At 38.6% G+C, this 144,179-nt stretch overlaps 1 protein-coding gene across 1 annotated transcript; it reads right to left on the reverse strand.

Annotated features, from left to right (window-relative positions):
* Nucleotides 1-2,876: 2,876 nt before the first annotated feature.
* LOC147640278 (MADS-box transcription factor 23-like) lies at nt 2,877-112,434 on the reverse strand. Its single transcript, XM_086823522.1, has 7 exons — nt 112,303-112,434; nt 110,995-111,360; nt 76,489-76,567; nt 4,120-4,181; nt 3,740-3,839; nt 3,461-3,502; nt 2,877-3,212 (listed from the first exon to the last, which is right to left on the reverse strand). The coding sequence occupies exons 2-7, from the start codon at nt 111,333-111,335 to the stop codon at nt 3,039-3,041; spliced, it is 798 nt and encodes a 265-aa protein (XP_086679648.1). The 5' UTR covers nt 111,336-111,360; nt 112,303-112,434; the 3' UTR covers nt 2,877-3,038.
* Between the last annotated feature and the right edge of the window lie 31,745 nt (nt 112,435-144,179).

Here is a 144,179-nt window from a genome sequence, read left to right on the forward strand (position 1 = left end):
GGCTAGGTTGGTAGCTAAAGGATATGCACAAACATATGGCATTGATTATGAGGAAACTTTCAGTCCAGTTGCCAAGATGGCAATGTTGAGAGTTGTGATAGCAGTGGCTACGTCAAAGCAATGGTCTTTACATCAGATGGATGTAAAGAATGCATTCTTGCATGGGGATTTGCAAGAAGAGGTTTATATGTTGCAGCCACCTGGTTATGAGGATGTGAGTCACCCCGAGCATGTTTGCAGGTTGAAGAAAGCCTTGTATGGCTTAAAACAAGCACCAAGAGCATGGTCTGACAAGATTTCTGAATATCTTGTCACTATTGGCTTTCATGTAGCCAATGCAGATTTCTCATTGTATGTGAGACATGGAGATAGAGGGGTTGTGCTTGTTGTCATCTATGTAGATGACTTGATCATTATGGGGGACCATGATGCAGAGATCTTTGATGTAAAGATCTTGCTTAGACAGAAGTTCGAGATGAAGGATCTGGGGGAGCTCAGATATTTCTTGGGCATTGAGGTGATTAGGTCACCACATGGTATTGGATTACTGTAGAGACAGTATGGCTTGGACATGTTGTTGTCCAAGTATGGTATGACAGGCTATAAGCCTATTTCCATGCCATTGGATCAGAATGGCAAGTGGAGTGCAGATTCAGGAGAGATCTTAGAGGATCCTACTATGTATAGGTGCATAGTAGGAAGCTTGATCTACATGATGATCACCAGACCAGATTTGAGCTATGCTGTTGGGTTGGTGAGTCAGTTTATGCAGGTTCCACAAAAATTGCATTTGGATGCATTAAGACGCATATTGAGGTATGTGAGGTCTACTTTGCATTGTGGACTGTTTTATGAAACTGGGACAGAGATATGTGTACATGGGTACACAGATGCTGATTGGGCTGGTAGTATCTCAGATAGAAGATCTACTAGTGGCTTCATGTTTTCTTTGGGGAGTGATGCTGTGACTTGGAGTAGCAAGAAGCAGCCTACGGTTTCTCTATCCAGTATAGAGGCTGAGGAGGAGCTGCTATGGCAGCATGTGAGGTAGCTTGGTTGAGAAAATCTGCTACTTGCAGATTTGGGTCTATCAGTGGATAGACAAGTTGTCATTTTTTGTGACATTATTAGCAGTATACAGTTGGCCAGGAACCTAGTTTTTCATGCTCGCACAAAGCATATAGAGGTCCACTACCATTTTGTCAGAGAGAAGGTCTTGGCAGGAGACCTTGACCTTGCTTATGTCAGCACACAGGATCAGGTAGCTAACATCTTCACCAAAGCATTGGGTACAGAGAAGCTCCGCAGATTCAGAGCTTCACTTGGTGTACATGAGATGGAGTTGAGCTCGAGGGGGAGTGTTGAGATATCGAGCTCGTCTAGTGAGGCGGTGGACACTGATGACCCGCCTGGGGGATAGGCCCCACACTTACACCACTGGCATGGTTGGTGAGATCTTGGGTGATATGCGGCCAGTGGGATGACAGACTGTGTGACAGCCATTCTAGAGACTGGCATAGTTATAGCGCCAGCTCATTTAGTTGGGTTCACACTATAGAGAACCCTCGTATGTATTGGTTGAGTACCTTTCATATTATGTGTACTCTTATCTTTGTATATGGTGTGTTGAGTGTTGAGTGAAGAAGAAGAAGATTTTCAGCCTCTCACCTTGTGTGTTCTCTATTAGGGTTTTGTGAGTGTGTGTGTGCTTGCAAGAGCTCAAGCTCTCCTCCGCCTGCATCTTTTCAGATGGGTCCATCATCAAGGATGATCTAGGGGGTAAGAGTAGTAGCACGTATACATAAGCTTTCTAGTGTACAATTTGGCCATAACATCCTTGCAAAGTGGCACAACCAACAAGAAGAAAAATAGAAATACATTCTTGAGAATCTTCATAAAGAGTTCTCTATGCCAACCCTCTTCGTGAAATTCAACAAGTGTATGCTTAAGAGAATAAGAGATTTTACGAGCCATCAAAGGTATGAGGTGGCAGATGTAATAAAGGAAAGACCAAGCCCGTGTATCTAAACATTGATGACTGGAGAAAACCCCATCAAAGGCATGAGGTGCAAGATGTAAGAAAGGAAAGGCTAAGCCCGTGTATCTCGACATTGACGGTTGGAGAAAATCTAATGCAAAGGTCCATGACACCCCCCAAAAAAGTACATGCAACAACCAAAGGCTGCTAAAGCATGCCTCGAAGGTCCCAAGACTTCTTACCTTGGCACTAGTGGCATCAAGCGCTTTTATACATACGTAAAAAGTTTGCATCTCTTAATTTTTGTAATTTACTTAATAATGTATGTATGAATTGCTAAATATTCTTCCTTGGATGTGTGCATAGAGAAGTAGTGGGGTGTGGTTATACTCAATACAGAAGAGGATGACTTTGCTTGGTCTCACAAAACTACCACCTTGTTGATGAAGCGAGAAGGAGATTAGCTCAAATGGGCTCAGGTCGTCAAGTATGTAAGGATATAATATCATCAAACATTAGACTTTCGTCAAGTATGTAAGGATATAATATCGTCCAGTATGTAAGGATATAATATCATCAAACATTAAACTTTCTAGTTTTCTAAATTTTACACATAAATTATGTGTAAATTCATCTGTCTTTTCTACATCTTTGTATTTTTTTATCTTAAATTGTTTCGATAAAACGTATGGTTCTATTCATACAAAGAGCTATGAGAAGTGGGAGGAGGCACTTTATTTGGGAAAAATACATGAGCAATGCAATATAGGGCATTTAAATACTTCTAAAGTCATCCTTCATGAAAACTACATGCATTATAGAGAATTTACATACTTATCATATTTATGTCATAATCATTCTTCATAAAATGGGAATTCAAGATGGCACCATCATTAACTACATCAATAGCTTCACTTCTTGACGTGAAATAATTTACCTTTAATATTTGATACTACTATTTTGGTGATAAAAGAGTAGTATCAAATATTGGTGGTTTTTATTTATTATATACTCGTGGCTTTTATTCATAGTTTAAAAGTTCACAAAGACCATCTTTAGCTCAATTGTGTGGGCATCTAAGCTGAAGGGATGTTTCAAATTCATCCCTTAATGCGTTCTCTTGTGCAAAGCCTAGTGGCATTGAGTACATTTTTGTACTTGAGCTACCTTGGATATCTTGAGTTGTTTCTTTCATGATGAGACTACATTCTTGCATTGAAGAGGCTTTAACAATCTGCATCATATGAAAAATAGAATAGCATGTGAAAAATGAAAAACAAAGCTACGAGCACTCAAAGGCTATTTAATATAATACATGTAAGTTTGAAGAAAACTTTACACTAAACAACTTTCGCATGACACTACAAAGAATTTGTTAGTAAAGAAACGTTTTAACATTTAAGGAGACATTTTATAAATTTGTTTCTTAGGTTGACCAACAAAAATGAATCCAAGTGTGAGAAGTTTTGTAGGTAAAGATACCTTAGATCTTAGTATTCGATTCTCTTGTTGAAGTAGATGCTCCTAGAGTGGGAAAACAAAATTAATGGGAAAAACCTTACATAGTGTGAATACATAACCATTACATCTAGGAATTTTAAGAAAGTTACAAATTGTATGCCTTATGCCTTCTTACAAATTTCTTACTCTTTTTTGGACATCATGACATTCACAATGCAATAATTGAGATACTTTTAAAATTAAAAAATGTAAATTAAGAATCTTTATTAGCATTTTATATAAAATTATATAGTCTAGTACCTTTCTTGTCCTCACATTACATATTCCAGCTTCGAGTTGGCTTTCAAGCTTTTCCAAATCCCCAATTTGAAATCCCAAAAGATTGTGTCCCATTATGTGTCTACAATAAAACATGTTAATTAAAAGGGTAGTTATGACACAAGAGAGAATTAAAAGTGATAAAGGTTAGGACATGTCCACTTAGACATTAAAAGTATTTTTTGTGTGTTTAAATGCATGTTTAGGTATTTTAAACTCAAACCTAAACCCCATCTTGGTAGCATGGTACAACCATCTCTTTGGCAAGGATCTATCAACACATTGGTAAAGGGTGTCTTAAAACCCAAAACCAACCTTTAAGAAAACTTTAGAAAAAAAAATCTCATTCACAACCTTAGTACCTATGTCTTTCCTCTATGTAATTGAGTTGGTCCTTCAACTGGGAAGTCTCATCTCTCCAATACTACAAAAACAAGTAACTATAAGTGTTCCATTTTAATGATGACAATCATTCCATCAAAATCTCTTATTATAACCTTAAGAAAAATCATACCTATATTTCAATCATGACAATAATTCTATCAAAATCTATGACTACACCCTTGACAAAATCATAGCTACATTATTTGCATTTACAGTTTACCTACATTTTTGTTATGATGAGGTTATATTTAAAATGGATTCTATGGCTAGACACCTACTCTAATGAGAATATTGTAGAGGTAAATAAAGTGTTTGAAACCTTTCCCACCCCTTTGAAAAACACGTGGAAATCAGACTTAAATAATAATGGTCCAATGAAACCTTAGAGAGATAATTATGAATTTTATAAAAACGCATAAATTTAAAGGAGTAAAAAATGATCGAGGTTTAAGTATTTTTTCCTTGTCTTTCTGAAAGCAAACTATATACACCTTTGAGGATCAAACATATTATTTTATGCCTTTTTAAAAAATTATGATTTAGATATTTGCAAGGTATATCATATATTAAGGAATTAGGTAATATCAAATAAGGTACCTGAACACCTTAGTCATATCCTATTAAGAACTTAGGTACCCTATCATATAGTTAGTTAGTTATGTTAAGGTACCTTAACACATTAGTCATATCCTATTAAGAACTTAGGTACCCTATCATATAGTTAGTTATGTTAAGAATTTAGGAGAAGCTTACAAGTTTTAAAATTTGAAAATCAATGGTCCACTTTGTATTTATATCTACAAGGGTACCCTAGTATCTCTAGTTATATATTATGTTAAAAATTTAGGAAAGCTAGCTAGTAGTACAAAATCAATGGTCCACCCTCAACCCCTATAGACTAGATGGTTAGACAAGTTTCTTAGTAACCGAATCCATGGTCCACCCTATACATATACACTTTTCATGATGACTCCTACAAAGTAAGTGGTTAGAGACCATGGTTAGATCTCGTGGGGGTTACTCAAAAATATGTAAGGTAGCATGTGAGTTTAGCATAAGGGATTTTTTTCTCTTTTGAAGTTACAGAAACTTTACATACATAAGGAGATTTTTAATTAAAATGGTGAAAATTTTGGTACAAAAGGGATAATTTTATTGTAAAATGTATCATAGAATGGGTGTTTTTCAACTTCAAAAGCCCGTAAGTAGAGTTTTTTATTAAATACCCCTTGCATGCACTTGCTATATAGGGGGTTAATAGAGTGACCCCCCAAGGGTTAGATAACCCATATGATGGTGATGATTCAAGACATGAACATTATCACACCAGTGTGAGAAGTTTCGACATTGTAGATAGATTAAGCTTATCAACAAACAGTTACCAAGGATGAATTTCCAACACTAAATTCATCAAATTTTAATACATGATAAAAATAAATTTTCTTAGGCGGTAAATTATAATCATCAAATGCCAAAAACAATGTGCCTATGCTTATTAGTCTATACGAAGTAAATAGTAGACATAGTTAAGTTTTGGTCCAAGGACAAGTTTCAACCACCAATATCGTTTCTTATCCACTTAGTAATCTATAGTAGAGATAGAATAAGGTAAAAGTAAGTTCTTTACTAAGGACAAGTTTGAACTACCACTGATAATGTTTCATATCAAAATCTCCTCTTTTTCTAAGAGGTCTTTCATGCATTATCTTAATTTTTATAATATTTATCTTCCTACATTACCTGGCACTTTTTCCCTCACTTGGAGGTTTTTTCTGCTATGCGTATGTACACCCTCTTATCTACTAATTTTGCGGTGTGTTTCTTATATTTTGTATATGGCACACATTTGTTCATTCTAATCTAGTGTGTTTGTGTGCTCTCAAGCTTTTCTATCATGTGTATGTGCATCATTGCAACTTTAACCCTAATTCCAACAATTGGTATCAGAGCTAGCTTCCTTCACACTTGATCTAGTAGTCTAACCCCCTCCTCACGACCTTGTTTTTTTGTCTCCAATTGAGATACCCTCTTAGGAGAAGAAGGTATATAATGTAGTGTGCTATATACAAAGTATACAAAATTTTAGGGGTTTGCGACGCGATTTGGGTGCGTTTTGGGCACCGCAAGGTTTCTGCATACGTTTTAGAGAGGCATCATTTTGGATTGGTTCTGCCTGGTTTTGGGTGTTTGGGCTATGTAAGGGAAAGATTTGGTGTGCAACATCTATAGTGTCTTCAACGACATCAACCATCATACTTTTTCCAGTAACACTCAATTATCTACTCTGTGTCTTATTTTTCATACACTTTGCAGGTGATTCAGTCAGTTTGGCAACCATCCAAGACTACAATTAGTGAGAATACTGAGTACTTGCAGTGTGTTGAAAGATTTTGAATTTGGTAGAAAGTCATGGCTCGCACAGTAGTAATGTATTCAACATGTTGTCTACTGAGGACCAACTTGATGGGACTAACTACCCATTGTGGTTCTATATGATGAGACATGTACTTGTTGATAAAGGCCTTTGGAATGTGGTCACTGGTAGTGAAACTCGCCCTGTTTCACAGCTACAAGTGCAAACAAGTGCTGCAGGTACATCTGAAGTAGAATCTGATACAGATGTGGCTACTCCACATGCACCACCAGTACCTCCCACTGTTGCTCAAACGAGATGCGATGGAAGAGATGCACAGGCACATGCATTGCTTGCACTTTCTATAAAGACAAGCATTATTTCTCGTATTTGGTCATGTAAGACTTCAAAACATGAATGGGATGCACTTTCTACATTATACTAGGTGCGCAATTAAGCATGTGTTGCATATCTACGCAAACAGTTGGAGTCTGAGCATATGAATGAGGGAGACTCAATGGATAGCTTCTTAACCAAGATCAAAGATTTTAAGGAGGAGCTTTCTATTGTGGATGACATAGATCGTGATAGTACATTGGTACTGCCCACAATTCTCAATGCACTACCGAATTCTTATCAGAGTTTTGTCTCTACCCTTAGACTCATGATGATTGAAGGAAAATCCAAATGCCCTTACATTTGATGAGCTGGTTTTAGTACTCTTGCAAGAAGAGCAATCTAGGCAAAACAGATCTGTTATGTGAGTTGGATTTTGTTGTTGATCAGAAAGGCAAAGATAAAGCTTCTTCGCATGGTGGTTCTAAGCCAAAATCAGAGTCCTCAAGTAAGGATGCAGAGAAAGAAGATGATAAGCCTAAAAAGAAGGACAATTGTCACTATTGCAAGAAACCAAGGCACTACATAAATGAGTGCCAGTAAAGGCTAGAGAAGGAGAAAAAGAAAGAATCGGGCATGGTGGTGGCTGATGCATCTGCATCAAGTGTAGAGAAGAAGAAATCTATAAGTTTTGCTCAAGATAATTGGGCATGGACTGTACATTGTAGTTATGACCCTTATGTTCATGATATATGCATGCCAGTGGTGGCAGAATCGGATGCTTGGTACTTTGACAATGATGCTAATAAGCACATTACTTCACAAAAAAAATTATTCTCATCTCTGGAATCTCTCGCACGAATCGTTACATGTGCAAATGGTTCCTCATATCCTATCAAAGAAGTTGGTAGAGTTGTGCTCACTGCTACTAATGGAGATGCATTTACTCTTTCTAAAGTTTTATATGTGCCAAGCATTAAGAAGAACTTGTTGTCAGTTTCAGCCTTAGCCTTGTGAGGCTTGATGGTGAAATTTAAAGATAACAGATGTACAGTTCGAGATAGAAATGATGGTTATTCTATCATTGCCTCAGGTACCTTTTTTCATGGCATATACAAGATGGATGTATTTGAGAAGTTGGATCATGATGCTTGCTGATTCTCTATGACTCGTGTTATGAGTGATGCATAATTATGGCATGCACGATTTGGCCATCTGAATTATAGCAGTTTGTTATGCCTTCAAAGGCATGATATGTGTTTGAGTTGGCAACTCTTGAGATCCCTATTAGACATGTATGTGAGGGGTGTATTCATAGTAAAATGCATTGAGCATCATTTCCAAAGGATGGATATGTGAGAACTGTTAAGAAATTATAGCTTATACATAGTGATGTATGTGGTCCTATGAGGACACCATTTATTGGGGGGTATCTTTACTTCGCCACATTACTCTAGATATAGTTGGGCGTATCCATTAAAGTAGAAGCCAGAGGTTTTATGTGCTTTAGGCACTTTGTATCCATGGCTAAAACATGTGAATGTAAAGTTGGCACCCTTCATTCAATTCGAGGGGGGGGGGGAGTATATGTTCAAGGAATTTCATGCATATATTGCGGAAAAAGGCATAAGGCATCAATGTACAGTGCCATACACACCTCAGCAAAATGGTGTGGCTAAGAGGAAGAACATGTCTCATGGAGATGGCACGATGTATGGTGAAAGCCCAAGATTCACCTCATGGTTTTTGGTTAGAGGCAACTATGTGTGCAAACTATGTGTTGAACAAATACCCTACCAAGGCAAGGCTTTATAGTCTAAAACTCCTTATGAAGCTTGGCATGGACGAAAATTGTCTGTGGCTCATTTCCATATTTTTTATTGTCTTGCTTATGCTCTTCTGCCTAAGCAACAATGCAATAACCTTGATGATAAGGTAGTTAAATGTATATTTGTGGGATATAGTTCAAAAAGCGAGGGATATAGACTTTACCATCTAGCCTCAAAGCAGATTTTGGTAAGTAGAGATGTTTTTGTCAAAACCTCAGCCCATGCTTTCATGCAAAAAACAGCAGAATGTATGCTCACAAGACATGTCTGATTCGCTCCTACCTTTCTTTACTGGAGGGAAACCATATATAGAGCAATTGAATGCTCAACCAAGTGCTGAAATTCAACCTTCGCAGGTGCAAAACCAACGTGTAAATTAGGCTTTTCATGAGGTAATTATTGAGGATGTAGTGGATGAGGAGAGAGCAGCCATAGAAGAATCTAGGCATATGCCAAAATGGCTTGTGAAGACGTTGAGGGATAGCAAGTTGACAACTCCTTTACCTAACATAACTCATCCAGGTTCTCATCATGCAGATTATTATCATGTGGATCATGTTCTCATTTCTACTTTATGTAATGAGGAGGAACCTGTTTCCTTTGAGGATATAGGAGAATGATCATTGGATGCATGCTATGCAAGACGAGTATAACTCTATACTCAAGAATGAAACCTGGTATTTGATAGATCTACCTCATGGAAAGAAGGCCATTGGTACTAAGTGGGTTTACAAGTTAAACGCAAAGTAGATGGTAGCATTTATTGCTACAAGGCCAGACTCGTTACAAAGGGGTATGCCCAACAAAAGGGCATTGATTAATGAGACCTTTGCACTCACATCTCATATGACTACCATTAGGTGTCTCATTTCTTTGGCAACACATCATGGGTGGAATGTATATTAGTCGGACATTAAGACTGCATTCTTGAATGGTGATTTACAGGAGGAGGTGTATGTATCCTAGTCTCCTGGTTTTGTTGTAAAATGAGAAGAGTCTAAAGTATGCAGGATAAAAAAGGGTCTTTATGGCCTTAAGTAGGCTCCTAGAGCATGGTATGAGAAGATTCATGCATAATCGGTTGCAAATGATTTTTACAAGAGTACCCTCTATGTGAAGAGGAGTAAGGACACATTTTTGCTCATCGTTCTATACGTTGATGACATGCTGCTCATGGGACCCGTTTTATAGATAAGATTTGAGCCTTTAAGGCTGATTTGCAGTCATTGTTTAAGATATTAGATTTGGGACCTTTGTATTACTGTTTGGGGATTCAATTTATGCAAATACCTTGATAAGGCCTTGTGGTCTAAAACTCCTTTATGAAGCTTGGCATGGCCGGAAGCGTTCTATGACTCATTTGCATGTTTTTGGTTGTCTTGCTTATGCTCTTGTGCCTAAGAAACAATGCAGTAAGCTTGATATTAAGGCAGTTAAATGCATATTTGTGGGATGATACAGTTCAAAAAGCGAGGGATATAGTATTTACCATCTAGCCTCAAAGTAGATTTTGGTAAGTAGAGATGTTTTTGTCAAAAACTCACTTCAGCCCATGCTTTCATGCAAAAAACAACAAAATGTATGCTCACAAGACGTCTCATTCGGTCCTACCTTTGTTCACTGGATGGCAACCATATATAGAGCAATTGAATGCTTTACCAAGTGCTGAAATTCAACCTTTGCAGGTGCAAAATCAGCCTGCAAATCAAGCTTTTGATGAGGTAATTATTGAGGATGTAGTGGATGAGGAGAGAGCAGCTATAGAAGAATCTAGACATATGCCAAAATGGCTTGTGAAGACATTGAGGGAAAGCAAGTTGACAGATCCTTTACCTAGCAGAACTCATCCAAGTTCTCATTATGCAGATTATTATCATGTGGATCATGTTCTCATTTCTACTTTATGTAATGACTCAAAGAAGGAACCTGTTTCCTTTGAGGACACAGGAGAATGATCATTGGATGCATGCTATGCAAGACGAGTATAACTCTATACTCAATAATGACACTTGGTATTTAATAGATCTACCTCATGGAAAGAAGGCCATTGGTACTAAGTGGGTTTACAAGCTAAAACGCAAAGCAGATAGTAGCATTTATTGCTACAAGGCCAGACTTGTTCCAAAGGGGTATGCCCAACAAAAGGGCATTGATTAATGAGACCTTTGCACACTCACATCTCGTATGACTACCATTAGGTGTCTCATTGCTTTGGCAACACATCATCGGTGGAATGTACATCAGTTGGACATTAAGAGTGCATTCTTGAATGGTGATTTACATGAGGAGGTGTATGTATCCTAGTCTCCCTGGTTTTGTTGTGAAATGAGAAGAGTCTAAAGTATGCAAGTTAAAAAAGGCTCTTTATGGCCTTAAGCAGGCTCTTAGAGCATGGTATGAGAAGATTCATGCATAATTGGTTGCAAATGATTTTTACAACAGTCCAACAATGAGTACCCTCTATGTGAAGAGGAGTAAGGACACATTTTTGTTCATCATTCTATACATTGATGACACGCTACTCATGGGACCCGTTATAGATAAGATTTGAGCCTTTAAGGCTAATTTGCAGTCATCGTTTAAGATGTTAGATTTGGTACATTTGCATTACTATTTGGGGATTTAGTTTTTGCAACGCAATGATGGCATTGTTATGCTACAATCTAAATATATACAAAAGCTATTGAAGAGGTTTAGTCTTCAAGACTTTAAACCTATAGCTACACCTATGGAGACAAGTACTCGACTTAGTATTCAAGATGCAACAGACTCTTTTGATGCTAGTTTGTATCAGTAGGCTGTTGGATCCCTTGTTTATGTGTGCGACATGAGGCGAGATGTATAATATGCGATCTCACAGTTGATAAGATTTATGTATAGGCCAAGTACGAAGCATTGACAGGCTATTAAGCGATTTTTTTGCTATTTACAAGGCACTTAGTATTTTTGATTATTTTATCCAAAGGGGGGTGAGTCACAACTACATGCCTTAAGTGATTGAGATTGGGCAAGATGTTATGTCCCACGAGTGTCCACTAGTGAGTTTTACTTTCGCCTTGTTAATTCATGTATATCATGGATCAGCAAGAACCAACCTACAATGGCCACTTTTAGCTATAAAGATGAGTATAGGGCAGGTTTTATATAGCTACAGTTGAGTTTGTGTGGCGGCTCAGACGTCTTATGGCTGATTTGGGTGTTGGACAGTCATCTAGTACTACAATTTTCATTGATAGCTAGAGTGCATTAGTAGTTGCGAGGATCCTAGTGTTTCATGGCCGCACTAAGTACATTGAGGTGCATTACCACTATGTGAGAGAAAGACTCTTTGCAACAGAGGTCAGCTTGGTCTATGTGTCTACACATGACAACATAGAGAGTGATTCACAAAGGCTCTTCCTCGTGAAAAGTTTGAAGATGTCTTATGGCTGATTTGGGTGTTGGACAATCATCTAGTACTACTAGCTAGAGAGTGCATTAGTAGTTGTGAGGATCCCAGTGTTTCATGGCCGCACTAAGCACATTCAGGTGCATTACCACTATGTGAGGGAAAGACTCTTTGCAACAAAGGTCAGCTTGGTCTATGTGTCTACACATGACAACATGGAGAGTGATTCACAAAGGCTCTTCCTCGTGAAAAGTTCGAAGACGTCTTATGGCTGATTTGGGTGTTGGACAGTCATCTAGTACTACGATTTTCATTGATAGCTAGAGTGCATTAGCAGTTGCGAGGATCCCAGTGTTTCATGGCCGCACTAAGCACATTGAGGTGCATTACCACTATGTGAGGAAAAGGCTCTTTGCACAACAGAGGTCAGCTTGGTCTATGTGTCTACACATGATAACATGGCAGAGTGATTCACAAATGCTCTTCCTCGTGAAAAGTTCGAAGCTTTTCATAAAGCTTTGGGCTTATTGCCTTTTCAGGATTGATTGGCCATACCCTGTACATGTTTACATCCTCACTTCAGGGGGGATTTGTAGCATTATATGAAAGTAATGTTTGTGAACACACTTCAGTGTTTCATGGCCGCACTAAGCACATTGAGGTGCATTACCACTATGTGAGGAAAAGGCTCTTTGCACAACAGAGGTCAGCTTGGTCTATGTGTCTACACATGATAACATGGCAGAGTGATTCACAAATGCTCTTCCTCGTGAAAAGTTCGAAGCTTTTCATAAAGCTTTGGGCTTATTGCCTTTTCAGGATTGATTGGCCATACCCTGTACATGTTTACATCATCACTTCAGGGGGGATTTGTAGCATTATATGAAAGTAATGTTTGTGAACACACTTAGGACCTCCGAGGCACTTTTTCCCACTAGGAGGTTTTTTCCCCTGTGCGTATGTACAGCCTCTTATCTACTCAATTTGGGATGTGTACTTATTTTTTATATATGGAACACATTTGTTCATACTAACCTAGTGAGTTTTTGTGCTCTCAAGCTTCTCTATCATGTGTGTGTGCATTGTTGTAACCCTAACCCTAATTCTAACACATATCTAGGGCATAAAGGTAGAATAAATATGGCATTGATGGAGAGTAATATGGACATACCTAGGACATGAAGATAGAATAAGTATGGCATTAAGGGAGCATAATGTAGACATAGCTCAGGAATATCTAAGGCATTTTGAGGAAGCATATTGTAGACATGGCTAGGTTGCATATTGTAGACGTAGCTATAGGGCATAGCCAAGGCATTGTTAGGTCATCATAGACAAGGTATCTGTGGCCATAGATAAATCCTAGCCAAGACACATACGGGGATAACTAAAAGGGTCAGCACCAATCATTGTACAACATCCATAAAAAATTCTTAAGTCTTGTCTAGTTGCACCACAACAATGTAGTCATTTTAGATATTGATTGCAGTCCTAGGACAATTCTTCTATTCTAATAACATTTTGGCTCTAAAGTTGCAAAGTTTGTATCATTGTGTGCCGTAAGGAAAATGAAGTATCAAACAATGACATTTCAAGGAGTGAACTACCCTAATCATTGTGGGTTTTAGTTAATAACATTTTGGTTGTATAGTCGGTGAGTGTGTACCATTCTATGTTGTAAAGCCACTCAAGGATATCCAAGAAGTGAAAGGTCATAGTCCAAAAAAAAGCAAAATGATCAAGCCTAATAAAATTCTCGAATACTTTAGAGAAGGTCAAGTCTAACTACCATTTTGTTCCATAAAGCAACTCAAGTCACCCATGACAACAAGGTAAGGCCTAAGAACCTTCAAAGAATCTAGAGAATGCTATTTATATACTTAAATAAATTTAGAGCTAAATACGTGCTAAGATATAAAATCTCACAAGAATCAAATTAAATAAAAATGAAACTACCAAATACATAATATCATAATAGTTTAAGAAGCTATAGAACCAAATACATGCACAAATGTAAAATCTTATAAGAATCAAATCAATTATAAAACAAATTGTCAATGTAAAGTATAAATCCCTAAGTAAAATGCAAAATAATAATCCCCAAATATTCTCATGTTACTCCAAGTAACATCTTGATCATTTAAAAAAGCCAAATAAATCACTCAAAGATTAGAAATAAAATAAGAACCAAAAGTTGGTCTTCAAGAACATAAACTAGACGTGCTCATTCTCATTTTATGTAAATCAAAACTCAGGGGAAACCCAAAGTCAGAAGATCATGCTAGTAAAATTAGTCATTTTAAAAACAATACATTTTGAAAGAAAGTAGTTTCAAGATTAGCCTGGACTCCTATGGCTCAAAAGGTGGATATTGATGTAAGAGATGATGTGCCTATTATTAATGTCATCATTGAGAGGCAAACAATTTCTAATGCATACATTGATGGAGGTGCGTCGATCAATGTCATGAGTGAAAAAACAATGAAAGATGCTGATTTAAAGTTGTCTTCTACTAACTCTCCCTATCGCATCAAACTTGCTGATAATACCAGGGTCAAAACCTTAGGAATTGTTAGGAATTTGGGAGTGAATGTATGTGGTATTTCAATGCCTACAACTCTCCACGTCATTCTTACAAAGCCTCATGCTAGGGCTTACCCATTGTTATTGGGTAGGCCATGGCTTCGCCAGGTGAAGGCAGTTCAAAAGTGGGAGACAAGTGATCTTATTCTACAAGGTAAGAATAAGAAGGTCCACTACAACATCAAGAGTCGTCGCAAAAAAGTGGTAAGAGGTAAACCTTCAACTTCCAAAAGTTCAGAGTCAGAGTCATCCGCCGATGAAGAGGAGACAAGTGGTAGCTCCGAGGATTCCATCTCAGAAGGGGAGGTGGAGGGAGTTGCATTTGGTCTTTCCCTAGGAAGGGATCGAGGGGATGCTGAAAACAATGGAGCCTTGGAAGGGGAAGCTTCTTCGACCATGTTCAAGAAAGGAGATGTGGACCTCACTAGTCTTCACCAACAGAATGAACTTCTTCTTGATGAGTCCATATAGCAGGTACTAAAAGGGAGAATTACTTAAAAATGCTGGATGGATTTTCTAACCTTTTTGCAAACAGCTACTCACAAGTATGCCAAGTTACCCTAGTAGGACACAAGATTGATCTCAAGCCCCAAAGTAAGCCAGTGGTACAGCGGCTAAGGCGTTTGGGAGTAGTACAAAGCGGAGGTGCTTAAGAATGAGGTAACTAATTTGCTTGATGCTAATTTATTTTTCAGTAGAGAATTCAGAGTGGATTTTCCTAGTTGTAGTCACTCCCAAAAAGGGTGGAAAATGGCATGTGTGTGTGTGGACTTTCGCCCGCTGAATGCATGCACAAAGAGGGATTATTATCCTCTACCCTTTCAGGATGAGATTTTGGATCAAGTTGCAGGTCATGAGTTGTGATACTCTGGATACTTTCCAATCCATACTTGTGAAGAAGATCAAAGGAAAACCTCATTTATCACCCCTTGGGGAGTGTATGCCTATAGGGTGATACCGTTTGGCTTGACCAAATGCCCCAACAACTTTTCAATGCTTCATGAGTCAAATATTTGCACCTTACTTAGGAAAGTTTACAAGGGTCTTTTTGGATGATTTTTGCATTTATTCAAGCCACATGGATCACTTGGAAAAGTTGAGGTTGGCCTTGCAAACTATTGTTGATGCAAAAGGGTGCCTTAATCTTGGAAAATGCCGCTTGGCACGAGGGACATGTTATCTGTTAGAAGAAGGCGTAGAGATGGATCATGAGAGAAGGTGCAGGCAATTGTGGCCCTCCCACCTACCAATGTAAGGGAGGTAAGGAGGATTTTGAGTAAAACAAAGTATTACCAACGCTTTGTTGACATGTTCTCTGAGAAGATGTATCCTATAAATCTGTTGACCCAAAGAAGAATGTTTCTTTTCTATGGGAGCCCGATCAAATTCAATCTTTTTGTTTTCTTAAGGAATGCATGAGTCAAAGTCCAATTGTGCAGACTCCTAGGTGGAGGGAGGACTTTTATGTGAACCCTAGTGTCTCATCACATTCAATGGGTGCTATACTCTTACAAAAGGGAGACCAAGGGGATATGCAACCAGTGTATTATGCAAGCCGACAACTCACTGATGGCCGAGGAGAGGTATGGTGAAATGGAGAAAGGTGGTTTGTCTCTTGTTTTTGCAGTAAAGAAGTTCAGGTCATACTTGTTACCTCACCCTTTTTTCTTCCTCACATCTCAACCTTCTTTACAATTCTTGGTCCGCAAACCCAATCCTACAGGAGAGAAGTTTGCAAAGTGGATTTGTGAGCTTCAAGAATTCTCTTTCACTTTTATTACAGAAAACACCACTAGGGCCTCTCTTGCAAATTTGCTTACAAGGAAGGAAGAGGAAGAAGGAATAGGAACAAAGGAAGAAGTATATGAAGATTTGGAGACACCACCAACTTCTTTCACTATGCATTTTGATGGAGCCTTTAGCCCTTCAAGGCAATGTGGGGCTGGGGGGATAGTTTTATTTGATCTAGAAGGAAAAGAGGTATGGGCCAAGGGTAGGGAATTTTCAAAGGCTATATCAAATAATGTGGCTGAGTACAATGCATTAATTTGGGGATTAGAAGATTGCATAAAAGATAGAATTAAAGAGGTAGAGGTTAAAGGAGATTCGCAATTGGTCATCTGACAAATGAAAGGAGAATATAAGGCAAGGAGTCCTAATCTCCAAGAATTGTATAAAAGGGCAATGGAGTTAAAAGAAGCTTTTGAGTTTTGTAAATTTGTACATGTTAACAGGAAGGATAATCAAAAGGCTGATGAATTGGCTACTAAAACTTTGGCTTCTTTCAAAGTAGCTATTCTTGCATTAATGGATACAGGTTGGCCTGAGCTCCAAGATGCTCAATACTATTTAGATACAGGATACTTCCCTCCTGGATTGAGTTCTCAACAGCAAAGGCTTACAAGGAAAGCTTATCCTTACACAATTCTAGGGGATTTTCTTTACAAGCAAGGTAAGGATAAGATTCTTAGGAGGGTAGTGAGCCTTGAAGAATCTAAAAGGATTATGGAATTATGTCATGAATGTTCAGGTCACTTTGCCTCAGCCAGCACAACTCAGAGGATCCTTAACACAGGTTATTATTGTCCTCGACTTAGCAAAGATGTCTATGAGTGGTGCAGAAACTGTGAAGTATGCCAAGCATATGGGCATAAGCAATTGGTTCCCAGACCCTTAAACCCTATCCCAGCATATGGTCCATTTGAAAGGTGGGGATTAGATTTTGTGGGCCCACTTGCTTGTTCCTCACCAGGGAAGTATTACATATTGGTGGCCACGGATTATGCAACAAGGTGGGCAGAAGCAAAGGCCATGGTCAATAATAAAGCAGTGGATGTGGCATCCTTTCTCAAGGAATACATATGTGCGGGATTTGGGTGTCCAGTAGAAATCCTTACGGATGGGGGGAGGTCTTTCAGGAGAATGACTTGATTGAAGCTTTGGTGCAGAAATTAAAAATAAAGCATGCTACGTCAATTCCCTATTATCCCCAATGTAATGGTTTAGTAGAAAAAACTAATGAACTGCTTTGTGGATCTTTGTCTAAGCTAGTGGATACTATGAAGAGAAAGTGGGATGCGTATTTGCCAGAGGTCCTATGGGCCTATAGGACAACTCACAAACTCTCTCTTGGTTTCACACCTTTTCAGTTAGTTTATGGAATGGAGGCTATTTTGCCAATAGAATTGGAAATCACAAGCCTTCGCACATCTTTTGCACGCTTGAATAATGAAGAGGAAACACATTGCCAAACGCCTAGTACAACTGGAGAACTTGGATGAGAGGCGACTTCAAGCACTTCAAAATTTGGAGGCTGCACAATAACGGTGATGACACTCTCACGAAGAAGAAGAAGAAGAAGCCAGTACTCAAGCAAGGAAGCTTAGTCATGAGGTATGATGGCCGTGTGGAGAAACGGCTAGATAAGAAGCTTCTTTGACGCTAAGAAGATCCCTTCAGGATAAAGCAAAAGTTCAAAAATAACACCTATCTTCTAGAGGATGCAAGTGGCACAAGGAGGTTTGCGGACGTGCCAATGAGTACCGAGCTAAAGATATTTTATCCTCGAGCACCATGGCTAGTAGACCCCCAAGACAAGCATGGGATCTGCTGGTGGGGGGAAAAGATGTGACATGAAAAATTCATATCTTTCATTTTCAATTTTGTACATATTTTGATGGTTTCTCAATTGTAATAAGGCGGAAGCTTGTCCAAGAAGATTGCGGCACCCATAATGAAATAACGGTGTGGTGATGCGACGGCTTGGCGGCTACCCTGACAATAGCATTCTATCTTCAAATATAATGGTTGTACTTGATTTAGGGTACACACATTGTAAATGCCACAAGTATGCTTGATAAATACTTTGGTATGGTAGATAGGCTAGTGATGTGGAGAATAAAAGTGAGCCTTCATGCTCACATGGATTTTAATTGTATTATTAATATAGTATTCACCATAAGACTAAAAGTTGGGGAGTGTGGAAGGCATGTGGAGGAGTGTGTGTAGGTGCATAATTGGGAAAGATTCTTCTAGAATGCCTACATGGAAGAGAACAATTCTACCATGTGTAAGTGGGATCTCCATCTACATGCCACTTAGACTTGGCTACTATCTCATCACACTTTCAAAGTCAAAAAGTCTTCAATTTAATAATCAATAGAAGACTTAGCCTAAGAGGACAATTGATGGTGACATCTACCCTTATGTCACTGAGAAGGGTTGAAGATTTTTATGTTGTAATTTGTAACAATGGAAGAGAGGGTGATTCTCCACCTTTAAAAGGAGCCCTTCTCTCCGTTTCAAATCAAAGAATGAAGCCTGACACTCATTGCCATTCTCTTATCTTCAAACCCTTATTCAAACACTCTCTTTACATGTGAATGTATCATTTAGCATTAGGTCCTCATGCTTAACCCAATTTTGGACCTCTTTGATGATTCATAATAAGTGGGATAAGGAGTTCTTATCTTGGTGGGCCTGTGACTTCTCAAGGTAGCCCTTGCCTTATTGCCGCTCTCCTTTGGAGGTACCAATGGTTTTAGCGGTAATGAGCATGTGGAAAGACTTTGGGGACCATAGGTAAATCTTTATACGATTGTCCACTGAGCAATGTTAACCCTTACCCTCTAGCTTGAATCATCAAGGAGATGAAAGGCAAGAGGCTATGTGAAAATTGAGGTTTCATGCAAAGAGAGGGAAGTGCAGTTTTTGTGATCTAATACCCAAATTTCAACTGGTAATTACTCATCACTCGGGTATTGGTTTCTAAAATTGATTATATGGCTAGGAAGCTCTTTATATGCTCTTTTCACTCATGTAACTAATTTCTTAATCCTTTACTTCATTGATAATCAGAATTTCTCCCAAAGTTGGTAATTTTTAGGTGAATTTTGACAGTTTTATAGTCTTGTTGTAAAATGCTCATAACATTTCGCTCGGTTGCTCGTTTTTTAAAGTTTTCATGTAGGCGTGAAGCTCTCTTCAAGCTCTATGTACCAATGTAATCCTTTTTTATACAGTGTAAATGAATTTAAAACTACAATTCTCTCTATATCTCTATTTTTATAGACTTTTGGCCATTATTTTTTCTTAATAATGATTAATTCCTCTTAATCTCTTATCATCAAAAAGAAAATCCCATGTATCTTATCCTATTGTAGAGTGATTGCTATATTCTTTTACTTTAGGATGTTCCATCCAAATCGTCCAATTCGAAACGGATGAACCTTACCAACATTCCCCGTATGTTTCCATTCACATAATCCTGAGTCGGAAGATTTTCTTCCAACAAAGAATTGCTCTCTTGTTTAGAGCTGCAAGATTGGCAAAAATTCTTGCTTCCCCTGAGCCTTTCATCTTTCCTTCCATGAATTATGATCTCACCTTTGATGTGTTTATCTTTATCTTAACCTACGGAGAGAAAGGGAGGTGAGGAGGCTGTGAGGTTTCATACAAGTGTGTTTTGATTCTAAGAAGTGACCGAACTCAAAATCCCAACTTTGTGTCACATCTTTTTGGTGGAGTTGACGGGCAGGTTTTACTTAGAATTATTCTATTTTAACCTCAAAGTCCTGCATGATTAAAGAAAAGTTATTTTGAAATAAGTAAATTTTCCTTGTTGGTACTCATCTTTTGGTGCAATATGTTCAACATTTCGATGTTCCAATGATCGAAAAGAGAAGACCCGAGGAGTTATCTCCGAGAGTTTATCCGAGCATGCCACTTGACGAGTTGGTCTATGAAGGAGAGGGCAAAAATACTTCCACATTTCTTGGAGGGTGTGGCCTTAACTTCGCATGAGGCTTTGCCAGAGGAGTCCAAGAATGATTAGGAAAGATTGACCAAAGCAATGAAGGAGAGATTTGGGACAGTGAAGTCATCAAATGCTTTACTATTGCAATTGGATCAGATTTTCCAAAAAGAAGGAGAGTCAGTTTTTGCCTTTTTAGTGAGATATGAAGCCTTGTTCATCAAATATCAACAAGCTGCTTTACATGTTGTTGCTTGTTCTTTTTCACCTTCTATGGGAGATTCAAAGAGTTCTTTAGCAATGGAGCACCTTAAGATGAGCAAGTTTATCATGGCTTTGGATCCCCACTTGCATGGAAAAGTTCTTAGCAAAGATCCCACTAATTTTAAAGAGGCTCTGCGTATTGCTTTGAAGAAAGAGGCCACTCTTCATATTGAGTCCACATTCCAATCTTCTCCGAGTGTGCTAACCCCACCACGAGTAGAGATAGCCTTAACATCTCAGGTACAAGCTCCATCCTTGGATCATAACATTGCACAACTTATGGCAGAATTTGCTGAATTGAAGTTACACTTAGTCAATGCAAGGCCACCTAGGGTTCCATTTGAGGATAAAAGCAAATTCAATTCCATGTGTCACATCCTATGAATGTCAAGAGAAGGGCACTATCACACTGAGTGTCCAAAATTGAGGAAAAGAGAGGATGAAAGTTTAGCACTTTTTTTAAAGGAAACATACTCAGAAGAAGAAGAGAAAACATTGATGCCATTAATGGAAAAAGGGGTCATAAAACTAGGAGCCAAGAAGAAAAAGAACAAGAAGATAAATCTGAAGAAGAGGAGAAAAATAAGAAGAAGAAGAAGTCTAGGAGAAAAATTGAACAATCTAACTTTCCTCTTGAACAAGGATCTCTTAGTTATGACCTCTTAACAGATCTTAGGGAGAAAATGGCACAAATCACATTTGGGCAGCTTTTGGCACTCTCTCCAAAGCTGGCTAGCACAAGGGAATCTAAGAAATGGAAGAAGAGGGATAATGGGACTCATATGGCTCAAAAGGTGAATATTGATAAAGGAGATGATTTAGATATAGGATACTTCCCTCCTGGATTGAATCCTCAATAGAAGCAAAGGCTTGCAACAAGCAAAGCTCATCCTTACACAATTCTAGGGGATGTTCTTTACAAGGAAGGTAAGGATAAGATTCTTAGGAGGGTGGTGAGCCTGCAAGAATCTAAAAGGATTATGGAATTATGTCATGAATGTTCAGGTCTCTTTGCCTCAGCCAGTAGAACTCAGAGGATCCTTAACACAGGTTATTATTGGCCTCGACTCAGCAAAGATGTCTATGAGTGGTGCAGAAGCTGTGAAGTATGCCAGGCATATGGGCGTAAGCAATTGGTTCCTGGACCCTTCAACCCTATCCCAGCATATGGTCCATTTGAAAGGTGGGGATTAGATTTTTTGGGCCCACTTCCTCGTTCCTCACATGGGAAGTATTACATATTGGTGGCCATAGACTATGCAACAAGGTGGACAGAAGCAAAGGCCATGGTCAATAATAAAGCAATGGCTGTGGCATCCTTTCTCAAGGAATACATATGTGCCTGATTTGGGTGTCCACCATTAGAAATCCTTACGGATGGCGGGAGGTCTTTAAGGAATGACTTGATGGAAGCTTTGGTGCAGAAATTAAAAATAAAGCATGCTATGTCAACTCCCTATTATCCCCAATGTAATGGTTTAGTAGAAAAAACTAATGGACTGCTTTGTGGATCTTTGTCTAAGCTAGTGGATACTATGAAGAGAAAGTGGGATGTGCATTTGCCAGAGGTCCTATGGGCCTATAGGACAACTCACAAACTCTCTCTTGGTTTCACACCTTTTCAGTTAGTTTATGGAATGGAGGCTATTTTGCCAATAGAATTGGAAATCACAAGCTTTCGCACATCTTTTGCATGCTTGAATAATGAAGAAGAAACACATGCCCAACCCCTAGTACAACTGGAGACCTTGGATGAGAGGTGACTTCAGGCACTTCAAAATTTGGAGGCTGCACAACAACGACGCAAGGCAAGGCATGACACTCTCACACAAAGAAGAAGAAGAAGAAGCCAAAACTCAAGCAGGAAGCTTAGTCATCATGAGGTATGATGGTCGTGTGGAGAAACTGCTAGATAAGAAGCTTCTTCGACGCTGGGAAGTCTCCTTCAGGGGATAAAGCAAAAGTTCAAAAATAACACCTATCTTCTAGAGGATGCAAGTGGCTAGGAGGTTCTCAGACGTGCCAATGAGTACCAGCTAAAGATATTTTACCCTCGAGCACCATGGCCAGCAAACCCCCAAGACAAGCATGGAGGATCTCCTGGGGGGGAAAGATGTGACATGAAAAATTGATATCTTTCATTTTCAATTTTGTACATTTTTTTATGGTTTCTCAATGGTAATAAGGCGAAGGCTTGTCCAAGAAGATTGCGGTGCTGCCCACAATGGAATAACGACGTGGTGATGCGGCAGCTTGGCAGCTACCCTGATAATAGCATTCTATCTTCAAATATAATGGTTATATTTGATTTAGGGTGCACACATTGTAAATGCCACAAGTATGCTTGATAAATACTTTGGTATGGTAGATAGGCTAGTGATGTGGAAAATAAAAGTGGGCCTTCATGCTGCTCACATGGATTTTAATTGTATTATTATTATAGTATTCATCATAAGGCTACAAGTTGGAGAGTGTGTGGAAGGCATGTGGAGGAGTGTGTGTAGGCGCATAAGTGGGAAAGATTCTTTTAGTAGAATGCCTACAGGAAAGAGGAGAATTCCACCATGTGTAAGTGGGATCTCCACCTACATGCCACTTAGACTTGTCTATTATCTCATCACACTTTCAAAGTAAAAAAGTCTTCAATTTAATAATCAATAGAAGACTTAGCCTAAGAGGACAATTGATGGTGACATCTACCCTTATGTCACTGAAGGGTTGAAGATTTTTATGTTGTAATTTGTAACAATGGAAGAGAGAGTGATTCTCTTCCTATAAAAGGATCCCTTTTCTCCCTTTCAAATCAATGAATGAAGTCTCCTCAATTGAGCATTTTGTGTCATTGCTATTCTCTTATCTTCAAACCCTTATTCAAACACTCTCTTTACATGTGAATGTCTTATTTAGCATTAGCTCCTTATGCTTAACCCGATTTTTGACCTCTTTGATGATTCAAGTGAGATAAAGAGTTATTATTTTGGTGGGCTTGTGACTTCTCAAGGTAGCCCTTGCCTTATTGCCACCCTCCTTTGGAGGTACCAATGGTTTTAGCGGCGGTAATGAGCATGTGGAAAGACTTTGGGGACCATAGGTAAATCTTTATACAATTGTCCACTAAGCAATGTTAACCCTTACTCTCTAGCTTGAATCATCAAGGAGATGAAAGGCAAGAGGCTATGTGAAAATTGAGGTTTCATACAAAGAGAGGGAAGTGCAGTTTTTGTGGTCTAATACCCAAATTTCAACCGATAATTACTCACTCGGGTATTGGTTTCTAAAATTGATCATATGGCTAGGAAGCTCTTTATATACTCTTTCCACTCATGTAATTAATTTCTTAATCCTTTACTTCATTGATGATCAGAATTTCTCCCAAAGTTGGTAACTTTTAGGTGAATTTTGGCAGTTTTATAGTCTTATAGTAAAATACTCATAACTTTTTGCTCGGTCACCCATAATTATCATCACTCAGGTATTGGTTTCTAAAATTGATTATATGGCTAGGAAGCTCTTTATATACTCTTTCCACTTATGTAATTAATTTCTTAATCCTTTACTTCATTGATGATCAAAATTTTTTCCAAAGTTGGTAACTTTTAGGCGAATTTTGGCAGTTTTATAGTCTTGTAGTAAAATGCTCATAACTTTTTGCTCGGTCACCCGTTTTTGAAAGTTTTTATATAGGCATGAAGCTTTGTTCAAGCTTTACATACCTATGTAATCATATTTTGTATAGTCTATATGGATTTAAAACTGCAACTCTCTATGTATCTCTATTGGCCATTATTTCTTCTTAATAATGATTAATTTCTCTTAATTTCTTATCAAAAAGCAAATCCCATGTATCTTATCCGCTTGTAAAGTGATTGCTATATTCTTTTACTTTAAGATGTTCCATCCAAATCGCCCAATTTGAACGGATGAACCTTACCAACATTCCCCGTATGTTCTCGTTCACATAATCCTGAGTCGGGAGATTTTCTTCCAACAAAGAATTGCTCTCTTGTTTGGAGCTGCAAAACTGGCAGAAATTCTTGCTTTTGCTAAGCCTTTCATCTTTCCTTCCATGAACTATGATCTCACCTTTGATGTGTTTATCTTTATCTTAACCTAGGGAGAGAAAGGGAGGTGAGGAGGCTGAGTGGTTTCATACAAGTGCGTTTTGATTCTAAAAAGTGACCGAAGTCAAAACCCCAACTTTGTGTCAGAGTATACACATGCTTCCACATTCCTTTTAAATATAAACTATTCCGCACTTTCTCAAAGATCTTAAACAGCCCCATCTTTCCCAATAATGGAGAAGAATGGATCTCTTCTGACATCCTCTTCTTGTATTTGGATGTAGGCACAAGAAGGTAGACTTTGCCTTTTGTAGTAGATGAGTCAATTACAAAGTTCAAATTGTAGCAAATCATCATGGGATCTTTGCTGTAATTTCTGCCACATTGGTACCACTTCCTCATCTAATACGTACTCTTCTTGGATATCCAAAATTCAATATTTATGTACCTCTGACATTGCCATGCATCTACATGCCCATATGCATGATGACAATGCATCCACCAGAACATTCTCTTTCCCTTTCTTATAAAGAGATCGCGAAGCCATAATTTTGCAATGTAGCCACCTACCTTCTTTGCTTGGGAGAGATTGTAGGTTGAGACAGGTAGTATTGAAGCACTCTATGATCACTCTTTACCAAGAAATGTCTCCCCCATATAAGTAATGATGCCACTTCTTTATTGCATGAAGTGTTGCCAACATCTCTTGATTATAGACATGTATAACCATTTCCTTTGCATAAATCTTTCGACTCTAAAAAATGATCACTCCATGTTCTTGAAACAAAATAGTCCCAATGCCTCTTCCACATGCATCGGCTTGAACTAGAAATGGCTTCAAGACATCCGAGCATACAAGTATAGGGGTTGATGTGAGCATCTCCTTGAGCTCTTGGAAACTCTTATCGACTATAGCATCCCAAAAGAAAGCCTCTTTCTTAATCTTGTCGCTAAGAGGTACAGAAACACAAGTATACCTCTTAATGAACCTCCTATAAAATGATAACAAACTCAAAATCCCCTTAATTGAGTGGTATTTGTAGGTGTGGTCAAATTCTTAACACACTCAACCTTCTTAGGATCCACCAAAATGCCTTCTTTGCTCATTACGTGTCCAAGATACTAAATCTTTTTTTCCATAAATATGCATTATATTTTCTTTCCATATAAGTTTTTGGCTCTTAAACCATCCAAAACATCCCTTGCATGCATCAAGTCCTCCTTCTCCCCTTTGCTATATATCAAGATATCATCAAAGAATACAACAACCCATTTGTAGAGCAAAGGTCCAAGCGCCTTGTTCACTAAAGCTTGAAATGTTGTTGATGCATTGCATAACCCAAACGACATAACCAAATAATGGTAAAGACCTCTCTTAGTCAGAAATGCCATTTTATACTCATCACCTTCCTTGAATCTCAACTGGTGATAATCTGATCTCAAATCAATCTTGGAGAAGAAACATGCAGCTTTCAACTCATCAAGCAAGTCATCAGCTGGTGATAATCTGATCTCAAATCAATCTTGGAGAAGAAACATACAGCTTTCAACTCATCAAGCAAGTCATCAATACATGGAATGGGAAATCTATTTTTGATTGTAGACTTATTCAAATCCCTATAATCCACGCAAATGCTAAAAGTACCATCCTTCTTCTTGACCAAGTATATGGGTGATGCAAAAGGTGATTGGCTAGGAGTATAACCCATCCCATGTCCATAAGGTCTTGCACTTGCTTTGCCACTTCATCCTTCTCTCAACTTTTGACAATCTATAAAGTAGTTTGTTGACGGGCTTGGTATGTGGCCCATTGGTATCCACCTCCCTTCTTGGTGGCAAGAACTTTGGCTTTTGGAACACATCCTCATACTCCTTCAACAATTCCTTCATACATTTACACATAACGTCACCCTTTTTTTCATTGCTTTCTTCTTTGTTGCAAAGCTAAAAGTCATATATATATCCCATCTTCTTTAGATCCCTCTTGAGCTGTGTGGAATTGATCATCTTGATACTTGGCACATAAGTTTCGGTCAATGTAACCTCATGGTTTCCATGCATAAAACTCATATACCCTTGCTATAAATTCATGTGAAACAACCCAAGAGTTGCCAACCAATCGCATCCCAAAACAATGTCAATGGGAACCATATCTAGTACAAGTATAATAATTTGTGAGAATCAACCTCACATCCTTGAATACCATTGTGCAATCCATATTTTCCCCATCCCCATTAGCACTTGAACCTCGTACCACAAAGATAAAGCTACGGGCTCTAATTTGAGAGTGCAACATCAATTTGGTGTTGATAAAGCTATGTGTGCTTCCACTATCAATCAAAACATGTGTCACCATTTCATTAATGTATGCATTTAACCTTAACTTATTGGCTCCTTAACCAGCATAGGCATCACTTGAGATATTGCATAGGGTAGCCACATTGCCTTTGTCATGATAAGCACACATAGGCATTGGTAACCCATCATCATAGTCAACATCCTCCCTCCTTTAATCCACCCGGATCAAAGGAAAGTTCACCATCCTTCTCTACATCCTCAATCTCATTGTTGGCATCTTCAAAGTACTCCTCATACTCAACTACATCCTCCGCAATGTCTTCATGGAAAGGTTTGGTGTGAGAATCATGCATAGGGTCATCTTCTTGGCCTTACAAACCTTCCAATGATCCTTGTTCCATTTGTCACAACACTTGAAGTAGAAACCCTTTTCCTTCAAGTTGTTAATGCAATTTTCTCCCAAAACCTTGCTCTTGTTAGATGCTTCTGCATCAACTTGCTTTCCATCACCATTTGGATGGTCAACCAAATCTAAAATTTCCTCTTCCACCTCTTCCATAGACGGTTGGGAATCTAGGAGGACCCGTGTGATAAGAAACTCCACATGAAAATTTGCCCAAAGTTGAAGTGTCAATATCAGCCCTAAATCCATGCCTTGATCCACTAGAATGTGTATATTTTGCCTCATATATCTCCGCAAAAGAAGCATGGCCTCCTTGATGGTGTCATGCCTTTGAGCATCCACATCAACCTTGATGTTGTTTTCGGCCCTTTGATAAACTTCCTCAATTTGTATTCCTCACTCAAGACTTCCACATGAAGTGAAAACTTCATAAACTTATGCACATACTCCTTGACATTGCCCGTTTGAGTGAGATCATACCATTTCTCCAACATCCTTGATCTTTTTAGGGCTGAAACAAAGGCTCTCCTCATCTTATTCTTGAATTCAACCCAAATAGTGATCAAATAGCCATGAGAATTCAAGTGTGGCCCACCACACATGGGCATAATCTTCTAGAAGCAAGGTAGTAAACAAAACCTTCGCCCTATCACTTCAAGGACTAAGTTAAAAGTAAAGCTCCATCTTGTCAATCCATTATTCAAAATCCTCATTTGGTTGAGCCTTCACCCTTGAACTTAGTGAAAGTCAACTTATCCTTCACTCCCTTAAACTCCTCTTCATCACCACCTTGATGATGATGAACATGCAGTCTATGCTCCATTGGTCTAACATAATTTTCCCTAAACTCATTGAAGTTATGCTACCTTGATTAGGTTCCATCCAATTAAAATGATGACCCATCTCATCAAAGTGATGACTACTAATATGTGAAGAATGATGACCCATCTCATCAAAGTGTTGTCCACTCATGTGTGGATGATGACCCATCTCATCAAAGTGTTGTCCACTCATGTATGGATGATTCTACCCTTGATTCTTCCAACACTATACCTTTGCTTTTGTTTACTTATCTCCCTTGCTTTGATGAAACCTCATTCATAGGATAGCCATGATCATTCAAGCGTCGCCACCACACATGGGCATAATCTTCTAGATGCAAGGTAGTAAACAAAACCTTGGCCCTATCACAACGAGGACTAAGTTCAAAGTAAAGATCCATCTTGTCAATCCATTATTCAAAATCCTCATTTGGTTGAGTCTTCACCCTTGAACTTAGTGAAAGTCAACTTGTCCTTCACTCCCTTAAACTCATCTTCATCACCACCTCGATGATGAACATACGGTCTATGCTCCATTGGTCTAACATGATTTCCCCTAAACTCATTGAAGTGATGAGGGCTACCATGATTAGGTTCCATCCCATTAAAATGATGACCCATCTGATCAAAGTGATGACTACTAATATGTGAAGAATGATGACCCGTCTCATCAAAGTGTTGTCCACTCATGTGTGGATGATTCCAATTTACATTCACCCTTGATTCTTCCACAACTATACCTTTGCTTTTGTTCCCATTTCTCCCTTGCATTAATGAAACCTCATTCATAGGACAATGCATAGGCATACCGGGCATACTTGTTCCACCTTGATGCATCAATGACGAAGGAATCTTGTCCTTTCCACGAATAGACCCATGATTCCCATCAACATTGTGCATACTAGCTTGAGGAGTATGCAGTGCATTTCTATATGAAGGTTCCATAAAAGATCCATAAGCTTCTGGTCCCATTGGTGGAAAAGTGTTTGGTGCATATGGATGCAACATAGGTCCACCATAAGCTTCTTTGCCTTTATCCACATGTTTCCTCAAGCTCGAAATCTCATTATGCAACACCTTGCTCGTAGAGTCAAACTTGTCCACCATGAACTGAAATCACTAGTCCATCCTTTCAATCATAGTTTGCATAAGATTAAACATGTTATTCATGTTCATGTCTCTGCCTTCTTTAGGTGTTTGTGGAACATTTACCTCTTGATGCACCCCTTCATGCATCTTTCTATGCATAGATTTAAATTCAATGAAAATAATACTTTTATAATAAAAAGATTTCCAATATGCATCTCTCTATGCATAGAAATTAGTTTCAATAATTAATATCAATGATATCCATGCATATCCATAGGTGAATATGTACATGGAGTAAATAAAAATATTTCTTTTAGAATGCACAAACGGTGGAGATTCCTCTTTCAGGATAACATAAAGATAAACTTTATTTTCACAAAATTTAAGAAAATTTTACCATAACCTCCTTTGTATGGCTGACCATTTCTCAATTTTTACATTCTAATATCACTTTAAATTAATCTCGTTGAATTAAAGCACTATAATCTACTCAATTTTCCCTTTCTAAAGAGTAAACAATAAGAAGAGTTTAAATCAATTTATTTCTTACTCATTTTAGGATAAAGAAAGGCTGTATTCTTAATGAAGAGAAGGGGGGTGGCCTTTTTATCAAGACATAACATCCATATTCTCATTAAAAAAGCAAGAATCAGAAAACCATAGATTAGAATTTTAAAAAAAGTAGAATTTTTAACTTACAAGGAGTTTTGTGATCTTTCCTTTGGTTTGAGGGATTGAGGTTTCTACTCTTGTTTGGATCAAGAGTGGCCACCAATTCTTTGTAGAGGATTTAGTCAAAAATAATTGAATTATCAAGTGAATTCAATGTTTTTGGCTTTGGGGAGGAGTAGAGAAACAGTGCATAAACACTATTAACCTTTTACAAAGGGGAGGCTTCTATTTATAGGAAAAAATGAGCCTCTAACCAAGCAAACTGATTCTAGAAATTTCTTGATCTGTTTGGTTAATTTTTGACCATTTTTGGATAAGTTTAGCTTACTTTTTGGATCTAGTTGAAACACGAGAGAGGAGAGAGATGAAAATATCTCATTATTTATGAGTTTAAAACTGCTCCACACGTAAAATAGGCACCTCCTTTATGAGAGGAATTCCCCACACAGGTGTCAAAATTGCATCATTTCCTCTAAATATCTCTTCTTTTTTAACTGTTGAACCTTATCCTTAGTCAACTCTTCATTTTATGTGAGTATTTACTCATTTTTGGGAGATTTTCTTTTATTCTTCAATCTATCTCCTCCTTACATTTGGATTAATCTTATTGGTCCATAGGAACCTTAATTGGAGCATAATTCAAAAATTTGTAGAAATCTGGACCCTTAGGCTAAAGTCCTTTATACCTATTTTTTTATTAATTCTAATTTCACATTGGAAAGTTCTTTTTGAATTTATGTTTCAAGGGAAACCGTTTTAGACACTAGGAGGATTTTTATATCCAAAAATATCTCAATTTTGAATTACCTCCCTCTAGATATTTCCTCTCTCTAGGCCAAAACAAGGTAAAACGAGATCTTTCTTTTATTTCCGAGAGGAAAATAATTATAAGATCAAAATGGGAGGTTCTTACATCTGCACACCTCAAAAGCTGGAGGAAGGAATCTTACATTCTACCCCACTTAAAAAAACGCGAGATGTCCTCATCTCGCAAAATCAGAGAACAACTCTTTTCCTTAAGATCCAACTCATTCTAGGGTTCCTTATAGTCTGGTGAGCCCAACAGAATCCTGGGATAAAGATCCCTTATATAGAACTCATCATCAGATAACAATTCAGATCATAACATTCAAAGCCTTATCACAATAATGGTCCATTAGACCGAACTTTTTGTCTGAACAATCCTCCATGGGAATTTCTAATTATACAGATTTTTAATTTGACATCCCTTAACTTGATCCACAGGGTCAAGTGTTAACAACAACAATCTGTCAGCACAATCCACAGGGTCAAGTGTTAACAACAATCTGTCAGCACAATCCACTAATCTCATAGTGATTTGCTGAAGTCATTAACGTCATTCCAGTTATGACTCGTCCCATTCATCCTCAATGTGGTTTTGCTCAGCTTATTACATTTCAACCAAAATCCAGAAATCATCATTTTTCAATGAGAATCCTCAGTTTTCTACCAGAATTTAAAAATCATATCAACCACATTCAAATTCATCATCTGGATGATAGCATTTATGCTTATAATTTCAAGTCTTAGATTTACTCGTATATATACTGCCAGTTAAGAGCTACAATTATACCCTTGGTATATACGGGTAGTCACGATTCTTGAAATTATAAGGTAAATACCATCATGTCTAGGCCTCAAGCAAGTCAGGGATTCCATGCAATTGCGGTACTTCCATCTGAAGACCCAATTACTAATTTATGAATTTCTGTCTGAATAACAATTTGTATGAATTTTATCACACAATTACAACCTTTTACTGCTTCTTCATAATTTTTTGACATTTTTAGCTTCTCGGTTGATCCTCATTGGCCAATTCGCTCCGATACGAGCTATAAGATCACTGTCCCCACCGCGCAACAAATTCAGGGGTGCTAGCAGTAGCGGCGGAAGTAGCACTTGTTGCGCGGGGCAGGGTCCCAAACTCAGGGCCTCGCCCACGGATATCTGGACAAGAGACTAATCCATCGGCCAAAACCGAACCTGGAAAAACTGCCCTTGTCCGAAAAGCACAGACGATTCCTCCAGGATAACTTTTCTCTAACGTAGTCAAAAGCCTTAACTAACTAAACTGATCTGATCGAACCTGTAAGTCCCATAGTCAGATTAGAGAAAAGATTGCACTTGGATCATAGAGACCAATGCTTTTTTCCTCATTGAGAGGCACATCTGTTGATTCCTCAAGGATAACTTTTCTCTAACGTAGTCAAAAGCCTTAACTAACTAAACTGATCTGACCAAACCCGTAAGTCCCATAGTCAGATCAGGAAAAAGATTGCACTTGGATAATAGAGACCAACGCTTTTTTCCTCATTGAGAGGCACATCTGTTGATTCTTTTCCATTGCACAATTTTTGTTCGGGATTTACTTCATCTTTCGTACCATAACAGAATTGAGTCTCAATTTAGGGATCCATCAGTTTAGCCTAACCCCATCCAGTCCCGTGGGTTAGCCAACCACCCAACCACTATAGTGATGGGATTCAATTAAGAATTTGGTTAGGTTTTGTCCTAGGGAAAAGAGCTCCCAGGTCCCCTAGCCGGATATTCATGCAAACTTAAAACTAGTCACACCACTTACACACCCAATATGAAATTGCCTTTTGCACAGAATCAGCTATCTTTTGTAAACAATCAGCTATCTTTTGCATAGAATCAGCTATCTTTAAAAACAATCACTTAATGAAACCATTGTGTCACTGATCATAATCCTCAAAATCTCGGGTTGAATCCTTATTTCCAATCATTCCTTCATCGGTGTATCTATGACATCATCTCGGCAACCAGAACGCTCACCACCTGTCCACTCAGGGACCTTTTTGATAGTTCCTAGCTCTCATAGTAGTCGAAAATATATTCACATATAAAAAACAGAATCCTCATTGAAGATCAGCAAGATCAACCACAACGGATCCATATAAAAGGCCATGGACTCGTCCGTTGAGGACCAGCAAGGTCAATCAACCAAATTCATGCCCGAATTCAGAAAACAAGTCTTACTCCTTGTTCCAATATCTTCCTCGATGCACGCATGGGTATCGTCGGCGACCTAGAGCCCAAGCACCGTATTTTCAGCACCCTCTAGGATCCTTCGTCGCAGGTGACCTAGCGCCTAACTCATAGGCCACTTCCTTGGTCCCTCATCCACCCTACCGGAGGCTCACCATTTTAATCGAACCGAGGCTGGTCAAGACCTCGACTGACCTTTCTACACGAGATGCCCTCCATTGACTCTCCGTCAACTGTTGTAACTTTATCAGATTAGGTCTCCACAACCTCATTCATAACCATTTCATAAGTATTCCTATTCTCATCCAATTATATCATTTTTCATCTTATCACATCTTTCCTCAATTTATCCTCATCAAATCTCATCTACTCGCATCTACCCATATCCACATCTCATCACATCACATTCATTCACATTTCATCCATTCAGACCACATCACATTCACTCACATCACATCTCAATTATTTTACCTCACATCTCATTCATTCACATCTATCCCGATTCACATCCCATCACATCACATTCATTCATATCCATCATATTTACAATCTTTCAAATCCATCATATTCACATTCATTCATATTCATCACATTCACATTCATTATTATTCATCACATTCACATTCATTCCTATCCATCACATTCACATCCACATATATTTATGACACATCACATCTCTTTCCATCACATCACATTCTTTCACATACACATCTATATCCATTCTTTCACATACTCATTCACATCAATTCTTTCATATATACATTCACATCCATTATCATCACATACATTCACTCACATCCCATATCATTCATTTACGTTCTGATTCACATGACATCACATCTCATCCATTCATTCACATTTATCTGATTCACATCACATCTCATCACATCTATTCACCTCACATCTCATCACATTTATCTGATTCACATCACATCTTATCACATCTATTCACCTCACATCTCATCACCTCTATTCACATCGCATCCATTCATTCCCATCTATCTCATTCGCATAAAATCTCATCTTATCTATTTATCTCTTATTCTCATCACCTCTATTCACATCGCATCCATCCATTCATTCATTCCCAGATTCGCATCACATCTATTCACCTCTCATTCTCATCACCTCTATTCACATCACATCCATCCATCCATTCATTCCCATCTATCTGATTCACATAACATGTCATCACATCCCATCCATCTATCTGACTCACATCACATGTCATCACATCCATCCATCCATTCATTCCCATCTATCTGATTCACATCTATTCAACTCTCATGCTCATCACCTCTATTCACATCACATCACATCCATCCATTTATTCCCATCTATCTCATTCGCATCACATCTATTCACCTCTCATGCTCATCACCTCTATTCACATTGCATCCATCCATCCATTCATTCCCATCTATCTAATTCGCATCACATCTCATCACATCTATTCACCTCACATTCTCATCACCTCTATTCACATCGCATCCATCCATCCATCCATTCATTCCCATCTATCTGATTTGCATCACATCTCATCACATCTATTTACCTCTCATTTACATCACATGCATCCATCCATTCATTCGCATCTATGTGATTCGTATCACATCTCATCACATCTATTTACCTCTCATTCTCATCACCTTTATTCACATCACATTCATCCATCCATTCATTCCCATATATCTAATTCACATCACATCTCATCACATCTAATCACCTCTAATTCTCATCACCTCTATTCACATCACATCCCATTCATCCATTCATTCCCATCTATCTAACTCGCATCACATCTCATCACATCTATTCACCTCACATTCTCATCACCTCTATTCACATCGCATCCATCCATCCATTGATTCCCATCTATCTGATTTTCATCTTATCTACTCATCTCACATTCTCATCACCTCTATTCACATTGCATTCATATATCCATTCATTCCCATCTATCTGATTCGCATCACATTTCATCACATCTATTTACCTCTCATTCTCATCACCTCTATTCACATCACATCCATCCATCCATTCATTCCCATCTATCTAATTCACATCACATCACATCACATCTCATTACATCACATTCTCATCACCTCTATTTCCATCGCATCCATCCATTCATTCATAGAATTTAAGAGAATTCTAATTTTTTATATAAAGACTCTTTACGCATCTATTTATGCATATGAACACTTTTGAAATAAAAAAAAACTTTTATGTATCTTTCTATGCATAAATTCAATTTTAATGAGAATAACACTTTTGAAATAAAAATAAATCTTTTATGCATCTTTTTATGCATAAATTCAATTTTAATGAGAATAACACTTTTGAAATAAAAATTAATCTTTTATGCATCTTTCTATGCATAAATTTAATTTTTTATGAGAATAACACTTTTGAAATAAAAAAAATCTTTTATGCATCTTTCTATGCATAAATTTAATTTTTTATGAGTAACACTTTTGAAATAAAAATTCATCTTTTATGCATCTTTCTATGCATACAATTTAAATTCAATGAAAACAACACTTTAATAATAAAAAGATTTCTAATATGCATCTTTCTATGCATAGGAATTAGTTTCAATAATTAATATCAATGATATCCATGCATATTCATAGGTGAATATGTACATGGAGTAGATAAAAAAATTTCTTTTAGAATGCACAAACGGTGGGGATTACTCTGTTAGGATAACATAAAGATAAACTTTATTTTCACAAAATTTAAGAAAATTTTACGATAGCGTCCTTTGTATGGCTGACCATTTCTCAATTTTTACATTCTAATATCACTTTAAATTAATCCCAAGTTGAAGTAAAGCACTCTAATCTACTCAATTTTCATGATCTAAAGAGTAACTAATAAGAAGAGTTTAAATCAATTTATTTGTTACTCATTTTAGGATTAAAAAAGGGTGAATTCTTAATGAAGAGAAGGGAGGCGGCCTTTTCATCAAGGCATAACATCCATATTCTCATTAAAAAAGCAAGAATCAAAAAACCATAGATTAGAATTTTAAAAAAATAGAATTTTTAACTTACAAGGAGTTTTGTGAGCTTTCCTTTGGTTTAAGGGATTGAGGGTTCTACTCTTGTTTGGATCAAGAGTGGCCACCAATTCTTTGTAGAGGATTTAGTTAAAAACAATTGAATTATCAAGTAAATTCAATGTTTTTGGCTCTGGAGAGGAGTAGAGTAACAGTGCATAAACACTATTAACCTTTTACAAAGGGGAGAGGCTTCTGTTTATAGGAAAAAAATGAGCCTCTAACCAAGCAAACTGATTCTAGAATTTTCCAGATCAGTTTAGTCAATTTTTGATCATTTTTTGGTTAGTTTAGCTTACTTTTTGGATCTAGTTTAAACAGGAGAGAGGAGAGATGAAGATATCTCAATATTTATGAGTTTAAAACTGCTCCACACATGTGAAAAAGGAGCCTCCTTCATGAGGGGAATTCCCCACACACCGAGGTGTCAAAAATGCATCATTTCCTCTAAATATCTCTTCTTTTTTAACTAATAAACCTTGTCCTTAGTCAACTCTTCATCTTATGTGAGTATTTACTCATTTTTGGGAGATTTTCTTTTATTTTTCAATTTATCTCCTCCCTACATTTGGACTAATCTTATTGGTCCATAGAACCTTAATTAGAGAAAAATTTAAAAATTTCTAAAAATCTGGACCCTTAGGCTAAGGTTCTTTATACCTCTTTTTTTATTAATTCCAATTGCACATTGAAAAGTTCTTTTTGAATTTGTGTTTCAAGGGAAACCATTTTAGACACTAGGAGGATTTTTTTATCCAAAAATATCTCAATTTTGAATTATCTCCCTCTAGACATTTTCTCTCTCTAGGCCAAAACATGGTAACACAGGATCTTTCTTTATTTCCAAGAGGGAAATAATTATAAGATCAGAAGAGGAGGCTCTTACACCTGCACACCTCAAAAGCTGGAGGGAGGAATCTTACATTCTACCCCACTTAAAAAAACGTGAGATGTCCTCATCTCGCAAAATTGGACAACTCTTTTTCTTAAGATCCAACTGATTCTAGGGTTTCTTATAGTCTGGTGAACCCAACACAATCCCGGGATAAAGGTCCCTTATATAGAACTCATCATCAGATATAACAATTCAAATCCTTATCATAATAATGGTCCATTAGACTAAACTTTCTATCTGAATAGTCCTCCATGGGAATTTTTAATTATACAAATTTTTAATTTGACATCCCTTAACTTGATCCAGTGGGTCAAGTGTTAACACAGCAGCAATCTGTCAGCACAATCCACTAATCTCATAGTGATTTGCTGAAGTCATTAACGTCATTCCAGTTATGAACATCATCACATGGACTCGTCCCATTCATCCTCAATGTGGTTTCGCTTAGCTTATTACATTTCAACCAAAATTCAAGAATCATCATTTTTCCATCAGAATCCAAATCTACTCAACCAAAATTTAAAAACAATATTAACCACATTCGAATTCATCATCTGGATACCATTTATGCTTATAATTTCAAGTCTTAGATTTACTTGTATATAGTGCCAGTAAAGAGCTGCAGTTACACCCTCGGTATATACGGGTAGTCACAATCCTTGGAATTATAAGGTAAATACCACCATGTATAGGCCTCAAGCAAGTTAGGGGTTCCATGCAATTGCGGTACTTCCATCTAAAGACCCAATTACTAATTTATGAATTTCTGTCTGAATAACAATTTGTATGAATTTTATCACACAATTATAACCTTTTACTGTTTCTTCATAAAATTTTGACATTTTTAGCTTCTCGGTTGATCCTCATTGGCCAGTTCGTTCTAATACGAGCTGTAAGATCACTGTCCCCACCGCACAATGAATTTAGGGGTGCTAGCAATGGAAGTAGCACTTATTGCATGGGGCAGGGTCCCACACTCGGGACTTCGCCCACGGATATCTAGACAAGAGACTAATCCATAGGTTCTTCCAAAACCAAACCTACAAAAACTTCCCTTGTTCGGAAAGCACACACGATTCCTCCAGGATAACTTTTCTCTAACGTAGTCAAAAGCCTTAACTAACTGAACTGATCTGGGCGAACCCATAAGTCCCATAGTCAGATCAGGGAAAAGATTGCACTTGGATCATAGAGACCAACGCTTTTTTTCCTGTTGATTCTTTTCCATAGCACAATTTTTGTCCAGGATTTACTTCATCTATCCTACCATAATAGAATTGAGTCTCAATTTAGGGATCCATCAGTCCAGCCTATCCCATCCAGTCTCGTGGGTTAGCCAACCGCCCAACCACTGTAGTGATGGGATTCAATTAAGAATTTGGTTAGGTTTTCTCCCAGGTACTAGGAAAAAGAGCTCCCAGGCTCCCTAGCAGAATATTCATGCAAACTTAAAACTAGTCACACCACTTACACACCCAATATGAAATTGCCTTTTTCACATAATCGGCTATCTTTAAAAACAATCATTTAATAAAACCATTGTGTCACTGATCATAATCCTCAAAATCTCCAGTTGAATCCTTATTTTCAATCATTCCTTCATCGGTGTATCTATGGCATCATCGGCACTAGAACACTCACCACACCTGTCCACTCAGGGGCCTTTTTGATAGTTCCTAGCTCATAGTAACCGAAAATATATTCAAATATCAAAAACGGAATCTCCATTGAAGATCAGCAAGATCAACCAATAGATCCATATAAAAGGCCATGGACTCATCCGTTGAGAACCAATAAGATCAATCAACCAGATCCATGCCCGAATTCAAAAAACAACTCTTACTCCTTATTCGAATATCTTCCTTGATGCACGCGTGGGTATCATCGGTGACCCAGAGCCCAAGCACCGTATGGTCATCACCCTCTAGGATCCTTCGCAGGTGACCTAGCGCTTCACTTACAGGCCGCTTCCTTGGTCCCTCGCCCACCGTACTGAAGCCTCACCATTTTAATCGAACTGAGGCTAGTCCTCGGCCGACCTTGCTACGCGAGACGTCCTCTATTGACTCTCCGTGATCTGTTGCAACTTTATCAGATTAGGTCTCCACGACCTCATTCACAAGACAGTCAAAATGCTTCTCCAGCATTCTTGACATAAAATAGTCATTTAAAAATAGTTCAAAAATATAATTTCTATAACAAACTCTCGTCTTTCCACATTGCTCCACATCAACCCACATTATTTAATTCCACAACCATTTCATAAGTATTCCTATTCTTATCCAATCACATCATTTTTCATCTCATCACATCTTTCCTCAATTTATCCTCATCAGATCTTATCCACTCGCATCTACCCATATCCACATCTCATCACATCACATTCATTCATATCTCATCCATTTAGACCACATCACATTCACTCACATCACATCTCATTCATTTTACCTCACATCTCATTCATTTTACCTCACATCTCATTCATTCACATCTATCCCGATTTACATCGCATCACATCACATTCATTCATATCCATCATATTCATAATCATTCAAATCCATCACATCACATTCATTCATATCCATCATATTCATAATCATTCAAATCCATCACATTCACATTCATTCTTATTCATCACATTCACATTCATTCATATTCATCACATTCACACTCATTCTTATTCATCACATTCACATTCATTCATATTCATCACATTCACACTCATTCTTATTCATCACATTCACATTCACATTCATTCATATCCATCACATTCACATCCACATATATTTATGACACATCATATCTCTTTCCATCACATCACATTCTTTCACATACACATCTATATCCATTCTTTCACATATACATTCTTTCACATACACATACTCATTCACATCAATTCTTTCACATATACATTCACATCCATTATCATCACATACATTCACTCACATCCCATGTCATTCATTTACGTTCTGATTCACATGACATCATATCTCATCCATTCATTCACATTTATCTGATTCACATCACATCTATTCACCTCACATCTCATCACCTCTATTCACATCGCATCCATCCATCCATTCATTCCTATCTATCTGATTCGCATAAAATCTCATCACATCTATTTACCTCTTATTCTCATCACCTCTATTCACATCGCATCCATCCATCCATTCATTCCTATCTATCTGATTTGCATCACATCTATTTACCTCTCATTCTCATCACCTCTATTCACATCACATCCATCCATCCATTCATTCCCATCTATCTGATTCACATCACATCTCATCACATCTATTCACCTCTCATGCTCATCACCTCTATTCACATCACATCCATCCATCCATTCATTTCCATCTATCTAATTCGTATCACATCTCATCACATCTATTCACCTCACATTTTCATCACCTCTATTCACACCTCTATTCACATCGCATCCATCCATCCATTCACTCCCATCTATCTGATTCGCATCACATCTCATCACATCTATTTATCTCTCATTCTCATCACATCTATTCAAATCACATGTATCCATCCATTTATTCGCATCTATTCGTATCACATCTCATCACATCTATTTACCTCTCATTCTCATCACCTCTATTCACATCACATCTATTTACCTCTCATTCTCATCACCTCTATTCACATCACACCCATCTATCCATTCATTCCAATCTATCTAATTCACATCACATCTCATCACATCTATTCACCTTTAATTCACATCACATCTCATTACATCTATTCACCTTTAATTCTCATCACATCTCATCACATCTATTCACCTTTAATTCTCATCACCTCTATTCACCTTTAATTCTCATCATCTCTATTCACATTGCATCCAATTCATATCGCATCCATCCATCCATCCATTCCCATTTATCTAATTCACATCACATCTCATCACATCTATTCATCTCTCATTTTCATCACCTCTACTCACATCACATCCATCCATCCATTCATTCACATCTATCTGATTCGCATCACATCTCATTACATCTATTCACTTCACATTCTCAGCACCTCTATTCACATTCTCAGCACCTCTATTCACATCGCATCCATCCATCCATTCATTCCCATCTATCTAATTTGCATCACATCTATTCACCTCTCATTCTCATCATCTCTATTCACATCGCATCCATCCATCCATTCATTTCCATCTATTTAATTCGCATCACATCTCATCACATCTATTCACTTCTCATTCTCACCATCTCTATTCATCGCATCCATCCATTTATTCATTTCCATCTATCTGATTCGCATCACATCTCATCACATTTATTTACCTCCCATTCTTATCACCTCTATTTTTATCACATCCATACATCCATTCATTCCCATCTATCTAAGTCGTATCACATCTGATCACATCTATTCACCTCACATTCTCATCACCTCTATTCCCATCGCATCCATCCATCCATTCATAGAACTTAAGAGAATTCTAATTTTTGATGTAAAGATTCTTTACGCATCTAATTATGCATAATAACACTTTTGAAATAAAAATAAATCTTTTATGTATCTTTCTATGTATAAATTCAATTTTAATATGAATAATACTTTTGAAATAAAAATAAATCTTTTATGCATCTTTCTATGCATAAATTTAATTTTAATGAGAATAACACTTTTGAAATAAAAATAAATCTTTTATGCATCTTTCTATGCATAAATTAAATTTTTATAAGAATAACATTTTTGAAATTAAAAAAAAACTTTTATGTATCTTTCTATGCATAGAATTTAAATTCAATGAAAATAATATTTTAATAAAAAGATTTCTAATATGCATATTTTTATGCATAGATATTAGTTTCAATAATTAATATCAATGATATCCATGCATATTCATAGGTGAATATGTACATGGAATAAATAAAAATATTTCTTTTAGAATGCACAAAAGGTGGGGATTACTCTGTTAGGATAACATAAAGATAAACTTTATTTCCATAAAATTTAAGAAAATTTTACCATAACCTTCTTTGTATGGCTGACACTTTCTCAATTTTTACATTCTAATATCACTTTAACTTAATCCCAAGTTGAAGTAAAGCATTCTAATCTACTCAATTTTCACTTTTTAAAGAGAACAATAATTAGAGTTTAAATCAATTTATTTGTTACTCATTTTAGGATAAAGAAAGGCTGAATTCTTAATGAAGAGAAGGGAGGTGGCCTTTTCATCAAGGCATAACATCCATATTCTCATTAAAAAAGCAAGCATAAAAAAACCATAGATTAGAATTTTAAAAAAAGTAGAATTTTAACTTACAAGGAGTTTTGTGAGCTTTCCTTTGGCTTGAGGGGTTGAGAGTTCTACTCTTGTTTGGATCAAGAGTGGCCACCAATTCTTTGTAGAGGATTTAGTAAAAAACAATTGAATTATCAAGTGAATTCAATGTTTTTGGCTCTCTACGGAAGAGTAGAGTAACACTGCATAAACACTATTAACCTTTTACAAAGGGAGAGGCTTCTATTTATAGGAAAAAAGAAGCCTCTAACCAAGCAAACTGATTCTAGATTTTTCCAGATCAGTTTGGTCAATTTTTGACCATTTTTGGGTCAGTTTAACTTACTTGTTGGATCTAGTTGAAACAAGAGAGAGGAGAGATGAAAATATCTCATTATTTATGAGTTTAAAACTGCTCCATGCATGTGAAATAGGCGCCTCCTTCATGAGGAAAATTCCCCACACAGAGGTGTCAAAAGTGCATCATTTCCTCTAAATACCTCTTCTTTTTTAACTAATAAACCTTGTCCTTAGTCAACAATTCATCTTATGTAAGTATTTACTCATTTTTGAGAGATTTTATTTTATTTTTCAATTTATCTCCTCCGTACATTTAGATTAATCTTATTGGTCCATAGGAACTTTAATTGGAGCATAATTCAAAAATTTTTAAAAATCTGGACCCTTAGGTTTAGGGCCTTCATACCTATTTTTTTATTAATTCCAATTTCACATTGAAAAGTTCTTTTTGAATTTCTGTTTCAGGGGAAACCTCTTTAGACACTAGGAGGATTTTTATATCCTTAGGCATTGGTAACCCATCATCATAGTCAACATCTCTCTCTTTTAATCCACCCAAATCAAAGGAAAATTCATCATCCTTCTCTACATCCTCAACCTCATTGTTGGCATCTTCAAAGTACTCATACTCATCCACATCCTCCTCAATGTCTTCATGGAAAAGTTTAGTGCGAGAATCATGCTTAGGATCATCTTCTTGGCCTTACAAACCTTCCAATGATCCTTGTTCCATTTGTCCCAACACTTGAAGCATAAACCCTTTTCCTTCAAGTTGTTAATACAATCTTCTTCCAAAACCTTTCTCTTGTTAGATGCTTCTGCATCAGCTTGCTTTCCATCACCATTTGGATGGTCAAGAAAAGGTGTTAACCAAATCTGAAATTTTCTCTTCCACCTCTTCCATAGACGGTTGGGAATCTAAGAGGACCCGTGTGATAAGCAACTCCACATGAAGATTCGCCCAAAGTTGAAGTGTCAATATCAACCCTAAATCCATGCCTTGATCCACTAGCATGTGTATATATTACCTCATATATCTCCGCAACAAGAAGCATGGCATCCTTGATGGTGTCGGGCCTTTGAGCATCCACATCAACCTTGATGTTGTTTTTCGGTTCTTTGATAAACTTCCTCAATTCGTATTCCTCACTCAAGACTTCCACATGAAGTGAAAACTTCATAAACTTGTGCACATAATCCTTGACATTGCCGTTTGAGTGACATCATCCCATTTCTCCAACATCCTTGATCTTTTAAGGGCTGAAACAAAGGCTCTCCTCATCTCATTCTTGAAATCAACCCAATTAGTGATCAAATAGCCATGATCATTCAAGTGTCGCCACCACGCATGGGCATAATCTTCTAGATGCAAGGTAGTAAACAAAACCTTGGCCCTATCACTACGATGACTAAGTTCAAAGTAAAGCTCCATCTTGTCAATCCATTATTCAAAATCCTCATTTGGTTGAGCCTTCACCCTTGAACTTAGTGAAAGTCAACTTGTCCTTCACTCCCTTAAACTCATCTTCATCACCACCTCGATGAGATGACCATACGGTGTATGCTCCATTGGTGTAACATGATTTCCCCTAAACTCATTGAAGTGATGAGGTTTACCATGCCATACGTCCACCGTGTTGAGATATCGAGCTCATCTAGTGAGGCGGTGGACACTGATGACCCGCCTGGGGGATAGGCCCCACACTTACACCATTGGCATGGTTGGTGAAATCATGGGTGATATGCGGCCAGTGGGATGACATGCTGTGTGACAGCCATTCTAGAGACTCGCATAGTTATAGCGCCACCTCATTTAGTTGGGTTCACACTATAGAGAACCCTAGTGTGGTCGAGTACCTTTTCATAGTGTGTGTACTCTTATCTTTGTATATGGTGTGTTGAGTGTTGTGTAAAGAAGAAGAAGATTTTCAGCCTCCTACCTTGTGTGTTCTCTTTTAGGGTTTTGTGAGTGTTTGTGTGCTTGCAAGAGCTCAAGCTCTCTTCTCCCCTGCATCTTTTCATGGTATCAGAGCGTGGTTCATGCTAAGGGCTGAGCTACAAGCAAGAGAAGCACAGGAAGCGATACGGGGGTAAGAGCTTCAACTACTCTTCCCTATTTGTGTTGGCGACTACACCCTTATCGGGAGCTCTACGGGAGGCACCGACAAACGATCTCTGATTGAGGAGATTTCTTCACGGGAGTAAAGGTATAGGGCAACTATACTATCCTATCGGACAATATTTTTTGGGCCGAAAAGGCGTTTCACGCACGTTAGGACCTCAGTTTTTCGAAAAGCATGCGATTTCGAGCACTGCAGGTAAGTCATCAATTCTATGTAGAACTCTTATTAAGAATTGCAGGAAGACAGATTGGTTGTGTAGACATTGTGTGTGCTACAAGGAGGTAAAACAATTGCCATTGGGTGTATGTATGCACATTGAGGTCACTGGTTGTTGTGACACATTTGAGTGTAGTAGAGTATCGCTGCAAAAAATACACCAGTTTATGCAGGACAAACTAGAGTGCTGTTTCTGGTAAATTTGTGTGTCTGGCAAGATATCAAATGATGGCATAAACCAGATTATTACTGATGATAATCTTGATAAGAAAACTTCCATGCTTGGAGATTCACGTTGACAAACTTTGTGATGGGAAAGGGTTACTCCTGGGACTACATAGAAGGTGAGCATGAAGAGGCACCGGAGATACTGAAGATCAATCCGATTGCTGCAGATGTGAAAGGGTTCAAGGATTGGAACCAAGGAGCCAAAACTGTTATGTATTGGCTCTCTATCAGTATACATGACACCATGATTGGGCATATACAAGATGCCAAGTCCCCCAAGGAGGCGTGGGACACCTTGGTAAAACTCTATGAAACAAATACTAATGCACGAAAGATACAGTTGAAGAATGAACTTCATACTGTGGAGAAAAAGAGTATGTTTATGAATGACTGCATTGAAGATTAAGGGTATTGTGGAATCCCTTGCATCTATTGGCGTTTCAGTAGTAGATGATGATGATAAGGTGAAAGTCTGACTACGTGGTCTCAGGCCACAATACAAGGCGTTCAAGACATCTATTCACACTCGAGAAAACATTCCTAATTTCACAAATTTAGTGTCTAATAGCCATATTAGATAATTTGGAAAAAATCCTATTCCCATTTGAAAAATGGGAGCATGGTGAACTTGTCCAAAAGTTTGTCAAAACCCCCTCATGTGACATATCATCGGAAAGATCTTGAAGAGCAGAATCTAAATCTATGATCTCCGACAAATTTGGAGTTAGTATGTTTAAGATATGTCCAAAACTATATGGAGTTAGTATGTTTAAGATATGTCCAAAACTATATGGAGTAATTGATTCCCAAAATGTGAGATTTTTTCCAAATTACCTAATATTCACTTTCTATGTTGATTATAGAAGAGAAGAGATTGGGTGAAGACCAACAGTCTTCACAAAACAAAAACAGTTCAGAGCAACAGGTCTTCTACACAAGTTCAGGAAGAGGACAAGGTAGAGGAGGCTATGGACGTGGCCAAGAAGGTGGCAGAACAGGTAATCAGAATTATGGCCAGCAGAGCAGCAACAACAACAACAGTCCCAGAATTCACAACAACAACAACAAGCAGGTGGAAGAGGCCAATTAAGAGGCAGGGGGAGTCAAAGAGGTCATGGAAATTGGCAAAGGCAGAATAATGATAACGTGGATGCTTTTATTGTGGTAAGCCTAGACATGTGCAGGCAGATTGTTATAAGAAGCATGCTAACATGCAAAATGGGAAATTGCAGCAAAACAACTATGCATCCTTGAGCAGAAACAATCAAGATAATGAAAGGTTGTTTGTTATGCAGCATGTCATTAATGCCATGTCTGAAAATGTTGAAGCAGCACATAAAGATCATGTATGGTACGTTGATTCAGGTGCTTCGAACCACATGACAAGTCATGAGGAGTGGTTCAAGGAGATGAAAAACCTTGAAAGACCAGGTTTTGTGGGAACAGGGGACGACACTGCCATTGTCTATGCAGGATGGCAAAGTGAAGTACCTTGCAGATGTACCTCATGTTCCGAACATAACAAAGAATCGGGTTTCAGTTGGCCAAATGATTGAGCAGGGTTTGTAGGTTCAGTTTAATCCATGGTTGTTATGTTGACACTTTAAAGACAAGTGCAAGTTGGTCGCAAAAGGTAACAGAGTGGACAGAATGTTTACATTGAATATAAACATGCCTAAAGTGAGTGCTATGATGTTTGCAAACGGTTCAGGAATTGTTGCAAGCACAGACATTTGGCATAAAAAATTGGACATGTGAATGTGCAGAGAATGAAGTCTATGCAGACTAAAGGAATTGTGATAAGGCTGCCAAAGTTTAAAGTTGAAGGGTAAAAAATATGTGAAGCATGCCAATTTGGAAAGCAAACAAAGCATGTATTTCCACGTCACAGAAATGTGAGCAGAAATGCACTAGATGTTATGCATTCAGATGTATGGGATCCTACGAAGACCATGTCTATGGGAGGCTGCAGGTCTTTGGGGAGTGTTGTTGTGACTTGGAGCAGCAACAAGCAGTAGCCTATGGTTGCTTTATCCACTAGTACTCCAGAGGCCGAGTACAGAGGTGCTACTATGGCAACATGTGAGGTAGCTTGGTTGAGAAAGCTACCTCACATGTGAGGTAGCTTGCTTTATCCACCAGTACTATAGAGGCCGAGTACAGAGGTGCTGCTATTGTTAGAATACTTAATGTATGAATGAGCTTGATCTCATACTCAATGGATGAGCTATGGTGGATGGAAATGAGCCATATCATAAAGCTAGTAATTAAGCACTAGTTAAGCATGATTAGAGAGACTTAATCACAGCATAATAACAACATGAATGGGGCAATAGAATTCGTGTTTCTTCATTAGGAATAGCCTCTTAAATAGGCATGATACAACCTTTACAAAGAGCGAAAAGGCATCTCCTAAAATCTCTCCATCTCCCCAAAGGTCATTGTCCTTTCACACACACAAGAGGTACTACATACATCATCAATTATGTCATGACAGAATCTACCTCATTTACTTGATCCTCTAGCTTTTACATTGCCTTTAACCTTAGGCCATGAAGTACCCTTCAACCTTAGTTCATTTGACATGACTTTGGATCATTCCTTCTAACACCCTTCCTTGATCAAGGCATGTCATAGTGTAATACCCTTCCTTGACCAATACATTGCATAAAAGAAAATAGCATGGCTCATAGGGAGCATAGCTCTACTTTGCATGAAAGAGATAGCATAGCTCATAGGGAGCATAGCTCTAAAAAACTGAAAAAACATAAACATGAAAACATGTCTCTCCAATACTCCATATCCATGAACATTGTGCCTCATGTGCACCATCATGTGTTGAGCATGGAGACCCAACTCCCATCAATCCCCCCCTTGTGGGCTACATGGCCAACGTAGGAGAACTGTGAGCATACATCATATCACATGACCTACATCATCGGTGGTCAGAGGTGAACATACATCTTGAGTAAAGGAGAGCATCATCATGGCTTTAAAAAGCCCATTCATCATCAGGTACCTCTTCATCATTATAAGAGGTGGATATATGATTACATTGTTCGGTGGTAGTAGTGTTGGCTGCATTGGTTGAAGTGCTAGCAATGTTTGCTTCCACTTTGTTGTAGCATTTGTCTGCTAGATGTCCTGGCTTTCCACAAATGGTGCATTGACGCTTTGGTTTGTCTTTGTGGTAGCAGTTCTTTATGGTGTGTCCCATTCTTCCACAGTGTGAGCATTGAAGAGCTTTACCATTTTGTTTTTGAACAAGATATGCAGGAGTCATAAATTCTGTGGTGGCCCTTCCTTTAAGTTTCTTTTCTTCTTCTAGAAGGACACTTTCAATGCCTTCTAAAGTGGGATCATGCATATACTTCAAAGTGGGCATTATGGTGTCATATTCAGGAGGCATAGATTTGAGAAGTATAGCAATGGCATCACTTTCTTTGACTGTTTCATTTATGGCTTCTAGTTGAGCCATTATGCTCTTCATTTTGTTGATATGAGACGCAAGTGTCTCTTCCATTTTTAGCTCCAAGCTGTAAAAGTCAACCTTTAAACTGATTTTACTGTGTAGACCTTGTGCTCCAAAAGATTTGTCAAGTGTGTTCCAAGCTATTTGTGACGAGTTACCATTACCAATGTAATGAATGTAACTATCTTCCAATCCAAGAGCAATGAGAGCAAGAGCTTTCTCATCCTTGGTTTGCCATGAGATTTCCCCTTCTCTAGTGTTGGGCTTAGGTATAGATCCATTGACGATGCCCCAAACACCATCTTTCATCAACAAAAACTTCATTTTGACTTGCCATGTGTGGAAGTCATGGCCATTGAATTTTTTAATGAGGATTTGAGATGACATCTCCATGAGAAGGTCTTACCAAACAATGGCAGTGTCTAGTCTCATGAGAAATAAGAGAGTTCAAAAACTAGAAGGCACCATCAACATACAAGTGCATGTTGTTACTTAGAAATTCCCCAAACCCTAAAGCTCTAGCATGATGATAGTAGTAGGTTCTAGTTTTTACCCGCATCCTTGGCTTTCTGATTTTTCTTGTGCTTTTGAGGGATTTTCTCACATATGATTCATTTGAGGATTCTGCATCACTTTCCGTCATGATAATGTTGAAGAGGATTTTAAATTGTGATGTTTATTATTACATCATCACAATACCATATGATAGTGAAGTACAAAATCATATTGGATTAGCTCAAACCTTATCCATTCATATGAAGGCTGTCCCTAAAACAGAGTTGACTTTGAGTGTTTCATTGAAGGTTTTCCCAAATGATTCACTTAAAATGCTTTGAACACAATGAATAGCAGTGATTTGCTAAGCTATTGAGCTCAACACCATCCAAAACAAGTGAGTAAATCACTGATATGAGCCTCAACACTCCAGACACTTTGAAAACTGATGAATGACTTGAAGCAGCAGCTACAGTGCATCAATGCTCATGAAATTCAATATGTATAAGCTTCATATCATTGCTAAAGTGCTCACCAAAGGAATTAGTAAACCATGGACCATGTCACCTGCTGTAGCTGATTTTTGCAGAAAAAAGGCACCGATTTGCAGGCGTAATGGCGACGCGATGCTGGCGATTGAACTCACGGGCAGCTACACGCTGAAAGCGCCGCCTCTTAGCTTTCTTTTGCACCAAAAAGTTTGTGAAATGGTTGAGTATTCAGCCCGCAATCAGCAAAAGACCAGGGTTATGTAGTTGAAGCTTCAATGGAAAGCTTCATTTTGATGAAAATGAAGACCATGGTTTAATGCCTTGAAGATGATGATGATAACTAGGCCTAGGAATGAAATGTGGCTCTGATACCATGTTAGAATACTTAATGTATGAATGAGCTTGATCTCAAACTCAATGGATGAGCTATGGTGGATGGAAATGAGCCATATCATAAAGCTAGTAATTAAGCACTAGTTAAGCATGATTAGGGAGACTTAATCACAGCATAATAACAACATGAATGGGGCAATAGAATTCGTGTTTCTTCATTAGGAATAGCCTCTTAAATAGGCATGATACAACCTTTACAAAGAGCCAAAAGGCATCTCCTAAAATCTCTCCATCTCCCCAAAGGTCATTGTCCTTTCACACACACAAGAGGTACTACATACATCATCAATTATGTCATGACAGAATCTACCTCATTTACTTGATCCTCTAGCTTTTACATTGCCTTTAACCTTAGGCCATGAAGTACCCTTCAACCTTAGTTCATTTGACATGACTTTGGATCATTCCTTCTAACAGCTATGGCAACATGTGAGGTAGCTTGGTTGAGAAAGCTACTTGCAGACTTGGGTCTATCAATGGATAGACAAGTTGTCATTTTTTGTGACAACATTAGCAGTATACAGTTGGCCAAGAACCCAGTTTCTCATGCTCGCACGAAGCATATAGAGGTCCACTACCATTTTGTCAAAGAGAAGGTTTTGGCAGCAGACGTTGACCTTGTTTATGTGAGTACACAGGATCAGGTCGCTGACATCTTCACCAAAGCATTGGGTACAGAGAAGCTCCGCAGATTTAGGGCTTTGCTTGGTGTACATGAGATGGAGTTGATCTCAAGGGGCAGTGTTGAGATATCCAACTCATCTAGTGAGGCGGTGGACACTGATGCCCTGCCTGGGGGATAGGCCCAACACTTACGCCACTGGCATGGTTGGTGAGATCATGGGTGATATGCGGCCAATGGGATGACAGGCTATGTGACAACCATTCTAGAGACTGGCATAGTTATAGCGCCAGCTCATTTAGTTGGGTTCACACTATAGAGAACCCTAGTATGTATTTGGTTGAGTACCTTTTCATAGTGTGTGTACTCTTATCTTTGTAAATGGTGTGTTGAGTGTTGTGTGAAGAAGAAGATTTTCAGCCTCTCACCTTGTGTGTTCTCTTTTAGGGTTTTGTGAGTGTGTGTGTGCTTGCAAGAGCTCAAGCTCTCTTCTCCCCTGCATCTTTTCACATCGTAAGCTTCTTTGCCTCCTTGCTCGTAGAGTCAAACTTGTCCACCATGAACTGAAATCTCTAGTCCATCCTTTCAATCATAGTTTGCATAAGATTAAACATGTTATTCATGTTCATGTCCGCGCCTTCTTTAGGTATTTGTGTAACATTTACCTCTTGATGCATCCCTGCATTGGTGTTGCTACCAATTTCTTCTTGAAAAGCTCCTCGGCGGGCAACTTTGTTTGCTTCTTATCTTGCTTTTGATGTGCCCACTTTAGAAGCAAGACAAAAAGTTCTGCTTGTAGTTCCCCTTGTTGAGTTTGGCCTTAAGCACCATCTCAATTTCTCAAAAGTTTTATGAAAGAGGTCCCAAACTCCAAATTAAATGATCTTTGGCTCGGTAGAGAGATATTGCAATGCTCTATCCATGTATGTAGTTGCCTTTGACCCGATCAAACTTGTACTATTCTCTATTTTGACTTTTTTGGGATTAGGCAACTTTATCACCAAAGTGACCAATCTTGATCAAATGGAGGCGGATTTTGGAAACTTGTCTTCAGCTTGAAGGAATTCTCTCAACAAGTCCTACGCATTCATGTCAATGCCTTGACTACATTTGACTGGCAACTATCTTATGTCAATGACTGACTACATTTGACTGGCAACTATCTTATGTTTTGACCTCTTTGACTAGTCAACTATGGCCATTTGACAAAGTCAATGATGCCAAAATCAAGAGCCCTTTGTTTTTCAGGGAGCTAATGGTGTATGCAATGTCCCAACATGCTCAAATTTTCCACTTAATTCTCTGTTTTTGATTGGGCACCCCTTTTGTCTTGCGGATAGACTTGCTGGTTGGAAAAGTAAACGGAGTCTGAATGTACACTTAAGGACTCTAAAAGTATCCCTTGGAGACTATAATGAAACTATGCAAACACCTTGAAAGAAACCTTAACCCTCTCGGACTGAATTAGCGTTTAGTGATGCAATAAAAAACTGTCGAGATTCTCTCCAATTGCTATCTCCACTTCCCCTTTGCACTGGTAATGTGTTGTACCCATTGAAAAGCATGAATCATATCAATTTTTATCTTGATAATACAAAGGTAACCTCAAGTGCCTTGCATAAGTATTTTTTTGCCAAAAAAAATGACAACACCTCTGTTTTTGCAACCAAATCTCAATATAAACTCGATTGACATTCAATTGCAACACTATATCCCATGCTTGCCAAATCTTTGCCCAACAAAATACATCCGTTATAAGCACTTGGAAGTCATTGTAGAGCGTTGAAGATTCTCCGATATCTCGGCCAAGGTCATCCAACCCCCTTACTCAAGTTTGAAATCTGAGAGCAAGGGCTTGGGCCAAGTCTTCACCACCGGTGTACCTATTCCTCTTCCTTACTGCTTTACCAAGGCACTCACGTCAAGGAAGATTCAAGCAAACTCTCCCCTTGTCCTCTCTGCCAATATGCCAAGGTACTCCTCTACCACAAACTAGATTCTACAATGGAAATATCTTGCAATAGAGGAGTAGAAGTAGGAGTTCACTTAAAAATGGCACTTATAGATGCATGCCAATTTCAAACAATCAGGGATTTAATATTCACGTGATCACAAGATTTTTTGTGATAATAACACATGTGAACAAGTTATTCACATGTTCTCATGTTACCGTTCACAAAATAACAGGTCACTTGCCATTTGGGAACCTCTTAAAAGCTTGGCTACAGATGGGAATAAGCTATTCACATGTTCTCATGTTACCATCTTCACATAATAGTAAGTCAGTTGGCCACCTAAGAAGATTTTTTATACCCGACAAAAATAAATTTTTAGGCCCTTGTGAAAGCTTTGTGAATATAACATGTGATCACAAGATTTTTTTTGTTATTAACATATGTTATTAACATGTTCACATGTTCTCGTTTATGTCAGTGAAATCCCAAGTACCACTTTCAATTGCTTGGCCTTCACAATTATCAAACATGTGCCTCTTCACACGTACATATGTGGCATACCTCATATCATTTGCATCACATGATCAATGTCATACATCATCATTCCATACTCATATAAACCCAATCATGCATGTCATGTGACATCTCATAGCATGAAAATGGCTATGAATGGTATCTACAAGTCTCCAATGTCATGTAACAATGCATGAAAGTAGTTCAATGCCACCAATTGAACCATGGGAATCCTTAATTGCCAAGCAATAATATAAATGGATCCAAATCCCCCAAATGTTACTTAGGTTCCCTAAAACTCTAATTGAAGATACAAGATTAGACTTGTGCTAGGGAAGTTGCTCTATGTCCACATCACTCCGTGCACGGATTTGGGCATCGCAATTACTTCTCCCAGCGCGTCAAAGTTGGGTCGCGGCGAAGATAGTGCAAAATCGCCATAACAGAGTTTCGGATCCGAAATGAGTCGGAATCGCATCTAAACACAACAAGAAAGATCTGGGTTGGTTGCCACACATTTTTCCATGCATGATTCGATTTTCATGCCCCTTCGGTGCCGTTTGGGCCACGGTTGGAAATTTTCGCCATTTGGCATGCTCGTGCATCTTTTTCGAGAACCTGGATTCGGACAGTTTAGAAGTTGAGGATCTGGGACCCCATGAGAGAAAGGACCACACGGACTTGTGCTAGGGAAGTTTCTCTATGTCCACATCACTTCGTGTATGGATTTGGGCATCGCAATCAGTTCTCCCAGCGCATCAAAGTTGGGTCACGACGAAGATAGTGCAAAATCGCCATAATAGAGTTTCGGGTCCGAAATGAGTCTGAATCGCATCTGAACACAACAAGAAAGATCCAGGTTGCTTTCCACACATTTATCCATGCATGATTCGAATTTCATGCGTCTTCGGTGCCGTTTGGGCCACGGTTAGAAATTTTTGCCATTTGGCACGCTCGTGTATCTTTTTCGAGAACCCGGATTCAGACAGTTAAAAGTTGAGGATCCGGGACTCATCAGAGAACAGACCACACAGACTTATGCTAGGGAAGTTGCTCTAGATCGATGCATTCTAGCTTCACCACATGATAGAGCTAGACCTTAAATTAATTCTAGCTCCACCACATGGTAGAGCTAGACCTCAAAGCATTCTTGCTCTAAAATGTGGTCTAGGTTGAATACAGCTCTACCGCGTGGTAGAGCTAGATCAAATGTAATTCTAGCTCCTTACTTCTCGTCATGGTCTCTTTTTGGAGTAATTGGTTTTGTTGATTTGCATGGTACACAACTAGATCAATGCATTCTAGCTCTACCACATGGTAGAGCTAGACCTCCAGTACCCTCCCACTTAGCTCATCCTTAATGATGGACCCATCACCATAGCATCTATAGGAGTACAATGGTGGAGCTGGACCTCAAAGCATTCTAGCTCTACGATGTGGTCTAGGTAGAATACAGCTCTACCACGTGGTAGAGCTAGATCAAATGCAATTCTAGCTCCTTAGTTCTTGTCATGTGAAGTAGATCTCTTCTTGGAGTAAATGGTTTTGTTGATGTGTATGGAACACAGCTAGATCGATGCATTCTTGCTCTACCACATGGTAGAGCTAGACCTCAAAGCTTTCTACCTCTACGATTCTAGCTCCACCACATGGTAGAGCTAGACCTCAAATGCGATTCTAGCTCCACCACATGGTAGAGCTAGACCTCAAAGCATTCTTTCTCTACAATGTGGTTTTGGTAGAATACAGCTCTACCACAGTTACATTCAACCTCAGCCGGTTACATTCATTGAAGTCTAGCTCTACCACATGGTAGAGCTAGAAGAATGCATTCTAGCTCCACTACATGGTGGAGCTGGACCTCAAAGCATTCTAGCTCTACGATGTGGTCTAGGTAGAATACAGCTCTACCACGTGGTAGAGCTAGATCAAATGCAATTCTAGCTCCTTAGTTCTTGTCATGTGAAGTAGATCTCTTCTTGGAGTAAATGGTTTTGTTGATATGTATGGAACACAGCTAGATCGATGCATTTTTGCTCTACCACATGGTAGAGCTAGATCTCAAAGCTTTCTACCTCTACGATTCTAGCTCCACCACATGGTAGAGCTAGACCTCAAAGCATTCTATCTCTACAATGTGGTTTTGGTAGAATACAGCTCTACCACAGTTACATTCAACCTCAGCCGGTTACATTCATTGAAGTCTAGATCTACCACATGGTAGAGCTAGAAGAATGCATTCTAGCTCCACCACATGGTGGAGCTGGACCTCAAAGCATTCTAGCTCTACAATGTGGTTTTGGTAGAATACAGCTCTACCACAGTTACATTCAACCTCAGCCGGTTACATTCATTGAAGTCTAGCTCTACCACATGGTAGAGCTAGAAGAATGCATTCTAGCTCCACCACATGGTGGAGCTGGACCTCAAAGCATTCTAGCTCTACGATGTGGTCTAGGTAGAATACAGCTCTACCACGTGGTAGAGCTGATCAAATGCAATTCTAGCTCCTTAGTTCTTGTCATGTGAAGTAGATCTCTTCTTGGAGTAAATGGTTTTGTTGATGTGTATGGAACACATCTAGATCGATGCATTCTTGCTCTACCACATGGTAGAGCTAGACCTCAAAGCTTTCTACCTCTACGATTCTAGCTCCACCACATGGTAGAGCTAGACCTCAAATGCAATTCTAGCTCCACCACATGGTAGAGCTAGACCTCAAAGCATTCTATCTCTACAATGTGGTTTAGGTAGAATATAGCTCTACCACAGTTACATTCAACCTCAGCTGGTTACATTCTATCTCTACAATGTGGTTTAGGTAGAATATAGCTCTACCACAGTTACATTCAACCTCAGCTGGTTACATTCGTTGAAGTCTAGCTCTACCACATGGTAGAGCTAGAAGAATGCATTCTAGCTCTACTACATGGTAGAGCTAGAAGAATGCATTCTAGCTCCACCACATGGTAGAGCTAGATTTCAAAGCATTCTGGTCAATACATTTATTAATCTTGCTCTGCCACCTGGCAGAGATAATATCCATTGAAAAACCAGCACTAGAATACTTTGAAGTCCTGCTAGAATGCATTTATCTAGCTCTACCATGTAGAGCAAGACTAATAAATGTATTGAGAGCTCCAAGATGGAGTAGAATTCTTTGAGGTCTAGCTCTACCATGTGGTGGAGCTAGAATTGCATTTGAGACCTCAAAGCTTTCTACCTCTACGATTCTAGCTCCACCACATGGTAGAGCTAGATCTCAAATGCAATTCTAGCTCCACGACATGGTAGAGCTAGACCTCAAAGCATTTTATCTCTACAATGTGCTTTAGGTAGAATACAGCTCTACCATAGTTACATTCAACCTCAGCCGGTTACATTCATTGAAGTCTAGCTCTACCACATGGTAGAGATTGAAGAATGCATTCTAGCTCCACCACATGGTAGAGCTAGATTTTAAAGCATTCTGGTCAATACATTTATTAATCTTGCTCTGCCACCCGGTAGAGATAATATCCATTGAAAAACCAACACTAGAATACTTTGAAGTCCAGCTAGAATGCATTTATCGAGCTCTACCATGTGGTAGAGCAAGACTAACAAATGTATTGAGAGCTCCAAAATGGAAATACTCTTCATCTCCTCCATAGTGTTTTCATGGATATATATTGTGATTTTTGAATATGATATTTTAAGTTTTTTTTTAAAGCGTAAGAATACAATAACTATAATTAACAATTGTGGTTTTTGTTGCAGGTGAAAGATGTCTCAGAAAAGAAAAGTGGTGGAAGTTCCGGTCAGTGTTGACTTTGCCTCTACTGATCAACGACGACAGTGATACTTAGATATTTGGGGTCTTCAGGTTTCACAATTTAACAAAATTCATCTATTCGTTGCTAGTGATGTGGGTGTGGATACTTTTGAGGATCTAGGACCAATGACTCTATCTTATATTTTTGTAGTTGATTCTCATCTCGATATTGAATGCATAAACACTGGGGTACCTGGAATCCATGAGTATCAACTAGATCCCAAGGCATTCATTATTGAACGAATAGTAAGAGATAAACAAGATACTATGTTCTCTCGAGGGTGGAAGTTAGATTGTGCAAGTCAAGAAATAACTCTTGAAGAGTTGCAAGCTTCCATTGCTTATTGTGTGAAAGGCAAACAAAAAAAAGAGAAAATGCCCTCTAAAAATCCATTTCAAAAAAAGGCAAAAAGCAGTACAGGTATTATGGATGTAGATGAAGCAGTTCTTAAATCTACAGTAGAGAAAACAGGCTTGGAAAATTCAACAAAAATAAGATTTGTGGATCCCAAAGTTTTGGAAAATGAGGTGCAAAAGGCACTAAAGAGTGATACAGGGGGTATGGAAAAATACTCTAAGTATTTTTCATTCAAGTACAAAGAGTATGAGATCCCTGTAGATCACTACTGGCTAGCTTCTGATCACCATAACTCCCGTCAAATAGAACCTCACCGTGTGGATAAATGCGTGTTATTTTTTGGTGCAAGTGCAAACAAGCTAGGAGCGTGTGCATACTTGATGCCTATAAAGAAAGCTGGCAAGAAGAAAGTAATTCCAATGAAACTAAGTGAGGTAACACAGGAGAAACTCACTGAGTATTCATATTGGATTATTGATGGCCAACATTCCATCTATGTTGCAAAATTCTTACGGTATCAAGAAATGGAAAAAGATGGTCGTGCTCAAGACTTGATACAAGTGTATGAAAAAAGGAAGGCTCGAATTGTTGTAGATCCAGAGCCACAAGTTGCGACGGCCATATCTGCTATAGCTAATGAAGAGGCCCAATCATTATATGTCAAACAACCATACTATGATGTCTTGGAGCACTTGAGGAGTCAGTGGATCTTCAATAATTCTCTGTCAAGGCCAGCATCTGGAGTAACAGAGGGCTCATCATCTCGTGTAGACTGGGATGTATGTCCATATCCCTTGCTCTCTTATAATTATATGTTTTGAAAAAAATACTTGATTTTGATCTTTTTTTCTTTATTTCTTTACAGAATGCGAATGGCTAGAATTACGGTGGGAGCATCCTTCATTTCAAAGCAGTCTCACATGGTGATTTACTCTGATGAAGTTTTCAAAGGTTGGCTTGAAATCATGGAGAAGCAAAACAAGAAACCAACTGCCGTAGTTTTCAGATGTCTTGCTGGGCTAGATGAACAAGAAGTTAAACAAATACAATCAGAAATCAGGTCAGGAAAAATTGTACTTTCAAAGGGTACTAAGGTGTAATTGACATGCCAGAGCATATCAAGCAGCTCAAGCAAGATAAAATTATTCAAGATGCATTGCTTATAGAGTTCAACACTATGAACAAGGACAAACAATGTCAAGATTGGTCAGAATTGACTATCACCTATAGCATCAATGAGGTTGTATACTCAGTTCTTTTGAAGTTATGTGATGTGTATATAAAGTCAAAGCTACAGGTTGGATCAAAGAAGATTGATTTTCCAGTAGAAGCAAGGCAATATGTGGAGTGGAATATCAGCCTAAGTTAGCAAAGAAAGTTCAACCTCGTCCTTGGATCTTCCTTGGTGTATTTATGCTGTGAGTCTTCCATTCGACGCATGGGAGTTACTACTTGAAGTGCCACCTCAACAATCCAATTTCCATTGGGTTATGTGTTCTGGATAACATTGAAGATTTGGGAAGAAATATGCATTGGGATGTGGAATCATTTTTCAATCTTTTGAACGGCATTATGATCATTACAGTAGCAGCTGGTAGATCTTTGCCATCCCAATATGTGTTGCTTCTGGGGCATTGCATTTTTGACGTGACAATCGATGCATTGGTGCAATAGAGTTCTTCACATCCTTAGTGTTTTTCAGCAAGGGAGATGCCTTTCAAGGACTAGCAGATGTTCTTGATCTAGGTACACAAAGCACCAATATTGGATACTGGACTTCTTGATATAGATAATGAAGATGTTAAAACTATCCTAGACGTTGAGTTTCTAAGAATCAAGAAGAATCTTTTGATCAAGCAATGTATTCGGAAGTATTGCAGAGAAGGCTGCAAGCTTGTTGATCTTTTCAGTAATGGCTATATCATCAAGCTAGGGCTAGCACTAAATAAGGAAGTGATTGGCCTAGTGGAGAGTATTGAAGATCAAAGAAAGATGGGAACAAGGCTTCTTGACTTTGCAAAGTCAAGAAATGAGCAACCAGTTCTGCCTATTACTAACAATCAAAAGAATACCACGGAAAGATCGAGACATGGTGAAGTTCGTTCAGCTCGAGATTTTTTGGATTTTGAAGACAGTATGTAACTTCTTAATGGGCTTTCCTTGTATCTTCAATACTTTGATTTGGTGATGTTTTGACTTATTATATTCTTGGTTCATTTTTTAGTAGTATTTAGTTCTTTTGATTTTATACAATGCTTTTATTATTTTTGTAGCTCTCTCCAAATTGGGCTTTGGAATCTAGAATCACCAAGTTATGGATCCTAACATGTTCATTGACAAATTCACTTTTTACATAACCAATTGGTGAATTTGGAAAGCCTACTTAGTGATCGCAGAATGGCCAGCTGGTGAATCTGAAAATCTAGCTTATAAATATAAGATGATAGAGCTAGAGATCCTCTCATTTACCTGCATGTGGTAGATCTAGATTTCAATAGGTCTACAATTTGGTGGAGCTAGCTACCTCTTCAAAGTGGTGGACCAAGAATCCATTAAAGTCTAGCTACCTCTTCAAAGTGGTGGAGCTAGGCCAATGCACCCCCCAAAGACAGTTTTTGCACTGCATCCATTTAAGTCTAGCTCTACCATATGGTAGGGCTAGGCCAATGCATTTCTAACTCCACCACATGGTAGAGCTAGTTCAAATGCAATTCTAGCTCCTTGGTTCTTGTCACGATGAGCTAGAACCCATTGAAGTCTAGACCTAGAACCTATGGGAGTCTACTGGCTCCACCCATAAAGAAGCTATCTTGATCCCCAACGCAACCACGTGGTAAAGCAAGACTTATAAATTCTAGCTCTACCATATGGAAAGTCTAAAACATCTAAAATTTTAGCTTTACCATATAGTTGAGTGGTTTTGTGTTTCTCACCTCCACCTACTCTTGGAGCTCAAGGGTGGATCTCAAGGCCTACTTCCAACAAGAGCTCCCTTGCAACCTGGCTCTACCAAATGGTAGAGCTAGAATAATGGGTGTATTTGGAAATCCATTTTAAACCCTCCAATTCTAGAGTGAGCAAGTAGAATTGATAATTGGTATCCAAACATGATTTCCTTTTAGATTACACCAATAAACATGTGTTAAGAGTGAGTGTTACAATTGTAAATTCTTGTAGTTTGAAAGATTGTTGAGTCAATGTTACTTTTTTTTCTTTTAGATCCCGAAATTGAGATAGTAGCACCAAGTGAAGTAGCTATGGAATGCCACAATCAAACTGTGGATGAGAGCTTCTCCCACACATTCAGTGATGTCCATCTAGAAGGTTTAAAGACAAATGCTAACAATGAAATTGGGGTATCTAAATCTCCAACAAATGAAGCAATGGGTGAGAGTTTTCAGCCCGAAGAAGAAGTACCAAGAAGTACCGACACTGCTATCTCCAAGAAATCAGTGTTGACAATTGTGTTGGACCTGAATGGTCTACTACTGAAACGTTGTCAACAACAACCATCTTCAATACATGAAACTATTCAAATAGATTCAAAATAATATATTGTACTAAGGCTAGGATGTATCCAATTCTTGAAGATTTTATTAAAAAATATTAATGTTGGGATCTGGTCAACAGCAACAGAGAGTAATGTTCTTCAAATATTGAGAATATTACAAGACAGAGCAGGAGAGATATTGCCTTTTTTGTAGTTTGGGCTCAAGAGGCTTGCGAGAAGGATAAAAGTGGAAAAATAGCTATACCTGATAATCCAACAGTTCAGGCAATGTTCAAGCCATTATCAAAAATCGCTTCATGTTTTGATTGTGATGCTCGTAGAACGGTTCTTATTGATGACTCTCCATACAAGGGATGTGCTTCTCCTGATAATAATTGTATATATCCTGCAAAGTTTGATGAAGAAAAGATGGTCGACAATATTCTCATTGATGAGCTGCTCCCTTACTTATTGCAGCTTGATGAGAGTGAAGATGTGCGTGAGATCATTTGCTCTAATCGCTACGGAAAACCTCCAGTATCCAATGAAAATGAATACAGAGGTGTGGTAGATTTTTGGAGAAAGCACAATTTAAATTGGTCACGGAAGATAATCTACACTGATAGGCTACCACTATCAGAGATTATACAAAAGTTTGTCGACAATCAAGAGGTATTAGCGAGACAATATGAAAACAAAAGAGAAGAGATGATAGAAATTATGGCAAAAAAACGAGTCAGTATTGCTAGCATGAGGGGACCACAAGTGATTTCTCTAGCTAGAAAATTGGGTTCTACAACAACGCAGTTGAAGGCAGCCAATGCAAGGGCTTTCATAAACAAGGTGTTAAATGAGTACAATCTTCTCCAACGGGATAGAAATAACTAAGGTACTACCCAACATAAATGATAATTATAACCAAATACATGATTTTATACAACAATTTTGTATTCACAATGAAGAAATTTAATTTATGATGGTTTCTTGCAGATTTATTTCAAGGATATTGTTCCAAGGAGTATTCACTTAAAGAAGCCATTTGTCACAAGGATTGTATTTTTTTTGGAGAAATTTTATCTTTTTGTAATCATGAATTGACAAGAAATTTTGTCCTGTTTTTAAAGTAGTGGCAAATGTATTACTCTTCAGATAATTTTATAAATGTTGGAGTGCACTCTACTATAAGGGGCCTCCTAATTTGAAAATGTATGGAAGCTTGATCTTTGTCTTATGATTTTAATTCCTACATAATTGGACTACTATGGTAGTGCTAGATCAATGCCTTCTAGCTCCACCTCATGGTAGACCTAGACTTCAAAGCATTCCAGCTCCACGACATGGTAGAGCTAGACTTCAAAGCATTCTAGCTCCATGACATGGTAGAGCTAGACTTGAAAGCGTTCTAGCTCTACCATATGGTAGAGCTAGATCAATGCATTCTAGCTCTTCCACGTCACCACGTTGAGTTGGGACTTCAAACCATTCTAGTTCTACCATGGGATCTAGCTAAAATATTTTGATACAACTCTAACACATACTAGAGCTAGACTTCAAATATTATTTCTAATTTTGCCATGGGATCGAGCTAGAATACTTTGATATAGCTATATCACATGGTAGAACTAGATTTAAAAATATTCTAGCCCTACCACATGGTTGAGCTAGAACAGTGCATTCTAGCTCAACCACGTGGTTGATCTAGATCAATGCATTCTAATTTCACCACATTCTGATACCTGCTAGCATATTTTGTTACGTCTTTTTAGAATCAAATGGAAAGAGTCTTTGCATCTTGGGTCATTTTGTAATGCAACTAAAGTCAACATTTTGGAACAGTATATAGTTTAATGTTAGCATGCATAGTCACATTTGTTTTGTAATTGTTTAAAATCTATCTTTGCATAAGAGTAGTTGTAACATGCCTTCCCCGACATGCCCACCTTTATCATTAAGCATGCTCATTGTTTTCCAGGTCATGTGATTGATTCTAATTGACAGAGGCAACTTCTTCGTCACAGAGCATTAGTACGTCACATGTCCAAGAAAATCTAGAGTGTACGAAGACAGTTGGCTCAGCATCGTCTTGACCGTCTACGGGAAATTGATGCAAGGTTGCGCTTTGTGCATCCCTCTGAGGGGGTTATCATACTAACATGGTATTTGTCAGACCCAATATGGGTACCCCTACACAAAGAGGATGATAGGAGGGCTATTATTCTAAACCTCAATGGTTTGTTGTGGTATGTTGTCGAAACCCAATATGATGAGAGGATCCTCCTTATAGCAACGAGTTGCTAAAATACCCAATTAACCAATATCGTTATGTCCTATGTCACAAGGATGCACATGAGTTCTTAGATTGGTGTATTCAATTCTTTTATGTTTTTATTTGGAGCGCATGTAGGAGAACTAAGCTCTCTAGAATAATTGACACAGTATTTCCACAACAAAAGCCCAAGTTTGCAGGTGTTCTCTCACAAGAGCATTGTTAAAAATCCACATGGGTTGTGCAGAATAGACAAGTTTTCTTTAAAAAGCTTGAGACCTTTTGGGGTCTCCATCCTTTGTACAATAAGAAAAATACATTGATAATTGATGATAGCTACTATAAGGTGTTTAAGAATGAGCGAGGAACCTGGTTAATAGTCCCAAAATTGTACCATCAACCTTCCAAGGAAAGGTATAGTTTTTTGATAGAAGATTTAAGAAATTGGTTGTTTTTATGGCTACAGAATGAAGATCGACAAGAGTATACATGGGATAATGCCTTTGAAGAAAAACCTAACCGATTCTCAAATGATGTGATGAAGAAATGGCTTGAAGAAGAGAAATTGGAAGTAGACAATAGGAAAAAGACAGAGGTGTGGAAGCGATAGCAGGAGGCTAATGCTGAGGTAGAGAGGCAAGAACAACTTGAAATTCAAAGAAAGCAACGAGAGGAGGCTGAAGCTGAGGCAGAGAGGCAAGCAGAGAGTGAAAATTAGGCAAAGCAACAAGAGGAGGCATCATGAAAGTAATACACCACCATGAAGCTCATTTTGTTTGTCCATAATATAATCAAATGTAGAGGATGCAAGTAATTTGGCCTTTTTTTAATGTAATAAAAGTCCATATATTGAAATATGATATTGTAATCAGGCCTCTTATGGAGCATACTGTTCAAATGTTTGCCTTTGCAAAGCATTGAACAAATTCTAGTACAAGCAATAAATTCATGTTCATTTACAATGTCTTATTAATTGAGTCATAAATGGAGTGCATCCTTCTCTAAGGGGACTCCTTTTATCCTTTCATCTTTTGGTCAAACTTTGCAAATTATTATTTTTTTAGTAGAGTAGGTGAAGACTTTTAACTATCATTTTGACAAAGGGCATCCTACTGCAAGGAGACTCTTTCTATCTTTAGTAATGTTAATTTGTAGTAGTTGTGTATATAAGGAAACTTTCACCATGTCAAATTATAAATTCTTGTTTATTTAGTCTTTTTTCATTACAATGCACTCTTAAAATTGGAGAGTGCATCCTAAGGGGACTCTCAATATACAATCTCTTGTATCAATGTTTTTACTTGGGGGTCTAGATTGAACAAATGGTAGATCTTGGTTCTTTCAATGCGTTCTTGCTCCACGTGGTAGAGCTAGCTCAGAATTCTAGCTCTACCATGTGGTAGAGCTAGAATCCTTTACAATCAAGCTCCACCATATGGGATGGTAGAGCTAGAATTCTATGTCTATATCTACCATGTGGTGGAGCTACCATCCATTGAAGTCTAGCTGTATAATTTCATGGAGCTAGCTAGCTCCACCATGTGGGATCTTATTGAGCTCTAGCTCCACCATGTGGTGGAGGTAGCAGCCATGGTCTCTTCATGGAATTTTGGCCTTACCACATGGTGGAGCTAGTATCCATGTGTGGTAGACCTAAACCTTTGGAAGTCATACAATACGACTATAATTTTGAGTCTAGATCTACCGTTTGGTGGAGCTTGCATCCACTGAAGTCTAGCTCTATAATGTCCAAGTGGTGGAACAGGATCTAGAATGGATAAGTCATGGATCAAGAAATCCTTTTCAGCTCTATAATAGACAAGTGCTAGATCTAAAGTGAAGAGATAAAGTGATTGACGTTGGACTGCTAGCCATGCTAGACACCTCAATATTAGCAACAAGGCAAATATCTCGCTACATTGTCCATTTCAGACAAATAACTACACGAGTTTTCTTCAAAAAAGTTCATTTCTTTTGGGGTCTCCATGTTTTGTACAACAACAAGAATACATTGAAACTCGATGATAGCTACTACAATGTGTTCAACAATCAAGATGATAATCAAGATAATAAATAGAGAATGATCTAAGTGTGTGATCTTGTGAGTACACAAAATGAACATGCTTAAAAAGAAGCTCAATACCTCATTAAACCAATACACCCCCATGACTTTGGCTAAATTAATGTAGCAGTTGCTCCATGAGTACATATCCATACTCATGCACTGGAGAACATTTGCACCAAAGCCTCACCATTGACAACTTCCTGGTACATCTCTGAATGGGGAGGCCATGGTGGACGAAAGCCTAGTCAATGGTACAACCCATCACCTAAATTTTTCCTTCAAATTATAAACCTCTCCAAACAACATCACCATCTTCACAAATCAATGATCTTCAATCCTTATTGAAGATATCTATACTAGCCTCGCAAGTCGACGTAATTTTTTCAATCCTCACCAACAAATGGATAGCAGTTTAATAAGAGTCTATATGACTTAATTCTTGTACTTCATGTAAATCTACTTTATAAGAGCACTTAGATAAACATAAATAATAAAAAGCACATGAGTAGAATAAAGCAAAAAAAGTCCTTTCTCAATAATATTTGACAAGAATCCTTCCACACAAAAAGACATAATCAAAAGCCAATTACTTCAAATGATAAATGTCGCTTCAAAAATAAAATGAGGAACTAAGAATCACCATCTCGTTCTGATGATTAACTCTACGTTCCTCCGAATCCTTCTCTCTTCTCTCCCATTATTAACATCTCTTAGTGTCCCCACTAACAAAAGTCACGTGTAACCTTACCGATAATTGTGAAAAACAAATTGAGCTCCCAAAAAAAGGGCGACCCACACAACTATGAAAATAGAATCATTCTCAAAAAAACCCCAACCACCACCCCGTTAGGAATTTCCAATAAACCACTAACCTCTTCATTCATTAACTGGCCTTTCTTATTTCTTCCAGAGGAACAAAGACCATTGAAAGTCATTCAACATCAAAGCCATCCCCAAAGTTTTTCATTCTCCCCACACAAAGGTCTTCAATGCGATCGCCACATCAAGAAGGAAAAAATGTTAATCCAATTCTAGGATTAACAAGAGCTACCGCCATTATCTTACATCAAGAACTCATGATAGATACACCAAAGGATCATGCATTCAAGATATAAAGCAATAGTGTCCAAAGCTACAACTTGGACGATGCCCATAATGGTATGACAGAGTATTTATGGTGATTCCCACTTCAAGAGCATATGGTAGCAAGTTAGGATGAAGTCCTAAGTGATGTACTTCATGGATATATTATGAGAATAGTCATTATAATAGCATTAAGCCTCTTATAACCCTAAAGTGCCCGACCGACCATAGTTTAAGTGAGTGTGAACACTTATGGCCATGTATATAAGTGAATTTCTCTCATAATATAACATACTCTCACATTATGCAATTGAGTATTTCTCTTGCTAATCTCTCCCTAATACATGCTAGTGAGTGTGAGTGAAGTGAGGTGAGAGGAAGGACGAGGACCCGTAGTACAACGCGACAATGTGACAATGCTCACGGCAGCGAGTGACACGGTGGAATTGCTTCTCAAGGAGTTATAGAGCTTAGAGACCTAAAGGGTTACAAGCTCGGCCATTGGAAAGATCCTCACGATAGTTGCGACTCACCAGATAATCTCTTTTTGGATGTGTTTCAAGAAGGGTTAGAGTGAGCCATACATTTTTGGCACTATTGTCGAGGAGCCATCCCTTGGCTTTTTCCATCATTTTGTCTCTAATCTACGCATAACTCATTACCCATTATCTCGATTAATAGTTTTCCATGAAAAAGATATGGATTTGATGGTAATTTAGATGAGATTTAGTGTAGAATAACTCTCTTTTTTTGTTTTTGAAAACAATGCTTTTTGCTAATTTTTAAATTAATTTATGCTTTTTTATTTTTGTGATTTTTCATGTTCTTATGGCTTGCACACACATAGTTTGTATTAGGCTTAGTTTGCATCCATTACATTAAACAATGCAAGAGAATACAATTCTTAGTAAATGTTAGCTCTCTTTAGTTTAAGCATAGATATAAGATCATTAATTTAAGTTTAATTGTGTATTTTTTATTGAAATTGTTTGGATTAGAGTGGTAGCAAGCATTAAGAGTAGCTTAATCTTTCAAAAAATTTCTTAAAACCATCAAAAAACCTTTGAATTTGACCTTTTTTTTAATGGACTGATTTTTATTATTAAGAATGATTAATCCTATTCAAGAGCCTAAAAATTTTAAAAATGTATTAATTGGGATCTAAATTGATCTTATGAGTATTCAAAATTGAGGTTTTTGAGTGTTTTGAGAACATCTAGATACATCAACACACTTAATCACATCAACTTTTTGATCACTTAAAAAAAATTGATTCTTTGCTTAAATTTATCTTAAAAGAGGAGACTATAATTAAGAGTCTAATTAATCTCTTAATTTAGATTAATTTACATAATTTTTGATACACAAAGATTAGGTTTTCCTTGCTCTATCTAATGATGTGCTCAATTGTGTGAATTAATTAGAGATTAATGGTTAATTAAAGTCTTTGATTAATGTAAAAGAAGAAAAGATTAGTAAAAAAAGTAAGATTAATCCTTAATCTTGGATGTGGCAATGCTCGTGGGAGAGGCGGTGAAATTACTTCTCAAGGAGTTGTAGAGCTTGGAGACCTCAAGGGTTACGAGCTCGGCCATTGAAAAGATCCTCACGACAATTGCAGTTCACCAATTAATCTCTTTTTGGATGTGTTTCAAGGAGGATTAAAATGAGCCATAACATCTATGAAGCATGGTAGTAAATGATTTCCATTTGTAAGAATTATTTTTGTGAGTGATTCCAAAGTAATTGTGATCTAACATTGTGGACTATCTTAAGTATAGATCATGACTTTGAAACAACCAAGGTGGACATTAAACGAGATTATCTAGCCAAGTACGTGTGCTAAATATTTGATTTTATATAGTTTGACCCATTGTACATATGCTGGAAAAGGTTTATTTTATATGAGATACTTTAAAAGTATTAGACTATGGTTTAATTTTTTAGCAACCCAATTTTGAAAACGCTATGCTATTTATGGCTCCAAGGACTAAATTTATGATAATATGATTTAAATATCGTGCTTGGGAGTGGAGCCACACATGTTAGGGAGGAGATTACACTCAATCTTGTACTCCTTGATTTTTATGCTCTTGAATTATGCTATGGATTTTATGGTTTATTTCTTCTATTATTTAATTTGTGGAATATTCTAATCTCCATATACCATGGTCTTGTAACAATAATATACATACAAACATACATATATATACACACACTTTATGCATATATACATACATACATTTCTATATTTATACATATATATATACATATATCTATATCTACACACATATATATAATTCATACATAGAAATCTCTTAAAATTTTCATCGGCACCACCATCTTCACTTAAAGATTCTTCATGGAATTAATGATCTCTAATGAGGGAGTTGGACCAAATTGAACTCCTTGTAGATTTCCCACTAAGAAATAAGATAGGCATGTACAATAAACCAACCAATAACAAGATTTCATTTGAGAGCAATGTGGTCATCATTGGACCACTTGCATCGAAGAAGGAAATGTACCAATACTTCTCAACATAACTACATAAGCACTCTTCATGTAGAGATGCCAAAATTATGTCTAGATATCATTTTCTCTCGAGTACTCCAAGCTCTCCCAATCCCACTCATAGTTATGCATTTCCTTCATCCACCAAGATCTAGCTTTTCTATAAAATGTAGTCACTTTCTTCACTTTTTCAAGCGTGCCACAAGGAAAGGCAGAGAAGTAAGAATCCCAACTATGAATCTGATCCTTAATTCCCATGTGAGTAAATCCTTCACCATCAAGTTCAAACAAAACCTATGAAAATGGCTCTCCACTTTTGAACCATATACCACCCACTTGAGTAGAGACAATGTACTCGAGGAAAGCTTCAAATTTCATTGGTTCTAGTAAACTTGAATGCACAAATTTATAGATCATGACAAATCGTACCTGAGTGTTCTAATTTACATCCATAATTTTACTCTTGTCCAAACTCCTTCCTTGCATTGAAGGGACACGAAGGGACACTAAGCATAGGACGATACATAGGCATATCCAACACATTTGTTACACCTTGATGCATTGACGACAGAGGAAATCTCTCGCTTTCAAGAACAGGTCCATGACTTCTATTACCTTGATGCACATCCATGACGGAGGAAAGCTCTTGCTTTCAAGCATAGGTCCATGACTTCTATCACCATTATTCATACTAGTTTGAGGAGAGTATGTGATGCATTTGGACCTATGCTTGAAAGCTCTTGCTTTCAAGCATAGGTCCATGACTTCTATCACCATGATGCATACTATCTTGAGGAGAGTGTGCGATGCATTTGAACCCACAAAAGGTTTACAAACTTGTGCTCCTTTGGCTTGAAATATGTTTAGTACATATGTTTGGTTCACCATAAGTTTTGTTGCCTTTGCCAAGTTCTTGTTCCAAGCTAGATAATCCATAATGATTCTTCTTGACCGAATCATTTGACGTGTCCACCATGTGTTGGAAATTTTGATCGATTCCATCAAGCATGTTTTACATGAAGAACATCATGGTGTTTATATTCATGCCCCCCTCCATCCTTGGACAATTGTGAAACATTAAGCATATGTGGTAGATTAGTCACTAGATAATTTTTTCATTGACATTCTCTTCTTGCTCTTGCCTTGCATCCAATTTTTCCACCTCATGCTCAAAACACCATATTGGGGAATATGGGAATTTCCCAGTAGTTTGGGACATGTGGTCAAATCTTTGGATTAATCATAACTTGAACACCGTTACTCGCTCTATAGCTCACTAGATTCCATTTTCCAAGCGCTTTCCAACAAAGGTCACATGATATGGTTTTGAGAAACTTATAGGCATGTTATCCAGGTCCCACCTTTTTAGTATTCAAAAAATGGGAGTTGGGAAATTCCTAAACTCACGAATATAGTGTTTCAAGGGCTTCTTTGCATTTTGCTTTGGGTTTGGGCTTTGACATCATCTTAAAAATGTCAATGCACCTTTGGATAAGCTCTCAAACTCTAATTTAAGTGATCCGTAGCTCTATGGAGAGGAGATAGAGTTTATAATCCACGTATATGATCACCTTAACCTGGTCAAAGGTATAGTACTATCTATTTGAACTTTTTTATAAAAAGTCAATCGGTAGAAAATTAGCTTTTTGATCTTAAAATAATGTTCCATTTGCGAGTTCTTAGGCTGTTTAAGATCGTCTAAGGGTTTACTATCCAGGTATGAAGTCAAATCTTAGTTCAATCTAAGTGGATTAAAACTATAAAAAAAGAGGGAAGCAACCGGTACAAAACATGATCTAGGCCAAGTGTCCATATGGAGAGGTTAAGGGCTAGAAGGAGATCTTAAGGGATGGGGAATCCAACACTATATCTAATTTTTCTTTAACCTAGAACTTCTTTACTGAAGTAGGGTTTATTCTCTGTTGCAGCCCAAAACCCTAGAACCATGCATCTGAAGCATCCCTTTGTCTGTGGTGGCAACAAACCATTGCTCCATAATGCATTAATCCATGTCCATCAACTATTCCCAAGAAATCTTGGAAAACGTTTTGCATCACCTTTTGGCATCAATTGAAAAATCTCCATGAAACATTATGAACATTCCCATTGCATTGCCTTACATAATCATTTGCCAAAATGATACCAATGCCAATACCAACCAATGTGCATCGATGAAGTACTACTTGTCGATCTCCTAGCCAAGTCTTTCCACACCCTTACCAAGGTTTGGAATATGATGGCAAGGGTTGGGTCGTCTTCACCTACATCCTACTAATCTCCTTTTGTGACACTTTACCATAGCACTCACATCATAAGTGTTTTAAGATGCACTCCTGTTTGGACACTCCACCTAGTGCCAAAAATACTCTCATCATACTAGATTCTACAAGTATTTTGGAATTGAAATTTGAATGTAATTAAAGCTTGCAATCCATGTATGTCACTTACAAAGGTAGCATGTACTCATGCTCATTTCATCATTCCCATGTCATATGGCATAGGTCAATAGCACATATGTATGTATATGGTTTCTGTGGCCGTGGAAAGCTTGCTAGAAGCCCTCAAGAATCAAGAAGCTTCAATGAAATGATTTCTTGTTCAATAGGGTTCAAAAATTTGACCAAACTTGCCCTTATGAAAAAACAAGGTTCTAACCAAACCCAATAACATTTTATTGCTTTCTCTATGAAAGTCATGGAAAAGGCATGGAAGAATGCCCATAAGCAATCAAGAAACTCACCAATGTGTCTCAAGATTTAGAAATGAAAGAAGATTACTTCATTGAAACCTTTAATAAGCATCACATGCTTCCCTTTTGCCTCTATTTTGTAAGAAAATGAGAAATCTCAGTTGAGGAGAATCGCTACCACCTCTATGATCTTTGGAAGAGAAGAAGATCACCATCACTTGCTTGAAGAGGCCAGAAATTGTGAGAAATGTTATAAGAGATGGCCAATACAAGCCCATAGCAAGTGTTTTTCTCCCATGAAAGCTAGGGTTTACAAGAAAATGGCCCAAAATGATGAACAAAAATTACAACAAATTTTAGAAATCAATAAAATGCCAAGGATAAGCCAAACATACTAAATATGATCAATTTTGCTCCCAAATTGACCAAGAAAAGAAGCAAAAATCACTTTCTCAAGATTCTTGGCAAGATTTATGGAAAACCAGAAAATTATTTTTCAAATTTTTGAAAATTTAAAAAATCAACAATAATGGATCAAACACAAAAAATCTAATAAAAGAAAGCTACATTCTACATTAGTTTAGCTTATCATGGATGAGCCTTGAATTAGCTAAGCTCAAGGTGATTAGCCTAAGATTAGAGAGAGAAATGGTAATTTTCTATTAGTAAAGTGATAAGTGCCAAATTAGGCTTATTTTGACTTATATACATGACCACCCCTTTCACAGTTCACTTTAATGTGTCCATGGGCATGGTCCTCTTTCCAATTTTTGATCTCTGGTCTTGGGATCATATAAATATGTATATATATATACACACATATACATACATACATAAATATATATATATATATACACATATATATATGTATATACATACATACATGCATACACACAAATGTGCACACACACACACACACACATATATATATGTATCTTTGTGTGTGTGTGTGTGTGTGTACCTATGTATATGTATATAGATATTATATATATACCTATATATATATATATATATATATATATATAGAAATGCTGAGAAATGTCATAAGAGATGGCCAATACAAGCCCATAGCAAGTGTTTTGCTCCCATAGACACTAGGGTTTATAGGAAAGTGACCCAAAATCATGAGCAAAAATTACAACAAATTTTGGAAATCAAGAAAATGTCAAAGATGATTTAAAACAGATTAAATATCGCCAATTTTGCTCCCAAATTGACCAAGAAAACTAGAAAAATACAGCTTCTAAAGATTCTTGGAAAGATTTCTGGAAACTCAGAAATTTAATTTTCAGATTTGGGAAAAAAGAAAATCAACAAATGTAAAATCCCCTCGTTTTTTTTCCTCTCTCGTGTGGGAAAACCCCACCCGATCTTTCTACCTTTGATTTTTTTAATTTAAATATTTTTTTAATGATGGTGACTAGTACTGCCAAGCACCGCCACGCTAATCGCTCTCAGTTGCGTGCCTGGATCTCCCTCCTCTTATCGTTTTCTTCTCTATAAGCTGATGCATTGACGTTTTTTTACATTGTCTTCTCCCCCCCCCCTCTACGATTTCCCTCATCCCTCCCTTGTAGCTCTCCTCCCTCTGTCACTCTAGATCCCACTGAGCCCCTCTCTCTCTCTCACATCCACACAGCCCTCCCCGGGGCCCGTTCTCTCTCTCCACTTCTCAACTCCTCCCCCTCTCAAAAACTGGGCTCTTAACTTGGTAATACTCTTCTCTATGTGTGTCTCTCCCCTCCCCTCCCATGTTGACGTGGTCATGGTTGTGCGAAAGGGTTGACGTGATGTGAATCGGGATGTGAGTGAATGAGATGTGATGTAAATTGAGATAGATGTGATATCTGATGTGGTTGTATTGAGAAGGAAGGTTCGAGGTAGAATCACACTTGCAAGAGTTAATGGGAGTGAGGTGGTGGCGTCGGCGTACCCTGAAACCTGTACAAGTCTGTTGACGCTCCCCCACACCCTACCACACGTCAAACACCACACCCTCTTGTCCACCACCCCGACATGTCAACTAGACGACCATCACTCTCTCTATCCTCCATCTTTGGCTCTCACTCACTCGCATCTGTGTGCATTGAATCAGCCATCCCTTTTGGTGGATTCAACTAAGGTTGACAAAGGCGTTGTTTCCCTTGCAAAGTTTGATCATTTCATAAGTGTGCATGTTACAACATTGTAAGGGAGGGAGGTGAGGAAATTGGCACGAAGACCGATGCCAAACTCAATGAAGAATTCATGACGATCTATTGTGCGTAATTAACCCCTTGTGTATTCTATTGTCTTCTATTGTGCGAGTCATAATAAGGAAGAGAGCTCACCAATTATAACAATGATAGAATGTAGACAAGAGACCAAACATGGAGATAGGTGGTGGGAGATGCTGTTAAAGGGGATGAAGGGGAGCAACATTGGATGTATTAATACCTTCTTAGGCCATTGGAGCAGTGATCTTTAATGGGGCTTGAATGGGCATGTTGCTTCTTCCCTTATCAGATGGTAGTGATCAATGAATACCGGATGGTAGTGATCTTATGGTGGTGGCTCCAATAGTAGCCTACGTGGACTATTTCAATTAGGTATACACGGTATGAGATGACGATATGAGCAATCTAAAAATGAGGCATAATGGTTAGTAATGAGGAACCTTGAACACTTGGCTACAGTCAACCTCAGAGAGAAAATGGTCTTGACCATCATCCGAGAGACTATAAGTTTTGGTAGATCCAGTCCTCGCCATCTAAGCGCCTAACCTAAGTAGTAAATTTGTCTCATGCATCTAGTCATATATTAGAGTGGTAGATGTAGAATCTTATGTACATAATTTTTGGTTGTATGGACTGCTACAAATGACAATGGAAACAAAAGACAGTGATAAGTATGGAGATCTGTTGTTTCTAGTTGTTTTCTTTATTGACCAAGAGACGTATTCTCTTGGGGTAACCATTCTGATGTGATCTGTTTAGTAATCAATCTAGGAAAATTGGGTACTCCCCACTTGGGGCAGCCGACCCTAGACATATTTGGAATAGAGATCGGGCCAACTGCGTTCGTTGAGTAACCCACTACAAAGCGGAGCGAGTGTTCTTTCTATAGTAGCTACAAGCCGGAGCTGGAAAAGTATTCCAAATCAAGAAGAGGGTGAAGGGAACACTTCTCTTTCTACTATACGAGGTATTTTTCACCACGGCGGTTGTAATCTCTAGACTGTTTTGTGACTCGGTGGTTGTAATCTCTAGACTGTTTTGTGACTCGGTGAGTCGAGGGATTAGAGATGGATGAAACTCGGGACCCTGAGGGTTTGAAATTATAGTTCTTATTATGATGAATTTGTTTATATGTGTAGGCTAACTTGATTGGAAAAGAATGTATTCATTAAAGGATAAAGAAACATGTGCACAAGGATAAATAAATGAATCATGTTGTAACTTGGATCAATGAAACAATTTGCCTAGTAATTTAGGTAAACCTCATAGATGAATGGTTCTAGTCACTCAGAAGCGAGTGGTCAGGTGGACTTGATGAGTTGGGTCTTTCTTTACAAGAGATTAGAAATCGAAAAAATGTACTTGACATATTTGGTACAGAACCCCCAACCTTGTGGAGATTGCTTATAAATTGGACCGTCTAAGGATGCTCCGATGAGATAGCTCTCACAATGGGTTGGGATTTATCTTACCGAGCAAAGTGCCTCCTTATCCCTGGTGACGGAGTGGGAAAAATATCTTACAACAAAAATGGATCAAAGCAAAAGAACTCTGATACTGCGGAAAGAAAGCTACATTCTAGATTAACCTAGATTAGCCTAGCTTAAGGTGATTAGCCTAAGATCATAGAGAGAAATGGTAATTTTCCATTAGTAAAATGATAAGTGTATATGTATGTATGTATGTATACATACACACACACACATCTATATATATATATATATATATGTGTGTGTGTGTGTGTGTGTGTGTGTGTGTGTGTAGAACATCAAAATATCATTGCTATTTTCACTACTGAGTAGCAAACTCGTTGCAGCAAAAATAACAACTTCTTTAGCAATAAAATGGGACCGACATCTCAGTATCCTTCTAGTTATAAAAGCACTGCTATTTTCGCTCTGCTAAACCCTCATTCTATTGTAGTGTTTGCATTTAAACATAGATATACATTTTTTAATCTCTCCTATATTAGACTCTACATGTACACATAAAATATGCACTAGCTTAGTTGCATATTTTAAACTTTTATATCAATAAAATAGTTATTTTCTCGAGGTTATTTCTATATCTCAAGTGTCTTTTCTGAGTCATAAAAGATGATAATGTATTATATATTTCTCTTCATAGGTGTATACATCTCCTTTTATATCTTATTTCTATATTCCAAGTATATTTTCTAGTCATAAAAGATGATAATGTATTATATATTTCTCCTCATACATATGTAGATCTCCTTTTATATCTTATCTGTATGTCTCAAGTATATTTTATAGTCATAAAAGAGGTTATTATATTCTATTATCAACCCATTCATATGTGTATACATTTCCATATATATCCTGCGCATAATTTATGTCTAGTGATCACATCACTATTTATAGATGATAATCAAAAGATATAAGGATAAAATGAGATTAATGGTATAATCGATGGGGTGTGAATTCAAGTAATTAGTATTTAGTAACATCATTATCTATAATTGATGTTCACAAACTAAAAGGGTATAAGGGATGGGGTTTATATTAAGTGTACAAGGATGGTGTGTATTAAAAACATGAAGCTACAAGAAATGCAAATTAAGAAAGAACATGAACAACCACATGGAAAGAAAAATTGTGAATTGTCACATGAAGATAAAGAACCAAGTATTGTTTAATTAATTCGGTAGAAAGATAGGTTATACCTACCATATTTTCTTTTAGCAAAAAATGGTTAAAGAAGAATAGCACAGATGCTATTTTTAACGAGTTTGTGATTTCTTCCTACAAACTCACGTGGTTTTGTTTTATTCATAGTAAACATGTTTAAAAAAATGTTCTTTTTAACTTTTCATCTACTATATTGGATTTTAATTATTAAAATTCCATTTGTACTCCAAAAAATTATACAATTTGGATAAACAAGATATCAATTTTTTGTCAAATTGAATGTTGAAGGTAATACCTCTAAATCTTGTGTTGCATTTCTGTTATGTTGTGATAGTGCGGAGCATCTTTGATATCTCTCAAGAACCATTTCCATGCTAACATTGTAAATTATTCATATGAGTGAAAGGAAACTATGTCTCTCTCTCTCTCTCTCTCTCTCACACACACACACACACACACAAGTAAACAATGAAAGCAAACATAAGTGTATCGAATAAATTTTGACTTTAGCATCTTGAGATAAAAAAACTATACTTTAATGTAACAAAACCTATGTTTTAGTTACCGAAATTAAACTAGCCTATGCTATCTTCAATGATTAAACTATCGGTCCTTTCTTGTAATGTTGTATTTAGCAAGACTTTAACTCTAGATTAACGATTATTATAACTTCCTTTCCATTTTATTTTATTTTTAAATAATATCTTTTGCTATTATTTTTCCTTCAGATCCAAAAGATGTATTATATACCATACCGTTAGATCATGCTCTCGCTTTAGCATGAAGGCGAAGGAATCTAGATTTATTATGTGCTAGCCAGTATCATTGATTTGATGACCCTTACCATACTACCACATATTTTAAACCATGGCAAGTCCTTAAGAGCCAATATGAGAAAAACATAAGACAGATTCAAAACCTTGAGAATCAACCCTTGTAGCAAAAAAGCATTCTAAAGGAGATGCAAGGAAGGGATTTTGGACTAGGGTAGAACTCAATGGTTGAAATCCTCCAAACTAGACTCGATGATTTGAGTCCACACAAGTTGCTTCTCTCAATGCCTAGAGTAGCCATATGTTCATGAAGAAAGACATGAAAGCTTATGTAAGAAGGTGATATAACTTCAAGAAATATCAAATGTATATATTCGCAATATGAACTACTCATCTACTTAACAAAGTGATTTGAGGATACACATGCACATGGGGCATGGGCCTAGGCATATTGGAGCTTAGGATACATTAGCATGTTGGATTTGGGCAAATGGGTCTTTGAATATTATAAAAGGCATCATCCCTCGGACTATTGTACATTTTTGACATATAGGACTCTATACAATCATATGGTGAAAATGGGGATCTCCAAGACTAGTGAAGAACTCGAATGTAGAGGCATCACAGTGTTTCCCTTAAGTATAATAGTTTGGTTACCTCACAAAACATACATGTGCACGACCCACCTCTTAATTTTGAGGAGTTTAAAGCAATTTTAGTGGAGAAGGGGATGCATATTAAAGCTTAAGATGGAAGTGACATTGCCCTTTTGCAAATGCAAAGAAATTCTAGGAAAAGGACTTTGATCGTTCGTTCTGAGAAGAAGAAGAAATCAAACACAATGTTTTTATTGCATCATGCCTTTTCATGTGGTCAATTTACGTAGATTAAAGAAAGAAGATAATAAGAATTAACACTGACGCCTTTTAAGAAGGATTTCAAGAGTTGGTAGATAAGCATGGCATAGATGGCTAAGGGATTATGGTAAATGATACCAACTAAAAACTTGTAAGTTGGAAGTGATTAAGGTGGATAGTAATGGATTAGGCTCTGATACCAACTTGAGACTTTGAAGTTGGGAGGATGGATAGAATGGATTAGGCTCACTATTTTGGCATATTCTAGGTGGGAAAAAAGTAATTAACACTGTTGAGAAGATGATAACGACAATAACATGTTGATCTAACACCCAGACTTTTCATCAGACGTTGAGCCTTTGAATAGATTCACATTCTTAAGCTTAATCATGACCTATACATATCCTAATCGTCTTCCTTGATTATTCTAGGTCCAATTCGGAGCATTATTTAAGGTTCCTTTAATATTCATTGAAGAAATTTGTGCACATTGCATGCCCACTTAAATTAGGGGCCTTCATTTGGGGAATCTTCTATCCCTAGTTAGCACCTTTTGAGGTTTATAATGCTTTCAAGCCTGCGGACATCCAAGCTTACCGGTTTTTTGGCCTGCAACTTACCATTTTTCATTACACACGGATCTTTTTAATATGTTAATCCTTACCTATACATACCCTAATCATATTCCTTGATTATAGGACTGGCTCAACTTTATTTAAGGCTTCTTTAATGTTGATTGAAGACTTTTGTGCACATTGCATGCTCACTTAAAGTAGGGACCTTTTTCTTGGGAATCTACCATCCCTAATTAACACCTTTTGAGGTTTATAATGCTTCTGAGCTTGTGTGCATCCAAGCTTATCAGTTTGTGAGCTTGTAAGCTTACCATGTTATGGGGCTTGTGAGCTTACCATCTTATGGGCTTATGGCGTACGGACTTACTAGCTTCAAGGCTTACGAGATTACAGCCTTGCCCACATGTAAGCTCAATGGTTTGTAGGTTTGCAAGCCTACTAGCGTGTAGGCTTGCACAAACTTATAACTTGTCAGCTTGTGGACTTGGTTGATTGCAAGACTGTACACGCATGGGTTTATGGGCTTACTATCTTGTAGACTCACTGCCTCACAACTTATAGGCTTTGTTACCATATTATAGTAGTGATGTGTGTGAACACACTTAGGACCGCCGGGGCACTTTTTCCCTCACTAGGAGGTTTTTTCCCCCGTGCATTGTATATACGCCCATTATCTTCTAGGGCTTGTTATCTTTCATTTTTGGTACTCATAATACACTACTGTGTTGTGCTCAAGCTTCCTCATCTTCTTGAAGTTGTGTGTGCATTCCTGCAACCCTAATTCCAACAATTGGTATCAGAGCAGGCTTCCTCCTCCCGGGCAGCATCACCGGCACCTGCCGCTTCATCTCCTCCGATTGCGACGAGGTTTCACGAGCATCTGCAGGTTAGTATATGCCGTGGGTAAGCCCGTAGGGCTTGTTCGTTTCAGAATTTTGATCTGAAGTCATTTCGCCCTCCGTTTTTGCATTCCAAGTACTGCGCAGGCAAAATCGTCCTACTGTGCAGATTTTCTGTCAAGATTAAAATCTGCAGGACAGGTGCCCATTCGTCTGTTTTGGGCTGTGCTACATAGCACAGGTCGATTTTATACAGGTTTACCTCTTACAGACAGCATTTACATCTAGTAGTACAGTCATTGGCCATGGCTGACAACAATGATGTATTCCGCATGTTGGCTGCTGAGGATAAGTTGGATGGCACCAACTATCCATTGTGGGCATATATGATGCGACATGTATTGGTAGCAAAGGGGTTATGGAACATTGTGCAGGGTATTGATGCACGTCCTATTGTGGCTGGGAATGCTGCAAACACATCAGAAACAGGTACTGTTGATGATGGTGCAGGCACAAGTGCTGTAGCAGCTGTTCGAGAACCACCACTTTCAGCAGAGCAGATTCGTTGGGATGGTAGAGATGCGCAGGCTCATGCCTTGATTGCGCTGTCTGTCAAACGTACCATTATCCCACATATTCGCTCCTGCAGGACTTCTAAGGATGCTTGGGATGTACTTGCCACATTGTATCAGGCAAGAAATGAGACTCGTGTTGCTTATCTCCGAAAACAATTGGAGAGTGAGCATATGAACGAAGGTGATTCTATGGATAGCTTTTTGACAAAGATCAAGGATTTCAAAGAGCAGCTCATTTCTGCAGATGAAATCCTGTCAGACAGTTCACTTGTGCAGACTGTTTTGAATGGTCTACCAGATTCTTATCAGGGTTTTGCTTCCACTCTTCGCTTGATGATGAAAGGCAATCCCAATGCCTTATCATTTGAGGAGTTAGTTTCTGTTTTGCTGCAAGAAGACCAGTCAAGGCAAAACAGGAATATTATGCGTGTCGCAGATCAAGCTTTCGTTGCTAGTCAGAGAAGCGGGAAAGGTAAAGCTGGCTTTTCTTCTAGTAAGCAGAAATCTGCAAATGCTGTGCAACCAAAGAAGGAAGACAAAGATGAGAAGAAGGGTGACAAACAGAAGACATTTTGCAAGTACTGTAAGGGAAATGATCATGTCATCAAAGCGTGTCCTAAGCTGGCTGCGAAAGAGGCTAAGAAGAAAGAGGCTGGTATGGCTGTTGCAGATGCCTCTCCTTCTAACAATGAATCTGCTAATGTTGTTCAAGATACAGAATGGGCATTCAATGCGCAGTGCAGTTATGACCCATCTTTGCATGACACATGTATGTCTGCAGTAGATTCAGATGTATGGTACTTTGACAGTGGTGCCACTAAGCATATCACCTCGCAGCGCAGTTTATTCACTTTCCTTGAGTCTGCTCCCACAGGGAATACTGTCACTTGTGCCAATAACTCCTCTTATCCCATTAAAGGAGTTGGACAGATTGTGCTGAATGTTGCAAATTGCAACACCTTTACACTTTTTGATGCATTGTATGTGCCAGGGATCAAAAAGAATCTGCTGTCAGTCTCCGCATTTGCCAAAACAGGTTTGGTTGTAAAATTTGTGGATGACAGATGTACTGTTCATGATCTCTCTTGTGGTGACATCATTGTAGCATCTGGTTCACTATGTCGAGGGCTGTATAAGCTCAATATGGATGGCAAATGTGTAGAGGATTCAGCATGTGCTATTATGGATACGCAGGCTATTTCAAATGCAAAACTGTGGCATGCACGTTTTGGTCATCTGAATTTTGCAAGTTTGCTGCGCCTGCAGAAATCTGAAATGGTGTCTTCTTTGCCTAAGCTTGAGGCACCTGTCAAGCATGTTTGTGAGGGCTGCATATTGGGTAAAATGCAGCGTGCTTCCTTTCCCAAAGATGGATCAGTGAGAGCTGAACGCAGATTGCAGCTTGTTCACAGTGATGTTTGTGGTTCCATGCAAACTCCATCATTTGGAAACTACCTTTACTTCGTGACTTTCATTGATGATTTTACCAGGCATGCATGGGTATATCCTTTGAAGGCAAAGTCCGAAGTGTTTTTGTGCTTCAAACAGTTTTTGGTTATGGCTGAAAATGTGTCAGAAAGTAAGATGGGCACCCTCCGTTCAGATCGAGGAGGGGAGTATATGTCTTCAGAATTTAATGCATTTCTGGCTGAGCGTGGGATAAAACACCAATGTACAGTGCCGTATACACCACAGCAAAATGGTGTGGCTGAGAGAAAAAACAGGTCTCTCATGGAAATGGCAAGATGTATGGTTAAGAGTCAAAGTCTACCACATGGTTTTTGGCTTGAGGCTGTCATGTGTGCCACTTATGTACTAAACAGGTGTCCCACCAAAGCATTACAGGTTGTCACTCCATATGAGGCTTGGCATAGCCGCAAGCCATCTGTTGGCCATTTACGTGTTTTTGGTTGCCTGGCATATGTATTAGTGCCTGTGCAACATCGCAGAAAATTGGATGACAAAGCTGTCAAATGTATTTTTGTTGGATATAGTGCTGAGAGCAAAGGCTATCGTTTGTATCATCCACAGACAAAGCGCATTTTGGTTAGCCGTGACGTTGTATTTGTGGAAGATGCAGTTCAGCCCTTGGTTTCATGTACTAAGGAGACAGATATCAGCTCACGTGATGTCTATGATACATTGTTGCCTCTTTTCAGTGGTGCACAGTCAAGTGCAATACCTCATGAGGCAGTTTTTCAGCCTATGCAGGTTTTAAATGATGGCACAGATCAGCCTATATCTGATGCAGATGTGCATGATGCACTTGAGGATGAGAGACAAGAGATTGAGGGCTCTAGGAACATGCCTAGATGGCTGGTGCAGACTTTGCGTGACAGCAAGTTGGATGCCCCTTTGTCTAGTCGCACTCGTTCTGGCTCTCATGGTGCCTCTTATGCGTCAGATTGTTATGCATTGGCTGTTTCTAGTATGTGCGATGAAAGTGAGCCTATTTCATTTGATGAGGCACAAAGTTCAGAAAATTGGATGGCTGCTATGCAAGCAGAATACGATGCTATTATGAAGAATAGTACATGGTCTTTATGTGACTTGCCCCCTGGCAAGAAGGCCATTGGCACTAAGTGGGTATACAAATTGAAGCGTAAGCCTGATGGCACAGTGGATCGCCATAAGGCTAGGCTTGTTGCAAAAGGTTATGCTCAAGAGAAGGGCATTGATTTTGATGAGACTTTTGCTCCCACATGTCGTATGACCACTGTTCGTAGCATCTGTGCATTAGCAGCTCATAATGGTTGGAATGTACATCAGCTGGACATAAAGACTGCGTTCTTAAATGGAGATTTGCATGAGGAGGTGTATGTATCGCAGCCTCGTGGTTTTGTTCAAAGAGGGCAGGAAAACAAAGTGTGCAGGTTAAAAAAGGCTTTATATGGTTTAAAGCAAGCTCCACGAGCTTGGTATGAAAAAATACATGCATATTTGACTGCACATGGGTTTCAGAATAGTCCAAGAGAAAGCACTTTGTATGTTAAACGTGTGGATGGTGTACATCTAATCATTGCTCTCTATGTCGATGACATGCTGCTCACAGGACTAAATGAGAGTCATATTGCTGATTTTAAGGCTGATTTGAATGCCTCTTTTGAGATGTCAGATTTGGGGCATTTGCATCATTATTTGGGGATACAATTTAAGCAGTGTGATGGAGGTATTGCTTTGTGTCAGACAAAGTATATTGAAACATTGTTGCGGAGATTTGGCCTTGAAGACTGCAAGCCTATTGCTACTCCAATGGAGACAGGTTTGAAGTTGAGTCTTCATGATACTGGAGATCACTTTGATGTCACACTCTATCAGACAGCTGTTGGTTGCCTCATTTATGTATGCATTACGAGGCCAGACATTCAGTTTGCAGTCTCACAGGTGAGCAGATTTATGCATAGCCCAGGCATTAAGCATTGGCAGGCAGTGAAGCGTATCTTTCGCTATTTGAGTGGTACTCGGCATCTTGGGTTGTTTTATCCCAAGGGGGGATCATTGCCGCCAGATTTACATGTTTTTTCAGATTCTGACTGGGCTGGTTGTTATGACACACGCGTGTCCACGAGTGGTTTTTGCTTCATGCTTGGAAGCTCATGCATATCATGGTTGAGCAAGAAGCAGCCTACTGTGGCCACTTCTAGTTGTGAAGCTGAGTACAGGGCAGCTTTCACAGCTACGGTTGAGTGTGTGTGGCTCAGACGCCTTATGGCTGATTTGGGTGTTGGGCAGCCATCTGCCACCACCATCTTCACTGACAGTCAGAGCGCATTGGCAGTTGCGCGGAACCCAGTGTTCCATGCTCGTACGAAGCACATTGAGGTGCACTACCATTATGTCAGGGAGAGACTCTCTGCAGGAGAGATCAGTTTGGCTTATGTGCCAACACAGGATAACCTTGCAGACCTTTTCACAAAGGCTCTGCCTCGTGAGAAGTTCGAAGCTTTTCGCAAAGCTTTGGGCTTACTCCCTTTTGTGGATTCGTCCACATAGCTAGACACTTCCCTATACATGAGTGCTAGCTCTTGTTCACCGCATCACTCCAGGGGAGATTTGTTACCATATTATAGTAGTGATGTGTGTGAACACACTTAGGACCGCCGGGGCACTTTTTCCCTCACTAGGAGGTTTTTTCCCCCGTGCATTGTATATACGCCCATTATCTTCTAGGGCTTGTTATCTTTCGTTTTTGGTACTCATAATACACTACTGTGTTGTGCTCAAGCTTCCTCATCTTCTTGAAGTTGTGTGTGCATTCCTGCAACCCTAATTCCAACAGGCTTGTAGACTTTTTGTAGACTTAAAGGCTTATGAGTTTTTCAACCTGAGTGTTCATGGGATCGCTAGCTTAGGAGCTTGTGGGCTTGTGGAGGACTAGGTTTATGGTCTATGGGCTTACAGACTTGTAGGCTTGCTATCTTACAAGATGTGAAGTCTTGCATGATTATTAGCAAGCCTTGTTGGCTCATAATTTTACCACCTTACCAACTTGTAGGCTTGTAAGCTTTTGGGCTTGTGTGATTACCTACTTACAGGTTTGTAGGCCTATGAGCTTCAAGGTTTATGGGCTTACCAACTTTTGGTCAACTTATGGTCTTGCCACCTTATCGAATTATGGTCTTCTTTCTTGTGGGCTTTGAAGCTTGTCCGCTTGTTGTCTTTTGCAAGCTGCACAAATTATTGTTAGGTAGATCCTTGTATGCTAAATAGGAAATTCTTGAAATACAGTGACCATGCCATGCTTGTACTTGGTATCATGGGTGTTTTTGCATTATTTAAGTGTTATTGGAATTATGTGTGATTATATGAGATAGTATTATTGGTCTTTATGTTTGTGCCTATCATATGCTTTTGTATTGGGATTGATTGTGATGAGTCCAATTGATTGTATATATCTAACATGGTTGGCATTATTGAGTAATAGGTGGTGAGAATTATGACACAACTAAGAAGGATGTGGTATAGGCCCAAGGTATATTTATTGTTTGTAATATCATGCGAACCTTTGCAAGCTTGTCATATCTTTGCACGGCTTCTCATCTTTGCAAGACCTTTGCAAACTTACATGGCTTGTGGGGTTTTAGGCTTATGGACTTGCGAGCTTATTGCTCACAGACTTGTTCGCTTATTACAAGCTTGTCGACTCTTGTATATTTAACCTCTATGGTAAAAAGGATCATTGTAGCTTGTTTTTTTTAATCTAAGAGATAACACTAAACTCAAGTGAAAAATAATAATCAAAACATCTGTCAGTCTCAATATCCAATCAAGGTCCTGCCATAAACATAAGCGGGAAGATATAAGTGATGCAAGACCATAATATTTCAACACAAATCCTTGTTTTTTAAGGGTTGGCTCGAGAACCTGCTCAATAAACGGAGTGTAAAGCTAATGAGCTGATGTACAATTATGTATTATGTGCAAAATAATGCTTGTAAGTCCACCAAACCTTTTTATGTTTAAATATTTCAGTAAGGGTAATTTATTTATACCTTTTCTTTTCTTTTTTTTAAATGACATTATGCATATAGCTTGTGAATATCTCTATGACCTTATGCATATAGCATATAAATATCTCTATGAGTGTTTTTAAAACTAAATATTGATTATTCTTCACCTCTTTATTTTGTAGCTTCTTGTCATCTCAATCTCCTTGGTAAGTCAACTAAACTTTATATGCTTTTAAATTTATTGAAATTTTTCTTTTTTTTTTAAAATGTGTGAGCTTTATGCATAGATCTTATGCATAAAGATGTATGCTTATAGCTATACATATATGGTGTTACTTATGGCTACGCAAGCCCATAAGCCAGCACCATCAAGTCCAGAAGCCAAGTAAAGATAATAAACCTATAAGTCCAAAACAAGCCTTGTGAGCCAAAGCATAGAAGTTTGCAAGCTTGTAAGCCCACAAGATTTCGAGAGGGTAGCCCGATAAGCAAGCTAATAAGTTGTTGTTAAGAAAGCATCATGCTTGAAACCCTACAAGCACATTAAGACACTGAAAGCTGGCAAACTTGCAGACCCGCGACTCTGCTAAGGTGATAGCTTGCAAGCCAATAAGTGATAGCCCACAAGCCCATATCCCAATAAGCCAATAAGCTGATAAGCCCATATCCCAAGAAGCCCGGTAGTAATGCCATAACCTAGCAAGCCCATAAGCTTACAAGCCAACTAGCCAACAAGGTAGTAATGCCATAACCTAGCAAGCCCACAAGCAGTTCCATATCCAGAGATTCCAAACAAGCCAACTACTTGACAAACAAAGACAGTAATCCCCTAAGCTAGCAAGCCCATAAGCCGACAAGCTTACAAGCCTATAAACTTATAAGCCTACAAGCTAAGCTTACAAACTTGTAAGCGGCTAAATCGCCCATAAGCCTACTAGCCCACAAGCCTTAAGCTAAACCCCATAATATAACAGAGTATTCATAAGCCCACAAGCCCACAAGAAAGCCTAAGGTGGCGATTCCACAAGATTCCAAGCCTACAAGCCCCTATGCTAGCGAACCTGCAAACTCTTAAGCCAAACCCTTAAGCTTGGAAGCTAGTAAGCTAACAAGCAACTACATGCAGAAGGCCAAAACATATCAAGTTAGCAAGCCCAGAAGATAGCAAGTTTGCAAGCCCGAAAGATAGGAAATCTACAAGTACGTAGGCCTTTAAGCTTCAAGTCCATAGCCCATAAGCCAGTCCGGCAAGTCCACAAGCCAAAGTCAACCTACAAGGCGCAAGCCGATAAGTCCAAAAGCTTGTAAGTCCGCAAGCCCATAAGCTGACACGCTTGGATGCCCATAAGCCGGTAAACCAACAGACCCACAAGGCCATAAGCCGCTATGTTAGCAAGCCCAAAGGCCCATACGCCTCCAAGCTTTCAAGCCCCCACAATCGACAAGTTCACAAGCTAGTAAGCCCTTAAGGCTATGAGTTCACAAGCCTGCAATGCTGTTGTAGGCTTGCAAGCTAAAGCTTTACAAACCCATGAGCCAGTATTGTTAAGTGGTTAATGCTTCCAAGTGTCTATTTGAGTATGGACTCATGTTCTAGGATTAGTTTTATTCCATCCATGTTTCTAGGAGATGCTTTTCTATATTCTAGGAAAGTATATTATTATTTCTATTCAAATATGTAACAACACTTGCTAACAGTCACCACTATTTATAGGGATCCTACTTTGTACAAAGAGCCACACTCTTTCAATTGAATACAAGCTGAACAAGCAAGTTGTTACACACTTAAATCTCTCTCTCTCTCTCTCTCTCTCTCTCTCTCTCTATATATATATATATATATATATATATATATATATATATATATATATATATATATATATATATATATATATATATATATATTTGTCTACTCTATTATTTCTTCTCAGCAACTTCATAGTTCTCACATGGTATTAGAGCTTTGAGAACTTCATAGCCTCCTTCATTTTAAGATCTCATATCTTAGCCTTACTCCACATTACCTTCAAGCTCAAGCTCCTTCTCCTTCATTCAAGGAATCATGGAGGTAGTCTCATCTTCCGCTGTAACAACCAAGCCCAGGTTGTTCTCTATTGACAAGCTAAATGGTAGCAATTACTTAGTATGGAAGCTAAGAATAAAGCTATATCTCAAGCAACTTCAATTATTGAAGTACATCAAGGCTACTAGCAAACCCAATGAGGAGCAATTGGAAGCCATTTGTAGATGGAACCTTTCCTCTCTGGTCTTGAAATCCCAGAGACTCTTCAATCAATGTTCTTGCTGGTAGCCTTACCATCAACATGGAGGGCATTCATTACAACCCATGCTTCAACAATGGAGCTCATGCTTCAAAGATAAGTGGCAAAGATTCAACAAGAAGAGGCCTTAAGGGATAAAAAATCCCAATCCAACATCAAAACAATGGCTCTACTCACTTCTATCAATGCTCATAAGCATGGTCATCACAAAAGTGGTTTTTACCATTTGCAGCGGCCTCGTCACTTCAACCCTAAGGGGGAGGACCCACAAGCATTCTCATGCTAGAAATACCCCTTACTCCAATGTGCAATGCACATATTGCCACCGTCATGGGTATGAAGAGAAGGCCCTACCGCACAAAGCAACGGGCACTCTCCAAAATAGCAAAACAATCACAACAACAAGAGGCCATTTGGTAGAGCTCACCTTACCGAGGTTCAAGAAGGTAATCAAGATTCAAATCCCGATTTCCATAATCCTCTTACTTCTCCTCATCAATACCCTCTCCATCTATTTGCTACTAGTATCTCACATAATACTCCTTCTATTTTATGGTATCTAGATACTAGTGCAAACCATCATATGACCTTTAATCTCTCATGGCTATCTAATTTTACTTCTCTTAATAACCCATTAGTGTCTGCTTAGGGGATGATATCCAACAACAAGCCAAAGGCTATGGTGAGGTTGTCATCACTCTCCCTAATGGCAAATCTACCTTAGGCAAGAAGATCTACTGTGTCCCAAGGCTAAAGAAGAACCTCATCTCTATTAATGAGCTTGCTGATTAAGACATTGAGTTCAAATTTGTCAAAGATGGCTGTCATATCATAGCCATAGATAATCATGGCAAGAAGGCTACCTTGGTATGCCCTAAGGAAGGCAAACTTTACCCTCATGGCAATACCTCTCCATCAGAAAAAGCCCTCTCTACCACTATCAACACTCCTACAGAAGAGGAAACCTTACTATGGAACTATTGACTTGGCCATATTTCCGCACATGCCTTGCATCAAATGAAGCACAAGAAGCATGCAATTGGGATTCCCAAAGAAATTAACCCAATCAATTTTTGTGAAGGATGTGTAGTTGGCAAGGCCAAACACTTTCCCTTCCCAAAATCCACATCAAGAGCTTTTGAGCCCCTTGCTTTGATTCACATGGATCTTTGTGGCCCCATGCAAACCACGTCTCTCACAGGCAACAAATACATGCTCTTATTAATAGATGATTATACAAGGTATACATATGTATATTTTCTTTCATAAAAATCATCATTCTTACATTTTTTCAAGGGCAAGTGGAGAATCAACATGATAGAAAGATCAAAATACTCAGATCAGATAATGGTGGTAAATACACTTCAAATGTTTTTAAGGAGCATTTCTATGCACATGGCATACACCATGAATTTACCATCCTCGACCTTCCTCATTAAAATGGGATGGCAGAAAGAAAAAATCAAACACTCGTAGAGACCGCCCTCTCAATGCTCATCATGACTCATATCTCTTGCCTATTGGGAAGAGGTTGTCGCCACCCCGTGCTATCTTTAGAACCGGTCTGCAACATTTACTCTCCATGGGAGAACACCATACATAATTTGGTATGGCCATCCACCAAATCTTGCTCATCTTCACATTTTAGTACTGTCATCTTCGCTAGGCTCACCAACCTCTTCGAATCTTCCCCCTCTCCTTCCCACACCACCCCCCACTTCGGCATTCAACTCCTCGCCAGAACCTGCCATCACATCAACTCTCTCAACCCCTCACTAATCCTTTTAATGTGCCCACTCCCAGTTCAACAGCTCACTCAATCACCCATCTATCCCTGGGCAACCCTGCATTATCCGCACCTACTTCTCCCACCTGGTGTTGCATGATTGCCGCCAACCAACCAACTCAACCATACACCCAATGCCATAGTCCCTCAGCTGCCATGCAAACTCGCCACCCAGAAACCTACTCGCCGTCGAGTTGCATGATTGCCATCCCACTCCCTCATCACTGCAGCAAAGCACATCTTCGCCTACGTCAATCCCCTCCACCCTTCCTTCACAAAGCCCTTCCTCCTCAGTACCCACAGGCCAACGCTCTTCCTCGCACAGTGGTCCTCCTGTTCGTGAAAGCTCTCCTCAGCGCCTTCCAATAGCCGCTTCAACAACATGACGCTCCTCTTCCCCTCATGATGCCTCCATTCAAGCCACTCTACCGTCCAGCTTCTCCCTCCTGCCTAGCTTCACCTTGGAGAACCCAATTTACCTCTCTTCTTCCATCTCTCCCTCTTTCTCACCAACACCTAGCTCCAACACTACCCCTCTACCTGCTTCAGCTCCAATTCCTTCTTCGAGCCTCCATGATGATGGGGAGTCGATTGCACGTCGCCGCACTCGCAACTTAGCCAACATTTACAAAACTTCATGCTTCTCGATCATCCTTCAAGCCTTTATGATGATGGGGGATCAACTGCACGTGGCCACACTCCCATCTTAGCCGACATTTACAAAACTTCATGCTTCTCGGTCATCCTTAAAGTCGAGAAGGTGGATGTTGATCCATCAAAGCTTCTTGAAGACCCTCAATGTCCTACGGTCTCCGAAGCCCTTGCTAGTGCTCACTGGATTGAAGCCATGAGTCAAGAAATGGAGGCCTTCCAAGATCAACATACATAGGCACTTGTACCACCACCGCCCAACCACAACTTTGTTGGGTGGAAATGGCTCCTAAAGAAGAATTTCAAAGCCGATGGGAGCTTGGATCGTTTCAAGGCTCTACTTGTACCTCGTGGCTTCACACAACAATTTGGCATCAACTACAATGAGAACTTCTCCCCGATCTTGGGTATGGCATCATTCTGTTTGATAGTTGCATTAGTAGCACATTTCAATTTACCTCTTCATCATATAGATATTAAAATCACCTTTCTTCATCATGGAAGGATTAAAGAGGACGTTTACATGCAACAACCACCATATTTTGTCTCCCAATCACATGCACATTTTGTTTGCAAGCTTCAACACCCCATTTATGGCTTGAAGCAATCACCTTATCAATGGTATCGACGCATGCATGATGCACTTCTTTCATGGGGATGGCAAAGGCTATTCACAGATCATATTCTGTATATCTTACATCATAGCAATGGTTGGACACTCACAGGTCTCTATGTTGAGGATATTCTTATCCTCTCCTCTAATAGGTACATGATGAATTTAGTAAAATTGCATGTTCCAATGTGAGTTTCCTATCACTCATAATGGACCCATGGAATACTTTCTTGGTATCCAAGCCATCCGTAACCCACATGGCCACTTCATTTCTCTTTCACGAGCAAATTACATTGAAGAAATCCTAGCACATGCTAGCATGTCTCAATCAACTTAATCCCCTACTCCTATGGTTACAAATGCCAAACTTTCTCCTAAGGATCTACCCTACACTCACTTAGATAAGAGCTTTATGCATGATATTCGATATGACCATACACTTGGGAAAATTCGATATTGCATAACTTGAACTGGCATGGATGTGTGCTAACGGGTCATATTCTTTCTCGCGCATTGCATGAGCCTCGCAAAGTCCATGGTATATCCCTCAAAAGGGGCCTCAGGTACCTCCATGCCACCAAGGCACATAGATTAACTTACTTTGCAGGAGGAGGCCCTCTCTGCTTGGAGGCCTTCACAGATAATTGATTGAGGAGGACATGATCCTCATATGTGGATCATCTCTGGTTATCTATTCTTACTTGCTAGTGGAGCTATCTCTCGGCAAACCAAGAGATAGCTTTTGGTGGCCTCATCTACAAAACCCAAGCTAAATATGTAGCGGCTTCCCTCGTCACACAACAAAGCTCTGTGGCTTCAACAACTTCTCAATGAGCTTCAGCTTCCCTATGATATACCTCTTGTCACAATGTTTTGTGACAACAAATCTACCATCACCATCGCCAAGTCTCCCAAGATATCTAGCAAGCTTAAGCATGTTAACATAGCTTATCATCTTCTCAAACAGGTGATCAAAGAGGGATACATCAACATGCATTATGTCCCTATGTCCCTACAAAGGAAAATATGGATGACTTTCTCACCAAGCCCATACCTTATGACAAGCATCGAGCCTCCTGCCTTGGTGTTAGGCTTCTTTCCGATGTCCATTCGAGAGAGAAATCTTCCAAAGAAGAAGAAGCATCTCACAAAGATGCTTAATGTTGTGTCAAATGTCCACCTCTTTGCCTAAAGCAGGGATGTTAAGTGGTTAATGCTTCCACGTGTCCATTTGAGTATGGACTCATGTTCTAGGATTAGTTTTATTCTATCCATGTTTCTAGAAGATGCTTTCCTATATTCTAGGAAAGCATATTGCTATTTCTTTTCAAATATGTAACACTTGCCAACAATCACTACTATTTGTAGTGATCCTACTTTGTATACAGAGCCACTCTTTCAATTGAATACAAGCTGAACAAGTAAGTCGTTATACACTTAAGTCTCTCTCTCTCTCTCTCTCTCTCTCTCTCTCTCTCTCTCTCTCTATATATATATATATATATATATATATATATATATATATATTTTTGTCTACTCTATTCGTTCTTCTCACCAACTTCATAGTTCTCATAAGTATTCTTCTAACATGTAAGGCCATAGGACTTAGCCCGCAAGCCTATAAGCCCAAGCCAACAAGTGATTACACCTCCAAGTCTTCAAACCAATAATTCCCCCTTAATATAATAAGCCTACAAGCCCATAATCCCACAAGCCAAAAAATCTGCAAACATCTAAGGCTACAAGCTGCCTCAAGCTAAGAAGTTGATTAGTCCACAAGCTCAAAATCCCATAAGCTCGCCAGCCCATAAGCTCTCAAAGCACATTAGCCCCAACAGTTCGACAAGTTGACAAGCTTGCAAGCATGCTTGCTGACAAGTCACGATGATAAGCTTATAAGACCACAAACCTGCATAGAAAACCTACAAGTCCGTAAGCCTATAAGCTTGCAAGCCCCCAAGTCAACAAGTCGACAAGCTCTTCCCCAGCTTAATCTTACCTCAAAATCTCAATCCCAAGACCTTCCTGAATACATTGTTGACCCTCTGCTGACCTTCTATCGACACCGGTCTGACTGAATTGATGTTGTAATTAGACCCAACTGATTCAACTCACTCAATTGAATCAAAAACTCACTTGTGTGTCCTTTGACTCTCAAAAAACTCTATCCTTGCAAGGATCCAGCACTACAAACTCTAAAACGATCATAGCTGATTTACAATTGACTCCGATTTGACTATGCTGACTAAACTAATTAAATCAAACCTGACAAATTCAACTCAATTAGATTTGCTCTCTTCTATGTCCTCTAACACTCTTAGATACCCAGAACACTCAAACTTGATAAGAATCTAACATTATGGACTCCCAACAGATTGACTCCTATCTAACTGATCTGACCAAACTGACTCAACTAACTCAATTGTATCAGATACTTTCACTCATGTGTTGTCTAACACTTCTAAACCTAAATAACACTCAAAACAAACATGAATCCAACAATATAAACACTCAACTGGTCGCGCAGCTGAGTAATAGCATTGACACTGAAACACCACAAATCCATCTAATTGTTGTCTATTGACTGCTAACTACTGACTACTGATAATCCTCTAACTGTCATATCAAACTCACAAACACTTCCTTCAAACCCAGACAAGACAAACCAAGCCCTCTGCACCTTACACTGATTATATCTGATGCTTAGATGACATCTACAGAGATCCTTGTGCTTGTGGTGTTTTCTTCTTATGTTTGTTCCCACGTCTTAGAGATGTTAAGTTATTGAAGTTTTTTTGCCTATCTGATGGAGTTAGAGAGTTTGATTTGTGTCATTTCCGAATGGATATATAGTCTTTTGATTTGATGCTTTAGGTATGTGGTGCATGAGTTGATTTGATAGAGTTCATGAAGATTGAACCCCTGTGTGTAGCAATCTGAAGTCTAGTGAGCTGCTGTTGACTTAGTTAGAATCAGATGAGAGAGGATATAGAATCAACCGTGAACCCCAGCCACAACTCTTCATTAAATTGTCTTCATAACACGACTTCAAACACCTCTGATTCCACTCCAGTAAACAATATATCTTTCTCACACAAAAAACCCAGCACTCAACTAACAGATAGCAATTACAATTGAGCAAAAATTGCACTGGGTCAAGTCTCTAATAGAGATGCTTTCTCAGAGAACCTAGGACAAACACCTCCTAGTTAATTCTCTAGACTTCAACACACCCTCTTCTCGGACTCACCTAATCTTCTCACACTGTACTGTGCTTTTCTCTACAATATTGAAAATCTGAGGGAACTCCAACCTGCCATCTTCTACAAATCAAAACTCACCTGCAACACTTCTCCACAGCAATCACACTCTCTTTGATGGTCTCCCTAGCCACACACTCGATGAACCACATGGAAAACTTTACCAATTATCCCTCTTCAACCTCATCGCCTCATTGCTTTCTTCCAAAATGATTCGCTTCCTGGCTTGCTTGATTGCCTATGTTCTTTCTTTTCCCATTCTGCACCTACATCTTAAAACTTGGCTGCATTTTTGCCATCTATGATCCTCTACACACCATCATATATACATTTTATTCACCTATGCACCATGTTTAGATTGGGCTTGGGATTTTTTTCACAACATGATACCATAAGATATAGCGTGTGAATCCCCTAGATTCATCTCTTAGTGGAGTCTCTATCCCCAGCATGACGTGGATCTTCAAGAAGGCCCATGCATGTGGTCTTGTCTCCTCCTTAGAGAACTGATATGCTTGGGATCATCTGAAGACATCTCGAACCCATCTACTTCTGACTTGTGATAGAGACCACCAATCGCTCATTTGAAACTCTCTTCAAGATGCCTAATGACCACCCCCTAGACACTCGATAGTAAATTACATGGGGACCTCTCAACACAAGATCCACTGAGTGTTTGCGAGAGTGGGCCAATTTTAGGAGGCTCAAAAGGCTCCTCAAGACATAGAATAGATGCCTCATTGGGATTTGAAAGCACATTATCCTCACCATCAACTCATCCAATGCTCACTCCTTGATTGGAAGGACCCTTTATAGGATCCTTACCACCCTAGAGTGGTTAGGATCCTTCACTCACCATAATATCCCCTTTTTAATCCTTAATTCAAATAAGGAGATGCACTCTCATTTTTTCAATACGCCCTTAAGCGACTGTTCGACTTTATCCCCCACTAAAGATTTGATCAAAGGATCTCTTTAATGAGCAATGATTCTTGGTTTCCATGATCACGAGTGACAGATTGACCCTCCTTTGTTGGCTAAGGTGTCCGATGATAGATCTTGGCAAATTTAACTCTCAATGCAAAGAGGTGATATTTGATGTGTGTCCCATTGGAGACTAAAAAAGTGAGTGGAAATACCCTTTGAACACATAGAGCTCAACCAACCTCCTTTTTTCATTCCATGGTGAGAATGGGTAGCATGATGAGATTGATGGTAACCTAACAACAACAACCCGCTGAGCCTACCAAAGACAAGTCTTCCCATCTTCTAGGATATTTTTGGAGGCACCTACTACCAAGGAAGACCATACTCTTCCTCAGGTAGTAAGCCCATCCCATCATTGACACACTTGGACTAACCATCCAAGTGGCACTATTTTTTAATGTCCCAAAGTGCAATAGGCTTGGAAAAGGATCCTTTGCCTCTATGCCAATCATTGATTTTGAACCCACTTTAGCATTCCCATGAGCACCCATTTGACACTCAATCTCACATTCATGAGGACCCACTCAGTGTTTGAGAGATAAGAAACTTTTAGGAGGGTTACGAGGCTTCTTATGCCACAGGGTGGATGCCTCACTGGTCTAGGAGCACATCATCCTAACCACCATCAATTCAACCATCTCGCCATATTGGTAGACCCCTTATAGGACTTTTCTCACACTTGGCAGTGGTCAAGCTCCTTCACTCACCATGATATCCCCTTAGCAATCTTCAATTCAAATAAGGAAACCCGCACTCATTTTTACAATAGGCCTTTTGGGTTGACTAACCCTCTTGCAACATAGGGATAATGGGTTACATGATCATGATCACCATTGACACAGAACCTCCTTTGGCCAAGGTGGCCCATGTGAGATCTTGGCAAATTTGGCTCTAGGAGAGATAACCTTTGACCATGTCACATGGGTCCCAAAAAAGTAAGCAAAACCCTTTCAACCTGGAGAGCCTGACCACCCTCTTTTTTCATTTCATAATGAGAATGGTGATTATATTAATGTCCCAAAGTGCAATAGGCTTGGCAAAGGATCCTTTGCCTCTATGCCAATCATTGATTTTGAACCCACTTTAGCATTCCCAATGAGCACCTCTAGGACACTCAATCTCACATTCATGAGGACCCACTCAATGTTTGAGAGATAAGAAACTTTTAGGAGGGTTACGAGGCTTCTTATGCCACAGATTGGTTGCCTCACTGGTCTAGGAGCACATCATCCTAACCACCATCGACTCAACCATCTCGCCATGTTTGTAGGCCCCTTATAGGACCTTTCTCACCCTTGGCAGTGGTCAAGCTCCTTCACTCACCATGATATCCCATCTTCAATTCAAATAAGGAAACCCGCACTCATTTTTACAATAGGCCTTTTGGGTTGACTAACCCTCTTGCACCATAGGGATAATGGGTTTCCATGATCATGATCACCATTGACACATTGAACCTCCTTTGGCCAAGGTGGCCCATGTGAGATCTTGGCAAATTTGGCTCTAGGAGAGATAACCTTTGACCATGTCACATGGGTCCCAAAAAAGTAAGCAAAACCCTTTCAACTTGGAGAGCCTGACAACCCTCTTTTTTCATTTCATAATGAGAATGGTGGTCATATGATGAGATTGATGATACCCCAACATTGACAACCTACTAGGCCTTCCAAAGACATGTCTTCTTGCTTCCTTAGAGATTTTTGCAAGCACCTCTGGGAAAACTATCAACCAAGGAAGATCACACTCTTCCTCTGGTAGTAAGCCCACCACATCCATGCCATTGAGGCACTTGATGGCCATCGGAGGATGATCAACATAGTGTGTGCATTATTGTAACAATCCACAAAATCATAGTGACACTACCTTTAGGACTGTCCCAAAACACAATAGTTTTGGTAGATGATCGTTTGCCTCTATGTGACATATGGTCTGTGGTACAATAGCCTAGGTGACCAAGGCCATCCTTGGTATTTTCTAGGAGGAGGCATTAGGAGGACATGCTTTCCAACTTTATTACATGAATGATACAATACCCACAATGGACTCTCTTTTTATGGCCATCATAGATTAATTCAAATCATAGGATATATATATTCATTCTTAAGATATTTATGCACCCTAGTGTGTATCCCTAAACCTTACTAAACAACGTCAACCTTACTTAGCCACGTACTTCAATCACTATAGCAATATGTACTCCTCATTACAGTTAACGCGTGCTGTTATGATAATGTAGCATTTGGTTCCAAGTGTAGTCTTGGTATCTCTTCCAATTAGGACATGATTTTTAAGAAAACCATCATATCACAAATACGTGGAGGAGCATAATAGGAATCTATTTCCCAATATTCTAGTTTATACACTTACTATATAAGTGGCCAACAAATGATAAATGTCTCCTCTAAATGTGAAGATGAATACAACACCTTCTCTCTAAATGTAAAGATTAATACAAAGCCTCCTATAAATGTAATTAATGTAAGTAGAACTAATTAAGACTTAACTAAGAATGGACTCACTAAAGTCAAATGATGACATGGACTTTTACTAACCTTACCCTTGATATCTCTCAATACTTCTACATTAGAAACTTATCTAGACCGTTCAGCATGAAACTTGGATCTTGAGTAAGACCATTTTTAAAAAGCGATACAATTTTGTTTCAAAACAAATGAATTAAGATGAAGTGGCTAAGGATAACATGATACAATCATGTGTAATGATGTGGAAATGTTTACCTTCTAAACATGGAATCTTAGGACTTTGTAATATGCAAAGAGAAAAACATACAAACTTCACCTAATTATTACTTTTTAGCGGGATCTAGACACTTAAACAAACTTTATTTGTAGACTCTAGTGCTTATAAAATATTTTAGCTAAATGGAAACCAAGGTGGCTTTTTGATCGGCAAGGTTTCACCACTGAAGCCAAATGGGAGGCTTTGTAGTGGAGAGACAAGATTGCAAAATGTTGGCCAAAACATGCCTAGATACCACAAGGTTGCTCATCTTTGTAAGAGTAAGCGATTGGTGTCTCCCCTAGCAAAAATCTCCTTCTCTACCCATTCCTCGCAAAAAAAAAAGGTTTACCAAGGTGCATGAGTTGGTGTAGCTAGTAGGATTTTAGTAAAAATCCCAACCTCGAACCCTATCCCCCCCTAACAAAAATCTCCTTCTGTGCCCATTCCTTTCCAAAACAATAGCCTTCTTGGACACGTCTTATAATTTTTAGAGTCATGAACATCACATACAATTATATATAATATGTTCTGTAAATGTTGTTTTGGTCATCCTATTAATTAATTATCGTCAGTTCGAAAAAAAGAATTATCGTCATTTCGAAAAAAGAATTATCACGTGAGGAGCTTAGGCAAGTTTACTGTCACACATGGAGGCATGAGAGTGGAGGCGTGTCGCACATGGAGGCATCAGAGTGCACGTGTGTCAGCATGCATAGGCAAACAAGATGTGTGTCAACATGTTCATGACACGTGTTTGGTGCATGCATTCTTAGCACGTGTCAGGACATGCCCATTATTTTCTTCATTATCTTCATGGCCGGATGGTCAGATATCTCTCGATGCCCGGAGGTGATGCATGTCCTTGGGATTTCTATGATGCCCTTCGTGTCTCTCCTTACACATGACTGGTATATGCATGCAATCACGGGGATACTTGTCGATGCAGTTTCTGGTCTTGTGGAGTTTTCCAAATGCTTCAACCACGCATGCAGGCCCTTCTCGTCTCTTCAAGATTTGTCTTCTTGTTGCAGCATGGTATAACGTTGCTATCTTTGGTGCCTCGTTAGGAATTTTTTGGACCCAAAGCCTCTTGGATTAACTTTTGATTAGGAATGGACCAATAGGAAGAGGGCTGGGTGCACATTTTTTACCTCTTTGACCCTAGGCTATGGTTTGCTAATGGGACCTAATTACTACTCTTGTCCCCCTACCTCTTGGGTCCAAACTTAGAGGCCCCCCCCGCCTAGAATCGCATAGATTAAAAACCTTAAAAATAATAAAAAAATTAATTTTTTCCCAAAAGTGTGTTTTCCCTCTCAAGCTCATTTTGAACCTCTTTCTTCCTCTTCTAAGCTCTCCATTGCTGCAAAAACTCCATCCCTCTCAAGCTCTCCCTCCTTCTCAAGCTCCCTCCCTCTCAATCTCCCTCTCTCTCCCTCTCTCTCAAGCTCCCTCCCTCTCCATTGTTGCAAGAACTCTATCCCTCTTTAGTCTACTCTAGGTTTAGGAAGCCTATTCTCAAACTCTAACCCTCTTTTAAGCTCTCTATTGCTGCACTGAAAACCCTGAACTTTCTCTCCTCTCCACTCTTTTGTTGTAAAACAAGCTTTTCTTTTTCCTTCTTCTCTTTTCTTACTACCATGGCCTCTTCCAGTAAATGTGAGAAGACCTAGGGAGAAGGTGGAAGAGCTTGTGCTGCATAACACAAGAGATGAGAATGGAGTTTGGGCTCCAACAAGATTCAGGGTTGGGACTTGGGTCTACATGCAGCCAAGCTTTAAGGGACCACATCGAGTGCATCAACTAGGGAATATGCTATATCATTGGAAGGGGCGGCTACAAGGCTTCAAGCATACTAAGAAGGAAGGATTGGTTGCCATAGTGCAACATGTGTATACCCTTGGAGACCTGTACATTCAAGGCCAACGACCAAGGTTTCCTTCAAATTGTCAATGTAACATAAACACAGCTTTAACAACATGCTAATATTGGATTTTTTGTTTCAAATTTTCTTATGATTCTCCATTTTCTTATGCCTCTCTGCAGATATTTTTCCCTCTAATTATGTTGAGGAACAACCACTCCAAAGCCTCACTGGAGTTTTCTATGCTATGCAGGCAATGTTTGTATCTCAAAGTCCAAGTGATCTTGTACAGAACAATATCTTTTTCTTTTCTCACTCATATTTTGTAGATAAAATACCAAGTTTATTTGGCAAGCTAGAAGAGATCCCCAACCCCCCTCTTAACAATCCCGAATGGTCCAAACCTGATGCTTGGACCATCTTATGTTTAAAGTTTAAGATGGTAAGTGATATCAAGACATCACTCAAGTTTTCAAAGGCATCTAGGTCAGTAGGGCTAAAATGGTTTTGTCCTTTACATATTTTTGTGCACATGTTCAATTCCAAGCCAATGCAACAAACAAAAACAATGTATATTTGTAAGGAGGTACGATCTGACCTCATTCAAGGATTACTAGGAGAGGGCTGGGAGGGTCACATCAAGGTGATGTGTACAAGTGCAATGTAGTAGATTCTACAGTGTCTTTCAGGTTCTTGAAGGCACGCTGTATTTTGTAAATGCGTCTGCACTACCAAAGATGCATGCAAAAGCACGGGACATCGATCCCACTTCAAGCCTCAGAAGAAAGACACTTATGCCTATTGAGGTAGCTGTGATGATGCAAAATGGATGGATTGAGCGAGTGGCAGCAAAGCAAGCATTAGAGCCTAGGAGACCTGCGCGAACACTTTAGCATCATGGACTTTGACAATGTGGAAGAGTCAAGTTTCAAGTTGATGAGAAGAAAGGTATATCTGATTCCACTACATGTCTAGAGTTAACCCTTACACTTTCTGGTTATTATTGAGAAGAAAGGTATATTTGATTCCACTATATGTCTAGAGTTAACCCTTACACTTTCTGGTGATTATGCCACTTTCTATATTTTTACAGATTAGGAAGCGTAAGGAGGGGACAACCATGGTCTCAGAATCATGGCAAATGGGGGACCTTGAATTTTCAGCAGCAAAGTGCATAGCCCTACCAACACATAGTAGGCATGTGGAAGAGCTTAAAGATGAATTGAGGATATGAAAAAATAGCCTCTGTTTTGATGCACGTGAGGGGCAAGAGTTTCAGGATCGAGGTGAAGGCAATGACAAGCTTTCAAGTCAACAAGATGGAGATCAACATGAAGTAAATGTCACAAGAGGGAAAAAAAATGAAGACATTATAACAATTTTAGATTAGATGACATGCTTGTAATTTTGTAGCAGGCTCTTTTTTAACCAATCTTTATTGAATTGAAATGTTAATATTTTGCAAAACTGTAATTTTTTTGTCTAGCGATCTAGTGTGAAAAGGCCAAACTTTAAATTTTAACTATAAATAGCCAAAGGTGCCTTCTTTCTCATTTTCACGCGATAGAAACCAAGCACGAGCTCACACTATCTATCTCTTTGCATTCACATGGCTACCCACTTTGACAACTTCTATGAGCTCCTCTCCACCACCCCATGGGCGGGCAAGAGCGAGCTCTTTGTCATGTTCTCTTGTGAAGTCGACTTTGAAAAGTCACTCACCCTTGCGTCCCAACATTATGAGACACAGATTGCATACATGGACCAATACTTGGCTCCCCACTCCATCTCCTTTTCCCATTGCCCCAATGATCGATAGGTGCCTGTTGAGCTGCTTAAGTACATTCAACAATATGCCCGCCCCTACATCTAGCGCCTTGAACGCTTCATCGACATTTGCATCCCTGCAGGAGCTTACTGTACCTTCAATAAGCAGGAGGTGTAGAGGTTGGGGAAGGGCAATTTAGGAACTAGGTTCCTCTCATGGCTCACCACTTTTGCGTTCCTCATCAACAATGAGGATCGGATGAGGAGGTAGAGATGCCTGCATTGTAGTTGGAAGGGTATTTAAGGGATGACAAGGAAGTGAAGGCAGTAGGAACGAGTGCTGGTGTAGAAGAGCAGCTTGCATCAGAGCATTTTCCAGAGGGTACACAATCTGCATCTGAACAGCCCACTGTAGTAGAAGATGTGAGGTCATCTTGTCCACACAAGGAGAGCAAGGTGCTACTACCACAGCTTGAGATCAATCTCTTGAGCACCATTGTGGTGGAAGGTGAAGAATACTTATTTCTTCATGATCTTGAAAAGACAGCTGGCTTGAGAATGGATGAATGCTTGGGCATTATATGCACGCGATGTGAGGTGGACCTTGATACGTCCAACCTCGGTCCTCACCTAGATAGTGCTATATTACCCCTTGGAGAATCTATCACAGAGATAGTTGCTTTGGTCAAGGAAACTGTGGTTGAGACCGCGGAGCAAGCCCTAGTTCCAGAGGAGGAATTCACAACCTTACAAGACAAGCTAGAGTCTAAAAAGGATACCCTTGTTGTTGCTAGAGTAATGGAGGAGAACAAAGCATCAAAAAAGGATGAGGCTAAGTCCTCGATGGACCTCTCCGCCCCCACCAGCACTTTGGCAAAAGAAGACATTGAGCAAGAGGTAATAATTGACCTTTTACAACCTAGAAACATTTGTAATTATGTATAGAAAAATATTTTGATTTTTTCTTTGATTATAGAGGGTGGTTGAAATTGACGCATTTGCTGGGAGAGGCAGCGGCAGCAGAGACCAGGCCAAGGTCCATGGACATGATGCTGCGTTGGCACACTATCTTGGTCAACTTCTTGTGGATGGCATCGCCATTATCTAGATGGACTACACCCCCCTCAATCTGCCTTCACTCTCTAAGGGACTACACCCCATTAATCTGTGGATGGCATCACCATTATCTAGAGGGACTACACCCCTCAATCTGCCTTCACTCTCTTCTTTTTGAAAGCCCTCTCTAAGGTGCTCTATGTAGCCTCTATGGAAAAGAGCACCAAATGTATAGTTCTTATTAAAAAATCCCTTACCTTTGATATTTTTGGTTTTGGATTTAGGGGTAAGCTTCTTGCTCATATAGGTATAGCCAAAAGCATAGGCATAGCTCTAGGATCCTCAAGAAATAGCCCAATCACTCCTTGAGCACACTCTGCCCAATAACAAGAGAAGGAAGCTCAATATTGTAAGAAAGCTTTTGTAAAGATGATGTATCACTTCTAATTATGAATACAATATAATTTTTGTAAATTTATTTTCATCAAGTATATCATTATTTTTTCTAGTTTGTACCATCAATGTTTTTGTGAATGCATCAAAAATGACCCTAGGAGTCTGGGGGAGTAGTGCCAGAACGGTGTGAATTTTGAGCCTGCACCGCTGCTGTAGAGCCCAAATTCGCACTGTTTTGGCACAACTTTCCCAGCCCTTCAAGAGCAATTCTGATGCATTGGATGACAAATAATGTTTTTTTACACATGATTAAAGGTATTTTTATCTTGTAAATTATTGTTTCTCATAATCAATGTAAACTTGATTATAAATGCATCAAAAATGATTATGAGTGACTGGGGGAGCAATCCTAGAACAGTGCGAATTTTGAGCCTGCACCACTACTGTAGATCCCAAATTTGCACTATTCTGGCTTAGCTTTCCCAGTCCTCCAAGAGCAATTCTCATGCGTTGGATGACAAACAATGTAATTTTACATATGATTAAAGCTGTTTTATCTTATAAACTATTATTTCTCACAATTAGTGTACTCAACTTGATTATAAATGCATCAGAAATGATCCTGAGTGGCTGGGGGAGCAATGCCAGAACAGTGCAAATCTTGAGCCTGCACCGCTGCTGCAGAGCCCAAATTCGCACTATTCTGGCATAGCTTTCCGAGTCCTCTAGGAGCAATGCTGATGCATTGGATAACAAACAATGTAATTTTACACATGATTAAGCTGTTTTTATCTTATAAACTATTATTTCTCACAATTAGCGTACTCAACTTTATTATAAATGTATTAGAAATGATCCTGAGTGGCTGGGGGAGCAGTGCCAAAATAGTGCAAATTTTGAGCCTACACCACCGTTGCAGAGCCTAAATTCGCACTTGTGGCATAGCTTCCCCAGTCCTCCAGGAGCAATTCTAATGCATTGGATGACAAACAATGTAATTTTATACATGATTAAAATTATTTTTTATCTTATAAACTATTGTTTCTCACAATTAGTATACTCAACTTCATTATAAATGCATCAGAAATGATCCTAAGTGGCTAGGGGAGCAATGCCAGAATAGTGTAAAAATTGAGCCTACACCGCCACTGTAGAGCCTAAATTCGCATTGTTCTTGCATAGCTTCCCTAGTCCTCCAGGAGCAATTCTGATGCATTTTATGATAAACACTATATTTTCACATGATTAAAGGTGTTTTTATTTTATAAACTACAGTTTCTCACAATTAGTGTGCTCAACTTCATTATAAATGCATTAGCAATGATCCTGAGTGGCTGGGGGAGTAGTGCCAAAACAGTGCGAATTTTGAGCCTGCACCACCGTTTTGCAGAGCCTAAATTTGCACTGTTCTGGCATAACTTCCCCAATCCTCCAGGAGCAATTCTGATGCACTAGATGATAAACACTATATTTTTACACATGATTAAAGGTGTTTTTATCTTATAAACGACTATTTCTCACAATTAGTGTGCTCAACTTCATTATAAATGCATCAAAAATGATCCTGAGTGGCTAGGGGAGCAGTGCCAGAACAGTGCAAATTTTGAGCCTGCACCGCCGCCGCCGCAGAGCTTGAATTCGCACTGTTTGGGCATAGCTTCCCTAGTCCTCTAGGAGCAATTCTGATGCATTGGATGATAAACACTATATTTTTACACATGATTAAAGGTGTTTTTATCTTATAAACTATTGTTTCTCACAATTAGTGTGCTCAACTTCATTATAAATGCATCAAAAATGATCCTGAGTGGCTAGGGGAGAAGTACCAGAACAATGCATCAAATTGAAATGATCCTGAGTGGCTAGGGGAGAAGTGCCAGAACAATGTAAATTTTGAGCCTACATCGCCGTTACAAAGGCCAAATTCGCACTATTCTGGCACAGCTTTGTTAGTCCTCCAAGAGCGTTTCTGATGCCTTGGGTGATAAACTAGCACATGATAAACACTCCATATTAAATAAACATGATGACACCTAGACATTGTAAGAGAAACTTAAAATTTTAATTATCATAAGGTTACAAATGAAATCCAGATAGGCTTGTTACAAAGGGGGGTTTGAAATAAAAGGACTGCTTCAAAAAAAAGGTTAACATCTAAGATCTCTAGATCGTGTCTCACTCGCCTCGAATGCATCGATCTAGTTGCATGTCCTTGGTAGATATGATAATCCTCTTTGCATGTATTGCAAGGAGGTTGGTGTCTTCAAAAAGCCCAACAAGGTAAGCCTCGGGAAGGCTTCTTGCAATGCTTCAAGGACAATCCCCCGCACGGTACTCTATTCTATATCGTTAGAGAATCTCCTTCACTGTGGGAGTGAAAGCTTGCATGCACTTGCAAGAACCTCCTCTTGGTCTCTCTCATAGTCTCAATCCATCTCCTGTTGCTGTGGTACCTGTGTATGAAGTTCCTCTCGGGTAGGTAGGGGACCTTGTCCTGGTAGTAGGGTCTTATCACCTATGGTGTTGCGGAATGTAGGAATGTTTTCACCAACCCACTCGAACTACTCATCATCGGCCTCTCTGTCTTGATCTCTGGGGTGGCTGCATTGTGGGGTCTTCTTCACACGCTTGCTCCCACTAGAAGGGCTTGCATGTGTGCACTGGTGTTGCTGCGAGAGGAGGGTTGGACTCTTGTGATCCCATTGGGCGTGTCCTAGAATCCAAGGGGTCACTCTCTTCCGTGGTGTCGCCAGTATGTGATCGTTGGGTGTCTTGCACTATTTTTTGTGAAGGCATGGAAACACGTGCGGTGTTCTTGGTGCGTGCCATATCCATGTACAACTATGCTAACGTAGTGATGTGCTAGTGTCTACGTAGATCTTAAGCTTAAGCTCTCTAAAAAAGTGCAATGAAAATGAAGTGAGAAGGAAATATTAATAGTTTTTTTTAAGGAGGGAAAAAAACCTAACTAAACTTATTTTCTTAGCCTTATTACATCTGGTGCTGCGTGCACAACCCAACGCCTCCCTTGTCTCCTTATTCGTGCATGCTAAGCACCATGCCTATGGGGAGCATTGGTCTGCAACCATTCAAGACGAGCATGACTTTTTGCACCTTGCGTGCCTCTTGTGCAAGCTTAGATTGTTGGGCCCGCTCCCTAAACAATATCCTTCCAAAGGTTGTGCGATAAAACCAATTGAACATCTCTTGTAGATAGTTTGTACGTGTTCCTCTTGCAGAAGCTCCACCTCCATCTCTTGTAGATAGTTTGTACGTGTTCCTCTTGCAGAAGCTCCACCTCCATGTCTTGTATTTTTGAAATAAATCCCTCTTGGTTTATAATGTGATTTCTCCATCCCTTGGGTACTCCACATGTCGAGCAATCCATACTTGTTTATGATACGCACCATGCGCATAAACTATGTGCTCTACACATGACAATAGAATTTAATTAGAAAAAGTCAAGGTTAAAATACTAGTTTATTTTTTTACTGTACAACTTACCATATAGTGTGTTACTTTACTCTCTCCCCAAGCACCTAGCACACTTTTGGTGAATTCTATGATATGTTGTTGGAATGATGCTCGTTCTTCGACAGTTGTGCTACTTTGATTCATAATGTGAACCATGTTATTGAAATTTATCCAAAGCTATTTACGCATATTTACAAGAGCTGGACAATCTACATTTATGGTGATTGCACACAGGTCTCTCCAGAGTCCCCAAGTCTTCTTTGAATTCACTATGTTTGCTGGCTTCTCCAAAAATCTCCTTGCCTTTGATCCAGTCATGGAGACCTTTTGAGCAACCTCGTATGACATACCAGAGGCCTGCTTATTCACTTGAATTTTCACGTTTCTGCCATGGCAGCCTAGAGAATTCAAAAGATGCTCTAATTTACCAAGGGCTGCAACTTTCCTCTCTTGTGTAGGCATTGTGAATGCATAATTTGTATGGCACTTAAGCAATTGATCAAAGATTCTCATAAATGCATGAAGTGTGCAAAAGTGAATATTCTTTAGTGAAAAATTAATGATGGGGCTCCAATTTGAATTCTTGTTTGGTTCTCCTAGCCTGTCATGAGACATGACACCTTCCACCCATCTTACATTTGGTTGTTCCTCATCTTCATCATCATCAGTTGACTCGGTTGGATCTACTACATCTTCTTGTTGCTTCTTTCCATTCTGGGGACCTTTCGAGGCATCCTTCCCAATAGAACCAACCTTCTGTATACCTTTTCCATTTTTCTTTTTCTACCTAGGAATATCAATCTGAGCATTGTAGTATGGACAAGGCCATCTTGATGTCGCACCTTGAGCACAACCCATCATGCATTCAATTGTCTTCAAATATCCCCCAAGATGCCAATCCACCTTGAACTTTCCTATATTTTCTATATCTAAAAGTTGACCATCAATTTGCTTTTTGATTACATCTCTTATCCAGGGAGTCCTTTCAAACATCCATGTTAATACCTCATGTGTTTCCTTCGGTACCTCGAATGCACCAAGCCACCAGACCTCTTTCTTAGATTGCACACTAAAACTTGGTTTGAGTCTTTTCCCATGCATAGATCATGGCCTCATTCATGAGCATAATGCTCATACGTTCCAGCTTCAGACCTTTCATAATTTGGCACTTATCTAGCTTGAGCACAAATGAAAGTGTGCTTCCCAAAACTGTAAATAAAAGGTAATTTACAATATTCAAAACAAAATAATCGTCTTCATTTTCTACTGAAAAACATGAATAGTAGCAATTGTAAGTTCTCACCTTCTGGTGAAAGACCATAGAACTTCACCATAGCTTGTTGTAGTCTCTCAATATAAACAAAGATGTTATTGTAAACATCATAGTGAAATTCTGTACTTGTTGTCTTGATTTTCTTTCTGCTCAACCTTGTATCTAATGTTAGTATGTCCTCAACGTGATAAAACTTTCCTGTAGCAGCTCGCTGCACATCATCACATTATTGATACGCTTGACATTGTGAATCACCTTGAGTGTAGGAAATAAAGTGCCAGTGATTTCTTGTCTTAGAAATGCATCTTTTGATTGCTTGGTACCCTTTCATGCTGATTCCAGCCGCATTACAAGCATGTTGAATTAATGAAGAATCGATGGAGGTGATAATCTCACTCACTACATTGCTGACAACAGCTTGGCATATGGATGATGAGGGTCAGTAATAATTGAGAGAATATCCTTGGTATTCAGAATGGTTTTGACCAAATCCTTCCATCCCTCTTCATTAGAACCACACACCTCTTTCAGAAAACTCCTGTGGCAAAACACAAATCATGACTATTTTGTTTAAATCACTGAGTGCATAATGAAAGTTTATATTACTTACTTTGTTGTACGGATCCTTTTCTTCCGTGCTCCACCTTGAAACGCAAGAGATTCTATACCAGTCAATGTCTTTGCGTTCACGAGTACCATTTAGCATTGCTTTGAGTCATTTGATAAGTTTCTCTAGCCTTTGAATCTTTACATCCTTCTTCACATTCTCTGTGAGGATCGCTTTCATTTTATCTTATGATGTTTTAAGTCCTTTTTGACATTGTAAAAGGCTGAATTGTGATGCTTGCAATTAAGATTGGAGAATATGGGTTTACCAAGCTCCACTTGTAGTCAATCTTCTATAGTATCCTAACAAGCCAAGCTCTCCTTTACCAATAAATTGCATAAAAAATGATAAATTGCGAAAAGGAGGATTTGCTCTTAACGGAGGGTTAACTGAATAGAGATGCCCATCAACCCAAAGATCTACATTTTTCTCCTTAGCTATCCTACGAGCTTGGATAGATTGTGCATCAATAGAATGGGTTTTTTTAGAGCTGCCATACTCTTCAAGAATACGAATGTGTAAATCAACCTTCCGTTTTCTAGCTTCACAAGGGAGCTTGCAAAGGCTCCATAGCTAAGGAGAGGAAGAAGCTAAAGCAGAGAGATCCTCATAGGGAGGGAGGGAGAGAGAGAGAGAGAGAGAGAGAGAGAGAGAGAGAGAGAGACTGTTAAAACTTTGCTTTATAGGTCTAACACAAATCTATTTTTTTAAGTAAAAAATGATATTTCTGATATACAAATATACTAACATGGAGTTTTTTTTCAAGAAATTACATTTATGATAAAATTTAAAAAATAATAATTTTTGAGGTCCCCATAATTTCGAAATCTGATAGTTAGTTATGTTTATGGGGTTGTAGGGATGTGATAGTTAGTTATGGATGTACTAGCTCTTGACAGGCTTCTGACGTGACCCTTAAATTACAAGCTTTTTGGAGGTAAAAATTTATTTTCATCATACATATTGGTTGGGTGGTGTTTTTTTCACCTCAAAATGTAAAAAAATAAAAAATAAAAAAATCACTTTTTGGGACGACCCACCTAAATACGAGAATGTTTTACTGATGTGGAAGGGAGATATGGTGGGAGTTAATTAGAAAGGAGATCTCAAACTGACAAGAAAGATCCAATTTATAGAGAGTGAAGGTAAAAAATTCAAAAAGTATGAGAAAAGTCAAAAAGTAAGAAAGAGTATGAGAATATTCTCTTTAAAAAGTGAAACTAGGGGAGTATGGCTGATATGGCAAGGTAAAAAATAAGGGTCATTATAGCCTTTGTCTCCCTTAAGCCCATCTTTTTAAGCTCTAATCCCTTAAAATTAAGAATCCTTAGGAGATCCTTTTTGGGTCCAAAAAATTCCTAATGTTCAGGTAATCTGTATCGGTTAGTTATGTGCATGGTCTATCTCCATGGCGTTTGCGCTATGTCCAAGTGCTCTGCTGCTGCTGTCATGGATCAGTCCAAGCGTCTTCATAAGAAAGCGAACTCTGCTCCTGCATGTATTGTCATCTCTCCGCTAACCTCGATTTTCACACCTGCTGGCATTTTTGTGCCCTCCATGCCTCCAACTGTCAACTTTGTTCCTTGTAAAGCTGCGTTAGGTGAGGCGAACAAGAAAAATATTCCTGTTCGCATCCTCACCCCACCCGAAGGCAAGGCTCATTTGCATAATCTCAAGGGTGTGAAACAAAGAGTACATTCTTTAAGTGTTCTTCGTGTGTTGTTTCGTATCTCATTTTATATCTGTACATTCCATCTTTGACTCTGTGTGTATCATGTGGATGACAAGCAACAGCACCACAACGAAGAGAGAGAAGGTACAAGACTTGTCCATTTCTTGTACTGGTCGTCTGACCGATGGTCCTCCTCGAAGTTCTCGACTCGTGGGAATCTGAAGATGTTGGAGGTGTTCGTAACCATTGATGAATGAGCTTTCGTGTACATGGAGAACTATATTCTAAATAAATGGTCTGTCACTCTCGGCATGATGCTCTTGAAGATGATAAGTGAAAAATACTTCCCTAGTGCACAATGGATAATTCCAAAAGCTGGGAATGGTATGGATGCTGCTAGAGCTAGAGCTGTTTGGAAGTGTCTCAAAACTCCACATTTGGCTGACATATGTGATATCAAGAAAGTCTTCTTCCGCGATCACTACATAGAGGGGCAAGCAGCCATGTACTTTCTGAATGAAAATCAAGATAAAGATAAGCAAGGTGGCCATGGAGATTAGCATTTGCAGCAACGACCAACTGACATCTCCATCGACGAACCTGTGCTCCGTCCAATCCAATCTTCGGTGAAGAAAGTCCACTTGACGTTGACTTGAACGAGCCCTACATCAACTCATATGAGGAAAGGGCCGTTGAATTCCTCAGAGCTGTGAGCAAAGGGGAAGAATTCATATCCATTCCTCCACGCCATGATCTCAGCGGGGGCGAGGCTTTCATGTAGTGCAATCGTTTTACCACTGTGTGTTGTAAATAATAAATCTGTCTACTATTTATAAATGTTTTCCTCCGTCAATAAAAACTCCTTGCTTTTTCGTTGCGTACCGTATAGTCAATTTTCGGTTTATAAAGTTGAGTTATCTTTCGTATGTGATAATTTCATAAACAGTACCACGCAATAATTAATTTTAAAAATTAGTAATCGTGTTGCTATGGTTTTCTCGCCTTCAATTTTTCTGAATCCTCACACCTTCTGCTATGCACATTAATATGCACACTTATAGTTTTTCTTAGTATGCATGCAATACAAAGTTAATGGACTTAAAAGAAAGTTTTGGGAAAGTTTAAAGGCAATAAAAGTAAAAAGAAACGACGGGACAAAATATATACTTTTTTAAGGGACAAAATATATATATTTTAGTTGAAACCCGGCGTTTCTTTGATTTTTAGACCTAAATCCGGATTACTTTTGATTGGTTTAAAATAACAGTATGTTGGAAAAAGAAAATAAATCGAGAGACATACTTTGGGCTTGCGAATTCAAAGAGCTTTCCGGTGGCGGAGAAGATCACGAGGGCGAGTTGGGATTCGCAGAGGACGGAGAGCTCGTAGGCCTTCTTCTGTAGGCCCTTCCGGCGCTTGCAAAAGGTAACCCGCCTCCTTATAGTGTTGTCAATCCTGCGTATCTGGGTCTTGCCGCGGGCGTTGCATTTGCCGGCCTTCTTTTCTACCACCTGCATGTCACTAGGCACGCCACCATACTCCTGCTTTTCATCATCGCTACTCGTCTGATGCGCTCCAGGCGGTTCCTCGTGATCACGCGCAACGAGTGCACCCAGGTCGACTATCTCGTTACAGTTGGCCATTGTATAATTGCCTTGAAGTAAGACTCTGATCGAGCAAAGAAGCTATTATTTCGAGACAGGTTAAGCCAGACATATATGCCAAGATTAAAGGAACAAGCGTGCATGCGCGCCAGAGAGATGGAGAACATATCGCTGTGTGCAAGACAATTATTGTTAAAGAGCTCGCTTCTGATCGCTGTAAGCAAGGTGAAGGATCAGCTGATTAATGCTAACGAGAGGTAATTTATTAGGGGGTGTGTGTGTGTGTGTGTGTGTGTGAGAGAGAGAGTGTTAAAGAAGACAACAAAAGTACACAGGTAGCAAGATCAAAGAGAATGACCAGGGACAGAAAAATCATGCTTTTGATATCGGGATATCATGGTATAGAGAATGATACACCTTGATATTCATGGATCAAGGTGAGAATACAGACAGAGAGAGAGAGAGAGAAAGATGTAACCAAGGTGAGACAATTCTACAACAGCCCTAGAAGTAAGATGAGAGAGAGGAGAGGGAGGGAAGACAAGCCCGCAATAGCCATAAACTAGTAAGATTAGAGAGAGAGAGAGAGATGTAACCAGGATGAGACAATTCTACAACAGCCCTAGAAGTAAGATAAGAGAGAAGGATAGGAAGTAAGATAGAGAGAAAGATAGATAGAAAGAGAGAGGCCACCGAGGTGAGACAATTCCACAGTAGCCTTAGAGCAATAAACTAGTAAGGTTAGAGAAGATTAGAGAGAGAGCAGTAAACTAGTAATATTAGAGAGATGTAACCAAGGCAAGACAATTCGAAAAAAGCCCGAGGAACATAAACTAGTAAGATACGAGAGAGACAGAGGGGGGGAAGGAGAGTTAAATAAGACACCTAAAGCTGTTAAAGCCAGGAAGATCAGAGAGCGCGAGGGAGGGGGAGAGAGAGAGAGTCAGAGCAAGTCCGCGCGCGAGAAGCCAGAGGGAGAAAGCCATATCGAGAGAGAGCGTATTACCTGCAGCCTGCACCTCGCTTGCTCGTCTTCGTTAGACTCAAGGTCGAGGCCAAGACATCAAAGCATCGTGGGGTACTGTGTACGCCACAAACTTCCCCTATTTATTAGCGTACTGTTGGGAGGATTGAAAATCTAGTATCATAATGAGGTATGCCTTCTATTTAGTGACCTTTAAAACATTCGGTGCCTTGCTTTCTTCACATGTACGTCTTTGTATACCTGCAAACGAGGCACCTTCAACCTCAAATTTTGTAGGTTTTTTCTAAATTTTAAAGGTTTTTAGCAAAATTATAATTAAAATCCTTTAAAATTTGTAGGTTTTTGTGAATTGTTATTTTGAAATTTGAAGGGTATTTTTCAAAATTTATCATTCACGTGACACTAAACCTCGGTTTTTCATAAACACTGGCAATGTAGTCTGTAGTGCTCAAATAAAAGGGTTTCTCGACGTATCACCATTTTCTCATGCCTACCTTGATTGGCTTCGGTTGACATGTACACCTTTTTACACCTGTAGTTCAATTTCTCATGCCGCATTTCGTAGCACAATTTCTCTATAAGGACGTGGAAGGTGTTCTAGGATAGAAGGGCCAACATCTTACCAAAATTTATATATATATATATAATATATACATACATACATAAAATCTTATGATATTATAGCCGCAACTAACAACTATGAAGGATTTGTCATTGTATTTAACTGTTGATAAGTTCTTAACATATTATGTTCCAAAAAAAGATCTTGATTAGTAAACTATAATGACTTTATTTGAATTAAGGACATAAAACCTTATGATATATATATATATATATTAAGGACATAAAACCTTATGATATTATAGCCACAAGTAACGACTATGAAGGAAAAAGATATGGATTTCTCACTGATAAGATCTTGATGAGTAATTGATCATAAAGTTGCTTTTGTTCCTAATTGCAATTTTATTCAAGTTGGTTTTTTTCCTAATATCAATAACTTTAGTTGTTTCATGGAAGTAAAACCCTTCGTGTCATCTTTGAATATTACAATCCTTAGTCTTGATAACATCATTGCCCATACTTGTCTCTCAAGTTTTATTGTTAGCGATATAGCCTCATGCATTCTTTAGGTTTCATCCTTTCCAATAAGTAAGAGCTTTAAAATTGAAGGTTGGGATCTCTAATTTCAATGAGATAGTAACAAAATCTTATATGATATATCATGCTTCTACTAGTTAACTTTCTTATTATTAACTCCTTAATAAGTTTATCATCTCTAAAACTTTTTTAAGTGTTAATAAGAATATAATATAATGGGGAAAATGTTTTGAACTATCGAGTAGTTATGTTCTTCATGGACATGAGAATTGAATGGCTTCTAAATTTAGAAGTTATCACATGTTCAAGTTTAGACTCTCCCTTTCTATGACATTGAAGTTCAATGCTTCTAACTTTTCTTCCTCTAAAAGAGGCTCTCAATAATTGAAGTTACACTTTAGCTTAACACCACAAACTACCAAGCTTACTTTCATTCATATCCAATGTACAATCCATGATAAAGTCTATTTCCATTTCATGTATTTCTACAACTATTATTGTTGGGATAGTGACAACTGAATCTCCCAATAAATGGATGGTATACACAAACTCAAAAGAAGTTACCTTGAAGAACATAACTGTGTTTTCTACCTAGAGATATTCAATGGTAGGTTAATTGAGCTCATAAGATTCATTGATCACTTTTTGTGAGCATAACCACCGTATTGAATATATGATTTCCAAATTCAAACTATGCAAATTGATCTCTTCTTCTAAACCTGGAACTTTTCTATACTTACAATGGTATGTTTGAAAACTATGGCTACTTTATTCAAACTCAAGTTAAATTTCTTGTTGCTCTTGCTAGCACAAAAATAAATGTGGTCCAAAATGCAATGAATAAGAGTTGGATTTATGTTTTGAAGAATTTTTGTTGTACCCTCCTTCTTTAGTGATCATGATTGATCTTCCACAGCATGATTAATGCTCTGACGTAACCAAAACTTTTTTCTTCATCTAACTGATGTTTCTTTGGTAACTTTCTCTTAGTGAGTTAAACAATCCATTAGAGGCACAAAAACTTGCTTGTAATAACTCTCAATGTGAAAGTGCTCTTTAACTACAATAGAAGATGACCATTCATTAATCCTTCTTCTAAGAAAAGGTAAATTTTTACATGTGCCATCATGCAACTTGATTTCCTACATAATGCACACAAGTGGCACATGACTTATGAGAAGTATATCTAATCACCCCATTAGCCTTTAAGTATTTCAGTTCACCAAAATGTTTCATTTTAGACTTCTTTTTAAGAAGCATATTCACCTCATGAATGTCATCATTATAGTTATCAATGATAATCCAGCCATCAACATAGATGACCCACTAGCATGATTCTCTTGGTAGTGTTTCTCACATAAAGTAAGGATATTTAAATTGAAATAGTGTGATAAGATACTATGTGACCATATCCTAGGTGTGTGCTTCAAGCCGTACAAAGCTTTGTGCAACCTTAAAAAAATATATGGATGTGCATGATCCTCATATCCTAGTGGTTGCAAAATGTAAACATCCTCCTATTTCTTTACATCTATCTAATGTAAATATTATCCCTCAGATGTAGCTATAGTAATAAGTTCTCTCATTGTGGCTATCCTAGCAATCCGACTATTGAATGTCTCATCATAGGCAATGAGTTATGTCCATACATATCCCGTGGAAACCAATCTTACCTTGTACCTTCTAACAAAAGCATCTGAATTACTCTTCCCTTTGCAGACACACTTATATTCACCAATTACCTTATTTTCCTTAGGGAAAGGCACCAAATTCCATGTCTCATTACATCTAATGTATCCATATCTCCATCGATAGTATATTCCAAATGTATATGTCCAAGTGCCTCCTTAAAACATGTGAGCTCTACCTCTTTTGTATAGCTTCCGCTAGATATGTGACTCTAGTAGACTTAATTATGTACACCTTAATCACTACTAATGTTCTCAACATTGCTTTGGCTTTTTGTACCAGGTAGCAACGATCCAAAACTTCTTTTGGACTCTGTTTTGAGCCACTATCTTGAACAAACCCATTGAAACATCATGCGTTATAAAAGCTTGATGCATATTTTCTTTTCCCTTGCTTGATACATATGAACTTGCTAAATTTTTAGCATCTCTAGTACCTAATTTTTCAACACCTATAGTACCACCACATGACACATGAGATTTCCTTACATATTATAACTCAATGTGCCTACTAACACTAGTTCTGTAATTGGACACTAAAGTGTCCTGAAAAGTTAGCATTTTTCTTGAATTTTTGTGGGTAATCTATTAAGAGTTTGAAATGCTTAACATCCACATATGTTCCTCAAGACCCAAAAAATCCTTGAGATTTTTTAAATTGCACTTTTCTTAGCTTTTGCAAGGCAATATTTTAATTTTCTTAGACACATGCTGATAAAACGCATGATTTTTGCTGTTTTCAAAATAGTAGTAATTTGGACATAACTTTTAGAAGGGACATAGTTTGATCATGAAACTTGGCTTGACAGAAAGCCCATGATGTAAACTAAATCCTGGAATCATCAAACGACAATTATTGGATAAATTTTTGACTCGCTAATATTGAAATGACGTTTTTTATACAGGTGGAGCATGAATTTTTCTCCTTCCATATGCAAGCTAATAATGTAAAACTTGAGGTGCACCCATGTTATATAGGGTAAATACTACTTTGTTTTGAATTTTCCAAAACTTTAGAGCCACTTTTTGGGCCTCTTCTCATACATGGCCTTTTGCGCAACCTGTTTTTAATACATAAAATGTCTAATTATGAGCCTAATTTTGATTTTCATCAAAGGGGAAAGCTGTGTAAGTGTATTATTTGTTGTAACTATAGGTGTAGACTACTTGTGCAAGCATAGTTATGATTAGTTTTTGATAAAAGATGATCAAATTTTATATTTTTATTTTTTATAATTTTTTTAGAACTAGGCGATAAGAACCTACTTAAGTGGAGGCTAAGTTAGTGTCATACACATCAAATTATGGCTTATTTATCTCATCTCAAGCATGAAAACCAATAATCAACATTCTCATTGATAGGGCTACATTATTTTTTAGTGGCGTGATTGAGTTTTGATAATACGCGTTACTTTTGCTGATTTTATGCAACTTTTTTGGAAAAAATTCTAGGAAAGGAAAATGATTTTTTTGGTGAACTTCAACCTCCTTGGACTGATGTATGCTATCAAAATATATTGGGAAAAATGCTATTGATATCATTGGATTTTTTTTTGGGAGAATGATGCTTGCATATTTGAAAAAATCCTGAAAAATGTTCATTTTCAAGACATATGCTACTTTGTTGCTTATGTACTTCCAAATAAAAAGGCATTTTATATGTTTAGCATTTTTTACATAAGCATAGGGTTATGTTCTACATGCCCAATGAAGCATTTTGGTTTTTAAAGCCTACATTAGGAGTTTTTTGGCAACCCCCAAAAAAGGACACTCAAGTGTCCTGTTTTGGTACCAAACTAGTGCTAACCAAGGTCTCACAATACACCCGTTGCTAGAGGACTCTCCTAGTCCACTAAGTGCTTGTGAGTGCTACTCAACATTTAAGAAACCCTGTGATTCTTTACTTCAACCTCTATAGAATCATTCATTGGCATATACCAACTACGCACCTCATCAACATCCTTGCTCATTCGTAATATCAAGTGTAGCGGAGATTATAGCATCTATAACCTTTCTGCTCAAGGGAATAGCTAATGAACATACACTTTTTTTCCTTGGTATAAAACTTACATCTCACCTCATGTTTTATGAGCAATGTAGTTAAACACTTTTGAGTGTGTGCTAAATTTAGCTAGTAAACTTTTATTCACACGTAATGCCATAAACTCCTCCAGTGGACATCTTATTATGATATAATTATAGCTACTACTTTAACCAATAATGAGGCATCCCTTTCTCATTCATCAATGCATAGACAAATACTACAGTATGCTTGTGTTTCATTTCTATAACCCCATTTTGTTACGGGGTATACTTGTATGTAAACTTCCTCTTTATTCTATGCTCCCTAAAAGATTCACTAGATTCATTAAAGAAATATTCTCCCCCACTATTTGACCTTAGGCATTTTATTTACATGCCTTTTTCTTTCTCTACCATATCTTTGAGAAATATTCTCCCCTACCATCTGACCTTAGATATATTACGCTTGCATCTTGGTGTGTAACAGCTTTTGTGGCAACTCATATCTTCATGGCTTTATGATGATTTATCTCCAAATATATTGTTTCACATGAAGGATTCCAAGGAATTCTATGCAATATTCTGTATTGGTATGAGAATGAGTGGAATGTTCATTGTAAGTACCATTGTATGATTTATAAATACATTGTAAACACATTGGTGATGAGTCATAAAACAAGAGTGGTTAATATGCCTACATAGCATGGTAATTTTAGTAGAATAAGATGCATAACACATGCCAAGCCTGTGGAGGTGTGTGGAGAGAATGTGGATAAATGTGGAAGTATGAATAATGGAGAAGAATCCTTCTAGAAGTCTTTTGTAGGCTAAAGAGACTTTTGACATGTATACTTGAGGGGCCTTTGTAAGGGATCAAGGTTGGTTTGAGCCTATCTTCCAAGTCAACAATTATTTAAATTAAGAAATCAAGAAAACACATGTTAAAAATAGCCGATAAGGATATGTTATATTGAAATCCACACATTAGGGAATCCGAAGTTGATTGCTTCTTATGATATCTCTTAATGTAATTTCTAAGAACAAGGTAAAAGATCTTCTATGTAAGGTAATATTTTAATCACTTATATAATGTATATATTAGCATATTAAGCCATATAATCTTCTTAGATGATAGATCTCCTATGTAAGTAAGAATTTTGCACACTTATAATATATATACATATATATATATATATATTAGCATATTAGCATATTAGCATATAAAGCCTTAGAATTTTCTTAGATCATAGAGCTACCCCAACTCTTGACCCATACTCAAATAGCTTAGTGCTTTCCTACTTGATATGTGATTTGATTATTAGTAATGGAATTATAATTTCCTTGTGTCTTGATGGTGACGTTCTAATTGTTAGAGTGGAGACAGAGGAACATACCAAGTTTGTCACACATCAAAGAGTTTATATTGGATTAATCAGTATCTAGCATACCCATAAGTAGGTATGAATGGATGGAGACATGTGTGTTCTCTATACAAGTTGTAAAAAATGTGAGTTTTTTTTTAGTTTACTTATGTGTCATGTGTCAGCCCATGTCTCATATATATATATATATATATATATATATATATATATATATATATATATATATTAGCATATTAGCATATAAAGCCTTAGAATTTTCTTAGATCATAGAGCTACCCCAACTCTTGACCCATACTCAAATAGCTTAGTGCTTTTCTACTTGATATGTGATTTGATTATTAGTAATGGAATTATAATTTCCTTGTGTCTTGATGGTGATGTTCTAATTGTTAGAGTGGAGACAAAGGAACATACCAAGTTTGTCACACATCAAAGAGTTTATAATGGATTAATCAGTATCTAGCATACCCAAAAGTAGGTATGAATGGATGGAGACATGTGTGTTCTCTATACAAGTTATAAAAAATGTGAGTTTTTTTTTAGTTTACTTATGTGTCATGTGTCAGCCCATGTCTCATGACTTATATATGTCAGTGTGCCTCGCACTACAAGAGGCGGGGCCATTATCGATGCATTTTTCAATGCTTTAGAACTAGGCTCAAAAAACCCAAAACGTCGATATACTCGTGGAAATAAGCGTCGAAATGGAACTGTCAAAATATGCATCGAAACAAGCATGGGAACAAGGCTGGTTTTCCACGCTTATTTCGAATCTTGTAGCTGGATGCACCATTATGCCAAACTTATAGAGTACCAAAGTCAACTATACTCTGAGGTGATGAACGAAGCGAATCAATGATCTAACATGCAATGGCAAAGTAAGTATACAAATCATAAGGTTAAGGCTTGCTGCACTTACTATATCTGTAACATTACCCCAATTGAGGTTGATGCCTTCTCGCTCAAGCTTCTCCAAAAGAAAGTATGTGTTATGGCGGTGAGCAATGTTCTCTTCTCCGGTTGCCGGCCGACCAACCACTTGATTCTAAAAGTACCACAACATAAAAATAATAAACATAACATAACATCAAATGAAACATACAAGAAAAGTGTGATACTTACAAAGTAGACATGGAATGCGTCCCAACCACTGCTTTTCTAAGGTGAGAGCTTCCTACGCTCTCCTACGCACTTTTCTAAGGTGAGAGCTTCCTACGCTCTCCATTCGCACTTTCGCCGCTTCTTGTTGTTGCTTGTAGCATTGGGGATTCACTGCATACTTTTGCTTCTCCTTATTCCTATCCTTGATGCTGATGTACCAAGGCTTCTCACCCCCTGCCTTCACTCTCCTGGTCTCATCTCCTAGCCAATGTTTCATGTCGTCCACCATGTGGTCCTTTATCCACCTTATGGTCGGGACGACATCACTATGTACTCGTCCTTAATTTGATTAATGATTCTTTCTTTTTTAGCTTTATCCAACTTTGGCCATAAAGTCATAAAGTCATTAGCAAAGACAATGTGGCAAAGCTCGCGGGCGGGCAGATGCAGCTCTTCATCTCTTGCCCGACATCATCCAAAATCACATTGCCATTGACAATTGTATAATATTTTTCCCCATCGGGGGTGTGGGGTGTGTCGAAATGTCGCGACGATGATGATTGCAAGCGTGGAGTGATTCTGGCGCTAGATATGGAAGGACACTCACGTGGGGACATAGACGCATCTGTGCCTTCACTACTACTGCCAAACAACCACCTCAACCTCCACCACTCGAGCGTTGTCCTCTACAAGTATTAGACGAGCGACCAGAGGGAGGGGTTCTTATAGCTCTTCATGGAGTCCTTTGTGGGGTTTCTATTGATGAACTAGGGTTAGTAGTGGTGGTGCCTGATGGTACGACCAAAGTGCCCATCCCTTCCCCAAAAAGTTGTGCCATCGCTCTTTGCTCAAGCATGGCTTGTGCTAGAAAACCCATAACACTACAAGACAATGCTGCCATACACGCGTTTCATACACGCGATAAATTACGAGCGCGTGTATGGTCACGCATGTATTTGAATAGAATCGGGCGCGTGTATTTTAGCATTTAAATTCGCGTGTATATTTGCATTTATCAACGCCTGTATAAACGCGTTTATATACATGCAGTAATACATGCATCTATACACGGATTAATACACGCATGGTAAAGAAAAACTGAATTCCTTTACAAAATTGAAAACTATTTTCTTTAAACCATCTCAAAGTACATTACAGTATACATCATTACACAATCCCACTACATGCATTTACAACAATGAAATATATTCAAAAATAAATCATGCATATGAGATGATAGAAATGTCATCAATTTAGAACGTACAGTGACGGATTGGTTAGGGTTCGATCTCATCTTCAATAAGATCCATCCGTGCCAAACGATTAACATCAATATCCATTTGATCAATTTGTAAGGCTACGATTAAATTTATTCCACTATCGATATTCTCTACTCCATTGATAATGGTATCGATGTCCTGATCATCCTCATCAACATCACCATCATCCTCAATGGTAGGGTCATTCTCATGATCATGAGAAATGGCACGCTCATCCTCATTATCATGATCATCTCTTATTTCTTGATCATCGATCTCAACATCTTCATTGGCATGTTCGACATCATCTTCATTGCGGCTTGTTACATCCTCCATATGCTCCATATCAGTGAATGTATTATACATCACTTTGGAACGTGGTGCAATAGGGATGACGTACCACCATTTAATGTCATGCACCATTGGTAGATAGATAATCTACTCAAATACACATAGTACAGTAATTAATTAGCATATCAAAAGTCAAGGGGTACGCGAGCTTAGATATATATGTACATGAAACACATTAGTAAAAAAATGCATACCTGCTCACATTGTTGTGGCAATACGAGCCTATCTTTCTTTGTTTGCCAAAACTTTGTAGAGTCAATAGTTACATAGCCACTTGCATGGCGTTTTATCGTTGCATCAGGCCCTTTTTCCACCACGTTCATTTGCCATTTGACATCCAAAACATACACAAAGAAGCGATGAAAGTCAAGCCTAAATATGTCTTGGATTATGCCACAATAATCATCCATTTTTCCATTAGCTCCCTCAAAGCTACTAATGACACCGCAATCTTGTGTATTTCTCTTTTCATCAATTCTTTGTGTTCGAAAATGCTTGCCTTCACACCATATAGCATTGAACATAGTGCACTAGACCAAAATAGAAGCAATATTTGTGTAAGCAATGTGAATAAATATTAAAAGCAAATCACTTACAACTAATGCAAAACATTAGTTCTATGTACCTTTAACATGCATCCTCGTGCATACTCCCATTCTTCCGCCGTGATATGCAGCCTCTCGTCGCTCTCTACTCTCTCCATTTCCTCATGCAACCAATCAACATGGATATCATTCGGAAGTGTTGCTAGATGCTTAGGGTACGCCTTCCGAGAGCCATGTTGCCTCCGAAAGAGAGCTCTTTCTGCTTGCCTTTTTGTCTTTGCATCCTCATATCTTGTAACCCATCTGCTCATCACATCACTATTAAGGATACAAGTGAAATTGAGATCATCAATCAATGTTCTGTCAATTACTTTACTCTGTCCTTTTTCTTGAGGCACAATAGAGTTCATCCTCAAGTCCTCTTCATTGCTCCATAGTTGTGGCAAAGAGCTGTCCACCTGACCAAGAAATTTTGAAATATATACAAGAGACTCTTGTATCAACCAACCCTCGGCCATGCTTCCTTCAGGCCTTGCACTTTGCCTCACAAAGTCTTTCAAGGTCTTCATGAAGCGCTCTAGGAAGAACATCCAACGTGCATGCACAGTACCACATAAAGCGATTTCGTCCACTAAATGCACAATGAGATGTAGTTGACTTGTGAGAATGGTTCGCGAAAAAGTCTCCTCTACCAAACAAACCACCTTCACTGCCATAACACGCGCATCGTCCAACGTGGCTGGATCAATTGCTTTGGAACTAACATATCTGAAAAATAAATAAATAGTACGTTATACCTCATGCACGTTCATTTTGCAAGGTATAATGAAGGGTGATCTGACATGGGTTTTACATACCTCACAAGCTCGCCCATCTTATAAATACATTTTTTCAAACTCTTATTTGCACAATGGTCGATGCTAGTAGGTAGTATGAACTGCGCACATAAGAGCACATGTATGTATGGTTTATGGCATTACAAAATTTAATTTCAACGTACAAGACTTGGAAAACACTTACTTGAAGCATCTTGTGCCAATCGTGGGACTTCAACCCATATAGTTGCTCAACGCCTCTTTTCTTAGTGGTTGTAAAGGCTCCCTTCAATGATCTCATGCATCCAATGGGAGTACGCAAAGTGGTGATGGCCTGCTTTACCTGCTTCTCCTCTTTCTTTGATATAATCCATGGTGCTGGCGGAAGACGAACGTGCCCACCCACCTCTCGTGGCCAAGCTTGACGCATACGTCCTGCGACCCGCAAGTCCTCACGTACGCTAACATTGTCTCGTTTACCAATAATACCAATAATATGTTCCCAAATACGAGATCCCACATTCTTGAAGATGTGCATGGGATCAAGAAGATGGTTGATCTTAAGATGGGTCCAATATGGCAACCGAAAAAAAATGGAGTACCTACACAAGGGATTGCTCTATGTGACCTTTAATCCAATTAGAGACTACACAAAAGAAGATTGAAAAAACATTACTATACCTGTTCATGCCATCTGGAGGAAGAATAGTTGTAGACTCCCAAATACGCTTTCAATCTTTTGCACGAAGTGTTTGTGGAGGAATGTTACTCTTACTAGCAACATATTTAGGATGATCTGAGGGGAGAAATCGATGATGATTATCGAATATGGTCTTACACAAACCGTCAGCATACTCATGTACTAACGAAGGGCCACAAACAGGACATGCATGTTTACCCGATGTTTTCAAACCTGTTAAAATATAAATAAAAGTTAGAATAATAAAGTCAATATGTATAATTAATATATATAGCCAATAGTATTAGAGTAGGGAGGTAATTAGAATTCTTACCAGAACAATCGTTGTATCCTGGAAAGTCATGCATTGTCCACATAAACACTGCTTTTAAGTCGAAGTGTCGAGAGGAGGGAGACCTACTAATGTCCACCACCGCAACACCTCTCCATAGTTCCTCCAACTCATCAATCAACGGTTCAAGATAAACATCCATATGCTTGACTTTATGTTTCCCTGGAATTAGAAGAGATAACATAAGATGTTCCTTCTTGATAGCCATTGATGGTGGAAGGTTGTAATTCACCAACACAACTGGCCACACGCTGTATGCGGTGCTTTTGAAACCAAATGGATTCACTCCATCCATACCTAGGCCAACTCTCAAGTTTTTGGGCTCTGTTTTAAAGCTGGGCCACTCATCTTCAATATGCTTCCAAGCAGGAGTGTCTGCGGGAATTCTCCACATGCCATCATTCGATCGATGTGAGGAATGCCATGACATGAGCTCTGCTCTATGGATTTGCACTTGAACATGTGTTTGATGCGAGGAATTATAAGAAAGTGTCGCAAGACTTTACGAGGTCCATCAAAACTCTTCATATCTGTTCTATACCTTGCTTTACCACAAGTGGGACAATGTCGAGCCTCCTTATGCGTCCCACGAAAGAGAATGCAATCATTGACGCATGCATGTATGCGATCATAATCCAGTCCTCCAAGAGATGTCACATAGCGCCTCGCTATGTCTCTTGAGGTGGGTAGTCTATTTCCCTTTGGAAGCATGTTTGATAATAGCCTGCATTCAATATCATCAATTATAATTAGTCTTAAATCCTAAACCTTAAACCACTAATTCAAATTTGTAAGTTAGAATGCTTACTTCAATAATGCGTCAAGACTTGCATTGCTCCATCCATAAACTGTTTGTATATTGAGTAGTTCAAGTGAAGCACGTAAAACAGAGAATGTGCACCCTTCAAACACCGGTGTCGATGAAGCCTTGTAAACATGCTCTTGTTCCATATCATCGTCGTCCATACCTTTGGGATCATCCTTAAAAAGATTCCGCACCATATCATCAAGCACTTCCTCTTCCACAACTTCGTGGGGTGTAGGGCTATTGTCATCCCTTTCCCACTCATCTGTGACAATAGATCCCAAAGCTCCAGCATCATCTCGTCGACGCTTTGCGTGCTCTCGTCGCGCGTAGCGCACCATGTTAGGGTGTGGTATTGCATCCTGCTTCAATTAGAGTTTATATATTACAACTCTATTAATTTAATTTGGATACCATGAGTCATTTGAATACCATCAATTTACATCTACTCACCTCTAAACCTGTTTGATTCCATTCTCCATACATGGAGATGTGATTCAAGGTAATTCAACGTGCTCGTACAATGCATCCTTGACATCGATTACACATACATTTGATCCGTTGTCCCAACCACACATCGCGATTATGATGACGCATTGTCTCATCTTCCCCAGAACTGCTTGAAGAGGTTGATGACATCCTATGTACAAACCAGAAAACACAAAATCATAATATGTTTTTAATGAAAGTATAAAAATCGCGTGTATTGACGCGGCTATTTCCTAAAAATTACGTGTATTAATGCGGATATTTCCTAAAAATTGCGTATATTAACGCGGGTAATTCCTGCAAAACGCGTGTATAAACGCAGCTAAATTATCATACACGCAAACATACACGCGTTTATAAACGCGACGGTCTGTTTAAACTAAAAATAGCCCGCCTTCCCCAAATAAAGATTTTGAACTAACATATCAACACTGTTTTCGTTTTCGCCTCTTCCAACAGAAACGAAACCTAAGTGCAAGGAGGGAGCAAAGAAGGAGCACACACGGGAGGAAACCGAGCAAGAAAGAAGACTCACTTTTTCAGAGGTGAGTCAGTTTGTCCTTTGCCTTGTCTCCTTCCTCAAATTTGTTTATGCTATTTTCTCTTTGCTTTTTAGGTTTGTCTCCGTCCTTTTGCGTCTGTGCACACGATTTTGGGTGAACGATTCTGACAGGGGCGACAATGGTCCTTTTATAAGGACACTTTGTCGGAGGTCGGTCCCTTTCAAAAAATTTTTTTTTGCGTAGGTCGCGTGTAGAAACGCGTGTAAAAGCGCGTGTATCCTGTCTGCAGAGTCTGTTCAAGTGGATATACATGCGTTTCTAGACGGGTGTATACACGCGTTTCTGGACGGATGCATACACGCGTTTCTGGACGGGTGTATACACGAGACTGCGTTTCCTGTTTCTATGGTTTGCAGGCTGATAGGTGACTTGAATGATGAATGATGATATTTGTGTGAGTCAAGAGACAGCCCATGATGTACATGAAGATTATTTTTTGCAGGTTCTTTATGGATATTCCAGGTTCTTCATCCGATCCATTTGCATACAGCAATTGACTGATGGAGATGCTAAATCATTTTGGGTGCCATCCTGGTCCAGTTGAGCTTACAGAGTATATGTATGTCCATCCCCCTCCTTCCATGCCTGGTGTCTATACCCCTACCGCGAGTATCCAGGGCACTCCAGTGCCGTCTATGCCTACGAGTCCGACGAGACGGCATGCAGCTTCTCCTCTTCCACGTCCACCGAGGAGACATACCTCGTCCCAGACACACTCACGCACACCCTCACAGCCACCATCACATGCTCCCTCTCAGAGCCACCGTCACGTCAGGGCTCACAGCCACCGTCACGTAGACAATCCCCCAGTCGTGACTCCACCGCAGCAGTAGGAAGAGTGGGAGTGGAGGATGCGGCGGGTGCTTTGGTGGGGGAGGTGGGGGAGGTGGGGGAGGTGGGGGAGGTAGTAGGGCACGCGGTGAGAGAGGAGATAAAGGGAGAAGAGTTAGAGGAGACAGTTCGGAAGAGGAGGAGATGAGAGAGGTGGAGAGAGTGATCTGCTATGATGTGAGACGGATAGGGGCGGGATAGTGATGGATGCGAGGGGGAGGGAGGTAATGGAGTACATGCGTGGGGTAGTATCAAACTCATATAGAAATTGTTTTATTAAATTTTAAAGATCAAAATAGCCGATTAGTTGGGGAGGTGATAGAGGCTGTACATAGTCGGTACCCCAATCCCCCACATGCTACATTCTCGGATGTATGAGGAAGGACGCGAATAAGGGAGATCTTAAGTAATAAAAGATCTCACCTTAAAAAACTCGCGTACGATGACCGGCTAAATGTAGCGGTGGGTGGCTATCCTGCCGAAAAACCTGCCACCACTGCGCACAAACGCGAGTGGAAGGAGGCAAAGAAACGAGCAGAGGGTGGCGTGAAGAGCAGGCAGCATGTGGAGGCACGACGGATCCAGATGGAGACCATTGGATCTTTGCATTTCGGATCTGGCGGCGTCGAGTCATGGAAGGCAGAGTTCGTAAGTATCTTGCCACTTTATTTCATTGTTTACTTAATTCATTGATTCTATGATTGTTTTAATCTTACAAACTGTGTTGATCGACGGGTTACGGGGAGGAAGCCCACAACCCATGATACTGCGTATGCTCATCGACATAGCAGACGTGACACATGGGCCATCTTCAGAGCCGAGGGACGTATTACAGACGCGCAGTTTGAGATGGCCATGAGACCATACGGTCGACAGGTACTTGAAAATTCTAAACGAATGATTTTGGTTTATTGAATTACATACATATATACTTATATACTATATATTACTTGAACAGGCACAAGCTGCTGATGATCCACCCGCCGCCACTGCAGAGGGTGGACGTGAGCACTACTCATCGGACATTCCGACCGATGTGAGCTCATCTGAGCATGGAGGGAGCACCGAGTCATCATCTGGGTCTGAGTAGTACTCAGACTTATAGTATCACATTCCATATTGAGGATGTGGTTGTATATATTTTTTTGTAAACTGAAGCCATGGGCTACTTCGAGATATGGACTCCCTTGTATATATGTGTGAAATTTTGAATCGTGAATCGATAGTATTACATTCATGTCTGTCTTGAATCGTGTATTGACAATGTATGCATTCATGTCGTTCTTGTCTTAATCTCCCTCGTGCATATGTTCTTCGTGGATGGTCTAATAATGCACAAAAAAAAAATCCAGAGAGTGTTATTGGGTGCTGGAATGCTGGAACAGTATTCAGGCACCAAATAGCACTCTCTAGATTTTTTTTTTGCTCTCTGTTCGCGTGTATAAACGCGTCAGAACTGCTAAAAATTGCGTGTATATACGCGAATAATCTGTAAAACACGCGTGTATAAACGCGTCAAAACTGAGAAATACGCGTGTACAATATGCGTGAGGGAGAGAGAGATGTAGCTAGAAAAATGTGTAAAAAGTGAGGTTTTGTTAAATTGTAAAAACCCAAACTGTCAAAATAAGTGTCGAAATAAGCATCGCAATAAGTGTCGAAAAAAGCGTCAAAAATAAACAGTGAGTGCATACAGGAAACGTGGAAATATGTGTCAAAAAATAACAACTTTCCATGCTTATTTTGACGATTATTTCAATATTGATCTTTTATTGTCTTTGATAGTTCTTGGAAAGTACAAGTTGAAGAACATGGATGTGTATTTAGCCCCTTTAGTTGAGGAGGTTTGTGTTCTATGGGAGGGCATTGAAGTTCATGATATTTCCAAGAGGTTTGGACAACGTTGGCTAACATTGAGAGAAATACTTATGTGGACTTGATTGGCCTGGGTATGGAGAGTGCTCTGGTAATACTGTAGCTTGTTAACATATTATGTTAAGTCATGATTGTCATCCAAACTTACCTGCTACAATCTTCTTTGATGTTCTACAGGGCTTTCAGTGTCAGGGTATAATGGATGTCCATTATGTGGGGGCCACAACTTGAGGCTTGGTACTCAAAGTCTATGAAGAAGATAGTATACAAGGTCCACAAGAAGTATCTCCTTGACAACCATCCTTTGCGTAAGGGATTTCTAGGGAGGTCTCCTCACATATGGAAGAGCAGTGATTGGAGGACCTTATGGGAGCTAGATCCAACCTAAACACCTCCAGGAATGAAGCGTCTATCCATTTTCCATCAACTTCCATACTAGAATGACCTAGTGACCCATGTTCTTGACCCAATGCGTATTTTTAAGAATATAGCCAAGGTCCTTTGGAAAACCATCATAGGAGGAAAGGAGATCAAGGCACAACGAGATGATTTACAAGGTTCAATGCATGCAACACTTATGGGCCCAAAACAGAGCAAATGGAAAGGTGAAGCTACCAAAAGCACCTTGGGTCATGACAAAGGAAGAGCAAGGGCGTGTAAATAAGTGCATTAGTGAGTTTCGTACCCGCCGCAAAGGATGCATGCATTGTTTGAAGGGAGCATTTATAAAGGATGATGAGCTTAGTGGCTTGAAGAGTCATGATTGGCACAAATTCTTACAATTCGTGCTTCCTATAGCCATCAAACGGTGAAGGATTGCCTCCAACGGTGACATTAGAGCAACAATTTACAAAATTGGTGCAGTGGTATGTTGGATGATATCAAGGAAAGAGATTATTAGAGACACATTGGAAGCAGCACGGTTAAACTCCATCAAGGATGTTACAATGGCTAAGAAATACTTTCCAACAAGTATTTTAACCATTCAAATGCACTTGCTAGTTCATGTGGTTGATGAAGTTGCTGTGGCTAGGGTTGTTCATAGCCGATTGATGTTTTTCTTGGAGAGATTTATGAAGACACTTAAAGGATTTGTTCGTCAAAGATCTTGTCTTGAACTTAGTATGGCAACGGGATGGTTTGTTCAAGAATAACTTGTATATATAACTGAATTTCTCAGTACGTCTTATCCCGATATGCCAAGATTATGTGGACACAAGAAGAAGATGATCGACTAGTTGGGGAAGAGCCACAAGGGAAAGGCCTTGTGAGAACAATGGATATAGCATTGCGTGAGAAGATCAATAAATTATGCATCTTAAACTCACATGTTATGATAAATGGATCGAGAGATATAACTTGGTGAAGGCTGAAAGGGACCAAGCTTGTTTGAGTTTTAGAAGGAGTCGATCAACCCGCACACTACTTACCCAACAAAACTTGCACTTCTTCTAGACTTTCCTTCTAATAAATGGCTTGAGCAAACCATACTGCAAGCTAAATACAATGGTGAAGCAATAAGTGATGAGGAGGAGGAGCTTGGATATGGTTGCGATTTCCATGTATGTGAGTTTGAGATATCTACGTGCATTGTCTTTTATGTTGTGCTTTCGTGAATTTATAAAATAAAAGTACTTATTTATTGTGCTTTTAGTATCATAAGTTTAAGACAATTTGGTCACGCGGACGTCACTTTCGAGTAGAAGGAATAGATAAAAAGAGAAAAACATTTGATTGTGGTGTGAAGGCTAATTTCATGAAAGAAAGTCGTTCAAGTGCAAGTGATGGCAATACTGAAGTAGGCATGTTGGATTATTGTGGAACAATCCAAGATATTATCAAGGTTGGATTCAAAAAGTTTGATATGTTTGTTTTTGATGTGAAGTGGTTCAAGTTGGTAATTCAAGGGACACAAGTAACTGTATGCAAAGATAAGTGTGGATTTCTTCAAGTAGACTGCACAAAGATATGGACTGACGAAAAGGGCACAATTGTGCTACCAGAGCACTGTGAGCAAGTCATCTTTGTGGAAGACCCAACATATCATAAATGGTTGTTTGTGATCCAAATAAGTCCACGTGATAAATAAATATTTGAAGAGGTGAAAATAGCAGTTGACAAATTGCCAAATGCTGAGGAACTCCCCCCAGATCATGTGATGGTTGAGCATAAACCACTAGCACCTATTGAGTTTTAGAAGGAGTCGAACAGCCTGCACACTACTTACCCAACAGAACTTGCACTTCTTCTAGACTTTACTTCTAATAAATGGCTTGAGCCAACCATACTGCAAGCTAGCAATGGTGAAGCAATAAGTGATGAGGAGGAGGAGCTTGGATATGGTTGTGATTTCCATGTATGTGAGTTTGAGATATCTATGCATTGTCTTTTATGTTGTGCTTTTGTGAATTTATACAATAAAAGTACTTATTTATTCTGCTTTTAGTATTGTAAGTTTGGGACAATTTGGTCATGCGAACGTCACTTTTGAGTACAAGGAATAGATAAAAAGAGAAAAACATTTGATTGTGGTGTGAAGGCTAATTTCATGCAAGAAAGTTGTTCAAGTGCAAGTGATGGCAATACTGAAGTAGGCATGCTGGATTATTGTGGGAACAATCCAAGATATTATCAAGGTTGCATTCAAAAAGTTTGATATGCTCATTTTTGATATGAAGTGGTACAAGTAACTGTATGCAAAGATAAGTGTGGATTTCTTCAAGTAGACTGCACAAAGATATGGACTGATGAAAAGGGCACAATTGTGCTACCAGAGCACTGTGAGCAAGTCATCTTTGTGGAAGACCTGACATATCATAAATTGGTTGTTTGTGATCCAAATAAATCCATGTGGTAAACAAATATTTGAAGAGGTGAAAATAGCAGTTGACAAATTGCCCGATGCTGAGGATTTCCCCCCAGATCATGTGATGGTTGAGCATACACCACTGGCACCTATTGAACAACAAGAAGAACAAGAAGAATACATAATAGTTGAGGAAGTAGGTGAGGCTCACACTGGATTAGGATCTAATGAAGATGTACTCATTGAGTAAATACATCTTGAATGAGAAAGAGACACTAGAGATAATCCAGAAGAAGAGGAGATTCAAGCTGAGTATGATCATGATACATCGACAGATCTCATGCTAGAGCTAGAAGGCTAGAGCTAGAAGAGGATGACGACATGGATGAATTACCTTATACTACTACAAGACAACCGGTTCCACCAATTGATAACAATGAAGAAGTCTTTCTAGAAATAGATTTATTTGGAGCCATGGATCTCGCTGAGGATGAACAAGTTGATGACGGACTTTAATTTCATTGTAAAACAGAGCACTTTCTTAATTGCACCTCAGTGATGAGGAGGAGGAGCTAGCATTTTTCCTCCTTCAAAGAGCATGATGGAAGTTCTACCCTCCTCTTTCCCCTGGCCCCCCCCTCTCTCTCTGTCTCTCTGTCTCTCTCTGTCTCTCTTTCTCTTTGATCTTATCTTACAAAGTGGGAATTGGAATTTTCCCAAACTCCCTAATATGGTCTGCCATTAGCCTTTCTAATGGCAAGTTGAGTGTAGTTGCGGGTGAGATTTTTAGATAACCCCAGTACCCCAGTTTGTATAAGAAGATAGTGGGTAGCTTGATTTACATGACGATCACCAAGCTAGATTTGAAATATCGAGTTGGATTGGAGAGTCAAGTTATGCAGGTTCCTAGAAAGCCACACTTGGATGGTCTGAGGCACACATTGCACTATGTGAAGTCTACATTAGACTATGGTCTCTTTTATGATCCTAGTACGGAGTTATAGGTGTTTGGATACATCAATACAGATTGGGCTGGTAGTATCACAAAAAGGAGATCTATGATGGATTTATGTTCTCCTTTGGGCATGGTGTTGTAACATAGAGCAGCAAGAACCTGCCAATAGTTGCCTTGTCAAGTACAGAGGCAGAGTATAAGGGTGCTAAAATGACACCATGCGAGGTAGCTTAGTTGTGCAAGCTACTTGGTGATTTGGGAATGCAGGTTCATAGAAAGGTTGTTATCTATTGTGATAACCTTAACAGTATACAGTTGGTAAGGAACATAATTTTTTATGCACGGATCAAACACATGGAGGTCCACTATCACTTTATCAGAGAGATGGTCTTAGCAGGAGACATTGATCTCATGTATGTTGAGGGGCAAGTAGGTGACATTTTCATGAAAACATTGGGAGCATAGAAGCTTCATAGATTTCGAACTATGCTTGGAGTTCTAGAGATGCAGTTGAGGTTGAGGGGGAGTGTTGTGATGTCAGGTTCAACATGAGATGACACTTATGATATGCCTGGGTGACCATTTCTTCCACCTACATCACTAGCGTGTTTGGTAGGATGCTGACATGATAGATCTTTGCCAGTGATTCTACAGCTAGACTACACCATCTACTAGTCCACCTTTGAGTTATGGTATACTTTTCTTGCTAGATCACTCACTTAGCGTGTTCAAATTATGGACCACATTTACATAGTTCTTTAGTACTTATGTTGTATTTCCCTTATCTTTTTGGTAAAACCTTTTTGTTGTGAAGAAGAAGAAGAAGAAATTCTCAGCCTCTCATCTCGTGTATTCTCTTCTAGGGTTTCTGTGAGTGTGTGTGCTTGCAAGAGCTTAGGCTCTCTTGCTCCCTGCATCTTTTCAGAAAGAGAATGCCAGAAACAAAAAGAGAGATGATAATGATAAAAGGGACCCTAGCAAGGAATGAAGAGATAAACACAAGAAACGAAAAGTAGACAAGGCCAAGGAAATCCAAGCAAGGTCAGAGGGCCAAATCCTCCTACTAAGAGAAGAACACATCAATATTATAAGAGTGGTGTAGGAGGTCAGGGAAGATAAGGACAATTTGGAGCTAGTCAAGGTGGAAGCCAGACTAGCAGTCTTGGATGTGGAAGAGTTTCTAGAGGTGTACGAGCTCGAGGGGCAGAGAAAATGGAACAATGGGAAAACCATTCAGTGTATGGGGTGAATATTTGAAGAAGTTGACAGCGGCAATGCAAGCCCCCACACCTACCAGGTAGATGGTTCCCTTCCAAACTCAAGATAGGAATCCAGATGGAGGATCTGGAAATCTTGACACTACAAAAGTGATAGGATCACATCCTACAGGAGCTTTGAGAATTGCTGAACATAGCAAAGGAAGCAAGGAGGCAAGACACATCAGGGAAAGCGCAAGCATTTTTTTTTTTTGCAGAAGGAGATCGAGCAGCTCAAGAACAGAGTGGAGGTTTGGAAAGACCACTTTACTATTCTGAAGGGTGATGGGAAGAAACCAAAGGAGCAGTCTGAGGGGAAGGGAAAGGTGCTTGTACTATACAAGGCATCAGCAATGGACATAATCCCTGATAACGAGCCACGAGAGCATGACTTGGCAGCCACAAAGAACTTGGAAGAAAGGGTTGATGATGAGAACAATTAGAGAGCCTGGTGGATGAGTTCAAGGAACAACAATGGCAGTATGGGTTGACAATAAAATCCCTCAAGAAGGAATTAGAATCCATAACCCTTGCCAAGAATACAAGAGGAAAAGGAGAAAGAACGATAGTCAATGAGCTTAATGTCGCTCTGACAACAACGGATTCCGATCTAAAGAACAGACAAGATCAACTGGATGCCATGAGAAAAACACATGCAAAAGAGCTGAAGGCATCCAAGGCTAAAGTCAAGAAAAGGAAAGAACAAGTGGACCGCATGAATCTCACCGGGGGGGAGGGGTGACTCATAAATATGTAAGCGTAGCACGTGGGTTCAACAGAAGGAATTTTTGAAATCTCTTTTTTACATGTTTTTTACATATAGAAGGTTATGATTTAAAGGGGTTATTCAAAGGTTGAATAACAAAAGAGTCTGTTTTATCCATTAAAAAATCATAGATAAGGGATTTTGAACATAGGCCTTGAACGAACATGATACAGAGGGTTTACTTATAGTGAACTCCCCGAGCCATGAAGAAGACACATGCTTTAGAGAAGTGCTAAATAAAGAGAAGATGATTGAAGATTTGCCATGGACAAAGAACCAGAGGGGGATGGAATAGGCCTCACATGTTTGGATTAGAAAGTTCAAATCCAGATTCCAGATACAAATTTTTTGATTATTCAAGAAGGAAGTGGTTCTGGTTGCACAAGATTAAGGCCAGGGTCATCTAGTGCTATCTCCACTAAGGAAAGGTCAACTAGTGCTATCTACACTTGAGGACTCTAAAAGTAGCCCTTGGAGACTATAATGAAACTATGCAAACACCTTGAAAGAAACCCTAACCCTCTCTGACTGAATTAGGGTTTAGTGATGCAACAAAAAACTGTCAAGATTCTCTCCAATTGCTATCTACACTTCCCCTTTGCATTGGTAATGTGTCGTACCCATTTAAAAGCATGAATCATATCAGTTTTTATCTTGATAATACAAATGTAACCTTAAGTGCCTTGCATAAGTGCTTTTTTTTACAAAAAACCTCCTTTGTTTTTGCAACCAAATCTCAATATAAACTCGATTAAAATTTAATTGCAACACTATATGCCATGCTTGCCAAATCTTTGCCCAACAAAATACATCCGTTATAAGCACTTGGAAGTCATTGTAGAGCATTGAAGCTTCTCCAATATCTCGGCCAAGGTCTTCCAACCCCCTTACTCAAGTTTGAAATCCGAGAGCAAGGGCTTGGGCCAAGTCTTCACCACCGGTGTACCTATTCCTCTTCCTTACTGTAAGGTCCCTCCCAAGCCATGTATGTATGTGTCTCTTTTAATATAGAATTCAATAAAGAAAGAGAGTGTATTTAGAGAAGAGTGAGACAATAAGGCTAGAAACATTAGGAAAGTGTTAGAATAAAAATATTAGCTCCAAAAATCCTAAAAGAAATAAGAACATAAGAATAATTCTATTAAGAGATAAGTATCTCCAAAAAATAGAATTTCGAATTTAGGTGATAAGAGGTCATATTTAGAGTACTTTTACACATTTAGCGTCCATGCATACTAAAAATGTGAAAAAACAACGCGTTTCTAAAGATGGCGTGTTTGTGGCTTTATACAGACGTTTTTGCCTATTCTGCCCGCACTAGCTTGTAGACCGGATGCCTGCCCGTTCTTTTGACTGGTTATATGACTATATTCTGAGTTTTTATCAGAGAGTTATGGCCGAAACAATTTGCTGTTTCTGTCAGGGTCTCTACATAGAGAAAACTGTGAGAAGGCAGCAAGTAGCCTCAAGGTAATCCTAGAGTTTGAGATGTATATATCCCTTCATTCTTATCTAATATCTTAGAAAAGAAGCTTAGATTTGTATGGTCTTTCGAAGAAGGAAGAGACCAAAACTCCATAGCTTTTCTTGTAGAGAAAGAATAGTAGACCGTAGTCCTGTAAGAGAAGGCTATTTTGCCATAGACTTTAGAAAGAGAGAAGAGTCACAGTATGAGTAAGAGAAGATAAAGCTTGAAGATTATTGGATGATTTCTATCAAAAGACAAGGTATTAGAAGACTCTATTCTCATATGTCAAGTTCCAAAGCTCTTGTTATTACGAGCAAAGACAATGATAAACGACAAATTTCTATAAGGTATATACATATTTTATTTTTCAATTATATATCATTCTTAAGGGTTGAGGTATGGCCCCGGTTTCTCTATTGATTGTTACAGTGATCTATTTGATTGATTTACCATTTAAAGTTTGTATTCTTTTAAACAACAACATATTCCTTAATAAAGAATGTCTTATCGCAATCTCAAGTTGAAATGTTAAAATCTGTGTGAGAAAAGGATTGTTTTCTTAAGAAGGTAACATGGATTCTAGTCCTATGGTTTAGTAAGTAAATGGATTGTTATCTTGGTTAAATTAAGGTACAGGTACAACTTCTCCCTGCGCCTTGACGCTGCCCCGTTCTTGTGCTTGAATAGCCGGACGGTGGAGACGTTAGTAAGGCCCGGAGTTGGCCCATGGTATCCCTCATACCATTGGGAGAATGAGGTTCGCCGATTGAGGCGAGTGATTGTGATGCTGCCTAGTTCTGAGGGCCCAGGCTAGTGCGGTGAATTAGCCCACCCTAGTACGCAGACATCCCTCTGAGGGGCGGGAGGATCAAGCGATGGAGCTTGAGAGGGCGACAGGCCGGCTTGAGTCCTCGCCAGCGACTGACGATGAGGTGTATGGTCCCGTAGGGTTTTGCCCAGCATGTAGAGACTGGAAGGCCGAATTCTAGATCATCGGGGCGGTATAAAGGAAAAGAATAAGAGAGTCGGTTTGGCTTGTATGAAATTGATTCATGTTTAAACTTTGTTTTTATAAATCTTGTCTTTGGTATGATTGTATTGTAGAAAAAGACTGTTTTAACAAACCTTGTGAAAAGGGCCTTAATTAAGGAACATGTTTATTTATGTCAAACAGTGTGGTAGGATTAATTAGAAAACAAATTGACGCGTGAGTAGGGTGGAAAGTGGGAGGATGGAATGTCCCGACGGCACCATCTTACGGACGGGTGGACCCGGTTAGTCGGGTAGCTTTCCAACAGATTAAGTGAAAGCCCTACGCTAGATAAATAGGTTCTCGGGCAACTCTATTCTAGAAGACTAGGCCAGCGGCTGTGCCTTACATGGATGAGGAAACGTTGCCTCTAGAAATCAAGTCTTGTAGTTGCCCAATTTATGTGATCAATTACCCTATGGGTGATTTGATTTTAGAAGACCACGCTCCCCCTGCGGGATAGAACTAGGTCTTACCTATGAATTGTATCCTTGAATCTCTGTATGGTCAAGGTATCGATGAGTATGAAATTTTCTCTAAGATAAGACTTAGTGGACTATTTTAAGTGTTTCCCCTATTTGTGGAAGGGGAGAACCTTACAAGTGGTATCAGAGCCGATCTTAGTTCCTAGGAATTGTTTTTTGAAGGTTAACTATCAAAGGGATTAAAACAAGTGATTGTTTATCATATGAGGACGAATCAATCATCTCTACTGGCCATTGAAGTGATTTGAATATCCTCACATGTTGAGACAATCATCCTATGAAATTGTGCTTGTATCTTGGGGGTGCACACGCAAGATATTTGTACAATAAATTTGAGAAATTAGATTGGGGAGAAAACCTTTTGTGAGGAAAAACATAGGGTGATCAAATTAAGAAACTAGTGAGAGACTGAATAGAAGGATAGACCGAAAGTTGTTTAGATAAATTTTCAGGATATATCTCATTAACTTGCATATTCTAAATTATTAAGATTATAACTCCATTAAGGTATGAATAGTTGGCGTGTGAATGCCATTGGATGCTTTACACTAGGACAATCATCCAAGATCTTGAACCCATCTTAGACAAACATGAATCTCGGATGTGTAATTCCCAAAGGATCATCCTCTTAGATGTGTTAATCCCTAGATACTAGATGTGTAATTTTCAAAAAAACTAATCATCTGAGACATGTTAAATAATCTTTGGATGTGTCAATTCCAAGGCACCAGATGTGTCATTCTCAAAAAATGAAGATCTCATATATATTAATCCAGAGTGCCTTTAGATGTGATGCTATGATAAGTATTTGATAGTTTGGAGCTTTTCATGGATACAATGAAAGAAGCAAGATCACCCTTGCTCGCGTCTAAAAATCGTAAGAAATGCCAAATTAGTTAGAATCATTGTTGTCAATCTAACCATTGGAGCTAAAAAGTTAGAAGCATTGTTGTCAATCTAGCCACTGGTCAGTTATATGAGATGCCATGAAATTACACCTTCGTGAAAGATTTTGTCCTCTAGGATTTTGAGAGGATAAAATGAATGAATTTTTGGAGAGCTAACCCAAGAAAGGAAGACCCTAAAAGAATACCACCAAACTTTTGTTAAACTTCTCCGATTTGCTCTAGAGATGGATGAGGTAACTCTTCTCCATCGATTCATTTGGAAGCTTAATCTACCTTTGAATAACCTCATCAAGAATGTGAAACCATCCTCTATTTCAGAAGCCATAATTATAGCCAGAGACTGTGATAAAGTTTTTTATTTATTTATAGAAGGTGTCGAGGAGCTTCCATGTTAAATCTCGAATCTTTTAAGTGGGGGAGATTGTAAGGTCCCTCCCAAGCCATGTATGTATGTGTCTCTTTTAATATAGAATTCAATAAGGAAAGAGAGTGTATTTAGAGAAGGGTGAGACAATAAGGCTAGAAACCTTAGGAAAGTGTTAGAATAAAAATATTAGCTCCAAAAATCCTAAAAAAAATAAGAACATAAGAATAGTTCTATTAAGAGATAAGTATCTCCAAAAATAGAATTTCCAATTTAGATAATAAGAGGTCATATTTAGAGTACTTTTACACATTTAGAGTCCATGCATACTAAAAATGTAGAAAAACAACGCGTTTCTAAAGATGGCGCGTTTGTGGCTATATACAGACGTTTTTGCCTATTTTGCCCGCGTTAGCTTGTAGACCAGATGCCTTCCCGTTCTTTTGACTGGTTATATGACTATATTCTGAGTTTTTATCAGAGCGTTATGGCCAAAACAATTTGCTATTTCTGTCAGGGTCTCTACACAGAGAAAACTGCGAGAAGGCAGCAAGTAGCCTCAAGGTAATCCTAGAGTTTGAGATGTATATATCCCTTCATTCTTATCTAATATCTTAGAAAAGAAGCTTAGATTTGTATGGTCTTTCGACGAAGGAAGAGACCAAAACTCCATAGCTTTTCTTGTAGAGAAAGAATAGTAGACCGTAGTCCTGTAAGAGAAGGCTATTTTGCCATAGACCTTAGAAAGAGAGAAGAGTCACAGTATGAGTAAGAGAAGATAAAGCTTGAAGATTATTGGATGATTTCTATCAAAAGACAAGGTATTAGAAGACTCTATTCTCATATGTCAAGTTCTAAAGCTCTTGTTAATACGAGCAAAGAAAACGATAAACGACAAATTTCTATAAGGTATATACATATTTTTTTTTTCAATTATATATCATTCTTAAGAGTTGAGGTATGGCCCCGGCTTCTTTATTGATTGTTACAGTGATCTATTTGATTGATTTATCATTTAAAGTTTGTATTCTTTTAAACAATAGCATACCATTGGGAGAATGAGGTTCGCCGATTGAGGCGAGTGATTGTGATGCTGCCTAGTTCTGAGGGCCCAGGCTAGTGCGGTGAATTAGCCCACCCTAGTGCGCAGACATCCCTCTGAGGGGCGGGAGGATCGAGCGATGGAGCCTGAGAGGGCGACAGGCCGGCTTGAGTCCTCGCCAGCGGCGGCCGACGATGAGGTGTATGGTCCCGTAGGGTTTTGCCCAGCATGTAGGGCTGGAAGGTCGAATTCTAGATCATCGGCGGTATAAAGGAAAAGAATAAGAGAGCCGGTTTGGCTTGTATGAAATTGATTCATGTTTAAACTTTGTTTTTATAAATCTTGTCTTTGGTATGATTGTATTGTAGAAAAAGGCTGTTTTAACAAACCTTGTGAAAAGGGCCTTAATTAAGGAACATATTTATTTATGTCAAACAGTGTGGTAGGATTAATTAGAAAACAAACTGACGCGTGAGTAGGGTGGAAAGTGGGAGGATGTAATGCCCCGACGGTACCATCTTACGGATGGGTGGACCCGATTAGTCGGGTAGCTTTCGAACAGATTAAGTGAAAGCCCTACGCTAGATAAATAGGTTCTCGGGCAACTCTATTCTAGAAGACTAGGCCAGCGTCTGTGCCTTGCATGGATGAGGAAACGTTGCCTCTAGAAATCAAGTCTTGTAGTTGCCCAATTTATGTGATCAATTACCCTATGGGTGATTTGATTTTAGAAGACCACGCTCCCCCTGCGGGATAGAACTAGGTCTTACCTCTGAATTGTATCCTTGAATCTCTGTATGGTCAAGGTATCGATGAGTAGGAAATTTTCTCTAAGATAAGACTTAGTGGACTATCTTAAGTGTTTCCCCTATTTGTGGAAGGGGGGAACCTTACACTTACCGCTTTACCAAGGCACTCTTCATGAGACAAGGAAGATTCAAGCAAACTCTCCCCTTGTCCTCTCTGCTGATATGCCAAGGTACTCCTCTACCACAAAATAGATTCTACAATGGAAATATCTTGCAATAGAGGAGTAGAAGTAGGAGTTCACTTACAAATGGCACTTATAGATGCAAGCCAATTTCAAACAATACAAGAGTTTAATGGTGACGATGAAGATTGAAAGGATAAGCTTTATAAATATGTCTTCCAAGTACCAATTTCAATTGCTTGGCCTTCACAATTATCAAACATGTGCCTCTTCAGAAGTACATATAGCATACCTCATATCATTTGCATCACATGATCAATGGCATACATCATCATTCCATACTCATATTGAAAGATCCCTGTCCCCACTGCGCAACGAATTCTGGGGTGCTAGCAGCGGAAGTAGCACCTCTTGCGCGGGGCAGGGTCCCTCACTCGGGCCTCACGGATATCCGAACAAGAGACTAATCCATCGGTTCTTCCAAAACCCAACCCAAAAAAACTTCCACACTTTCTTTCTTCGAAAGTGACGAAAGAGTTTGGTCTTGGTTATAGTCTGAGTCGGATAAGAATTTTCCTGAACTATCTTTCTCGAAAAGGTCTGATAATTCAATTAGTATTTTACTAAATTTCTTTCTTTGAATATTCACTAAACCGATTTCTAAATTAGTTACGAATTCCACTGAGGAATAAATTAATCATTTATCTGAATATTTTTATCTTGAAAGATCTCTTGAATTTTCTTTTTTTTTTTCAATTCGTGTGAATATAAAACGATAGAAATTTCTCTCTTAGAGTATTTAATTATTCATTTATCAAATACTCATAGAATTTAAGAGAATTCTAATTTTGATATAAAAATTATTTATGCATAAAAATCAACTTCAGTGGGAATAACACTTTCATAAAAAAAATCCTTTTATGCATCTATTTATGCATAAAATCAAATTTAATAGGAATAACACTTTTAAAATAAAAAGAATTTCTTTATGCATCTATTTTTGTATAAAAATCATTTTTTTCTAAGAATAACGCTTTAATAATAAAAAATTTTCTTTATGCATCTTTTTATGCATAAAAAATAAATTTAATGAGAATAACACTTTTGAAATAAAAATAATTCCTTTATGCATCTTTCTATGCATAAAAATCAAGTTTAATGAAAATAACACTTTTGAAATAAAAATAATTCCTTTGTGCATCTTTTTATGCATAAAAATCAATTTTAATGAGAATAACACTTTTGAAATAAAAATAATTCCTTTGTGCATCTTTTTATGCATAAAAATCAATTTTAATGAGAATAACACTTTTGAAATAAAAATAAATCCTTTGTGCATCTTTCTATGCATAAAAATCAATTTTAATGAGAATAACACTTTTGAAATAAAAATAAATCCTTTATTCATCTTTCTATGCATAAAAATCCATTTTAATGAGAATAACACTTTTGAAATAAAAATAAATCCTTTATGCATCTTTCTATGCATAAAAATCAATTTTAATGAGAATAACACTTTTTAAATAAAAATAAATTCTTTATGCATCTTTCTATGCATAAAATCAAATTTAATAATTAATATCAGTGATATCCATGCATATTCATAGGTGAATATGTACATGGAGTAATTAGAATATTTCTTTTAGATGAAAAAATGGTGGGAATTACTCTTTTGGAATAACATAAAAACAAACTTTCTTTTCCACAAAATTATGAAAAATTTTGCCATAACCTCCTTTGTATGGTTGACCATTTCTCATTTTTATCATTCTATTTTTAACTTAAATTAACCCAAATTAGATTCATAGAACTCTAATCTATAAAATTTTCTAAATTCAAGAGAGTAAACAATAAGAAGAGTTTAATTAATCCTTTAGTTAATCTTTCTAGGATTGAGAAAGGCTAGAATGTAAAGAAGAGAAGGGGGTGGCCTTTTCCTCAAAGGCATTGCATTTGAATTTAATTCAATCAACTGTACAACATGAAAATCAAGAAAACCATAGATTTAAAAGTAAACTAGTAAGAAAATTTAACTCACATAGAGCTTGTAAGCTCTCCTTTGGCTTGAGGGATTGAGGGTTCTACTCTTGTTTGAAGCAAGAGTGGCCACCAATTCACTTTAGAGAGGATTAGGCCAAAAACAATTGAATTATTAAAAAATTCAATGTTCAGGAAAGGAGCAAAGTAAAAGTGCATAAACACCATTAAGCTTTTACAAAGGAGGAGGCTTCTATTTATAGGAGAAAGTGAGCCTCTAACCAAGCAAACTGATTCTAGAATTTTCCAGATGACTTTGGTCAATTTTTGACCATTTTTGGGTCAATTCAGCTTACTTTTTGGATCTAGTTTTGAATTAGGAGAAAGGAGAGATGAAATATCTCAATTTATTGATTAAAAATTGGGGGTAATGATGAGAAAAACAGTGCCTCATTCATGAGGGGAGATCCCCACTCTGAGGTGTCAAAATTTAGTTTTTTTAATTATTGATTAATCTTATTGGTCCCATAGGAACCTTAATTGGACCATAATCTAAATTTTTTTGAAATCTGGACCCTTAGACTAAGGTCCTTTATACCTGTTTTCCATTAATTCCAATTGCACATTGGAAAGTTCTTTTTGAATTTCTATTTCAGGGGAAACCATTTTAGACACTAGGAGGATTTTTATATCCAAAAATATCTCAATTTTGAATTATCTCCCTTTAGACATTTTCTCTCTCCAGGCCAAAACAGGGTAAAACAGGATCTTTCTTTTATTTTAGAGAGGGGAATATTTATAAGATCAGAAGGGGAGGTCCTTACACGTGCACACCTCAAAAGGTGGAGGGAGGAATCTTACACATATAAACCCAATCATGCATGTCATGTGACATCTCATAGCATGAAAATAGCTATGAATGGCATCTACAACTCTCCAATGGCATGTAACAATGCATGAAAGTAGTTCAATGCCACCAATTGAGCTATGGGAATCCTTAATTGCCAAGCAATAATGAAAATGTATCCAAATCTCCCAAATGTTACTTAGGTTTCCCTAATGCTCCAATTGAAGATACAAGATTGCATATGATCATCATGACAATCCCCATACAATTAAGAAATGTCATGGGGACCTCACTACTCATATCTCTTGACCAATTGGATTGCAAATGCATTCAATAGAGGCTAAATGGTGAGAAGCAAATCTTGTAATAAAAGATGATGCTCTCTTTTTCCTTTCTTAGTTGAAAATTATAAAAATTTCCAGCCTAAGATAGAGTAATTGCTCACCATTATTCCAAGCTTGTAATGTTTGAGAATCCAAAAGAAAGCAATTATTTTAAGCCATCCAAGTGAAAGCATTTACTAGAAGCCTTGATGTGAAGCATTGTCACTTGATTTGGTACAAAACGCAACCTCTAGGTCCCAATCGCGCACAGTCAAACCAATGAAAGAAAACGCCACCATCACTGGAAATTGCCACACCATTACCATGCTGAATGGTATCCTAGCACTTGATTAGGCTTTGTAGAAGCTTAGGCATGACAAATGGTAGCCTTGAGGCTCCTCAATGGAACAAAAACAAGGGAACGTAGCCAGCAACTTCAGGCGATAAACAACCATCAATCCCGTCATGGAGAAGCTCTTAGTGAGAAGATGGAGATGATACACAACAGAACCCTAAATCAATGCTACAACTCCCACACGATTGAAGACCTATATCCCTCAAGATCAAGCAAGAAAGAAGGGGAAGATTAAACATATTGGATTAACTCACTAATCCAAATTTGTAGTTGTTCCCAATTTTTGTCCCAAGATTTAAAATTAGGAGCGGATCCCTCAGAATTTGGTGCTCTACTATCCATGGCCCCAAAACTTTGGAAAAAGGTGAATCAAAGGTTAATTCCACTAAAGAAATATCAAATCCACTCAACAAGGTCATCATGTACCCATTTCTTGATCAAGGAAATCAAGAAATCCTCAATTTTGCTTGAAACTATGATGTAAATGCATCAAAGACATGGATTTAATACCAATGAAAGAAAGTAGA

This window comes from Cibotium barometz, chromosome 3 (assembly GCF_041138505.1).
Source record: "Cibotium barometz isolate CiBa-2024 chromosome 3, ASM4113850v1, whole genome shotgun sequence".
Taxonomy (NCBI): Eukaryota; Viridiplantae; Streptophyta; class Polypodiopsida; order Cyatheales; family Cibotiaceae; genus Cibotium; species Cibotium barometz.

Bases quoted from the DNA above. Each gene is read 5' to 3' on its own strand.
- LOC147640278 (XM_086823522.1), bottom strand. From the start codon at position 111,335: ATGGCCAACTGTAACGAGATAGTCGACCTGGGTGCACTCGTTGCGCGT. The intron at 4,182-76,488 runs GTATTACCTTCA...TTGTTTTTGTAG, and splicing joins ATGCAACACAAGATTTAGAG to TATTGGAGAGATGAGACTTC. The intron at 3,213-3,460 runs GTATCTTTACCT...CATATGATGCAG, and splicing joins ATCGAATACTAAGATCTAAG to ATTGTTAAAGCCTCTTCAAT.